General features: G+C 54.2%; 2 protein-coding genes across 13 annotated transcripts; both read right to left on the minus strand.

Moving 5' to 3' along the window:
- Positions 1 to 16,815: 16,815 nt before the first annotated feature.
- On the minus strand, positions 16,816 to 87,213 carry AHDC1 (AT-hook DNA binding motif containing 1). Of its 8 annotated transcripts, none has more exons than XM_021938215.2 (8): positions 87,192 to 87,213; positions 86,429 to 86,526; positions 41,029 to 41,206; positions 40,629 to 40,853; positions 35,394 to 35,505; positions 35,211 to 35,248; positions 29,578 to 34,506; positions 16,816 to 17,452 (listed from the first exon to the last, which is right to left on the minus strand). In XM_021938215.2, exon 7 carries the CDS (start codon positions 34,430 to 34,432, stop codon positions 29,621 to 29,623), a length of 4,812 nt encoding a protein of 1,603 aa, XP_021793907.1. In that variant the 5' UTR covers positions 34,433 to 34,506; positions 35,211 to 35,248; positions 35,394 to 35,505; positions 40,629 to 40,853; positions 41,029 to 41,206; positions 86,429 to 86,526; positions 87,192 to 87,213; the 3' UTR covers positions 16,816 to 17,452; positions 29,578 to 29,620. The 8 variants fall into 8 exon arrangements, 7 of the variants coding, with proteins under 7 accessions (XP_021793907.1, XP_021793904.1, XP_021793900.1 ...); XM_021938212.2 differs by lacking the exon at positions 87,192 to 87,213 and adding an exon at positions 86,756 to 86,978 and having other exon boundaries at positions 86,429 to 86,523; XM_021938208.2 differs by lacking the exon at positions 87,192 to 87,213 and adding an exon at positions 86,756 to 86,978.
- Positions 87,214 to 95,860: 8,647 nt separating this feature from the next.
- FGR (FGR proto-oncogene, Src family tyrosine kinase) lies at positions 95,861 to 119,284 on the minus strand. Of its 5 annotated transcripts, none has more exons than XM_003891421.3 (13): positions 119,132 to 119,284; positions 108,619 to 108,681; positions 107,215 to 107,453; positions 106,565 to 106,667; positions 105,088 to 105,186; positions 100,741 to 100,844; positions 100,404 to 100,553; positions 99,245 to 99,400; positions 98,990 to 99,169; positions 98,410 to 98,486; positions 97,990 to 98,143; positions 96,788 to 96,919; positions 95,861 to 96,691 (listed from the first exon to the last, which is right to left on the minus strand). In XM_003891421.3, exons 3-13 carry the CDS (start codon positions 107,438 to 107,440, stop codon positions 96,483 to 96,485), a joined length of 1,590 nt encoding a protein of 529 aa, XP_003891470.1. In that variant the 5' UTR covers positions 107,441 to 107,453; positions 108,619 to 108,681; positions 119,132 to 119,284; the 3' UTR covers positions 95,861 to 96,482. The 5 variants fall into 5 exon arrangements, with proteins under 5 accessions (XP_003891470.1, XP_003891472.1, XP_009201226.1 ...); XM_003891423.5 differs by lacking the exon at positions 119,132 to 119,284 and adding an exon at positions 109,997 to 110,452; XM_009202962.4 differs by lacking the exon at positions 119,132 to 119,284 and adding an exon at positions 109,165 to 109,301.
- Positions 119,285 to 140,535: the final 21,251 nt, after the last annotated feature.

Raw genomic sequence — 140,535 nt, forward strand, 5'->3', positions numbered from 1 at the left:
CGCAGTGTAGAGTGTGAATTGGACGAGGAGAGCCTGGCTATCAGGGAGCAGATCTGAGCATGCTTCCCACCAGCCCTAGCTCACGCTGAGACCTCTCCAACTTCCTGCCTTCCCATGTGCTCTTGCCTCTGCTTAGAGTATCTTTCCCGTGACTTTGCCTGGCTAACTCCTTGTCCACCTTCAGGTCTCAGTTTAGCCAGCACTTCCACCCGGAAGCTCTACTAGACACCCCTCCCAGTCCAGATTAGATCCTCCTACTTACTTCTCCTCTGCGCTTGTAAACTTGCCCACCTGCCTGCCTCGCCGATTGGACTGTGGCCAAGGGCAGGGACCTTGTGGCACTGCTCACTGCTGTATCCACAAGGCCCTAAGGCATAGTGCCCGGACCCTCAATCCATGATTGAGAGGGAACAAATGAATGGCTAAGCCTGTTGGGGCAGGTGTGATAGTTTGAGTGAAAGTGACGGGGTCTGCGGTGGCAGCGAGGAGAGAAGAGACACGATAGAATTGACAGGACCCAGGAATCACGAGAGGGGAACACGGGGAGAGAAGGAGTTGGTGATGACTTAGAGGTTTTTTTTTCACCTGGGTAAGCCCTGTGCCTCTAATCAAGATAGGAACCATGGAGGAGGGGGTTGGAGGGAGGGAGGGAGGAGTAGGACAGGGCAGAGGAGCAGGGCAGAGCCTTCCCTTGGTAGGAGACTCGGTCCTGGCCCAGGCCGTTCCTTGGAGTATTCTTCCTTTCTGGGATGCTGTGTAGACTAGTGGATCCTCAGCAATGTCTGCGACTGTCCAAATGCTGCCACCTTGAGCACTCTAACTAGGCTGCCTACCCTACAAATTATTCTCTACCAATGCACTCTCTCCACTTCCTCCCAAACCTCATGATTGTAATTGTGTATCCCTTGATTTGTATTTTATTTTCAGTGTGTCTTCCTCACTAGATTGGAAGTTCCATGAAGGCAGGGATCTCGCTGGTTTTACTGACCATGTGTACCTGTCAGGCTCCCTGGCACATAGTATGTGCTCAAAAAATATTTGTTGGATGAATGAGTGATGAATGAATGAATGAATGAATGAATGAATTCCTTGAACACCATGATAAGGGATTTGACTGTTAGCCTCCAGGAGACGGGGAGCCATGGAAAGTCCTAAAGGAAGGCAGTGTCAGGATGCAGCTCGGGTTTTAGAAAGCTCACCCTGGTGGCTGTGTGGAAGATGGATTGGGGAGGGAAGGCGGGAGACTAGAGGAAGGGGAATTGAGGAGCCACTGGGGGAGACAAAGATGCAGCACCTGGGGCTGGGCCTGGGAGCCCCCCTGCCTGTGAGGGCCCTGAGCCCCCTCCTAGTCCTTCCCTATCCCCCTGCCAGGCCTGTTGTCTCTGAGCCCAGCGGCGGGCGGGCGGTGGGAAGAGCAGGGCTGGCAAAGCTGACACTCACTAATCACGGCCCTCACCCCGGAGCCGCACTAACTGTCTGGTCTCCATGGAGACACGGCAACCTCCGGCCACTTGTTAATGGCAGCTCAACAAGGCTGCAGCAACAGGGACGGGCCTGACCAGTGTGCCCAGCTCCACACTACCTGTCCCAGCCTGGCCCTCTGCAGAAGACCTCAGGGGCGTCAGAGCCAGGGGACAGGACCGGAGGTCTGGTGGCTGGAAGTCTCCCCAACCCCTCCGTGGCCCCGCCTCCCCTGGCACTGCCAAGCAACGAGAGGGCAGAGGCAGCCTCTGCCCAGGCTGACTCCTCTGCAGGGCTGCTGGGAAGCTGAGCTCATGCAGGTCACCCAGGCAAGGCCAAAGGGCTGGAGGGGGTTGGTGAGGAGTGGAGTGGGGACCTGCCCGCAGCCCACACACTAGCAGAGTGGAGGAGGGCACGCTTTGCCTGCCCTGACAACCCTCTGCTCTGCTAGCCCGAGGCAGGGACCCAGTTGGGAACCATCTGTCCAGAACCTCTTCCCGGTGCACTGTCACTACATCTGAAATGCCACCATTAGCAATGCACTCCTTCGGGAGGCAGCGTGGCATAGCACAAAAAACACTGGCTTTGCAGTCAAGCAGGCTTGGGTGCAAGGCCTGGCTCTGTTTCTCTACCTCTGAGCATTGATTTCCCCACCTGTAAAACGGGGGTAATCATTGCACATACAGGCTAACTCCTCCTCTTCCTGGAAACCTGAGCTCAACACCTGTGATGCCTCCCCGAGAGTCTTCTTCACCCCCACAAATCAGCGGGGCCTCCTCCACAGTCCCCGGGCTCATCCCACAGCACACTGCACCCGCCTGTGACTGTCCCACATTTGTCCTTCCTACAGACTGAGTCCTGTGAGGTTGGGCAGAGTGAGCCTCAGGAGAGGGTGGCGGAAGAAACAAAGGAAGGGCGTGGGGGCCTCCCTCAGTCTTCTGCCTTCACACCCTCCTTCAGTGCAGGTTGAAGACTTTCTTTCCTTCTCTCCTTCAGACCTTTGTTCCTCCATCTGTGTGTCTCTCCATCCGGCCTGCAAACTCTCCAAGCCCCTCCCTTTTGTGGGGCCTCAGAGAGGACGCAGATCCCATCCCAAACTAAAGGTGAGGCAGGGACCCAATTCGGGGCTCCAGACACCTGAGGCACACCCATGGCTGGCCGAGGACCTTGGCACAGCTGCCTCCTCCCTCGGTCACTCCTTAGGCAACACTCCAAGCTGAAAAGGCCCTTGGAGATCATCTCCTCCGATCCACGACAGCCAGCCAGATGAAGAAACTGAGGCCTGGACAGCCCAAGATCCCACAGCAGTTCCGTTTTTGAGCTGACAATGGACCAATTATGCCGGCCTGCTGGGGAGGCGGCTTTTGGCTCTCCCGGCCCTGCTGACAGCTGTGTTCCCAGTGGCAGCTGGAATGCTGGTGGGAGGCCTGTCTGGCCTTTGCACCCTGACTCCCCAGGGCAGAGCCAGGTGGCTCTAGTGGGGCCCAGGGCTGGGAGGTGGGGTGGGCAGACAACCCTGAAGGGTGAGCTGGGGCATGGGATGGCTGGAAGAGAAGGGAGGCAGCGCTGATTCTGGAGACTAAAGCAGAAGCTCTGAGGTCTTGTTCCAGCTCTGTCACTCTTGCTGGGTAACCTTGGGTGGATTGTTTGACCTCTCTGAACCTTAGTTTTCTTATTTCTAAAATGGTGCTAATTTTGTAGACTGAAAACCTTTTGTCAATAGTGGTAGCTACACAGAGGCGAAGAATTTTTATCGCTGGGCTGAAAGGCTAAGATTCCAGAGGGGGAGGGACTAGCCTGAGGCCACAGAGCACTGAACTGGATGCAAGGATTTGGAGCTGGAGGAAGCGTCCAGTCCATACTATTCACTTACTGAAGGAGCAAATAGAACCTGAGAGGGGGAGCAAGTTCCCCAAGGTCACCCTGTGAGTCTGGGGCCAGTGTGGGCCAAGAGCCAGGCTGTGCACAAGGTCCCCTGCCCAGCTGCCTCGCTTGCTCATCCAGCCCCCTTGGTTTTGTCTCCCCCAGTGAGTGGGCGCAGAATGGGCCCAGCTTCCTTCCTGCCGCCCTGCCCGCCGTCTGCCACGTTGGCATCCACCCTCAGCCTTCTCGCCCCTGCTGCTGCTGCTGCTGATGCGGCATCAGCCGAGACCAACCCGCCGAGAGTTTGCCCAGAGCAGTCAGGGCTGCCGGAGCCGGGGCTGGGCTGGCTGGCTGACTCTGCCAGACAGGAGGGAGCGAGCCAGCCGGTGGAGGGAGGGAACAAGGGCTGAGCCAGCCCCCAGCCTTCCCAGCCCTTCCCCACCCTCACTGGCCAAGGGAAGGAGGCAGGAAGCTGGGGTTGGGGGCTGGGGGCTGCAGTATCTGAGAGTGAGGTTCCGATAGCTGGGTCGGTCCGTGGGAGCATGCACACATACGTGTGTGCATGGAAGAGCATGTTGGGGTGATTTGTGAGTCTGTGTTTGCCTCAATGTGCACAGGTGATAATGCTATGTGTGTGAGTTTGTGCCGACATCGGGGCCACTGTGTGTTTGTGTAAGCACAAGGGAAAGCTGTGTGCCCTGAGTTTGAACTCGGCCTGTGTACAGAGACACGTGGGATCTAGCAGTGTGTGCACATGGTAGCGGATGGGCACCATGTCAGTGCCAATAAATATTTGTATGCACAAAAGAGTTGGTACGTGTGCCTGAGTTTGTGTATGTCACGTCTGGGTGTGTTGGGAGCCCCTGTGATTTTTATGGTGTACAAGAGGATAATAGCATAACTGTGGGTTTGAGCTTGTCTGTGTATGTGCAAGGGACAGTGTGTGTGCAGAAGGGAACGCTGCAGGTGGCTGGGATTTTGTGCATGTCTCGTGCCCAGGAAGGCACTGTACTGGTGGTGTGGGCCAGTCCAAATGTCCAGAGGGTAGGTATGGGCGCTTCTGTGCCCAACAGACTTTGTCTGTGTGGTTGTTGAGAGTGACTCAGGGGAACACTGTGTGACTGTATATGCTTTGGCTGTGTGTACAGGGAACAGGCAGCACAGGCATTGTGTTTCTGTGGTTGCATTTACACAGGGCGGTGGCGGCAGTGGTGGTGGTGATGGTGACGGTGCTGTGCTACAGGTTTGCACTTGTTTCTCTGTGTGGCAAGGCCCTGCGTGTGACTGCGTTTGTGCGTGTCTGTGAGCGCGGTGTGCTGGAAACTGCGTGCTTGGGTCTGTGGCAGGCTGAATGGAGGAGGGCGGAGGGAGTCCATGGCTGTGTTTGTACTTGTCTGTGAGCCCGGGGTCAGATGCGCTCCATGTGCTACCTCCTGTGTGCACAGGTGGCCGCTGTGTCCAACCGTGTCTTTGTGTGTTTCGGGTCGCCTCAATGTGCACAGGCGGAAGACATGGGGGGGGGGGGATTTGAGTGCGTGCCTGTGCAGGCCCCTTTAACGTGGCAAGTCTAAGAAATGTCGGCCTTCTTGGCAGCAAATCTGGGCTTGGTTCCACTGGGGGTGTCTGCAGAGAGGGGCTCTTAGAAGGGACGTGCTTGAGCGAGAGAGACAGGAAGGGAAGGGGGGGCCAGCCCCAGCTCGGGGTTTCCAGGAGGGAAAGCCAGACATTGGAACTTGTCAACGCTACCTCCTTCCCTGCCCCCACCTTCCACTGCTGCCTCCCCTCCTGGCGCCTGAAGGCTGCTGGCAGACGGACAGACAGACAGACAGTGCACACATAGACTGGCTCATAGGCACAGAGCCCAAACCTGAGCCCCCTAAATGCACAACCCTGGACACTGAGGTCCAGAGAGGGCAAAGGAAGTGGCTGAGTCTTGGAGGAGCACATGTGTTTATGTATGTTGGGGGCAGAGGGTGCTGTTGGCCTCCGGTGCTTCAATCCAGACTGGAGCCCAGGCCTAGGGCGGGGAAGAGGCTGCGGAGAGCCTCTGGGGAGGGGCTTTTATGGCCCTAACCAGGCCCTCAAGGTCCCCAGCCCCTCTCCCTGTTTATACAACTGCTGCAGTGTCTTTGAGAGTCCTGTTGCCTCAGAAAAACACCTACTGCAACTCCCTGTTTGCAGAGAGGCAGAAGAGGCCCAGAGAGGAGCAGCAGCTGATCCAGGGTCACACAGCAGAACCAGGACTGGAACCCGGGGTTCCTTCTCCTCACTGGGCATGTTGGCCCGTGGGCCACTTAGTCCGATCTTTCCCTTGGTCCATTTAACTCTTTCTCCCTCCCAGGTCTTCGGGATATGACAATGACCTCTTTTTTGTGTTGCTGTTGTTGCCCAGGTGATATGTCTGTCTGCCTGTTAGTCCATCTGTTTGTCACAGGGCTTCAATACCCTCTGGCAGAATATGGAAGAGAAGAGAGCTTGGTTTTTGGTCAAGGGCTATTGGAGAGGTAGGGGTGGGATGGGGAGACAGAGAAACAGAAAGAAAGAAATTTGAGACGAGAGGAAGGAAGAGAGAAGAGCTAGGGGAGGGCACTGGCGGCAGAGCTGAGAAGCCCAGGCTCCCCTTTACCTCCACCTCCAGCCTGGGCACAGGGGCGAGCTCTGAGCTCAGAGACTCTGAGTCCTGCCTCTTGGGGCCTTGGGAAGGGGATCTCAGGGCTCCTCCAGGGTCTGAGCCCAACCCCCAAACCCTGGGGGCAGCTGGGTTGGAGTCCTGGGAGCAGTATTCAGGGTGCAGGTGTGGGGTACAGTGACCGAACTGCTCTCATGGGAAAAGGAGGGAGGGGATTGCGGGTACTGAGCGGGCATGAACCTGGGCATGCATTGACTTAGGGTGTGTAGTCTCTTTGGAGCAGGGTTGTTGAGAGTGTGCGTGAGGTTGTGAGTATGCTGGGACTCTGTGTGGACAGCTATGAACAAGCTGGGACTTCAGCCGGGAGGGGAAGGACTGCAGGAATGTGTGTCTGTGACCGGCAGGGAGTGGTTGTGTATGCGTGGAAAGATTTGTGTGAACCTGCCTTACATGTTCTTGCGAGGGCTGTATCCTGTGTACGTAGGCAGGTGAACTGTATAGCTCTGTACAGTTGTGTGTGTTGTGTGTCTGGATGAATGTGTATCATGTGTTTGAATTTCGTATTTATATGTTAAATGTGTAATTGCATATATGTGTAGATGTGTACACGTGTTTGTAATTACCCTGAGGTATATGTGTGGAGTTATCTGTATGAGTCTTGCCTGTAGGTTGTATGTGCAGTCGTGTGTATTTGTGGAGTAGTGAATATTAGGAAGCTGTTCACATAAAAAGCGGCCAGGCATTTTGGGGATTAGGTTATATGTGGTTCTTTTTGAGACTGAGTTCAATTTGTCGCCCAGGGTTGGGAGGCAGTACTGATCTCAGCTCACTGCAAGCCTCGGGCCTGGTTACGCCATTCTCCTGCCTCTCAGCCTCCGGAGCAGCTGGGACCACAGGCGCTCGCCACTCACTCGCTAGTTTTTGTATTTTTTAGTAGAGACGGGGTTTCACCGTGTTAGCCAGGATAGTCTCATCTCCTGACCTTGTGATCCTTCTGCCTCAGCCTCCCAAAGTGCTGGGATTACAGGCTTGAGCCACTGCTACCGCAGTGGTTCTTTTGAGATGGAGTTCTCACCCTTGTCACCCAGGCTGAGGTGGCAGGATCCTGGCTCACTGCAACCTCTTCTGCCTCCTGGAGTTTAAGCAATTTCTTGTGCCTCAGCCTCCTGAGAGTAGCTGGACTATAGGTGCGCCACCACCGCTAATTTTGTATTTTTATAGAGACGGGGTTTTGCCATGTTGCCCAGGCTGGTCTCGAACTACTGGCCTCAAGTGATCTGTCCGCTGCGACCTCCCAAAGTGCTGGGATTACAGGTGCAAGCCATCGTGCCCAGCCTATATTTGTGATTCTTTTTTTTTTTTTTTGAGACGGAGTCTCGCCCAGGCTGGAGTGCAGTGGCGCTGGGATCTCAGCTCACTGCAAGCTCCGGGCCCCGGTTCACTTATTCTCCTGCCTCAGCCTCCCCGAGTAGCTGGGACTACAGGCGCCCACAACCGCGCCCGGCTAATTTTTTGTATTTTTAGTAGAGACGGGGTTTCACCGTGGTCTCGATCTCCTGACCTTGTGATCCGCCCGCCTCGGCCTCCCAAAGTGCTGGGATTACAGGCGTGAGCCACCGCGCCCGGCCTATTTGTGATTCTTAAGGCTATACTTTATTTTTTTGTTTATTGTTGAACTTCGCCTGTCAGAATGTAAACTCTATGAGGACTGAAATTTTTATCTATTTTGCTAACTGTATTCCTAGAGTCCAGAATAGGGCTCAATACTTAGTAGGCACTGGATACGTATTTCTCCAATGAATGATGAATAAGAGTGTGCATGCTTGGCAGGGTGTGGGAAGTGTGTTATGCGTATGAATCGTGCGTGTGTGTCTGGATGTGTGAATGGATACATATTTGTGTCCGGATATGTGAGGTTTCTAGCATAAGTGGCCTATGAACCAAGTGCGTGCACAGGTGCATGTGTGTCTAGGTGTGTGACTGTGTACCTGAAGCTGGGCCACGTCTGTGAGCACTGCACACAACTGTGTGCGTGCACAGTTGTGTGTGCTTGTACATGGGGTTGGGAAGGCGCTGTCGACTTCTCCCAGCCTTCAGCACTCACTCAGCTTCACCCCAGGTCGCCTGCTGCGAAATGTCAGTGGCAGAGAAGCTAAAAATATCTGCTCTCCTCCTTCTGCTCACTGCTCGGGCTGATGGGACTGTGGGGCCCCAGCCGGCCCCTTGGGCCCTAGGGGGAGGAGGAACTGCTGGATGAGGGGGCGGGGTACAGGGGAAGAAAGGGAGGCCCTCCTCGGTACACACCCTTCCCCCTTTCCTCTTGGGCTCCAAAGCCAGGCTACAGGCTCACCTCTTTGAGGAAGCCCTCAAGAACCCCCCAGGAGCTTGTGTGTCTGTCTACCTGGCAAGGAGATATGGCCCCCATCAGACTGGAGCTCCATGGGGCAGGTCTTTGCCTCTTCTGCCCATCTAGGGACTCCAGGGGACACAGCTCTGTCTCCTTCAGACCAGGGGCTCCCAGGGAAAAGACTAGTGCTGTCTCCTTCCTAAGCCTGAGGGTTACGGATGCAGCCCAGGCCAGACGGGGCTTCACTGGGCTCTGGTTCTGGGGCCACTAGGGCCCTCTGACCCCAGGGCAGATCTGCTGTGATGAAGAGCTTGTGGGTAGGGAGGAGTCTCAGCTCTGCCCACACCACACCCTAGGCTGGCAAGTGTTTGTGCTATGGGTACTTGTGTGGGTGCAGGTGGGACATGTCAGGGCCCGTGGTCCTCTGGGGGCCTGTGCCTCTCCACATGTCGGGCTCCTGCCTGCATCAGTGGTGTCAGCGACTGCCCGCCTTGGGCACTGTGGTCAATCAGTACAAGTTGGATGTGTTGTGTGTTTCTCTGGTTTTTTTTGTTTCGTTTTTTTTAATTAAATGGAGTCTTGCTCTGTCGCCCAGGCTGGAGTGCAGTGGCACAATCTCTGCTCACTGCAACCTCCACCTCTCGGGTTCAAGTTATTCTCCTGCCTCAGCCTACCGAGAGTTGGGACTACAGGCGTGTGCCACCACACCTGGCTAATTTTTTGTATTTTTGGTAGCGACAGGGTTTCACCACATTAGCCAGGATGGTCTGGATCTCCTGACCTCAGGTGATCTGCCTGCCTTGGCCTCCCAAAGCACTGGGATTACAGGTATGAGCCACCACACCCGGCCTTCTCTGTGTTCTTGTGTGTGCACATGGATGACTCTGTATGTGGGTTTCTGCCTTTCATTGTGCAGGCCTGCAGACACTAGCCAGGATGGACTCTGCATTCATGCGGGAATTGCCGATGTCACCATGGGGGGTTTCTGTTTGTGTGTCAGTGTGCTCGAGCGTGTGTCTCTGTCCGATGGTCAGTGCCTGTCCTGTGTATGGAGGTGTATGTGGGTGCATCTGTGTGTCAGTGTTTCGATTACCATGTTTCTGTGTGTCTGTATGTCTGTCTTCCTGGCTGTCGTGATGTCTACGGCACCTCCGTGCCTGTGTTGTGTGCCTAGGTCAGTTTGATTTTGCAGGTCTGTAGGGCCATGTGTCCCTCTGTATGTTGGTGTTTTCCATGTGGGTTGGAATCTGCCTCTGCTTTTCCTAGTCTCCCACCATTTCTGTGTGGAAGACCTTAGGCATTGTGTGTGTGCGTGTGTGTGTGTGTGTGTGTGTGTGTGTGTGTGTACAGCAACTTTCTCCAGCCCCAAAGCCTGCAGCCCTGAGATCTGCTCTCCCACTCTTTCTCCGTTGGACTTCAGGTGGGAGCTGAAGCAAAGAAGGCAGGCAGGCAGGGAGCCCACGACAGCCGGGGGCCAGGGCCAGGCTGCCACGAGGGCCCTACCTCAGCTTTCCTCCAAGCAAGCGCTAAGCCAGAGCCTCGGTTACATGTAAACACCAGCTGTGTCAAGACGGCGCAGCTTCTTCTAGGTCAACAGACAGCTGTGGGGTTGCTAGGCAACCGCCTGGCTCCCCCCTCCATTAGGCCCCCTCCCACTGGCTCTACCTGCAAACCCTCTGTTGGCTCCCCCCACGCCAGGATAGGCCTCACCCCTCCGCGCCAATTAACACAGCGGGACTGAGGGGGTAGGGGGTCAGCGTAGCTCCGGGACTGGAATTAAGGTATGAGAAGGTGTTAACCCTTCACGTGCCACCACCCCCTCCACCTAGTACTGGGGCACTTCACACACCCCTAACTTCACCAGTCACTTTAGGGCCTGGAGTGATGAGGAGCAGGTCCTGAGGGATGGGGACCCTCAGAGCAGCCACAACCAGGACTGGAGAGATGCTGGAGGCAGATGGCACAGGGCTTGGTCAAGGCCTCTCCCTTCCCCAGCCAAGCCTGGGGGAAGGAAGGGTTAAATTCCCCCTTTATTTCCCCTGTCCCGCCCCCTCCAGGACAGCCACCCCATTTCCAGGGCAGCACCTGCGCTCCCAGCTGCCGTGCCCGCTTGGTGCCTGAGCCCAGGCCAGGCAGCCCCCGCAGCGTCCCGGCCCTCGCCCTTGCCGGCCCCAGCGTCGCCCTTTGCCCGGCCTGGGACTTCTCTGCCGGGAAAGGGGAGGCGAGGGCCCCCAGGCCTTCGGCAAGGGGATCAGGCCCTCCGAGTGGGGTGCGTGGGCCGAGGCCGCCAGCCCCCGGGGTGACTTGGCTGGAGCCGGAAGAAGGAGTTGGAGGAGCGAGCCCGGCCGGCAAGGGGGCAGTTGTGGGGGCAGCGCCCGTGGCCGCCCCATTAGTATGCGGCCGCGCTCCGCGCGCCATGGCAACAGCTCCCCCCGCGCCGCGCTAGCCGGGCAGCCCCGGGCGCAGCGCGCACCTCTCCTCCCACAGGTGGCGGCGCGCACGGGCACGCACGCACACTCGGCCCGGGAGCCTAGGGGAGCGCCGGGGGCGCCAGGTGCGCTGGGGCGTCCTGACGCCCGTGCAGCCGCCCATGGGCGTGTCCCCAGGTGCTCCGGAGTGAGGCCCGAGGGAGGAGTGTGTCCTCGAGGACGTTCTACCCGTGCCTGGGTGTGCCCCTCAGTGGGTCTCTCAGCGGGCCTTCCGTGCCTTTATGTCGGTCTCCGCTTGTCCTGGAGGGTCTGTGCCTGTTTGTGCTCATCTGCCTCCTTAGCCCCGAGTGCTTAAGTGTGACTGCCACTGTTAACCGAGCGTACCTGTGCCTCTGTATGTGTCTGTACGCGCCCGAGGGGTGTGTGTGTGTCCGTGTCCGCGTCCATGGCTCTGGGTTTTCCCCAGGAGGAACGCCCTGGGTGTGTCTGTGACTCTGGATGTCCGTGTGTGTCTGAATGAGTACCTGTGTGTGCGCCTTTGTGTCTGTGTGTGTGGCCCGTGGATATCTGTGTCTGGCATCCATGCGTGTTTTGGGTGTGGCTGTGTGTGGACTTTTGTACGTGTATGTCCCTGTAAGTGCCCCCAGGAGCCCCTCTCTCCACGCATGGCACTGTGTGTTCCTGTGAGTGCCCCACGTCTCCTGGAGTGTGGCTGTGTGTCCAGGGGCTGCTGGCTCTTTGCCCTCCTTGGCTTCACTCCCTGCTGCCTGAGTGAGCCGACACCTGCTCCCTGAGCACTGGGCCCCCCTCCCCCAACCTGGCAAGGACAGGGAAGGACAGGGAGGCAGAGGCAGAGGCAGACATGGAGGCAGAGACAGAGACATGGAGGGAGACACAGCCAAGTAGGCTGGAGAGGTGGAGATCCAGTCACGTGATCAGCCTCAAAGCCCAAGACGAAGAAGAGAGGCACAGAGATGCCAAGATCCGGACATTAGAGAGAGGGAGACCCAGAGCACGGCGTCCGGAACTGCAGAAACAGAAGAGATCAAGGATGCAGCTCCCCAGCCTCCCTTCCTCTCTCCCTCCCTCCCACTCTAGAGTTTCCAGCCCCAGCTGTGCCTCCCCCACATACCCAAAGCAGAGTTCTCCTGGCCCTGGGACTGGAAGCCAGCCTCCTCCTCACAGCTGGCTGTGTGTGTGTGGACACGTGTACATGCATGTGCGCATCTGTGTGACGCACTGGGCTAGTGCTTACCTTGTACACAGCCCTCCCTCATTAAACACCTCCTCTGCCCACCACCACTGTTCACATTTTCACAGGCCCAAATCATGCACACCTTTACACACCTGCCACACAGCCAGCCACACTCATTCAAGTCCAGAAACACGTCCTGGGCCTCCCTCTCTCAATCCCATCCACAAAGGGCCAGAAGACCCAGCACACACAGCCCCACCAGAAAGTCTCTCCCCATCCTAAGCTCTGCGGGTCAGATGTCCACCCCTTCCCCCACTCAGCAACCCTCAAGAGGCTCGAACCCCTGCCATTCACAGGGAAAAACCCATAACTAAATATGTCAATTCCATCAGACTAGACACTCAAAGGCAGGGCCCCTGACTGTCCTGCTCACTGCTGATTCCCTAAGTGCCTTCGACGGTGCCTGGAAGGTGCTTAAGAAATGTTTGAATGAATGTGTTCACACCAGGTCTCTCAGAGAACCCATAGTAATTGACAGCCACTTAGAGTGAAAAACACGAATGGATACGACAGTGTACATACAAGAAGGCATCATATGCACACCTAGGACAGTACACTAAATACAGGTGTGTGAGACACTCAGCTCAACAGCTCAATTAGAGGTTATCCAGTTGGCTGTGCATTGGAACCACCCAAGAAGCCTTCACAAATCCCCATGCCCAGGCCCCACCCCAGACCCATAAAATCGGAATATTTTTTTTTTTTTTTTTTTTTGAGACGGAGTCTTGCTCTGTGCCCCAGGCTGGAGTGCAGTGGCGCGATCTCGGCTCACTGCAAGCTCCGCCCCCCCGGGTTCACGCCATTCTCCTGCCTCAGCCTCCTGAGTAGCTGGGACTACAGGCGCCCGCCACCTCGCCCGGCTAATTTTCTTGTATTTTTAGTAGAGACAGGGTTTCACCGTGTTAGCCAGGATGGTCTCGATCTCCTGACCTCGTGATCCGCCCGTCTCGGCCTCCCAAAGTGCTGGGATTACAGGCTTGAGCCACCGCGCCCGGCCAAAATCGGAATATTTTTGGGTAAGACTTGGGCATCGGCATTTTGAAGCTCTCCAGGCAATTCCTTTCTAGGATCTAGAACCCCTTATGTACATGAAGAGACTAACAAGTGTTGACACAGGGGTTATAGCCCGGGATGGGAGTAGAGAGGATTTTCACTTTTTTTTTTTTGAGATGGAGTCTGGATCTGTCACACAGGCTGGAGTACAGTGGCGCCATCTCGGCTCACTGCAACCTGTGCCTTCCGGGTCAAACGATTCTCCTGCCTTAGCCTCCCGAGGAGCTGGAACCACAAGCGTGTGCCACCATGCCCAGGGATTTTCACTTTTAACTGTACAGTGAAGCACAGACTTCTGAGCCAGACTGCTTGGTCTGTACTCTGGTGTCACCACTTAGTAAGTTCCGGTTTGAATGTACTCACTGAGTGGTCTTCATAAATTCTCTCTGCACTTGAGTCTCCTGTCTGTAAAATGGGGATAATAATCATTAGAAAGAAGCCTCATAGGATTCTGGTGGAGACCAAACGCATTAACATATATACAAAGTGTTTGGAACAGCTGGCATATATAAGTGCCACATATCTATTATTAAAAATTTTAAATTATAGAATGGATTTTTGGATTTTATAAGCAGATTCCCCCCCGCCCAAAACTGTGAAAAGCAAGGGAGGCCAGGTGCAGTGGCTCATGCCTGTAATCCTAGCACTTTGGGAGGCCGAGGCGGGCGGATCACGAGGTCAGGAGTTCAAGACTAGCCTGGCCAGCATGGTGAAACCCTGTCTCTACTAAAAACACAAAAATTAGCTGGACGTGGTGGCAGGCACCTGTAATCCCAGCTACTTGGGAGGCTGAGGCAGGAGAATTGCTTCAACCTGTGAGGTGGGGGTTGCAGTGAGCCAAGATTTTGCCACTGCACTATAGCCTGGGCGACAGAGCAAGACTCCGTATCAGAAAAAAAAAAAAAAAAAAAAAAAAAGAAGAAAAAGGGAAAAAAATGTAAAGAAGAAACGAAAAGGTTGGGCATGGTGGCTCACACCTGTAATCCCAGCACTTTGGGAGGCCAAGCTGGGAGAATTGCTTGAGGTCAGGGGTTTGAGACCAGCCTGGGAAACATGGCAAGACGCCATCTCTAAAAAGCAGAAATAAAAGAAAAATACAAAAAGGGGGGGAAAATAAAGGAAGGGCTTAAAGCCTACGCCAACCTACTTCTGCCACTTCCCATGTGAGCTTTGGACCAGGCCCTTACTCTGTGTCTGGGAACCTGTCTTCTCATTTGTAAACCAAGTGAGCATCTTTCTCTACCTCAAGGATTGTTCGAAGAATAAACACCTCAGGGAAGTGTTTAATAAATGATGGCGAAACCAACGTATCTGAGAACCACATTGCCTTGATGCATTCAGGGATCAGGTGTGGCACTGTGGTGGCAGTAGGGCCCCAACCTCTGAAAAGAACAGATCAAAACAGAGTGTGCCCCAAACCTGCACCATACACTGTGCAGGGTGTCTGCTGCCCTTGCCTAAGGGCACAGAGAACGTTCCATCCCAGAGGCCCTGGTCCATCTCCTGAGTCTGGTCTCCAAAGTACACCACGGCCCGCCTCACCCCTTCCTAAGCAGCAGACCCTAGGCTGAAACCTCTCCTTTCCCTGAGCGCCCATTCCCTTCCTGCCCCTCCCTTCCCATCTCCTGGAGCCCCTGTTCTCACCAAGCCTTCCTCCCATCGCTTCCCTCTCGCTATGCGCCTCTTTTCATAGTGAACTCTCATCTTCCCTTGAGTTAAGGGGCTCCTTCACTGTGCCATAATCACCTCGTCAAACTCCCATTTCCTTCCTGGGTCTTGTCTCTCTGCCCCAGTTCCAGAGCCCTGGGGCCCACAACCCTTCACTGCCCTTCCTCTCCCTCTCAAGTTCCTCTCCTATCTCATGTTGAGCCCCAGTCCCTTCCACTGAGCAATCCACCATTGTCCCCTCCCCTCCCCGAAACCTCCTTTGGGCCGCCACCTCTCTGAGCCCTCAGCTGGACTCACCAGGCCCCACTCTGGTTCCCCTAACGCCAACTGGGCCCAGCCTGCCCCACCTGGAGAGCCTCCTCAAGTCTCTTCTGCTTCCTCAGCAGCTGCTGCACACAGGCATTTTCTCCCTGCAGGTGACTCTTGGGGCTGAACACAGGCTTCTCTTGGGTTGGCCTATCTCAGCCTCACCCACTGCTTTCTCTGATGCTCCCTACCCGCTGCAATCAGGCTCCACCCTACCCAGAGTGACCTTGCCAAAGCCCTCTCCCCTCCCTCAACACAGGGTGTGCCCAACAGAGCTAACTGCATGTGGCTGTTGCCTCCTGTTAGCCTTTCGAATCTCTGGGCCTTTGCACATCCTCTTCCTCCTCCAGGAACTCCCTCCCAGCACCTTAGGCTTGGCTCCATAAACACTTTCTCCTGGGAGAAGCCCTCCTCCCTAACTCTCAGGGAGTCTCACTGCTTCTTGCCCCTACTTTCAGCTCCATACTGCATCGTTAGCTTGAGTGTAGTGTTGTCTTCCCCGTCAGCAGTCAGGAAGTGTAGGGTAATGTCTTCATCTCGGAGTCTGGGGGATGCAAGGAGGGGGCTTGGTGGGTGGATGAGCCTTTTACATCCAGCACAGAGGCTACAGTGTCAGGGGCCTGTGGCCTGAGTCCTCCTGCCTCTTCTTCCAGACACGTGTGCCCAGGTGTGTTTCCTCCTCAGACCACGGGCTCCTCTGACTCTCCTGAGGCCAGGGCCCAGCTGGTCGGGTCAGGGAGGGCAGGCGCCGTGGTACTACCCCTTGATGTCTCCCTGAGCTTCACTGAGGAGGGACATGAAGCCACACTCAGCAGAACTTAAACATAAAATGGGTCTATGGGAAAAACTGCTTCCCAAAGACCAGGGAGGCCAAAGTGGGCACCATTTGGGCAAGGGCACCCAAGAAGTCCCCAAAGTCAGGGATCAGGAAACAGCTCAGCTCTTCCAGCCCACCAGACGCAGGCACACGGTTAGTTTTCTTCTTCCACAGTTTACCAAAGCTGGGAGGAAACATTTGGAGTTCAGGGTAGACACAAAGGGGAGGGCAGAGCAACACTGGGGTGACTGGCCTGATGATATCCCAGGTTCTGCATAAGCAGATGTGGGTATATTGGGGTAAAATGAAGAGCCTGGAGGCAGAGAAGACTGATGACCCGGGGCAAATGGGAGATACACAGACAGGGGGTACTCCATTCTTAGTGGGAAAGGGAGGCCCCATGAGGGTTCCTGGACTTACAATGGAATGAGTGTCGCCAAGAGAGGTGTCCCTGAACCAGAGTAGAACTGTGAGGCCCAAAAGCCATGAATACACAGGACACACAAAGGGACTCCAAAGTACACCATGGACCTTGGATGGAATAAGGGGATCCAGAAGCAGGAGCCCCAAACTCTGGCCCATGATGGAGGTTCCTCAGGGAGAGGAAATCCAGGATTTGGGGAGACCTTGGACTTGGATAGAATATAGGGTCTCAGAGTCAGAGGAGACCCAGGACCTAGGACAAAATGAAGGTCCAAGAGGTAGAATCCCTGGACCTGGGACTGAATGCATGATCAAGGGCCAGGATGTCCTTGGTAGCAGAGTGGGGAGCTCAGAGGCAGGGGAGACCCAGGGCCTGGAGTGAAATGGGGGGGAACCCAGATCCAAGGGTGACCAAGATCTCAGGCAGAAGGGAGAACTCAGTGGCCGGGAACACATGCAGGTATTTCAACTCCTCTGGAGAACCAGTAGCTGGTGACAAAACCCAGCGGTGTCCCTTCCATGGCCCTCCACCCTCACTCCCCCTTTCACAAGACACAAGGTTGGTTTTTTTTTTGCTTTTTTTCATTTCTTTTTAATACAAACTTGGATCTTTGGGTGTGTCCTGCCAACAGAAAACAACAACAACAACAACAGAAGAGAAAACCCAAAAGAGTGAAAAATAAGAAAGAAAAAAAAAGCTCCCGCAAGAGGTTCTTCTCCCTCCCCCCCACCATGCGAATTTGCACACCACGGGACCACAGCAGGTTTACAGAATGCAATATACAATCCACGATTTATAATAAAACAGTATATACAATAAATAGGATATTGTTCATTTTTGTCAAACGACCTGTAGATAAATTTCTCAGTGCATACTTGCAGGGGCTCTGGACACCTCGGGGCCCCGCTCGCAACCTCTTGCACACGCTCGCTCTCTCGCTCTCTCTTTTTTTTTTTGTCTTTTTCTAAAACTGTGTTTTGTTTTTAAGTTTTGTACATTTTTAAAAAGTATTTACAATTGCTGGTTTTGTGCAGAAAGGGCTCACCTTCGGCTTCTGCGTGGAGGAGATGGGCGGGAGGGGGTGGAGGGAGATGGGTCTGCAAGGGGCGGAGGGGGCAGGGTGGGAGGCAGAGGGGCAGGCGCTCCTGCCAAAGGACGATGTGGACGCTGGGAGGGATCTTGGCGTTGGTTTTCTGAAAGCTGCAAAGAAACACAAGAGAAGAGGCAGGAGTGAGCGGCAGCCATCGACTGCTCTGAGATCAGGGAAGTGAAGAGGGAGACCCTCACCCAGCTCCTCCTAGGATTTGTCCAGGAAAGCTACCCATTGTTCTTTCTCCTGAAAACTCAGACCTGCCTTCTCTGAGCCCAGTTTACCCATCTGTAAAACATGCATGTCCAAGCCCCAAACCACAGGGTGAAGCAGGTGCTGCTTGAGGAGCTGGGGTTCCAGGCAGTGGAATTTGTTAAGAGCTTGGGCTCTGGAATCAGACATAGCTGAGTTCAAATACCAGCGCTACCCTTTAATAGCGCTATGACCTTGGGCATGTTGTTGGACTTCTGTGAGCCTCAGTTTGCCCATCTGTAAAAAGAAGATAACTGAACTACCCCACTGGTTTGTTGGGAGGACTCAGTGATATAGGGCAGAGGAAGCCTGGTCCTTAAGTGCATAATAAATTATACTGATTACTATTCATTATTATTTTTCTGGGGCAGTTGGGCTCTCCAAACCTGCCTCCTCATGTCATGATGAGTTTAGTAATTCCTCCAACTTAGGCTGTTCTGAGGAATGACATCATGGGGAGGGCAGGGCCTCAGCACACAGCACACAGCACAGGTGTGAACCACTGCTTTTATTTCTTCTAAATCCAATCCTCTTCTTACCAATGCCATTTTGTTCCTTAGAGAGGTGAGGTGAGGAGGAAGTCTTTCTCAGTGAAGGAACAGAAACTGCCCAACACAATGCCATCTGTGTTTGGCTTAACCCTGCCTTCCTGAAGCTCAGACACTCCCAAGCTCCCAGTTCCTCCCATCGCCAGACACTCGAGATTGGAAGTACCCCTTTTTCCCAGACAGTTCTCATTATGCTTGCGGGGCCCTGGGGATCTGCTTCCCTACCCAGACCCCCAGCTTGGCTAGACCCCCTGGATTCACAGCTCTGCTAGGGTGAGTGAGAAGGTCCCCTGAAGGACAGGGTTGGGCTCGGGACTTCCTAAGAGCTCCAGTCATTAGCCTGGTCCTTTCAGACTTCTGTCCTCCTCTCAGAGCCCCGAGACACACATCTCCCACCCTCAGTGTGCAACCATCTCCATCCGAATTAAGGGGCGAGGTGAGGATGCTGAAGCGGCCTCCTCAGGTTCCTTAGGAGCCCATCAGTCCTCCCCCACACCAGCAGGAGCCAGGCGGCGACAGAAAGCCTTTCCTCCCTTGTACTTTCTTGGCTTTCCTTTCTACCAGAGCCACATTTAAATTCTGCTCAGCCTCGGCTGCTGTCTGCTGGGCAGTCAGCCCCAGGGACGACTTTTGTCCTGAGGCTGGACTTGCCAGGACTACCCCAAGGTCCAGGGGAACCAGGTGGGCTCCTGCAGAGGCAGGGCAGCACCCCATTCTGGTGGATCAGACCAGGTGGCAGGCAGAGGCATGGGAGAGGAGAAGAGCTGCATCTTTGTTAAGCTGTCAGGTCGCCTGCAGTTACAGGAGGATGGAATACTAGCCGTAGGGGCGAGCGGTGTGCCTGGGAGGGTGACAGCTGTGCTGCAATGGGGTGATAGGTAGAAAAGCAGCTCTTGGGGCAGGGGCTGCTGTTGGGATGAATGCAAGCTCTCCATAGTCAGGCGGTAAACAGGCTGCAGAGACAAGAGGGGTGTGTATTAGGGAGCAGAAGGATTTTATCTGGGGTAACTGCTTGAACCAGAGGGCTGGGGGCATCTATCCAGAGGACAGCTCTATTGCGGTTGAAGAACAGTTGCCAAGCTAAAGAACCTCTGTTGGGGTGTTGGGTGACAAGGGAAGGGGACTTTAGGATGGGCTGCTCCAAACCACTGGCAAACTGATATTGTCCAATGCCAGCCTCCTCTGCTCCCTCCAAGGGCCCTGGGGCAGGCTGGGAGCCTCTGCATAAATCCCTGCACCCCCACCCCCACCCCCGGCCCTTAGCCACTGCCAGTGACCCTCTCTAAGCCAGGTCTCCATGGTGATCTCAGCCCAGCAGGCGGCTCCTGCCAGAACCATTCCCGCGGTGCCTGCGGCCAGGCAGCAGGAGGCTTTCTCACCCTCTGCTAAGCCGCCCATCGCGTCTCACCTTCCTCCTCCCACTACCCTCCCCAGCTTTCAGGACTTGGCCAGCCAGAGACTTTGGCAGAATCTTCAGGATGGGAGGGAGTGGGGGAGGGGGGAATCAAAGCCCAAAAGCCCCAGGGTTCTCATGGAGGTGGGAGGAGAATGCTGTGGCTGTGTGGAACTCTGACCTCACCAGGTTCAGCTCTCCACAAAGCAGGACCAGACACTAACACGCAGCCCAGTGCTAGGCACTGGGGACAAAGCAGAGACCAAGACCGATCTGGTTCCTGTCCTTGAGAGGCTCGCAGATAGAGAGGAAAGCAAAGCAGACCCCAAACCCGGTAATTACCATGCAGGGAGATGGTGGCTGTGCCACGGAAGGTCCTGGGGAGGCAGCTAACCTGGTCATGGCAGGAGAGACTGTGGCTCTTCAACCACTACTGAACACTGCCCAGCACATGCTGGGGCTGAGACATGCGCTGACTGAATGACAGAGCAGGGACTGACCTGAGTCTGGTCAGCATGTCAAGGTCCAGCTCGGGCCTTGCACACCTTCAGAACACCTCCTTATACCACCCTGTCACCATAGCTACGGTACCCTTGTCATCCCGACCTGGCTCCTCCAGGGCAGGAACCTGTATGTGGTACTGCTGCACACCCAGCACTAGCACGCACCAGCCCCCAGCACACCAACCACTGTTACGCAGACTTCACCTTCTAGTGCCTCTGTGACACACAACTGCAGAGTCACATTCCTCTGAGTCCTCACGCTCCGGTGGTTTCACCATCTGAGGTGCCAGGGCATTAAGTGGTCTCTGCCTGTCGGGGGGGGGGGGGCACTGGCAGCACTGAGGGACAGCTGAGCAGAGATTCAAAGTGCTGCAGAGCACATATAAATCAGGTTGTCCAGAGAGGGCTGCTCTCCTCCAAAAAGGAATCTATATTTGTGCTTTCATTTAAGCAACCAGCAAACATGTATTCATGCCCACTGGCTGCCAGGACATGAGTTAAGGTCTAACCTCTACTATCTGGTCTCTACTCTCTTGAAAGGGTCCAATGTCAAACAAGGCAGTAGAGCAGAAGGCAAAAAGAGTGCATGAGGCCAGGCAAGGTGGTTAACGCCTGCAATCCCAGCACTTTGGGAGGCCAAGGTGGGTGGATCTCTTGAGGTCAGGAGTTCGAGACCAGTCTGGCCAACATGGTGAAACCCCATCTCTACAGAAAAAATACAAAAACTGGGCCGGGCGCGGTGGCTCACACCTGTAATCCCAGCACTTTGGGAGGCTGAGGTGGGCAGATCATGAGGTCAGGAGATCAAGACCATCCTGGCTAACATGGTGAAACCCGTCTCTACTATAAATACAAAAAATTAGCCGGGCGTGTTAGTGGGTGCCTGTAGTCCCAGGTACTCAGGAGGCTGAGGCAGGAGAATGGCGTGAACCCAGGAGGCAGAGGTTACAGTGAGCCGAGATCATGCCACTGCACTCCAGCTTAGGTGACAAAGTGAGACTCCCTGTCAAAACAAAAACAAAAACAAAAAACCAACACACACACACACACAAAACTAGCCAGGTGTGGCGGTACACACCCTGTAATCCCAGCTACTTGGGAGGCCAAGGCATGACAATTGCTTGAACCCGGGAGGTGGAGGTTGCAGTGGGCTGAGATCGCACCACTCCGCTCTAGCCTGGGTGACAGAGCAAGACTGTCTCAAAAAAAAGAAAAAGTCCATGTGAATTTGAGAGACTGATTTCCTGTGTGACCCAGAGTAAGTCCCTTCCCTCTCTGGGCTTCAGTTTTTGTTTTTTTTTTGAGACAGGTTTTCACTCTATCACCCAAGGTAGAGTGCAGTGGCACAATCATGGCTCACTGCTACCTCCACCTCCCAGGCCCAAGCGATCCTCCCATCTCAACCTCTTGAGTAGCTGGGACTACAGGCACACATCACCATACATGGCTAATTACTTTATTTTAGTTTTTGTAGAGACAAGGTTTCATTATGTTGTGCAGGCTAGACTCAAACTCCTGAACTCAAGCAATCCACCTGCCTTGGCCTCCCAAAGTGCTGGGATTACAGGTGTGAGCCACCGTGGCAGCCTGAGTTTCTATTCTATAAAATAAGGGAGTTGAACAGGTGATGGGAGAGATCTTCAGCCACTGGGATGGTGCCCCAAAGACAAAGAGTCAGGGGCAAACCACAGAGGCTCAAAGCCTGATCCATCCCTGTGACATTTTAAGGCAGCCAGGCCTCTGAGTTACCTCCATGTGGAGAGGGTACTGCTTCCTGGGGGCTCAGCCCACAACTGGTATGCAGAAATACCGTTAGAGAGGTGGACCTGGAATTCACTGAATTATCGATGAGGCTGGGATTACAGGTGCGCGCCACCACACCCAGCTAATTTTTGTAGTTTTAGTAGAGACAGGGTTTCACCATGTTGGTCAGGCTGGTCTCGAACTCCTGACCTTGTGATCCACCCACCTGGGCCTCCCAAAGTGCTGGGATTATAGGCGTGAGTCACTGCTCCCGGCCTGAGAATTTTTTCAAATGTGTGTCCACTACTGACCAGAGGTGCTCCTTAAACTCTAGCTCTGCCAGCCATTCCCTCCTTAAGGTTCTTTCCCTGTCTCCGCAGCTGTGGGGCAGTAGGACCAAATGGGGTTCCCCAGCCTTGTGTGACCCTGTGTCTCCACCAGCTCTCAGAGCCTCACATTCCTTACCTGTCCTGGGAGGAGGCTAGCCTCACCTCCTCCATCTCTCTCTTTCTCTCTCTCTCCCCCTCTACCCTGTGGCTGGAGATGCCATATGTAAAGACAGGTGTTCCTGACAGGTTTGTGTCGGACACACAACTGAAGTGGAGGCTGAGGAAAGAGCAAGAACCATGGAGGAACCAGGCAATCCCCAGGGGCCCTTCCTGGCTCTACCTTCCGTGCTTCAATGACCAGGTGGCTCTGAGTCCTCAGGCGAGGACCCTTCCCTCTCTGTAAACCGGAGGGATTGTGCTTGGAGACATCCACAGGCCCAGTGAGCCCTGAAAATTTGAACTGGTCCCTGCCCTTCTATTAGGAGCACTTCCTGATGACAGGGTGAAATTGTCCGATCCCGTTCCCCAGGGCTTAACCTTTCCTCTTAGAATTCTCCCTATTCTACATGCTTTTCTTCAACTCAAGTTTAAAAAAAACCAAAAAACCTGAAATGTCCCAGGCATGATGAGACACTGGGTGGGGGAGGGGAGGACGGTGCCCAGAGATGAGTAATCGCCCTAAAGGAGTTGATGGCGTGGCAAGGAGGGCATTCCCAGGAAGGGCTGTCACGGATGCAGAAAGGGTGAGAGATTAATTGGGCCTGAGAAGGACTCTGGAATGCTTCTTGGAGGAAGTGATGTCTGAGTGAAAGATAGGAACTGACAGGTGGGAGATGGGGTAGGAAAGGGCCACCCAGGCCAGGAACAGCAAAAGCACAGGGCACCTTTGGGAGCCAGCCCTCCCAGTGCTCCCTCCTGTTTCCACACATGCTCCTGGCTGTTAAGGGAGGGTGTGTGTGAGGAAGATCGGGGCTGGAAAAAAGGTTGGATGCCAGGACGGAAGCCTGGAATACCTTGAATACCATACTGGGAAGCTGGGCCTTTATTTTGTAGGCAAGGAAGGAGGCTGGAGAGGGAAGGATGCAATCAGAAGGTGTAGAGCAATGGAGTCACAGGAGCAGATGTGTTTTAATCAATTCATCCAATAAATATTTTAGGGACTCCAGACACTGTGCATCTAAAAATGCTTAAAAAAAAAAATTCCCCAGCACTTTGGTGGCCATATGGGGAGAATGAACTGGGGGGCTGGGGGTGGGGTACATGCCTGGAGCAGGGAGGGAGTTGGGCCAGAAACTCAGGTGGCTGAGCTAGAACTAAAGCCTCTGAAGTCTCAAATTTGTCAAGACCCATTTCCTGCCTCCAGGAATCTCCTGCTGCCTGCCCTGCTCACAATGGTTTTAGAGGGTGGTCCCTGATCCTTCTCGTGGGAGTGTCCCAGGCCCTGCTCTACACAGTGATGCTCATGTGGAGGATTTTTAAAAAAAATTTTTATTTATTTTTTTTGAGACGGAGTCTTGCTCTGTTGCCCAGACTGGAGTACAGTGGTGTGATCGTGGTTCACTGCAACCTCCGGCTCCCAGGTTCAAGCAATTCTCCTGCCTCAGCCTCCCACGTAGCTGGGATTACAGGCACACACCACCACACCTGGCTATCTTTTGTGTTTTTAGTAGAGAGGGGGTTTCACCATGTTGGCCAGGCTGGTCTCGAACTCCTGGCTTCAAGTGATCTGCCGGCCTCGGCCTCCAAAAGTGCTGGAATTACAGGCGTCAGCCACTGTTTAGCTTGTGGGAGAGTTTTTTTTTTTTTTTTTTTTGAGCCCAGGAGTTTTTTGCTCTTGTCATCCAGGCTGGAGTGCAGTGGCGCGATCTTGGCTCACTGCAACCTCTGCCTCCCGGGCTCAAACAGTTCTCCTGCCTCAGCCTCCCGAGTAGCTGGCACTACAGGCACCTGCCACCATGCCCGGCTAATTTTCGTATTTTTAGTAGAGACGAAGTTTCACCACGATGGCCAGGCTGGTCTCGAACTCCCCACCTCAGGTGATCCTCCCGCCTCGGCTTCCCAAAGTGCTGAGATTACAGGTGTGAGCCACTGCGCCCGGCAAGGAGGTTTTAAACAAACACCTGTAAAAGGCTGCAAGCCCTGTGGGGGCAGGGCACTGCCTGTCTTGCTCAGTGATACCCTCAGAACTGGATACAATGCCTGGCCCCAAGCAGGTCACTAGCTCATGTGTGTGAACACAGAATTCATCTACTTCCCCCAGCCTTCCAGCACAAACGCAGTGCCCTATGGCAGCAAAGGTTATGCTGACAAAGATGGCACAACTGCCAGGGGAAAAATCATGACATATTACAGTCACGAGAAAATATTTTTCATATTTGCAGTGGGGGAGAGGATTGGTGTGCATAACTGTGATGACAGGGTTTCTAGCTGAGCCAGGTCATTTTGTCCTTGGGTTCCCCAGGGAGGACTCGGCCCAATTGCTAAAGCAAAGAACTAGGTGCTATCACAAAGCCTCCCCCAAGGCCCCAAATCCACACTAGAATACAAGCTCCTTCCTAGGAGGGGCACAGGCGAGGGAGGGCCGGCTCTGTGGTCCTGCGCGAAGGTACAAGAGGCGAGGGTTGGAGGTGTGTGACTCACACAGGCTGGTCAGAGGCCCCAGAGTTCAGCCTCTGCGGGGTATTTACCTACCCATCACCAGCCACTGACTACGTGCTCACTGTGTACCAGGGACCTGGCCAAGGGTTTCACGCGTAATCTCGTTTAATTCTCACAAGAGACGCAGAGAGGTGACGTGACTCATCAGGTGACATGACTCACCAGGTCACCTGGCTGGTAAGGGATGGAACTGGGTTGTGCATAGAGGCCTATCTGTGTCCACAGGCAGGCTCCCAGCCACCACCCTCCAGTTCCGTGGCCCTGCTCTGGGACGTGGGAAGATAAGAAAGAAGGAGGGTGAGTCGGCATGGTTGTGGAGAGATTACATTTTCAGGAAATGAGGGCTCAGAACAAGGCCTGGCCTAAACATGGCTGCAGGAGTGGCAAGAGATAGGATCAGAGGGAGGATGGCCTCAGAGAGTGTGGGGAAGAACTTGTGCCCAGAAGAGTCAGGGCAGGACTGGCTGGGCCCTGACGTAAGGCCTCTTGCTCAGAGTCACAGGCAAGATCAAGTGACCTCTCGAGGTTTCAAGACACGAAGAGACAAAGCCCAGAGCAGCTGGGGCCTGGCCCAGGCCCGGGCATGCCTGCTGACCCCGGCTGGATGGTGGCCTTGGAAACTGCTTCCTGCTCCGGTCAGGCCCCAGCTGGAGTAACCTTGGAGGACCTGTGACATTTCTCTTGGCCTCAGGTCAGGCCTGAGAGGGAGTAGGGAGGGGAGAGGGACTCCAGATTCCTGAACACCTTGGAGGGCCCTTCGTACCCTCCCACCCCTGTCCCCAGTGTCTGACAGGGTCGATCTTTAGCCCACAGGGCCCAACGTGGAGCCAGTCTGTCTGGCTCTACTTTCCATCTAGAGGCCTGGAGAAGATGTCTGCACAGGCCCAAGGCCCCCTCCTTGCTTGACCCGTTCTGTTCCCTGTCCCATCAGCCACAGCTCTCAGATCAGTCGGGCCCCACATTCCCCATTCTGTCTCCTCGGAGCTTTTATCTTCTAATTCACATTGGGATGTGACCTGCCTTTGCCCACAGCTCCCTCTGCCCAGAATGCCCTTCTCACGGTCTCCATGTGTCCAAACCTTGCCTATTCTTCAAGGTTGAGCTCAAGTGCAGCTTCTTCCACAGAACCTCAAAATCCATTTAAGATATCAGACCCAGCAAGAGCTGTGGGGACTGGGCCAGGCGCAGTGGCTCATACCTATAATCCCAGCACTTTGGGAGGCCGAGGCAGGTGGATCACGAGGTCAGGAGTTCGAGACCAGCCTGACCAACATGGTGAAACCCCGTCTCTACTAAAAATACAAACAAATTAGCTGGGTGCGGGGTGCACCCCCATAATCCCAGCTACAGGAGGCTGAGGCAGGAGGATCGCTTGAACCCAGGAGGCAGAGGTTGCAGTGAGCTGAGATCGTGCCACTTAATTCCAGCCTGAGCGATACAGCGAGACTCCATCTCAAATAAATAAATAAATAAATAAATAAATAAATAAATAAATAAGTTGTAGGGATTGTTCAATCTAATCTGTCCTTTTGCAGATGGGGAATCAGGCATGGGGAGATGACAGGCAGCCATACGGCAGAGTACCCAGGCTCAGGAGGGACAGTACTGGGTTCTAATCTTGGGTCCACTATTTGCTAATGGATCCCCTGGGCAAGGTTCAGAGCTGCACCCATTTCCTCAACTCTCTCTAATGTGGGATAGGGCGGGAGGCAGGGGGTTGTGGTGGGGACACACACCCCACCTCATAGTCTGCTGTGAAAGGTCAGGGAGGCAGCGTTACATAAACAGCCCAGCACAAGTGTCCCTTTTCTCATCAAGGGAGCAGAGGGCTGACTTCTGACTACAACACCCAGCTGCCCAGTGCAAATCTTTGTTTCTCACTGCCTCTGGGCACCTGCCACTCTCTACCAGGTGTTTTCAGGTTCTTTGTGTACTTGTTTTAGTTTCCTGGGGTGGAGGCTGAACTAGAGGACAGGGGCCATGTCTGCTTTGTCTCCCCAGTACCCAGTACTGGATGGACACACAGGTGCTCAAGTTGGGAAACTAAGCTCAATTACTGCTTCTCCAGGGCCTGGCGTCAAAACCGCTCACTGCTATTGGTGAATGAGTGTGTCCCTGTCCTCTCTGCTTAAGCCCTCTGTTGAAAGTGGCAACTCCCTGTATGAACTCTTTTTCCTTACCACTCTCTTTCTCTGTATCTCCAACTCTTTCTCATTCCCGTGGTGATTTTGATCATCCCCTGGCACTGGGGGGTTGCCCTAGAGCCTGTGTGCCATCTTAGATAGGGAAAGGAGGCAGCCCTCCCACCACCTTGGTCTGGGCCACCATCACTGCGTGTGTGGACTTCTGCAGTTGGTCTCCCTGCTTCAACACTAGCCCCGCTCCATGGTGGCCCGGGGAATTCCGGCAGGGAACTCTTCAGTGGATCCCAGTGCGTCTGGGAATGAAGTTCAGACGCCTTCCAATGCCCCACGTGATCTGGACTTGCCTGCCTCATCCCGTCACTTAGCTTTACTGCGTTCCCACAGGCAGTTTCTCAAAGCAGAGCCCCTTCCCGCCTCCAGGCTTTCCACACTGCTGTTCCCTCTGCCCAGAATGTTCTTCCCATTCCCCGCCAGTTGTCCAGCCCCATCATTCCTCAGGCCTCAGCTTCAAGGTCTGGTCAGCATGCTGTGTGCGCTCACAAGCTTCTAGCTTTTTTCTCTTACACAGTGCTTCCCATAGCTGGAATCATCCATGCTTAATGCCACTGTTTGCTGTCTTTCCCTCTAAATGGGAAGCCCCCTGAGGACCAGTACCTCATTTGTGGTGTTCACTGTGGTGCCCCCAATGCCTGGCTTCTAGTGGGTGCTGGACAGATGTCTCTAGAACAATGGAATGCATTGGTCTGAGGACAGCGCAGTTAACTCCCAGCCCTGAGTGGGGAGCAGGGCCAGAATGTGGGGCTGGATGGCATCCCAGTTCCTCCTGTGTTCAGGCCTCACTGGGTGGTTCCATTATGTATTTCACTGAGCTGTGACCTGCCCAAACACCCAGCCCCCACACCCGTCCATTTTCCCACCCAGAGCCTGGGAGGAACGGTTTTTGGATTATTTCACATTTCTGGATTATCCATGAGACATCTCCCCTCCAGTGAGAAGGATCAACAGTTTGACATTTTAAACCCTAAGCAGCTTCTCCCTGGCCTGCTTCAGATCTGAGGTTCTGCTGCTTGCAATGAGATGCATGGGGAATGGAAGGCCGTTTTAATCTTGGCCTGGCTTCATTAGGAAGGAAAAGATACTGCCAAAAAAAAAAAAAAAAAAAAAAGTTTGCTTCACTGTCTCTGCCATACAGAGCTGTGAGAGCCTAAGGAATTATCAAAGTAAATTTCCTTGAAAAGATAGGGAAACTGAGGCACAGAGAGGGACAAAAGCTTGGTCAAGGGCATGTGGCAAGTTGGTGGCCAATCTGGGAATGATCCTCCCGGAGGCCTTCTGACTCCCGCATGCTGCCCTTTGTTACCTTCAGGCACCAGGGGAGCTGGGGTCTGGCAGAGAGCGGGCAACAAGTTTCCACTGACATGACTTCAGGACCCTGAGTCACCCTGGCCTTGAATGGCCTCCCAGAGCACGGATGGGACTTTCCAGGAGCCCAGCTACTCCTCCAGGAAGAGAAACTCCCAGGAAGCTTCAGTGGCAGCAAAGGTGAAGGGTGAGGGGGGCAGGCATGCCCCCAGCCTGCCCTGCCACCCACTACCACATCTGGGACAATTTTGTGACAGATCTATTGTCCAAAAGTGGGGCCAGTGGCGGCTATATTTCTGGAGCAGGCTGTTCTTCAAGAAGATGGCTCCTTCCACCTTGTTCTCTTTGATAATTTTGGGGGCATTTTTCTGTCTTTTATTTTCCTTTTTTAAAACACCCAATCTTGAGAATACTAAAACTGACTCCAACTAATGAGGTCACAGTACCTGATAAGAACAGTATCGAAACATTTAACACTCTTTAACTGTACTCTCAGAAAAGCCTTTGGCTTCAGGAAAGGGACTGGCTTTTCTAGGGTCAAAATACCTTGCCTGAAGATAGTCTCACTGGTTGCAGGTTTGTAGGGACAGTGGGATCCCAGCACCCCTTCTCCACTTCTGGGTCCCTACCCCATATGCTCCTGGCCACACCTAGCCTATCTCAGGCCAAAGATGTTGGAAAATAGCCTTTGGGGGTACCTTGAGAGGCCAAGGGAAGACACTTTGGGCCATCCTGTGAAGCCCTCGCAGAGTGTGTGACCATGCCATACTGGCCACTCTTGGCCTGGCCCTCACCAGGCTGCCTCTTAGAATCGATGAAGTTCCCAGGGAAATGGGGGTGCCAGCAGGGCTGGTGCTCTGGATAGGCCCTGGGTAGACGACCATCCAACCTGCTCCTCCCTTCACCTGTCTCACATAGGGCAATGTAAATGCCCGCCCTTATCAGCGTATTTCCTGGGAAATACTTACTTCCTATCCAAGACATAGCACGAACAAAGAATTGAAAGCTTGATGAACCAAACTACGGGGACCCATCCAGTGTATAGTCCTCTGGCCATTTCAATTAACAAGACCCCCTGAAAGTCCAAGCCCTCTGCCGAGTTCCCAGCCCAAGTACCCCATCTCCTTCTGAGGCTGTCCGCAACAGCGAATCCTCAGTCCCTATGCCCTGCTGTCGGTCCCCAGCCTTGCCCTTAAATCCTGCATCTGCTTCCTGCACTCCATACTTCTGTCCTTGACTAAGCTCTGATGTCCTCTCCCCACCCCCAGGCTTCTGCCCACTGCGCCCGCATCCCCAGACTCACCCAGGAACAAAACCTCGTGGTCCAGTCGGCACTTCAGTTGGCACTACAGGGACGTGACGGTGAATGTGTCCTCAGGGTGAGGTTCCGCCATGGGCCCCAGGAAGCCGCTCTTGGGGCCCCCTCCCAGGCCAGGATGCGCCTGGGGCATAAAGCCTGGGTACCTGTAGGCGGTGTCCTGCAGGGGCAGCAGCGAGTCCCTCGGCACGGGGGACAGGGTCAAGTCACTAAGGAGTGGGCAGCCATAGCCAGCAGCGGCTGCAGCAGGGCCACGGGGTGGGCCAGGGGGCCGGGCCATTTCCAGTGGCTCCTTGTCGGCCTTGGGCGTGGCTGGTGGGCTAGCCAGGTGAGGGGCACTGAGGCACGCGGCCTCCGTCCTGCCCAGGAAGTCAGCCAGCAGCCCTGTACCCACCTTGCCTTCATAGGGCGGGCTGCGGGCAGCCGAGCCTGGAGGGTACCAATATGCTGTGCCCTTGCAGCTGGGGGAATCGTAGTGGGCCTGGCCCAATGGCAGGTCCCGGCAGCTCAGGTGGGCCTGGGCTGCAGCTGCGTGGCCCAGGCTGGCCCCCTGGAGCCCATGCTTGAGGGGCTCGCAGGCAGCCAGCTTGGTGGGCGGTGGCCGCAGCTCTTCCTTGAAGCCCAGCGTAGGTGAGCAGGTGGGCGAGTATGCCTTCTGCAGGCCGGCGTCGAACACCGTGGGCGGGTGGGCCAGCGGTGGGAAATGCTTGCCATCAAGCTCGGGAGCACCCAGGCTGGGCGAGTCGCAGTGGAAGCCTTGGCCGAAGGTGCCATCGGAAGGCGTGGACGGGTTCATGGAGTAGGGTCCTATGAAGTCACAGGGGTCTCGCTCTCCCACGCCGAAGGCCCTCGACTGTGAGGGCAGTGGTGACATGCTGCTGTCCCCGCTATAGTAGTCCAGGCCTAGGTCAGGACTGTCCTGGAACAGTGGGTTGACCGGCTGTGGCTTGGGGATGAACTTGGCTTTGGCCGCTGCGCCACCCCGCTCCTTCTTGGCTGAGCAGGCCCCACCGCCCCGTCCACCTCGCGGCTGCCGGGGCCCAGTGCTCCGTTTGGATGGGTAGCCTGAGGCAGCGGCAGAGGCAGATGTTGGGAAGCCCAGATGTGAGGCCTCAAACAGGTCCACCTTCTTCCGCCGTCCACGGCCTGGCTTGGAGCTACTCTGAAAGAGGACACTCTGGTTCCAGTTGTAGCCGGGGGCAGATGATGCCTCGTTCCAGTCCATCATCAGTTTCTCCAGGCTGGACAGGCTCGACTGGCCCTCACTACTTGAGGCCTCGCTGTTGGCACGCCGAAACCCGCCGCCACCGACTGGCTGATTGAACTGGGTGCTGTCAGAGGATGACTCGGAGAAGGTCTCCGACACAGCCGTCTGCTGCTTCACCTTCTGTGGTGTGTAGTTGGAGATGTCCAGGATCACGTTGGGCTCGCTGACGTGGCAGTCAAAACTGGGATTGTAGAGCTGACTAAAGGCCTCTGAGGCCCAGTCCAGGCCTCCATAGCCCTGCCGGAAAGGCCACTGAGAAGCCCCCGCAAACTGGCGACAGTTCTCGGGCGAGGGCTGGAAGGAGGAAGAGGAGGAGGAGGCGGCAGAGGCTGCAGAGGTGGCAGAGGCTGTGGTGCCCTTGGGCACCATGTAGCCACCAGGCGAGACTGTGCTGGCCCGGCTGTCACAGCGCAGGGGCGTGGGGGCTGAACCAGAGAAGGGGGCCCCCTCAGAGCTGTTGAAGAAGGAGGCCTTGCTTGGTGGCAGGCAGGGGCCCCCGGTAGGCGGTGGGGCATAGCCGGCGCTGTGGGCGCTGCTGGGTGAGGCAGGGAGGCTGTTGCCGCTGCCATAGGCAAAGCTGCAGTCCTTGCTGTTAGCGCAGTCCTGGCCTGTAAAGGGCTTAGCCGGGGCAAATACGCTTTGTCCAGCCCCGTAGCCGCCATACTGGGGCAGGTAGGTGTTGGCAGGCGGGTGGGTGGTAGGTGAGCGGGCCACGGCTGAGGGCGGGGGAGCCAGCTTGGGGAAGGTCTCGGCTGCCCGGCAGTCTGAAGTGGCCGGAGTTAGCCCATAGCTCGCTGCCCGTCCTGGTGGGAAGGTCTGGCGCGTGGGCAGGACAGGCTGGAAGGAGGTGTCCGCCCCAGCCCCACCACTACCCACTGCCACTGGGCTGGCCTTGGCTCCCCGGCTAGGGAAGGTGGCAAGGCCCCGCTGGGCAGGTAGGGTGCTGGTGGGTGGCCCTGCATAGGTGCCTGATGCCTTCCGGGACTCTGGGCGAGAAGCTGAGAGGGCAAAGTCCAAAAGATCGGAGGAGTCATCCGAATCGAGCAGCGAGCGAAAGTAGCCGGTGAAGAGGTTTTGGCGCTCCTGGCTGAGCTCGGTCTGGCCTGAGGGTGCGCCTGTGCTGTAGTAGCTGCCACGGCCTGAGGCTCCGCTCTCCAGCCCAGTGGAGGCAAAGGCCCGGGCCTCGGTCCCCTGAAACCCACAGTTTCGGCCAGCTTGCCCGCCTGGGTGCCCATGGTGAGGGGCCCAGCCACCACCCTTATCTCCGGCCCACTCGGCACCCGCCTCCCCAAAGCCTGGGCCACTGGGCACCTGCTCTGGGAACAGAGTCCCATTCTTCCGGGACCGTCTCTTGCGCTTTGGCTTCCCAGTCACAGCGTCTACCTCCCCCCGGCCCCGTTTGCGTGGGTGCCCCAACTCGGTAAGGCCAGGGCCCCCCACCCCAGCGGCTGCCACGGCCACCACCTTCTTTTTCTTGCCAATGCCCTCAAAGAAGTCACTGAAGGAGCATCGGGCTGACTTGGCCGCATGGCCCCCACCCCGGCCACCAAAACCACCTGCTTTGCCCCCACGCCGCCGGAAGCCCTGCACACGATGCAGGAAGTGGGAGATGCTCTGGGTGTCAGGGGCCTGGTGCACTGACTCCGGCTCACTGGGTGTCCAGCAGCGGGGTGGCGAGCACCGTCCAGCGCACTGGCTCTGGCGGTTCAGAAAGGCCAGCTTGGCCAGGACGTCTGAGTACTCAGCCTTGCTGTCGTTGGCGTCTGCCGCATAGGACGGTTGGGGAGACGCCAGCTTCTGCTTCCGCCGCCGTCGTTTCTTCACCTCTGGCATGGCCATGGTGGCTGCTGCCACAGTGGCTGCCTCGGCCGCCACCACGGCTGGCTCCTTGGGCTTGCCAGGGCCCAGCAGCAGGTTCTTAGGAGGGCGGCCGCGCTTACGCTTAAGAATAATGGGCATCTCACCGGGTGGGAAGACCACTACCACGTTCCGCCCGTTGTTCTTCATCTTCAGCAGCGGGGTGGGCTCAGCTGACACACGCAGGCCTAGCTCCTTGCCCTCCACACTCAGGCTGCTGCTCAAGGAAGACACTTTGTATGTGGTCTTGTTCCGTCGCCCGAGCGATACGGGGATCTTGGCCATCTTCACCACCATGCGCCGCACGCCTCGGCACTTGCCTTTGCGGGTAGAGACCACTGGGGTCTGGGAAGATTCTGGCTTCAATTCTGGGACTGAGACCAGGCCTGGGCCTGGCAGGGCAGGGGGTGGAGGCGGCGGTGGCGGTGGGGGTTCGGCCAGGGCGGCTGCCAGCCCCGTGGGCATAGGCAGGGGCAGTAGGCGGCCCTCGGGTCCGGCGTCCGCCTTGCGCCCCCGTCCGGCTTTCCGCCGGCGACACAGGATCTTTGGCCTATCAGTACGCCGCAAGGCGTACTTGGGGTGACCCTCAGGCCCGGGGGGGCCGTGCGGTGAGCACAAGTCCAGGCGCAAGGGCTCGGCCAGTGGGCAGTGCCCCAGGGGCTGCTGGGGCTCCAGACGGCGACCTGGGACGTCAAGCAGCTTGGGCAGGGGGTCTAGTGCCTGGGGGTCAAGCAGCTGCGACTCCAAGGAGTCAGGCAGGGTGTCCAGGGCCTGGAGAGCCAGGCCCGGCAGCCCCAGAGGATCAGCAAGAGGTTGCAGGGGTGGCAGCTCCAGAGCTTCCCCGAGCGGCTCTAGTGCCTGCGGGTCCAGGAAGCGGGGCTGGGGGTCCAGGAGCTGAGGCTCTGGCTCAGGAGATGGTGGCTCGAGGGCCTGGGCCTCTAGCAGCTGGGCCTCTGGGCAAGTGAGGGAGGCCAGCTCACTAAGGATGTCGGCGTCAGCAAGTTCTGAGTAATCAGTGCTGTCTGGCTCAGGCTCTGGGGGCAGACCCGTGGCCACAGCCGTGGCTCCGGGACTATGGCCTTGGCCAGGCTGGGGACTATCCCTAGGCTCAGGCTCAGGCTCGTAGAGGGGGTGGCTGGGCCGCTCTGACTTGGCGTGTGGGGTGGCTCGCTCCTCAGGGCTACGGATGCTGTTGGCCAAACTGGGTGAGGAGAAGAAGCTGTACTGTAGGTCGCCGGGTGGCGGTGCAGGCGGGCGGCTCAGTCGGAGCCCACCACAGTCCAGGTGTACACCACTGTGCTGCAGGTCCTGGGAGAGGCGTGTCAGGTCCTTCATGATGTCAATCAGCTGCACCACTGGTCGCAGGTTCACCCGCCCGTTGTCCCAGCAGCGTCGGGAGCTGCTGCCGTCTCCGGCCGGTGTGGGGCAGCGGGCCTGTGAGACAGGACGGGCTGCCCGTGGGGGCAGCGGGTCGTCCCCCTTGGCAAGGACTGGTGGGCGCCGGGTGCTGGGGTCCCGGCGTGGGGGTGGGCGTGGGTTCTCGGAGAAGGCGTGGGTGGAGAAGGCCTTGTCGGGTGGGCTGGCAGGGGGCCGGGTGGGAAGCAGGGGCCGGGGGGTGGGGGGGCCGCCGGGGTAGTACTTGGGCTCCCGGAGGTAGTCAGGAGAGCTGCACACGGCACTGGAAGTCACCACCAGGCCCTGGGGCTTCACACGCATCCTGACCTTGTCCTCCGCAGGCCGCCGGGCGGGGCCGGGGCTGACATGAGGGTGCGAGAAGCCGGGACCAGGACCTGCCAGGCAGGAAGAGCAGGAGGTCCCTTACTGAACACCTACATCCTCATCAGCTTCCCATATCCTCGATGAGCTCCTGGACCCCTCCCTCCTGAGGTCTCATCTCCTTACCAAGCTCCCATCCCCACCCCAAGCCCAATCCCCTTGCTGACTCCCAGCCTTTCTCAAACCACCATATGTACAGCAAGCCCCTCATGGGCCCCAGTTTCACTTTTTTTTTTTTTTTTTGAAAGAGAGTCTCACTCTGTCACCCAGGCTAGAGTGAAGTAGTGTGATCTCAGCTCACTGCAACCTCTGCCTCCTAGTGCAAGCGATTCTTAGGTGTCAGCCTCCCAAGTACTTGGGATTACAGGCACGCGCCACCACGCCTGGCTAATTTTTGTATTTTAGTAGAGTCAGGGTTTCACCATGTTGGCCAGGCTGGTCTTGAGCTCCTGACCACAGATGATCCACCCGCCTTGGCCTCCCAAAGTACTGGGATTACAGGCGTGAGCCACCATGCCTGGCCCAGCTTCACTTATTGACAGCTCATCCCCTTTGGAAATCTGGCTATGTGCTCAGGAAGAACAGGACCCTTGCCTCTGAGAGGGAAGCACATCAGCAGGGTGATCAAACTTAAGGAGAAGGCCAGGAAGCTCTAACAAGGGCACAGCCTTCCTGCTTCTTACCCCCAAAGGGCTCCAGGAGAACCCCCACCACTTACCCTCGGCTCTGCCGCCTGGGCTGTCACACTGGAGATCTCTGTGGGCAATAAGACAGGCAATAGATTTGAATTCCCCAAATGGTCTAGTGGCCACAGCTCAACCCCTGCCCACCGGCCCGGCCTCCTCCAGGTACCACCCCCCGGCTCCCTCAGCACTCCATCCAGTGCAGACACCCGGCTGACCTGGAAGAGAGAGGGCCCCCGTGCCTGGGGGCTCTGCCAGTCGCTGGCTGTCAGCTGGGGGTGCTGTGGAGCAACTTCGGCCTGAGCCCAGGCCTCGGGGCGTGGACAGCGCCTGGAAAGGACCATCGCAGCTCAGGTTTAGTGAGCACCTACTGCGCGCCAGGTACTGGGCTGGAAGCTGTCCAGGCATCGTTTCATTTAATTCTTCATACCAATCCTGTGAGGTAGGGGCTATTAATAACCCCATTTTGCAGATGAAGAAATGGAGGCTCAGAGATAAAGTAACATCATTCATTCATACACTCATTAGTTATGAAGTACCTACTTTGGACAAGGACTGGACAGACAGACACTGATCAGATCATTATAAATTACTTAATTACTAGTGGGATAAGAGCTGCAAAGAAAAAGTGAAGATGCCTGAGGTCAGAGCAATCACACGGGGAGTCAACAACAATAAAAGTCCATAGTTTGGGGACATTTTCTGTTGCCAAACACTGAGCCAAGTGCTTCATATAGATTATCTCATCAAATTCCCCATACAAACATGAGATCAATATGATTATCTTCCCCAGTCTTACAGAAACTATCCCCTGGAAGATGGTAAACACCATAAAAGCAAAGATATCTGTCCTATTCACTGCTATATGTATTTCCCAACACTCAGAACAGCACATGGCCTACAGCAGCATTTTAAAAAATGGCTGTTTGGCCAGGTGCAGGGGCTCACACTTGTAATCCCAGCACTTTGGGAGGCTAAGGCAGGAGGATCGCTTGAGTCCAGGAGTTCGAGACCAGCCTGGGCAACAGAGCGTGACCCCATCCCTACGAAAATTTAAAAATTAGCTGGGCATGGTGGTGCACACCTGTAGTCCCAGCTACTCAAGAGGCTGAGGTGGGAGGATCGCTTGAGCCCTGGAGGTTCAGGCTGGCTGCTCTGAGCTATGATCGTGCCATTGTTCTCCAGCCTGGGCAGCAGAGTGAGATCCTTTCTCCAAAACATTAAATTTAAAGTTTGTTGAATGAATCAACAAACGAATAGGTACACAGAGCAATCAACCCTGCCTTTTCCCTTTAGGCTCTTTCTTCTTCTCCAGACCCAAGAAGGATGCTGAGGGAGGGACCCAAGAGTGTGAAAAGGGACATTCTCTGATCCTTCTTCCACCTTCATCGGAAAAACTCTGCCGCTCCATCCTACCTCTGGTCTTGTCCTGGCCCCTGCTACATCCTCTCAGAGCCCTATCTATTTCACCTTCATAGTATTTATCGCAACTATAATCAATTACTTGTGTGACTGGCTGTTTAGTGTGTCTCCTGCAACAGTGTGGGCTCTTCAGGAGCAGGGATCACGTCTGTCTTGTTTATCGCTGTATTGCCTGACCCTAGGGCCTAGGCTATGAATGCTACATAAATATTTACCGACTGACTCCCTGAGCTGGTCAGGGCAGAGCTGGGATTTAGATCCAGGCATGTCTGACTCCCGAAGGAGCCCGAGGACTCAGGGCCATGGCTGATTCCAGGAGTTGGGATCTCAGGGAGCAGGGAGCTGAATGGACCCCAATACTGTGAGGGTCTTAAAGACTGACCTTGATGCCTGCCTAATGTTTGGCTCTGACCTAGTACTGGGTCACTGAGACCTATGTGCCAGAGACTCATGTAGACTCTCCCCACCTACCAGTGCTGTCACCCCACAGGAAGACTGCAGAGCTGTAGGGACAGGATAGAGTAGAAAGAGACACTTCTCTGCTCCCCTTTGGGGGATGGCGATTTGCAATCTACAAAGCACCTACCTACACATCTTTGACCCACTGAATCCTCACAGCAGCCTGGGAGGCATGATTTATTATCCCCATGTTACAGGGGAAACTGGCTCAGAGTGGATGTGTAACTTGCCTGAAGTCACACAGTTGCTAAGTGGTATGATTTCTAATTCTGCCTTAAGTCCAAAGCCTCCTTCCACTCCCAGCTCCTGTAACAATCCTTCAGCCACTTCTGAAAATGCTCCTTCTAGCGCCGTGGTCTAATTTAAGGCTGGGAGGAACCTTAAAATTATCTAACCCATTGGCTTCCAAAGCCTGGGCCTGGGGGAGCTGTGTAACATTCCAGATACCCAGGCCCTAGTCCAGGGGAATGTGACTCATAGATGTGAAGGGACATCTGGGAATCTGTATTTTTAACCAGCTACCCCAGTGGGTACACTTTCTAGTGCCATCTCATGCCCCTCCCATTTTACAGATGAGGAAACTGAGACCTGAAGAGGGAAAGAGACTTTGTCTGAGGTCACAAAATGGCACAGGAAGGGGCCCTTTTGTTGCCCACCCAGGTGGAACATCCCTCTATTCACTCTTCCTTCTCTCTCTGCAGGTTCCAGGCCTCAGCTGCTCCTCGTTGTCCCACCTACTGGTCCCACCTACTTTGCTCTCTCCCAGGCCTGGCTGTGGACCTGGCCCCTCCTAGGTCAGGATCTCTCTAGTCCAAGAACTTGGAGCACTGTTGCCCTCGCAGGGAGGACAGTGGGTAACACCCTCACAAACGAGAAAAGGGGCTCAGACTCTGGAATCTCCAAGTCCAATTTCCAATAGTGTGGTTGCACCGTGGCTCCTGGCACCTACTTGGAGATGACCACCAGAAGCCCCCTCCCTCCCTTACTGAGGGTCAGGCTAGCTGAGCCTTCCCCGCTCTGGAGACCTCCCAGCTGGGGCCTGAGGGTGTGATCTTGGCAGAAGAGAAAAACCTCCTCTCTGGTGGTGGCTTCTGTTCCATCCACCCATGAAGACCTCTGGGCACGTCCTCCTGCCAGGCCTCCTGAGGCTGGCCACTGCTCTCTTTTGCAGCCTCCAGGATCTGAGGGAAGCAGCTGGCTCCCCTCCTCACCACACCCCGGCGGCCATTCTCTTGGATCCCTCCCAAGGGTACCACCTAGCCCTGGTCTGGGGACAAAGTCAAAGGGGTCCTTCTGTCTGCCTGTCTGCTGCTGGGTCAGTGTGTCTGAGCTCGCCCATAGGGACACCAGCCGGCTGGGAGGAGGCTGGGGGCCCCAACCTGCTGTGCACAGTGCCGGGAAGCGCCAGCCCACATCCTTGAGTCCCCAGCCCCACCCTCCCCGGCTGTGGCTGTGACCACCCCACCCCTTCCCCAGCCCTCCTTCCCCTCCCCCACCCACTGCCTCCCCAGGGGAGCCAGGCTGCCAGCCCCAGCTCTCACTTCCGGCCTCATGACCCTCTCTCCAGCTTGCACACTCCTCCTCCCCCACCATTTCCCTCCTAGCCTGGTTCGAAGGCCCTGGGATGTCCTCAAATGGGAAACACTGCATCAAAGGGGCCATTACTCCTGCTCTGAGACCTTCCCATCACCTCCTTTTTCCTCCAGCGGCCTTATCTCTTAGGATCTGCCCCTCGGGGACGGGTCCTCACCTCTCTCCACCTCCTTCCCTTCAGCCACCTACCTGCCCACACAGTAACACCTGAAGATCTTCTTTCAACCTGATCCCAGGAACAATATCATAATACAAATAACAATGATGGCAATAATAATGGCAGCTGTCACTCATTTGGCATCATTTAAATAGAGGCACAGAGAGGTTAAGTTATGCCCTTAAGGACAAACAGCCATCTCACTCAATTCAGCTGGTGTCTGAATTTAGGTAGGGCTTCTCTAAATCAAACTGCTTCGGTGTCCAGAGATTCAGCCCCCTCCCATGCAGCCTCCTCCAACTGTCCCAGTCCCAACCATCAGTTCTAATTTTTGACTTCTAATCTATCCTCCTCTCAGCTTCTAGTCACCACCTCCCACCAACCACCATTCAACTAGATGCACTACTCTCCCTCGCCACTAGGTGTCCCCTTGGAGCCACTGATGCCCCCAAGGGGAGCTGGCCCTGCCCCACCCCCTGGGGCCATCAGGGGCCCCCCCACAGCACAGCACAGCACTGCACACCCCACTCCACCCTACCCCCAGCCACACAGAGCTCCTTTGTGCAACCCTCGCCCACCCCCTTCCTCCCTGGAGCGGGGCACCTGGCAAGCAGGTCTGCCCTAGAACCGCCCCCTGCCAGCCCCCTGCCCTGGGTGCCAGGTGTGCGGGCGCCACCACCACCGCCAGCTCTGGCTGGACCCGAGGGTCACCCTGCTGGCGGCCCTCCCTTCCTCCCTCCGAGGTCACCCAGGGACTAAGCTTCCCGCCCTGCTCCGCCCCCCTCCCCTCCTGCCCTTGGCCCTTGCAGACTCCCGTCCTTGTCTTTCCTTCTGTCTCCCGGAGGACTCCCCTCCTCCAGCCCCACTAGGCCCTCCCTGCAGCCTCTCACCCCCGCCCCCCCCCCTCCCCCCGGGAGCCCCTGTTCCCCCCCCCCCCCTCCCTCCCCGCCCAGGTCTGAAGAACTCCTCCTCCTGGAAAGTTGCTGCTGGAAAGGAAGTGACTTCAGCGATTTGGCCACAAGGCTGGGCACTGCTGAGCCCAGCTCAGCTCAAGGCTTGCCCAACCCACCTCCAAAGCACAAATGGAGCCACATGTGCACATCACTCCCACTGTGCATCCAGAACCCTGGGCACACACACAGCCAGTGTACACACAGATCCCTGTGTGCACACACGGTACCATCGCAGTGTATTCAGATCTTGTCTATACACACATCTCTCCAGTGTACACTAGCACCTTTGCACACACACCATCCAGTGTGGCACACGCAGTATCCCCACACCTGCCCAGTACACACCCAGAATCCTGCATATTCATACTCCCATGTACCACATAACACAGCCCTTGAACACTCCCCAGCCTGGTCCACTTATACAACTCTTGTATATTACCCCATGTGCACGGAAGGACAGAGCCCGCCACACACACCTGCTTGCACACAAGCTTGAGTGCCCTGTACATTTACAGTCGGATACACACAGCCTTGCATCCTCCCACAGCTGTACCTCCCCACCCTTACAATCCCAGGAGACTCCACCCCCAGACCTCAGGCCCCAGGAATGCTCCTTTGGAAGCTGGGTGGGGTCCCCAGGCAGGCTCAGCTCTAGGGAGCTTCCTGGAGCCGGAGGCTTCATGTGTCAGTTCAGGGAGTTGCCTCTGCAGGGCAGGGCAGCTTCACCTGGCTCCGCAGCTCCTGAGCCTGGGTGGGCTAACCTGGGCCAGGAGTAGTGAGGTGGGTTCTGCCACTGCCCCCACCCCCCTCCCTGTCCTGCAAGGGCACCTTAGCATACCTGGGCTACCCAGGCCCTCCCAGCACCTCACCTTGGCCTCCCAGTTCTCTGCTTCCACAGACTCCGGTAGAGAGGTGTCCTGGGGGGTCAGCAGCTGCACACATCAGGCACTCTGGTTTCCACCTCTGCCCTGAGTCCTGGTCATTGTCACAACCCCTTTCTCCTCCCAGTTCTCTCAGGTCATCAAGGCGCAGGGAAGAGTCCTCAGGCTAGGAGGTAGGACTCACTGTATATCCATGAGCCTCAGTTCCCCTTTCTGGATAATGGGGAGTTTGAGTAAATGTTGGGTTAATATGTTTTGATTCTGTAAAGAACCTCTTTTTGACCTAAGCTGGGAGGGAATCCCTGTTGGGACTGGGAGGCAAGTTCCCCTGATCCCCACTTCCTGGGGGTGGCCCAGGCCCAAGCCTGGCTTCCTTGCACACTGTTACCTGAGCAGGCTGTGCAGACAGGCCCGGCTCAGCAGGAAAGGCCTGTCTTCATCAGCATCTCCAGGGTGGTCTCTGTAATGGCCTGAGCGTCGCCCCGCACTCGGGGCCCTCTGCACATGCTCAGCTGGGTAGGCTCTGGGGTCCAGGCCGATGGCTTGACAATCAGGCAAGCTCCCATCTGTGGAAGCAAACACAACAGCACAGAGATAAGCATGGATACAGGGTAAGCCAGCCAGACAGCAGGGTGCAGAGGGACACCAAGCCGGGAGTCTCTCATACATGGAGTCCCATCCAGCTCCAACCTCACCCCATTATCCCACCAGGGAACTGTGAGACACTCTCTCTTTTTTTTTTTTTTTTTTTTTTTTAAAGAGAGATAGGGCCTCATCTCGCTTTGTGGCCCAAGTAGGAGTGCAGTGGCATGATCATAGCTCACTGCCACCTTGAATTCCTGGGCTCAAGTGATCCTCCCATCTCAGCCTCCCAAGTAGCTGGGGCTACAGGTGTGCACCACCATGCCTGGCTGGTTTTTTAAAAATTTTTTGTAGGGATAGGGTCTCACCATCTTGCCCAGGCTGGTCTCGAACTCCTGGGCTCAAGCAATCCTCCAGCCTCAGCCTCCCAAAGTGCTGGGATTGCAGGTGTGAGCCACTGCGCCTGCCAAACCTGTTTCTTGAAATCCCAGGCTCCTACTGAGAAGCAGTGTTTTTGCACATCTGTGTACACACATGCATATACACGCACATATACTATAGTGGAAGGAACCTGGCCTTTGGGAGTCAGACAGTCCTTGGCTCAACCTTCATAACTGTGTGACTTTGGGCAAGTCAGTTAACTTTTCTGGCTCTCAGTTTTCTCATCTATAAAATGGGAAAAGTGAGATCTTATGAATGGGGAGGAACATCCGGGGAAACTATAATGCAAAGAGCTTATTGACAATGTAGGTGTGAGAGGTGCTGTTCAGAGTGATGGTGGATGTGAATTTCCACAAGGGTGTATATGCAGCTGGCATTTACCCATCTCCATCAGTAACTGGTTATGTCTCTTGTTTTCTTTAACCACCATGGCCCGCCTCACCACCCCCCTGCTTCCTGCCCATTTGTCTGCCTCCTCGAGGTCTGTACTGGAGCCCAGAGGGGGTCTGGGAACCAGGCCTCACGGACTGCTTACAGGTTCTGGTTGCCTGGGAGTTTGTATGTGTGTGATTGAGATTCTGCCTTTGCAAATGCATATCTGTCAAGGCTCAGCTGTCTGGGTAAATATACCTGCATGTGGGTTCCTGGGTCTATTTAGCCTGTCTGTGTGCTTCTCTGTATTTCCGTATGTCTGTGTGGGTACATGAGGGCTTAAGCATGTCTGTGTGTGGGATCGCGCGTTTGCTCAGTTGTGGCTGGTGTGGTCAGCTGTGTGTATGTGTGATGCCAGGTTGAGTGTGTGCCTGGATTTGGTGTCTTCAGTCATACATGTGGGTATGTGCACTTTTCATGTTTCTTCTATTCAGTTTTTGTGTGTGTGTGTGTGAGTCTAGCTAAGCCTGTTTGTATGCGTGTGAGGACACAGGGGTGCATGTGTGCCTGTGTGTAGCCAGGTGAGCCCAGCTATGGCTGGGTGTGAGCATGCCTCGGTGTGCACACGCTCTGCCTGGCTCTCTGCATCTCGCTGTGTCAGGAGCCAAACCGGCTCCTGCCTGTCTCAGAGCTCTCTGGATGTGTGTTTGGCAGGGGGTGGGGGCGTGCGGCTGATCCTCTGCTGTCCCTGCAGGTTTCCAATCTCGAGGCCTGTGACTGCAGGCACTGGTGTCACTGTGGATCAGTGTTCCCTCCCTCCCACCTCTGCCTTTCTCTGTGTTTTCAGGGTCATGGTGTGGTAGTGTGACTGGCCACGGTGTCCCTGTGGGTCTCCTTCACCATGGGTCAGTATGTGCTTGTGTGTGTGTCCATGCATGTGTGGATTTGTGTGACCTTATTGTGTCTGTGCACCACTGCGTGTCTCTGTGTATGTCAGTGGGTCCTTGTGCTATGTCATTGTATGTTTGTGCCAGTATGGCCGTGTGTCAGCGTCAACATGTGTGAGCAGGTCTGTGTGCCATGGTGTGTCAGCACAATGGTGCCCCAGTGTTTGTGTGGTACCTTTGTGAAGGGCTCAGTGTATGAGTGCGTGTGAGCATGCATGTGAGACACCCTTTGTGAGATGGTGTGTGTGTGTCTGTGTCACTGTGTTTGTGTGTGCTTGCTTCCCTCCTTCCTCCCTCTCCCTCCCTTCCTCTCTCTCTCTCTCTGTAGGAGCCAGACAACTCCCCAAGCCTGGATTAGGGACAATTTATCCACAGGCAGAGAAGGAGAATTCCAACCTGCCAGAGCCTCCCTCCTCTGATCTGTCCCCCCTTTCCCTGTGGTTGGGTGGGCACAGAAACACAGCCCGGCAGCTCCCAAGCCCTTGGGGAGCCCCCACCTTTGCAGCTCCCCAGAGGCCCAGGAGGAAGGAAAAGATGAAAAGCTGGGTGGCCCCAGAGCCCTCCAGTGGGGGTAGACTGGCTGCCCCCCATCCAGGCCCCCACAGCTCAGCTCATCTTGGCCCTGTTCTCCTACATATGGTAGTGGTGGGTGGGGGGAGTCTGCATGGGGTCTGCCTGGCCCTGGGGGTTGGGGGGACTTCAGGAGCAAAGCTGCCCTCAGCCCCTCCACAACCTGATACTCCCCAGCAGATAAACGTCAGGCCCCCACCCAGTGTAAATGAACTTCCAACAGTGCCCACACAGGCTGGGGGAGCCGCTGGGAGGCAGAGGACAGTGTGGTGCAGAGAACGCAGCAAGGAGGGGTGCAGGGGCTGGGCTGGGACTAAGGCTCCCTTCACGGTGCTCCAGGCGCAAGGCAGAATCACATGTTTCCCATTAGCTGCTCTGGCCTCCTTGTTCAGGGGGTGTTGGCTGGGGGAGATTTGTTCTGGTTGCAGACACCAGCCGAGACCACACAAGAGAGAGAGAGGAAAAGACAGAAGAGAGAGAGCGTGCCAGAGGGAGAAAGGAAAAGACAGAGAGGAAGAGGGAGAAAGATACACAGGGAGACACAGAGACATGGCGAGAGAAACAGAGACAGAGAGACAGAGAAAGACAGAAACTGGGCGATGGGCAAGCACAAACACAAAAGCAGAGACGGACTGGTGATGAGGGGCTCACGGAAGAAGGGAGATGGAGAGGAAGGTAGAGAGAGCCGGGTGAGACCTCGTCGGAGGCTGAGGGGAGGGGGTAGCTCAGGCCCAGAGTGAGTCTGAGGCCAGTAAGGACCAAGGAAGAGCCCCAGAGGGAAGAGAGGCATGGGGGAAGTGAGCCAGGCAGAGATGGGAAAGGCAGGGGAGAGCAGGGACCAGGGATTTCTACAGGAGCCTGAGAAAAGAGGCGGCGAGGCACAGGCAGGGTGGGCCGGGCACAAGGGCCGAGGGGAGGCCTATGTGGGCAGCAGACAGGCCGGAGCTGGGATGTGTGGGCAGGGGGAGTGGACACGCCCGAGCTGGCCGGGCGGGGGTGGCCAGCGTGCCGAGCCTCCCGCCTCCTGACCCTCGAGCCTGGGAGAGATAACAGGCCCGAATAGTGCTGACTTGCGGTTCAGAAATCCAATATCCTCCCCGGTGCACTGATCGACTACCTGAGCTCCCGGCCCGTGCAGAGCTGCCCCGATTAATCCTGCGGCTCCACAGCCTTAATTAGTTTAACAGTTTCAGGGGCAGGAGAGGCAGGAAATAGGGTCCCCAGGCCCTCAGGGACACAGCTCCCCGCTCCCCATGCAAACCCTGCCTGGTGCCCCACCTCACACACACCTGTCCTGGCCCCAAAGGCCCTTCTCCACACCATCTGAAGAATGCTGGGTCCCTCCGCCTGGGGAACAGTTCCACGGGCTGGCATATGGGTGAGAGGGTAGATCATGCGGGACTGAGCGCCCCCCAACCCGCACTTGTCCCTCTGCTCAGGGCCCCAGGCGTTTCCTCTGGCCAGCCCTTTGGGGCTCTGTGGTCTGCATGGGAAGGCCCCACCAGCTGCCAGCCCCATATCACCAGGCAACATGTCGTCTCTTTAGAGTGAGACACGAGCTCCCAAGTTACTGACAACTTCCCAACAGCATGAGAGAATCACACATGCCACTCCCCACAACAGCCTGCGACGGGCACATGGTGACATCTCACACACACAACAGCCAGAGACAGGCGCACAAGTCGGTGACAACTCTCCTAACGGGATGAACTAAGCACATAACCTGTCGCTTCCCCCAAAGCATGAGATGGGCGCACCTGACACACCTTCAACAGCATGGGGCAGGCGTCTGTCACCCCGCACAATGGCATAACTGACATGCAACCAGGCACCCCCACACCCACTAATAGGATGTGAATGCACAGAGAACCTGTTACACAGCTGACCAAGACACACACAGGCACACACACACAGAACCTGTCACACAGCTGACCAAGACACACACACACACACACAAACATGCACACACAGAGAACCTGTCACACAGCTGACCAAGACACACACACACACACACACGCACACACAGAGAACCTGTCACACAGTTGACCAAGACACACACACACACACACACACACACGGGACAAGTCCCACCTTCCAGGTGTAAGGAAGGCATGGAGCTCTCCACCCACCATACAGCATGAGGCAGGGACACAACCTCGCCCCTGCCTGGGAATCCTCCCTGAAGACAGTGGGACGGGTACACAACATGTCACCTCCCCGGCTGCCTCGGAAAGGTGACAGCCCACCTCACCCCTCCCCTATCACTGTCACCAGCCTGGGTAGTGCTGTCCCTCTGCCTGCAGAGGCGTCACAGCTCACAGGGCATGAATGTCACCCCAGCACTGCCAGAGCCGGGCACAGCCACACACTGCCCCAGTGACAAACACCACTGGTCCCAGAGAAGGTGAAGGCACACAGGGCTCTGGTGTGACCTTGGTCTCTGGACACCAGGAGGGGAGGTGCTGTGGCTTCCCGCCCAGTGGCGGGTGCTGGGGGAGAGGAGTGCTGGGGAGGAAGCTGCTGGTCACACGGACTACCTGGAAATGCCACCTCCCCCAGCCCCCACTCCACTCCATTCACCTCCCCCGGCCCCCACTCCACTCCACTCCACTCCATTTCTCATTCACTGTAGTTGTGTATCTAGGAAGGGGGCCGAATCAGTGGTGGAGGGAGGGCTGTCTTGAGGCCTGAGGAGCTGTTACTATGAGACTGCTTAGAGATCAGTGGGGAGTAGGGCGGTTAGGGGTTGCTATCACCATGTGCTCAGTGGGGAGGGGGTGGGATAATGGCTTGAGACCCCCACAGCTTCCAGGGAAGCACTTCTTCCTTACAAAGGCCCCCTCTCCAAACTTCAGGCCACAGAGCTGGGGACAAGGAGGCCAAAGTCCAGGGACATGACTCACCCAGGGAACAGGCCCAGCCTGCTGGCCATAGTGGTAAGGGAGGCCAAGAGCCAAGAGGCCCGGGTTCCAGTCTGAGCTCCTCCAGGGCCAAGCTGGGTGACCCTGGAGCAGCAGCTCAGTCTCTTTGGCTTTGGGGAGCGGGGAAGGGGCCGCAGTAAGAGAAGTGCCAGGGTCAGAGAAAAGAAGCTGAAGCTGGAGACCAGCAGACAGGAAACTTCAGGCCACGGAGGGCTCCAGCCCCGTTCCCCTGCTTCTTCACAAGGAACCTCAGCTTCCTCATCCGTAAAATAGGGACAACAGTGCCAGCCTCATGAGACACGATAGCATAAAGTGGGCCACTGCTTAAGAAATGGGAAGCTTCTGATTGAAGAGAGGGAGAAATAGACTAAGAGACTTGCCCAAGCCACAGAGCAAATTAGGATCAGCTGAGTTCAGCCTCTATCTCCTGGCTCCCCACCTGGAGCTGTTTCTTTAAGACTGCTTGGAGGTCAAGTGTGGAGGGGGACAGGGGAGATGCTGGGATGTTGTTGAATGCAGTGCCTCCCTGCCGCCCAGTGAAGACCAATGAATCTGACAGGAGTCCCTAAACCCCACTTGGTCCAAAGCTTGGACAAGAGGAGTGGCTCTAAGTGGAGGGAGGCACCCCACCTCCCACCCCACCATGACCAGCAGCAGCACCTGGTGCTCGGAAGGACCAGAGGGTCTGAGATGTCAGTGTCTAGGGCCCCTCGTTTTACAGGAGCCCAGAGAGGGAAAGGCCTAGCCTGACGTCACACAGCATGACAGCAGAAGAGCCTAGAGTCCTGGCCGGGAACAGCCTCAGAGCAGAGTCCCTCTAGCCCCTGGGGGTGGCTGGAGCTGGGGGGCCCTGGGGGACTGAGCAAAGCGTGGCGACAGATGGCCTGCCGAGGCAGCGGCGATCTGGGCGGCTGGCAGGCATGCTCGCTCCCGCGCAGGGAAGCGGCTAATTTTAGCTGAGGCCTCGATGCCAGCTTTGTTCCCCCCACCCACCCGCCGAGGGGGCCCAGCATGCCTTGCGTGCAACCTGCCTCCCCCAGGCACCCCTACTCCCCCGCCTAGCCCCTTGGTGAGTAGTGCCCAGACCCCAGGATCCTAGAACGGCCTGCCTTACCAGGCCTCACCACACCCAGAGGTGAGGCCTGGCTTCCCCACCCAAGGGCCTGTTTGCCCACGATGCCAAGCTCATTCCACGAAGAGGGGCGAGAGAGGAAGGACAGAGGCCACTGCCCAGACTGGGAGGGCGGGCCAGACAGCAGGGGCTGCCAGTCTTGAGGGGAGGCGAGGCACTGTCCTCCACCCAACCCTTAAGGAGACAGGACCCTGATTCCACCCATGCCCTGGACAAACATTCTGTCTGGTGTCCCCCGGCGCTGGTGAGCAAGGGGCGGGAGTCACTCTAGTCTTTCCTTGTTCCTCATAACTTTGACTTTGTTCCAGGAACTCAAAGCACTTTAAAGAAGTCAGACATGAAGCAAGGATAGTATCCCTATACCATCTGGGGAAACTGAGGCATAGTCTGAAATTGCCATCATTTTAGCAAGGGAAGGAACAAATTCCAGGAATCAGTGAGGCCTGCCCTCTAGAGAGCTTCTTGGGCCAGTTTAGCTCCTGGGACTATCTTCTGTTCCTAACCTGGGCTAGTGGAAGGTAGACTAGATGGATGGAGCCCATCCCCTAAAACCCTGGAAAGGCAGACTCACACTCTTGTTTCCTGGTGCCACACTCTCTGCAGGTTCTTTAACCTTGCACCCTCCATTTCAGGTTCAACCACACAAGCCCAGTGGGGCTTCCAGGACATCTGGCCCCTACTAAAAAGAGGAACCCTTTGGGGTGACTCTGGAGCCCCGCCCCCCGCTCCAGCTCCCCAACCTTCACAGGCCTGTGAAGGAAACAACCTGGTAGGAAATAGAGTAAGGAGAACTGAAAGGCCCAGCTCTGAAAGAAAGATATGTATTTAGAAGGAGAAAGTCAGAAGAAAGAGGGGGGCGGGAGAAATCAAGGCAGAGACTCAGATCCAGGAAGAGAGACAGAAAGACGAAGGACACTGAGGCAAAAGAAACAGGGCAGAAAGAGGCTGAAGGAGAAAACGATCTGGAGGGAGGGGGCGAGAGCCAGAGAGAGAGAGAGAGGGCGAGCATGCCAGAAGAAGGAAAACAGCAAGAAAGAGACTCAGGAAGAGAGGGAGACAAGGAGGAAGAAAAAGACAAAGAGAGAGACAGGCAGGATGATGCAGAGACAAAGACACATGCACAGGGGGGAAGAGATGGAGAAGGAACCTGAGGAGTCTGCACAGACGGGCGGAGGCACAGAGCACCAGCGACCCAGGAGCCAGAGACAGACAGAGGGACTGACACACCCAGAGCCCCACAGCGACAGTCGGAGGGTGAGACACACTCAGATGGGGCGGGAAGAGGGGGTGACACTAAGTGTTAGAGTGTGGGGGGAACAGCAGGAGTAGGCAGAGGTGAGGAGGGAGGGGGAGAGGGAGGAGGAGGAGGAGGAGGAGGAGGAGGGATGTCGTTGCCAGAACTGGGGGGGACAGAGGACAGAAATGGAATGTGGGTCTGGGCATGAGGCTCACAGATGCATCGGCTCTGGTTTCAGCTGGGGCAGTTGGCTGCTAGGGTGGGGGGAAGAAGGAGCAGAGCTGTCGAGGGAGGGGGGCCTGTTGCCATGGCGGCGGGCACGGCAGGGGCACAGTCTGCTGGCACTTGGCGCTCTGGGCATGGTAGGGGGCTGACTGAGGGGGAAAGGCAGGGTAAGGAAGAAGCCTCGCCCCTGCCCTCGGGGTTCTACCAGGAAGAAAGTTTCCAGAGAGCCACAGAGATGTTGGGAGTAGAGCACAGCTCTGGGCCCTGCCCAATCCTAGGGAGGCTGCGGAGGGTGCACTGCTCTCCAGGCTGTCTGTGGGCATCCCAGCTTCCTGCATGCGCCTCAGGCTGGCCCTGGGGACCCTCCTCTCTGTCCCCTCCAGTCTAGCTGAAGATCCTGCATGCTGCTGCTTGCTGCCGCTGCTGCTTGCAGGGGAGCAGCAAGATTGTGAATTCAGGATCTGTAATCCTAACGCAGAGCCCAGGCCTACCGGGCTCCAGTTGCCAAGGCGACGGCGGGTCAGAGGGCAGCGCGGGGCGCCCGCTCCTCCAAGTCAGAATCCCAATTGTTAAAGCCCAAGAATAAACAGCTGAAGCGGCCGTCGGGGGGCCGGGAGGGGGGGCTGAGGTCTGCATCGGCTCAGTGTGGTGTTGTCAAGCGAGATGTCACTAATTGTCTGAAGGAACAGGCTGAGGCAGCTCTTAACTGCTTCCGTGCCACCGGAGACACCTTGGCTGCCTGGCCCCATCCCTGGGGCCTCCCAGCATTCCACCGGGCCAGGCTGTTGGTGGGGGCAGTGCTGGCCCAGCATAATCCCTGCCTCCCTTGCACTGCACTGAACCCCACATACTTGTGGCTCCTAACCCTCCTCTTTGCCTAACTTGGAACCTCCCACCTGCAAGCTAAATCATTATGTCCCCAACGCAAGCACCCCCAAATCCACTGGGCCCACAATACTCCTTGTAGCCCAGAACTGCCCCTTTGGCTTGCAAAAGCCCTCCCAGCTCCCACAACATCTCTCCCTCTTCCCAGAAGTTGGGGTTCTGGTCCAGATTTGTGAATTGCAGAGGAAAGCAGGCTTAGGGCTCTTCCAATCTGTGGGGAGGGACAGGGAAGGGCAGAGGCCTCCTATGGGGAAAGGTGAGGCCTAAAGCAAGTCTCTGTGCAACTCCCTGCTCTTAGTCACACGCCTGAACCAAAGGCCTGAAGGGAGCTGGGAAATCTGGTGTCCAGCTTTGATGCTCCTACGTCCTTGCTCTGTGTGACTCTGGAGGCAGTAGTGACTATTCTGAGGCGGGCCCGTGTCTGTAACGCTTGACCAGAGGAACACCCAACCCTGTGGGTGAGAAGGGCCCGATAATACAAGGTGGACAGCCAGCAGAAATGCAGCCGGTAAGACGTTCCATGAAAAACATGGAGCAGTGTGGGGTACACAGCAAACTGCTCAGTGGACGGCAGCTAGCGCTGGCAGTAGGGCTGGTACTGCCCTTACTACAGAGGGCCCTAGAGGGTGCAGGTAATCAGAAAAGATAGGAGGGTAGGTTCTGGGAAGGCTTCCTGCACAAAGTGGTACTTGGCAAGATCTGGGGCAGGTGGGCAGGAAGGTGGAGCACTCCAGGACAGAGGTCTTGTGAGGAGCTTCACCGGAGCAGAGCAGCTCGGTCTCCAGGTCGCGTGTTCAGCCTCTCCTAGACTTGGAAGGGCGAGGCCTTCAACGGTCTCCGCCCCTTAGGCCAGCCCTCCCTCTTCCTCCACCTCCCGCCGACTCCACCCACGGCGCGTCCCGAACACTAGGAGCGTGCCGGCGAGGGGGCGGGCCGCGCGGGCCGGGCTCCCGGAGATTGGTAGCACCTGGAGTGATGTCAGAGGGGCGGGGTCGGGGCTTCGGACACGCCCTCTTCCCCCGGCCCTCTTCCCCGGACCCTTTCCCCCGCCGCGGCGCGGGTCCCCGGGAGGGGGCGCCCCGCTCAATGCGCCCCTCAGGTGGGGGGCCTGCGGCGGGCCGGGGCGCTGTCCGTGGGCGGGGAGTTGGGCGCGGAAACAGGGGATCCCCCAGAGAGCGCCCAGCCCAGCCTGGGGCTGGACGCGTACAAAAGGCGACTTGTTCTTTCTCGGGATGCCTGCGCCTTCTCAAACATACCTACAGCCGCACTCCAGGGACAACTACACCCACACAGCCACACAAAGCCTGTCAGGGTGGGGCGCGGGGGGCTGGCGAAAGCCCCACAAGTCGGCTGTAAGAAGAGCCCTGCCCCGAACCTCCCCACTTGCCACATACTGAAAGCCCCCTCACCCCATCCCACCCCAAATCATCTGGATACTACCCCCCATCACCTAGTGTGCAGCCCTGGGGACACTGACGCAGTCACATTCTGGAAACTGCCTTCTCCCTCATATGGTCTATAGCTCACCAACCCCTGCTCTGGAGTCAGACTGCCAGCTGCAATGTTGGCTCCACACTGTGTGACCTTGGCATCCAATAAGGCCTGTTAAGGTTACTTTTTACTGAGCACTTACTCTGTGCCAATCTTCATCATCACCTAAATGGTGAGTCCTATTAGTCTTATTTTGTAGATGGGGAGACTGAGGCTTGGGTAAAATAGCCTGCCTAAGATGGGCAAGTATTTGAACCCCATGTTCTTCCACGTCGCATCATCTCAGCCTCCCATCACACCACCTTACACCCTAGTACCCCACCACACACACAACCGCAGACAGCAAAGCCATCTATCTCAGAGTTGAGGTGTAATTCTCCACCCCAAACATATCTTGCTGTCACAGTCTAGTACCAGGAGGGTTCTGTCACTACTCAGTGTGTTTGGGGAAGGAAGGAGTGTCTCCTACCTCTAAGCTTCCCCAGCCCTGATGCTGGCCGTCAGGAGTCATAAATGGGGCAGAGTGAGAGCAGCGCCAGAACAGGCTACCTCTAACCTTTCCAGCAGGCTCACCTCCACCTCCCCTGACCCCAGGATGACAAAGCACTGCCATATTGGTTGGGGCGCCTGGCCTGTAGCTCTCCCTGACCCCATAGGCCTGGACCCTCCCCTAGCCCCCAACTCCTGCTGAGAACAAGTAGAAACAAACTCCTTCCTGGAGATGTCAAAGCACCTTTCCTGGGGCAGGCGGCACTGTGATGCCCTGAGCCTGGTTAGGGAGAAGGATCGGGTTACTCTTTCCCCAGCTGTGCCTGGACTCCCTGGAGCTGACCTTTCACCTCAGCCAGGCCAGGACCCAAAGGGGGCTGGAGTCCAGCCTTCACCTCTTGTTAACCCTCTGCATTCCTCATCTTTCCATTCCCCGGCCCCCAGCGGGTCTCAGGAAGCCCAGCCGGGCATGCCAACCTTTCCCTACCCTCCTATCCTAGGGTCCGGTTTCCCAGAGAGCTTTACAGAATGCTCCTCCCTGCCCCCTGCCCAAGCTGCCCTGCCGGGATCAGATACCTCCGCCCAAGCAGCTGAAAATGACCTGGGCTATTTTCGCTCTGGGATCACGTTGCAAACTCCCCCTTGAGCTGGCAGCTTCCCACACCCCTCCAGACCATCGCCCCCCACCCCTCATCCCTCACCCATGGCTACTGACTAACAGGACAGGAGGGCTTTTAGAGACCACTGGCCTAAACCCTTCAAACAGGGATACTGAGGCCATTAGGAGTCAGGCACAGGGCTGGGCAAAGAACCAAGTTTCCTGGGTCCCCGCCCAGGTCTCTTTCTACTGTCTAGCACAGCCTGATCCATACCCTAGATCTCAAATCCTCTGACCCAGCCAAAAACCTAGCCAACCTCCCCTAAGCACCAGAAAGTCACACTGCAGGCTACCAACAAGTCCCTGAGCTGCCCTGCATGTCAGAAACTGCCTTGGCCACACTCTTCTCTTTGTTTAGAACTGGGACCAGGTCTGTACCTGTGTCACAGGCATGTGCACCACTGGAAGGTTTTAGGGGGTGCAAATTGGGAGGAAAGATAGGGAGATTGAGGCCTAGAGGAATAAGGAGATGGACTCAAGCTTTATGTATCTTAATACTTCCCAGCAGCCCCTTGCCCCAGCTTCTTGGTCCCCCCTTTCCATTCTTGCAAACCCAGCCCCCTCCAGGCCCCTGCCCCTGCCCCTCTGCCTCAAGCCCCAGCCCTCCTGGGCAGGAATGTGACTGGTCAGGTCTGAGCTGACCACATGAGTGGTTATAAGGTGACAGACCCCCCCATTCTCCCATCCCCCCAGCCTGGGGGAGCTCACATACCAAGGCAAGGGGTGGGAGAGCTCCTTTAACCCTTTGCAGCCTGACTGTCAGGGAGAAAAGGCAGGGTACTCTACTTCCTGTGACCAGAGCCAGTGTGGGCTGCCAGGTGGAAGGAGTGTAGGAAGAATCTCCTTCAGTGAGTGGGGGTGGAATGAGGGTATCTGCCCAGAGTCCCCACTAGTATTCTCTGCCACCCCAAATGTCTCATCTCATCTCCCATGCCATTTGGAAAAACAGTCATGAGCTGGTGCTGAGGGTGGAGAAGGAAAAGACAACCTCGGGAACCCCTAGTCTGATGGGAGAAATACAACCTTGCCCTGGGGAGTCTGACTGGGGAGACCAGGCACAGAGGCAGGCTGGGACAAAGAGCCTGGAGCAGAGCAGAGCCTGGAGCTGCAGCAGGAGGAGGAAGAAGTCAGGGCAGGAGCAGAACAAGTCAGGTGGGGTCAGACCGGACAGGCTTCCCGGAGGCCCCCGCGGCCCCCTCGGCCCACAGCCCTCCCCCCAGGCTCTGGAATCTCGGGGGTCAGGGCTGAGGGACAGCCCCACCCCCTGCTCCCCTCAGGCTCAGGAATTCCACCAGCCAAGGGGGGGGGGCGGGTGGCTGCTTCGGCCTCTGTCCAAGTTGGCTCCCACTGGACCGGGAACAGCAGCTCCTCCTCGGCCCCCTACCTCACCCAAGCCCTGGGGCTGGCCCCCAGCCCCCTCCCCTCCCCTTCCCAGGCTGGCATGGTGTGTGCCAGGCGCTGGCAGAAAACAAACCCGCAGGGGTGGGTTTGCAGGGAGCGGGGTAACCTTGACACAGTTGCGGCAGTCGCTAATGGCAGACACACACTCCGCCTGTTCTGGGGGGACTGTTGCCGTTGCTAGGAAACCAGCAGCCGCGTGAATGGAAATGGGTCAGTAAACCTGGGGAGAGATAGTGTGACACTCGAACCACTGCAGCTGCTCCAGCCCACACCGAAATCCCTCCTCTTCAATATTTATCACTCCCGCCTGGGCCCTCAGCTCCTGCCAGACCCTGCACCAGCCTGGCCTTCAGCCCTTCACTCAAGGCCCAACAGGCGTGGGGGAGAAAAGATGGAGGGGGTTGCTTATCCATTTTGGGGGGTGGTCCAGACAGGGTGGAATTGGTTCTGGAGGAGATTGAACAGGAAACAGAGTCTAATCCTGTGGTGGGGAAGGGGTTAAAAGGTCAATTCACGCCTGTTCCTGACTTAGGCACCGTGGTAAAATTACTGAGAGTGAGGGGGCTTGAGGCTGCCCGCCTGCTTACCTGTGGAGGGACTGATTAAGACAGAAGACCTCCCTCCAGGTGTACTAGGGCCTCCCTCTGTATAAAGATAGAGGAGACGAGGCACCCAAAACATGGCCAGGATTCACTCACAGCCTGAAAACACCACCGGATGGTCCCAGTACAACCTGACATCTGAGAGCAGCCCAAATGACCAGGAGCTGCCTACTGCCTTACAACACCGTTCTGGACAGCTACGCGTCGTACCCCAGCCAGCCACACACACACTGTTCAGAGGCCCTGACAACACCCCTACAGATACCCCCACAACAGAACATGACAACTCCAATTCCGAACAGTGCCACTCAGTTCAACATCCATAAACAACTGACAAACCCAGGCGCAGGCGAAACCACGCAGTGTGGGACTGTGCTGACTCCAGCCGCTTCCCCAAGAGGCTGGAGCCTCCCTGAGGAGCCTGTCCTGACCCAAAGCCTGGTTCATGGATGTTTCTTCCTCCCTCCCACTGTCAGCCCCCTCGTCCTGCACACACCTCAACACACTGCCCCTGGGATCGCTCTTCTGGAGACACCACCATCCCGCGAGCTAGCTGCCTTGTGCACCGCGCCCCCATTCCCTGGAGGCTGACTGGTCACTGACACACACATTCCCTTCCCCTAGAAGCACGAAGTCTCACAGCCCTGCCTGACACAAGCTCTTGTTCCTGTGCACAGGCCTCTCCACAGACAACAGGGACCCAGGGAAGCAGCGGTGCCACTGGCTTGGGTGATCTGCCCCCTCCACCCACCACAACCTCCACCAGTATCCCTGAAGGGTGTGTCTCAGGAAGGGCCTTCTGGGGGTGGGGTGGGGATACCTTGACAGGAATCTCCGAGCTGACTTAGTTCTCTGTGTGCGCCTATCTCCTAGGATACATCAGTCAACACAGGCTTGGAGCCTGTCAGAGCTAGAAGGTGCCTTAGGGAGCCACTAATCCAACCTCCTTCACTACGCAGGAGGAAGGAAACCAAGGCCCAGAGAGGGGAAGCAGCCTGCCTAACGTCACACAGCCCAACTGCTGGTTGCCAGCCCCTTTTTCTTTCATAGTTCCCCACTGGGAGCCCTCTACGGGTGGGAGAGACACTCGGGAGTAGGGTACAGTTAGCCCAGGAAGACTTTTCTGAGGCCGAGGGAGGTGGACTAGTTGGAAGAGGCATCTGTAGTCCTAGAGAGGAGTTTATGAGAACTGCCCAGCAGTGCATCCAAAGCCATGAGCACCTCGCAGCCCTGGAATTTGGGTCACATAAATTTGGCGGAATCCAGGCTTTGCCAGAAAGAGCTAGTGGATGCTCATTCCTGCTCCATTTCCTATCCCAGGGCCCCAGAGAGGTGTCTCCCCAAACCAAAGGCAAGGGAAGGTTACACGGATCCCTATACCTGGCCTTGAATGCAAGTTCCCTCTGTGGTCCAGGGCATCCCTGCCTTTTATTATTTACATAGATGTCTGCCAGGAAGCCTCTGCGATGCATGAGTAAAGAGGTGTTCTGCTAGGTAGTTTTTATTTCAACTCCATTTTGTAGAAAAGCAAATTGAGGCTCACAAGAGGTAGGGTAATTTGCTGAAGTTGACACAGACAATAAATGGGGCCTTGAGCTCCTTCCAGTACACCAGGGTCTTTCCCAGTGGACACTGAAGGCCAATCAAACAGGAAACAGGGAGAATTGGGGGTGGGGGAGGTTGGGAGTTCACACAGGCCCAGATCCGACATCCTGGGCTGAGGAGGAGCCCCAAGGCATCTGAATTTGAATCTGGGTATCTGGCAGTGGTAGAGTGAAAGGTCAGCAAAGAGATGGGAGGAAGAGGAAAGCCGAATTCCACCAGCCTCACAGCTTGCCTGGACCATCCCCTGGGGAGCCAGCCTGGTGCTTTCTGCCAGCCCCCGCCCCATCCCCAGTGGAAGGCAAAAGGAGCACTGTGAGGAGACGAGTGTGACAGAGACCTTGAGAAGTGAACTCTCACAGGCTTGGTGCAGGGGAAAGGAATTCAAATATTTTGGGGGCTACCTCTATTCCTCGGGATGGGGCTGATGTCACACGGGTGCCCTTCATTTCCCACCCTTACTATGTGCAGATGCTATGCCAACTGATTGACATGTTGTGCAACTTGAAGCCCCACCACAAGGCCATGGCCTATCTAGTGTTATCTAGTTTTTCATGTGAGGAAAGGGAAACTCAGGAGTAAAGGGACTTGTTCAAGGTCACATAGCCAGTAAGTGGCAACTGTGGCATAGGTGAAGGGTGCCTATCCCCATTGCTTTTGTTTACCATGGTGAGGGTATGCTAGGTGGGGGCAGGAAACAACTGAACAGGGGCAACTGGCAGGGGGAGAAGGGTCCACCATCAGATGGGGAAGATGCCTGCTGAGTTGCCAAAAGGTTCATCAGTTTGCATAGCACCAAATGGTGCTGGAAGGGAACAAAATTGTGGGAAAGCGCCCCTTCCCCTCCCCAACAAAGGGCAGGGTAGACCTCTTTCCTTCCCCCACCCACAGTGCCAAGAGTGAGCCCTGAGAGGTCACTTACCTACTCCCCTGGATTCTCAGGGCTCCTGTAAAAGGAAGCCCCTCCCACTCCGGGGCCCTTCTCTGGACTCTGGGGCCTGCAAGGTGCAGAACTGCCCTCAAAGAAAGCCACTGTCGCCGTCGGGGAAATTATCCAGGATTTTCCCAGCCCTCCGCTCCGCAGTTGGGAGGTGGAGCGGCGGCGGAGGTGGGGGGGGGGGGGCATGCTGGGAGAAGACTGCCTTGCCTCCCTCCTAGCAGCCCTCAGACTCCTCTGGCTCGAGCAAGAGGCTCCAGTCCGCAGGCCCAGCAGTTCTCCGGGCCCGAAAAGCCCGCCTCCGAGTTTTCCCGCCGCCATCGCCTTTGGGGCTACCTGGCAGGCTATACTGCCCACTGATCCCTGCCACCTCCGCCCCCCTCCCAGATGAAGCCGCAGAGTTTCTGGCTCCTGGAGGAGGTGACGGGCCGAGAGGGAAACCAGGCGGCTGGGGGAGGGGCGTTGCCTGCACCTGGCCCTTCTCCTCCGCTCAGGCCCGGAGGCGCAGGACTGGACCCCCGCCAGACCCAAAAAGAGAGGCCGGGGAGGCGAGGAGTGCCCCCTCCACTCCCGCAGTCTGGGGCCGGGCGGCGAGGTCTCCCCCTACCACCCTTGCCGCGGAGGCGCCCCCTAGGGTCGGGCGCCAGGCGCCCCTGCCCGAGCCGCGCGCTTAGCTCGCTCCCCCGGCCGGCCGCGCTCTCCAGCTGCAGGAAATTCCAGAAGCTCTCCATCATCCCCGCGCAGCGCGCAGTCCGGGCTGCCAAGGCTCCCAGAAGGAGAGCCACATGCCGGCCGGCCGCGCGGCCCGCCCTCGGCCCCCACCCGGTCCACCCCGGCCGGGTAGCCACGTCGGGCCGGGCGGGGGCCAAGCCGGCCGCCCCTTCCCGCGCCCCGGGCCCGGCGGAATGCGTGGCAGCCCCGTCCGGGGGCTATTTTGAGCGGGAGGGGAGCGGCCCGCCCTCGGTGTTTTCGGCTTTTTCCTGGCCCCCGGCCCGCCAGCCCGGGCCCTCGGCTGCCCGCGGAATCGGGGGGGGGGGGGCCGTCACGTGGCGGGGAGAGGGAAGAGCCGTCGCGATCCGGGTCGGGCTCAGGCTCGGGCTCGGCCCGGGGACTGGAGGCGCCCGGCAGCGGTCCGGACCTGCGCTCTCGGCCGGGGCTGACTGGCGGGGTTATTAATAGCGCGCCTGGCTCGGGCAGTGGCTCCAGGGCGCCCGCTACCTGCACGCCCCTCCTCCAGAGAGCACAGGCAGCCCGGCGCTCCCTCCGCAGCGGCGGACTGAGGCCTAACTGGATAGCGCCACCGTGAACCGGCGGCCAATCACAGGCCTCGATTTCCTTACCTGTAAATTGGGGATGAGCTACCTGGCTTTATAGGGTAGGTGCCATATTAAGGTTTTGTTCCTCTTCTTGGGCAAAACGCTGTCACAATTGGGGGACTCCGTTTTCCTTATTAAAATGAAGGGGTCTGAAAAGGCCCTCTGCAGGGAAAGCATCCGGACATCCGAACAATGCGTTTTCACTGACCACCTATTTGTTCCTAGCGACTACCCAATGATCACTGCCAACACGGGGCACCTGCCCTGCATTGTTAGCATGCGCTCACTTAATTATAAGTCCTCCATAAAGTAGGTAATGTTATCCCCTTTTTGTTAACGAGGAAGCTGAAGTTCACGATGAAGGTTAAGTGACCCACCAAAGGTCACACAATGTCAGAGCCTAAAGTCAGAAACTCTGGTTCCAGAACCCATTAACCACTAAACACAGTGTTCACCCTGACACAGGCAGGATAAGCATTGCTGCTTCCCTCCTCCCTTCCAGGCAGTCCCTGGGGACTCCTGCTCTGGTCCCAGTTCCAGGCATGAGGGTCTGTTCTCAATAGCTGCACTGGGGCCATTTCCACCTCCATCTACCCATAGGGACATGGGGAGACCATACCAGTGTCACCCTTACAACAGTGGAGGCTGGTTTTGGGCATGTGGTGACCCGTGACCCTGGCCCTGTCTAGGCACTGGCCATCCTGAGTCTAGCACCTCACACACACATATATACAGTGCATCCCAGTGCTCACCACCTGCCTACACCCCCCAACACCAGTACCCAGTCATGACATGAATGCAGAGACCAGCACCCTACCTTGCACTGGTGACAGCGCCCCCATCACAAAGCCAGCAGCTTCAGACAGCATCCCTCAACATTCTTCCTGGCTACTCTGTCCCCGTCCCCCACTCCTCTCCAATAGCTCACACTCCAAACCCCACAATGGATGGGGAAACTGAGGCCCAAGAGGAAGGGATGGGAGGACACAGTCATCCCTCCTGAGACCCGGGGATAGGATCATAAATGAGGAAAGAAAATTGCCTTTGGCCAGTTAATGACAGACATGGGCATCCAACAGAAATCATTCAGCTCCTGGTTGGTTGCCCCACTGCAGCCCTCTGAATCTGTTCAGCTCCTGCCGTGCGGCAGCTAGAGGGGCCCCCATGATAGGGTTCTAGAAATGGGCACCAAGCTGCAATCAGAGTCCTAAGGACTAATCTCTGCTCCCAAGTGTCAGTCCCAGACTACTGGGCCCCCAGGTTTCACTAATCCATCAAATTCTAGACTCAGCCCAGCCTCAGAACCATGGGGGCAGGGGCACCTGGGGGTGAGGGGAGATGGCATACAGGGGGAACAGCCTAGGACAGGGCCTGGAGCTGCTTCCTGCTCCCCCCACTCCCAAGCAAGGAAGCACAAAGGCTGGCAGGCCCCCCACTCCGCCCCGGAAACCTGGCAGTTTATTTCTGTCTCTGGGCCCCCTGTTTCCACAGAGTCAGTCCAGGAAGGCTGGCAGCAGCTGGCTTGGAGGGGTGGAGCTCCTGCTCTCTCAAGGGTCCAGCTGCCACCCTGCTCCCTCCCCCTGACCTGCCAGGCCAGACAAGGCTGAGGTGACACTGGGTAAGGGACAGGAACTGGGGGCCAGTGCTCAGAGGTGATACTGAATACCCTGAGAGGCCAGAGCCCTGACAGAGATTCCACCTGAGGCCAGGGAGTCAAGACTCCAGGGGAGGGAAACTCCCACTCCCCAGCCCATAGCCCAGATGTTCTCCCAGGCAGTCAGACTACACCCAGTTTAAGTCTGCTAAGGGTGTAACCTCTGGCGAGTGCAACCCTACTTATTGAAGATTATTCTGGCTCATAACTCCTCTGGACCCTGGTCCCAAAGAAAAGTCAGTTTCTAAACCTGTGCTGTCCAACATGGTAGCCACTAGCCACATGTGACTGTGGCTAGTCAGAACTGGAATGTGCTGTAAGTACAAAATATACACCAGATTCTGAAGTTTTAATACATTTTTTAAATGTAAAATATCTCAATAATTTTTATAATGCTTATACATTGAAATAATAGTATTTTGGATATACTGGGTTATATAAGATAATTTGTTGGGCCGGGTGCAGTGGCTCACACCTGTAATCCCAGCACTTTGGGAGGCCGAGGTGGGTGGATCACCTGAGGTCAGGAGTTCGAGACCAGCCTGGCCAACATGGTGAAACCCTGTCTCTACAAAAAATACAAAAATTAGCTGGGTGTGGTGGTGGGCACCTGTAATCCCAGCTACTTGGGAGGCTGAGGCAGGAGAATTGCTTGAACTCGGGAAGTGGAGGTTGCAGTGAGCTGAGATTGTGCCACTGCACTCCAGCGAGGGCAACAGAGCAAGACTCCGTCTCAAAAAAACAAAAACAAAAACAGATAAATTGTTAAAATTAATTCCACTTACTTCTTTTTACTTTAATGTGGCCACTTGAAAATTTTAAGTTACATATGTGGCTTGTTTTTTTTTTTGACACGGAGTCTCACACTTTCACCCAGGCTGGAGTGAAATGGTGTGATCTCGGCTCACTGCAACCTCCACCTCCCATGTTCAAGTTATTCTCCTGCCTCAGACTCCCAAGTAGCTGGGATTACAGGTGCCCACCACCATGCCCAGCTAATTTTTTGTATTTTTAGTAGAGACGGGGTTTTACTATGTTGGCCAGGCTGGTCTTGAACTCCTGACCTCATGATCCACCTGCCTTGGCCTCCCAAAGTGCTGGGATTACAGGCGTGAGCTACCACACCCGGCCACATATGTGTCTTCTATTATGTGTCTACTGGATAGTCCTGTTCTAACTCTTTTTTTTTTTTTTTTTTTGAGACAATGTCTGGCTTTGTCACTCAGGCTAGAGTGCAGTGGTATAATCACAGCTCGCTGCAGCCTTAATCTTCTGGGCTCAAGCAATCCTCCCACCTCAGCCTCTTGCATAGCTGGGACTACACGCTACCATGCCCAACTAACTTTTTAACGTTTTTGTAGAGACAGGGTCTCACTATGTTGCCCAGGCTGGTGTTCTAGGTCTTGTGGGTTCTGGCTTTGGACTAAAGCTTTGCCTTCTCTAGATCAATATCTGTGTGACTTTAGCTCACTCACTTTCTCATATCCAGACCACAGCCTTATGTGTTAGTCTAAATCTCACCACCCCATACCACCCCACCTCAATTTTCTGTGAATCTAGGTTCAGCCAGAGATTATGGCTTAGTCTGCTTTATACACACTATTTAGTGCATTTCTTGTTCATCAATCCCCAATATCTAGATCTCAGCAAGAGTGTGACTATAGATCACCTTTCATGTTAACTTGCCACGGATCTAAGGTTCCAGCCTGACAGGCCAACATTGTTTGCTTAGATCACTGTCTAATTAGGTTTAAAATCTACATACCCCTCAGGAGGAATAAGGTTCTAGATCAGAGGTTGGCAAACTATGGTCCATGGGCCAAATGTGGCCTGTTGTCTGTTTTTATAATTCAAGTTTGATTGGAACACAGCCATGCTCATTCGCTTATGCACTGTCTATGACTGCTTTCAAGGTACAATAGCAGAGTTAAGTACTACTCATGACAGACACTGAATGCTTACAAAGTCTAAAATTTTTACTTTCCAGAATGACTGTTTTAGATGAGCAACAAATCCAACCTATTATAAATTTAGATTCCAGTCCAAGACCATGGCCTAGTCTAATCTAGATCACCTCCTGCTGTGGTTCGAGACAGTGCTGCTGACCAGGATCTAAAACCAGAGCCTAACACTGGTCCCCTGGTGCTTGGGTTCCGAATCCTACTCTGATCTCAGCAGATGGGCCCCAGGACTCCTCTCTGGGATAGAAAGGGTGTCTCTACTTCTTAACTCCCCTAGAGAGATCAAGGCCCATGGGCCCTTCTTGATGGCCTTGGGATGTGGGAGGGAGGGTAGATTCCAGAGACAGCACTGGAGGCTGAGTCAAAGAGTTAGGGGTAAGTCCTTCCAGAACAAGGGGGCAAAATATAATGAGGCCAAGAGATAGAGGAGCCCCACCTCCACCCCTTCCCGGCAGGCTCCAGAGCAGGTCACTTAGCTGGGGGTCATGTGGGACAGATACCAAGCCCTCTGGAAGCCAGGCCAGCGAGCTCTAAATGAAATCCGCATCTCCAGCCCCTTACCTCCACTACCTGATATGTCTCCCCTCAGGGCTGAGCTGGCACCACTACCCCTCTTCCCTTTTCTCCTGCTCTGCTATCTCCATGGCTTTCTTTGAAAACCTTCCCATACCTGTCCCCTTCCCTGCCATTTCTTCTTCCTGAATCCTAGAATCCTTGGCTAATCTTTGTGGTTAAGATCTCAGGGTCTGGGCCGGGCGCGGTGGCTCAAGCCTGTAATCCCAGCACTTTGGGAGGCCGAGGCGGGCGGATCACGAGGTCAGGAGATCGAGACCATCCTGGCTAACATGGTGAAACCCCGTCTCTACTAAAAATACGAAAAACTAGCCGGGCGTGGTGGCGGGCGCCTGTAGTCCCAGCTACTCGGAGGCTGAGGCAGGAGAATGGCCTGAACCTGGGAGGCGGAGCTTGCAGTGAGCCGAGATCGCGCCACTGCACTCCAGCCTGGGTGACACAGCGCGAGACTCCGTCTCAAAAAAAAAAAAAAAAAAAAAGATCTCAGGGTCTGGATCTGACAAGCCCAGGCTTAACTTCCAACTCTGACTCTAGGCAAGCCACTTCATCTCTCTAGGCCTCCTCAGTTTTCTCATCTGTAAAATGGCAAATAACAATGGTAACTATTTCACAGGTTGTTGTATAGCTTTAACAAGATCCTGAGGTGTATCGCTCTGCCCAGTGCCTGGCACATAGTAAGCATTTAATGCTAGCTGCTATTTTTATTACTGTTGACCATCTAGCTTAGTTCCGTAGATGGACTTCAGCAGGTTTATAAGCCTCACAAAATTTTAACCAACCAAAAACTTGGTTTCTGTTTTTGTTTTGTTTTGTTTTTTGGAGATGGAGTCTCACTCTCTCGCCAGGTTGGAGTGCAGTGGTGCGATCTCAGCTCATTGCAACCTCCGCTTCCCGGGTTCAAGTGATTCTCCTGCCTCCCGCTCCCAAGTAGCTGGGATTACAGGTGCGCATCACCACGCCCAGCTAATTTCTGTATTTTTAGTAGAGACAAGGTTTCACCATGTTGGCAGGCTGATCTTGAACTCCTGACCTCAGGTGATCTGCCCACCTCGGCCTTCCAAAATGCTGGGATTACAGGTGTGAGCCACCACATCCGGCCTATTTTGTTTTTGAGACAGGGTCTCGCTCTGTATCCCAGGGTGGAGTGTAGTGGCATGATCATAGCTCACTGCGGCCTCAACCTCCTGGGCCCAAGTAATCCTCCCACCTCAGCCTCCCAAGTGGGATCACAGGCATGTGCCATCACACCTGGCTACTTAATTTTTTTTTTTTTTTTTGAGACGGAGTCTTGCTCTGTTCCCCTGGCTGGAGTTCAGTGGCCGGATCTCAGCTCACTGCAAGCTCTGCCTCCCGGGTTCACGCCATTCTCCTGCCTCAGCCTCCCGAGTAGCTGGGACTACAGGCGCCCGCCACCTCGCCCGGCTAATTTTTTGCATTTTTAGTAGAGACGGGGTTTCACTGTGTTAGCCAGGATGGTCTCGATCTCCTGACCTCGTGATCCGCCCGCCTCGGCCTCCCAAAGTGCCGGGATTACAAGCATGAGCCACCGCACCCAGCCCTAGCTACTTAATTTTTTATGTCGCCCAGGCTCAAAACTTTTTTAAAAGTTTTTTTTATTTTTTTTAATTTTTCTGGAGAGAAAGACCCTAGGTCTCATCATCTTCTCAAAATGGGTCCTTAGCCAAAAGGGTAGCCAAGCAAAAAAAAAAAAAAAAAAAAAAGGGCAGGCACATGCCTTTAGTTCAATCCAAATGGGAAAACAGAGGTGCATAATAAAGAAGGGACCCTCAGAAAATCTGGGCAGATCCAAGGCCAGAACCCAGGGGTATCCTCTCCCAGGCCCTACTCCTTCCACCAGTCCAAGTGGTCTCTCTGATCTGACCTCATCATTTCTCACCTGCTTGGCTGTGGCAGCTTCCCAGTGGGCTCCCAACCTCCAGTCGCCTCCACTGAATCTCCTCCACCTCGAGCTAGCTACACCTTCCTCAAATCCCATTCTCACGACACTGCGTCTCTGCCCTGAAACCTTTAACAGCTCCCTACTGCTGGCAACATCAAGGCCGAGGTCTTTAGCCTGACATTCAAGGGCCTTCAGAGCCAGCTCCGGCCCCACCAACCTCCTGGCTGTTCCCTCTCATCTGGTCAGCAGGGCTGACTTCTTCCTCTCCTCTCTTGCCCTCCCCTGAGTCTCAACGCCACCCACACACTCACTCCGTTCTGGACAGATTCTGCCCCTTTGCTCAATCACACAGTGTCTCAGGCCTCCCCTGCTATGCCCTCGGGATTGCCTCTGGGTCCAGCCAACCTCTGAACTCACCCTGATTCTGCCAGACCAGCAGAAGCTGGCCAGGCTTGGCTCCAGGAAACAGGCCTCTGCCCCTGCTCTCCAGTGCAGCTCCATCCCTGGACATTGACCCACCTCGGCACTGCCCACATCCCTCCAATTCCCATCTCTTTTGTCTGTCCTCTAGACTTTCAGGAACAGAACAGCGAATCCCACAGGGAGTTAGCAGGTATAGCTCTGTCCTCAAAGTCATGACTCCTGATTCAGTCGGATTGTTGTCTTCCAGCCACAGTGTCCTTATCTATAAAATGGGGATGGCAATACCTGCATCTCACTTGATTCTCATGAGGAATAACTGCCTTGTAAACTGGAAGGTGCTTTTTCTATTAAAACCTACCATACAAATAAGAGTAACAACAGCCTCCATCTGTACACTGATTTAAAACTGCAATAACCCTGTTAACGTGGGCTTGCCCGATGCCCCTTCTCTGATTCATTTTCCTCCTTCATACATATCACCATCTAATGACCATTTATTTCACTTGTTTTTACATTAACTGTTTTACCCTTTAAATGTAAGCTCCTTGAGGGCAGGGATTTGTGTCTGTTTTGTTCACTGCTGAGTGTCTTAGAAAAGTGCCTGACATCAAGTGTGCACTTGATGGTTAAGGAATGAATGCATGAGTCAAGTGCTTACAGCGTGCCAGGCACTGTGCTAAGCACTCCTCACAGAGCATCTCATCGGAGGGGTCAGGTACTTTGATGACCCCTCATTTTGGAGATGCGATGTTCAGCTGACTTGCCCTGGTCACGTGGTGGGATGCAACCTAGCTAGGAATGGACTGCAGAGCCTGCTTTCTTGATCACTATACTGTAGTTTCTGTCCAGATGGGGGTTTATTTCTATTTCTTTTCTTTTTTTTTTTTTTTTTTTGAGACAGAGTCTTGCTCTGTCGCCCAGGCTGCAGTGCAGTGGCGCAATCTTGGCTCACTGCAACTTCCGCCTCCCGGATTCAAGTGATTCTCCTGCCTCAGCCTCCCAAGTAGCTGGGATTACAGGCGCCTGCCACCACGTGGGGTTTTACCACGTTGGCCAGGCTGGTTTCGAACTCCTGACCTCAGGTAATCCGCCCACCTCGGCCTCCCAAAGTGCTGGGATTACAGGCGTGAGCCACCGTGCCCGGCTGTTTATTTCTATTTCTACATTAGCTAAGCCTCTCAAATCTGTCACCCTTCCTATGTCCCTGAGGCCACCAGCCCTCCCAATCCTCATCCTGATCTCACTCAGCAATTTCCTCCCACTTCTCGGCCCTAAACTGCTGTTCATTCTCACCTCAGGGCCTTTGCTGGTGCTGTGTACCCTGCCTGGAATGCTCTGGCTCCCCCATCTCTACCCATTTCTCAAGATTCACCTCTCCCGGGAAGCCCTCCCTCCAGACTTCATTTGCTCCCTTCCCTGAGCTCATGCCTTGTTGTTTATTGCTAGTAAAACCCACTCGGGGAGTGTACGTTGATTTGGTTCATTCTCTAATTGTTTCCTGAAGTTGAAGGCCTTGCCCACCTCTGTCCTTCCTTTCTATTCCCTCTGTCCCTCTCCTGGCCAGGTCTCCCCCTCCTTCCTCTGCTGGATTAATGCCCTCACCCCTAACTCGTCTCTTAATCAGGTTTAAAGCTTTGTGATTAATAGTATGGCTTTTGAGTCTCTCAAACTGCAGCTCCACCCTCTCCCTATTAAGCTGTGTTTCCTTGAGCGTGTCACTATACCTCTCTGAACCTGATTCTATCTGTGAAATAAGGATAATATGAGCACTTGCTTCATGAGCAAATGTGCCTGGCACATAGTAAGCACTAAGTATCAGCCCTTTATTATTTCTATAGCATCTTATCTTGTCACTTATCTCCATTCTAAAGTCTTCAGCCTCCTCTCTGCCTCCTTCCCAAACAGTTGTCCCTTCTTTCCAGATTATGACGATGATAATAAGATTGCTAACATGACCCCTTACGATCTGCAGTGACTGGAAACATGTCTGGCACCCAGCAGTTGCTTGGTATTAGTTGTTGAATAAATTAATCAGCTAATTTAATCCTCACAACACCCTATGGAGGAGAGAAGAACTAGTATTATATTCATGTTACAGACAAGGAACTCAAGGCCCAGAGAGGGAAAGCAGCTCCCAGGGGCTGGGATTTAAACCCAAGCAGTCTGACTCCAAAGCCGGGCCGCTCACTGCCCATTCCATCCTCGCCATTCCTATCCTGATCTGCTCTGATGCCAACCCCAGGGAGGGACCCTTTCTTTCTCCAAGTATTGGATCTTAGCATCTAGAGAGATGCTCACTGAGCCCCTGCTCCAAAGCTAAACCTTCATGTTTTATCTCATTTGAGCCTCACAAAACCCTATAGCATCAGTGCCATTATTATTTCCCCTCAACAGGTGAGGAAACTGAGGCTCAGAGAGGCGTCAAGTAACTAAGGACACACAGGATTCAAAGCCCAAATTCTTTAAATGACATGATTTTTTTGCAATGTTTTTCTCTTATGGTTTTATCCAGCTGTTGGGAATGGACGTATCTGCCTTGTTTTCCCAGTGAGCTGGGCAGCAAGCTCTCTGAGGCCAACCCTTCCGCCTCTCCCATTGGTGGCCAGCACTGTAGCAGGGTGAGTTGTGTTCTATAGAGGCTTCTGAACCGCTGATCTGCACACTCCTAGGGAGGCACAGCCTGACACTCTGCCTGTTTCCCCCATAGCACTCTGCCCTATCACCCCATCAAACTTAGTGTTGGGAAGGGCAGGGCTAGGTCTCCCCTTCGACCTAGACTAGAGGCTCCCCAGAGATGCCTTATCTCCCAGGAATTCAGGGCTCCCATCTCCTACTTAGGACAACAAGGGGGCAGGACAGGCCAGGTGCAGTGGTTCATGCCTGTAATCCCAGCACTTTGGGAGGCCAAGGTGGGTGGATCACCTGAGGTCAGGAGTTCGAGACCAGCCTGGTCAACATGGTGAAACCCCGTCTCTATTAAAAATACAAAAATTAGCCAGGTGTGGTGGCAGGCGCCTGTAATTCCAGCTACTTGGTCTGGGCAACATGGCAAAACCCTGTCTCTACTAAAAATACAAAAAATTAGGCAGGCGTGGTGGTGCATGCCTGTAGTCCCAGCTACTTGAGAACAGAATCACCTGACCCTGGGAAGTCGAGGCTGCAGTGAGCCGTGATTGCTCCACTGCACTCCAACCTGGGTGACAGGAGTAAGACCCTGTCTCAAAAAAAAAAAAAAAAAAGAAAGAACGAACAAATGAACAAACAAGGACTCTGGATCCCAGCCTTTCAAGTTCAAAGGGCGGCTCCACCACATACTGACTGTGTGACCTTGGGCAAGTCACTTTACCTTTCTATGCCTTAGTTTTCTGATATATGAAACAAAGACACTAATAAAAGGGCTGCTATAATGATTAAGTGAAGATCTATTTACAAAGTTGGAATCGTATCTGGGACATGGTAAACACTATATACGTGTTTGTTAAATAAATAAAAGTTGAGCTCCACCTAGCACTGGAAAGGTCCCCGTGGTAGGGTACAGAGCTACTGACAAAGCCCGTTCCAAACATATAACTGAAGACACACAAGGAAACGTGAAGAGGTAGCAGAGACCGCACACCTTTGGGAAGCCCCTTGTGGCAGGGACCCACTCCTCCTCCCCACATCCTCCAGAGACAGAGGACCCCATTTCCTGGCCTAATCAGTCTTCTGTCCTAATCCCCCCACCCTAGTCCTCAAGCCACTTCCCCTCCCCTCCCTCCAACTGTTAACTCTTTCCATGCAATCAGATTGTGGCCAGAATTCAGGCCCTGCTGCTTAGTTGCTGTGTGACCCTGGGCAAGTTACTTAGCCTCTCTGAGCCTCAGCGAGCTCCTCTATACAAGGGGATAATCCCCCTGGAGGTCTGTCCTAGGGATTAATGAAAAACTGAACTCATACCCACGGATATGCCCATAGATACTAAGACATGCTGGTGTCCCACAGTCCTGAAAATGTGGATGGGGATGCTGTTTGGGCACTGGGGTTGGGGAGAGGGGAAAGGGGCTGCTGTTAAAAACTGACCCCAACTTCAAAAGTTTCCCCAAGGGTGCCTAAGCACCATCCAAGGCAAGTTCCCCATCCTTCCAACCACCATCCTATGACATCAAAATACTGTTTATTGAGAGACAGGCAGGGGCCTCAGGTCAGGCCCCTCATTGCCACAGTCACTACTTCCAAGGCCCTGAAGCAGACCTGGGTGAGAAAAGGGAGGGAAAGGTGGAGCCACAGGTGAGATGGGAGGAGAGGACCCCTGGTGGGGAGGACCCCTGGGATGAGAGGGGCAGAAGGGGAGAGGGACAGGCACCCAAGGACCTCCCTCTCCCCCACCGCTAACCGGGCAATCACCTGGCCCAACCTTCCACCCATTCGAAAGGGAAGAGGAGCCAGCAGCAGTAGGTTATGACAGGCGATTACCCGTCATTAATTAATTAAAATAAACAGCAGATTAAATACAGCAAAATTAAAATAGCACAGGAAATTAATTCTCTCCCAGCCCCACCTCACAGGTGAGGTGCTTAACGGGCCCCTTGTAGCCAGGATCCAGGGCAGCCTGGGCTGGGGGTGTGTGTCGCCAAAACCTGCCTTATACCACAACTCCCGACAGCCCCAAATATCAACGGCGGAGCCCAGCCACCCACAGGCATCCACCTGGCTCTGCCACCCCAAGATTGGCCTCCTGGCTCCTTATCCCTGGGGGACTCTAAGCCCTGCTCCCTAGTGGGCAGGAACGGTCCTGACACCTTCTAGGTCAGGGGTTGGGCACTGGGCCCTCCTAAACACATGGCCCACATCTACCACACAGGTCAGGGCAGAAGAAAGGAGGGCCCCTGGCCCTCTCTTCTGGGTCCCCTCTGGGGCTTGGAGTCAGGCCTCGGCAAGACCCCCCAACTTCTGTGCTGAGCCCCTAGCCCCTCATTTGGAGTGCCCCAAAATCCATCTCTGAGGACCCCTCACTTTCCTCCACTCTTTGGCTTAGGATGCTCTGGAAGAAAGCACTGCTGAGGCCCAGAATCCCAAGCCAGAAAATGCCTGACCCAGCTGGCTAGACCAACCAACCCCTAGGACGTGATGCCAGAATTGCCTCCTACATAAGACTAATCGGCTCATTGCACAGATGGGGAAACTGAGGCCGGGGAGGACAAGGCATTTTGTTTGTGGTCTCCCAATGACCTAGTAGGAGAACCTAAAGCTCTCTAAGGGGTCCGTTCCATGTCACCGCTACAACACTGGATTTTCAGAGGGCAGCTCAGTTCCACGCTGCCCCCTCCCAGCCTAGCTAGCCACTGAGACCTTGCCTCCATAAGCCCATCTGACAATTTTCCCTTCTGTCCTGTGCAGCAACTGGTTAGACCTCAACCAACCTCAGTTCCTGCCCTCGGGCTTGCTGTTCACATAGTTTGCTTGGAAGCTCCTTCCCCAACTTCTCCCTGCCCAAATTCTACCAGCCAGCTCAATACCAGTTCCTCCATGAGCCACCCAGAACCCTGACAACTTCCTTTAAGCTTCTGGGGTGGAGCTGAAAGCGAAGACTCCCTCTCTGCGGTCTGTGTGATACGGTTATCAGGTGAGCTTTCTGTAGACTAAGAGAAGAGTCTGGGCCCCAGCAGCTGGCACAGTACCCAGCTCTCAGAAGATGCTCAGTAAATCTCTTCATCTGATGTCCCTCCATATCCAAGTGATAACTGACAATAATGGCTGTCATTTATTGAGCAGCTACTACAAGCCCAACAGCTGCACTGCCCCATCCTTGCACGACGAACCTTGCTCACAGAGGCTGTATGATTTTCCTAAGGTCACTCAGCTCAGGAACTGGAACCCCACTGATCCTTAACTCTAATTGGATCTCCTCTCCATCCTACTCACCACTTCTAGGTTAGACCATCATCTCCCACTTGCACTTCCTAAGCCCCTCAACTAGCCTCCCTGCCTCCAGTCTCTCCCTCCCTTGGTCCTGCCACCAAAGATTTCCCATAACCCCTTGTAGCCCACTGGATAAAACTCAAGCCCCAGGGCATGATATCTACACGCTGTGACATCTGCCTTCTGGCCTCTTTGCAGTGTCTCCTCTGGTCTGTGAATGTCCTCCGCTTTCCCAGCATAACACACTTGATTCACTTCCAGGCTTTGCATACGCTATTCCCACTGCCTGGAACACCCTTCCCACGCTTCCTCTTATGAATTCCTACACATCCCTCAACATCCAAGATCAAGGGTTACTTTACAATGGAGTTGGAAGAGACAGGCAACAAATAGGCTGGTCACAAAACTGAGAGCCCTGTGAGGGAAGGGCTCATGTCCATCTTGGTCACTACAGTATCCCCAGGGCTTAACTCATCAATGCTCAATCAATATTTGTTGAATGAATCAGTGAATGCTCTGTATAGACCTGCTGACTAAACAGAGAAATGACAAAAGAATACAAGGCCACAGTAGGCAGGGCCGGAGGTAGACAGGGAGAGACTGAGGCCAGGAAGGGCAAGGACACGGTGAAGAGCAGTAACAAATACCGTCAGAGCTAATCTGCAGCAGGCCACACTCTTGGCAGAGACAGTGTTTATGAGAGACAGAGGAAGGAAAATGATGGTGTGAGGGAGGCTCTCAGTGTGTGTGTGTGTGTGTGTGTGTGTGTGTGTGTACATAGGCAAGAAGAGGTGAGGACACATGTGTGTGCTGCATTTGTGAATTGGCCTGTGTGAGAAGGCAGGGAAGTATGCAAACATGTACATGTGTGTGTTTGTCGGGGGGCTGTGTACGCATGCCATGAGGGCTTGGATATCTATGAGTGTGTGTGTAAGGCTGTGTGTGTGCACAGGATGCCGTGTACATGATGGAGGTTGTGCACTTCCGCTAGGAGGGAGTCATTGAGAAAGACAAGAGGAGACACATGAAGGAGGGGCGAGTGAGTGAGAAACTATATATGGGGGGCTGTTGTGAACATGTGCATGAGGAGATGGTGTCCCTGCAAGTGTGACCAGTGGGGAACATAGGTAAGAGGTGTCAGGGCTCTGCTGAGGGTGCAGCTGCCATGGCCTCGACCACAGGCCTGGTGCCAGAGGTGGGGGCTGGCCCTGGGCCCAGGGTGGGGGGTTCTGACAGAGCAGAAGATTCCTCAGAGTCCTCCCTGGAGCCACAGGCGCCAGATTACCATGTCCCTAGGCAGGGAGGTCGAGGAGGAGGCCCAGATGTGCGTGCGCCTCTACATCTGTCCACAGTAAAACCTCTGGGCATTTCTTTGTCTTTGTCTGTGTCCGGGTGTGCACGCCTATGCTTGTGTGAGTACCTCCGGCTGTGTGTCTGTGCCTGTCTTTGTCTCTATATGTTTTGGGCCTTTGTCTCAGTGTGTGGCTGGTGATCTATGCCTGTCTGCATGGCAGTGTCTGGTTTTGTGGGTGTCTATGTGTGTCCTAGACTCCATGCATGTCTAAGTAGTGGGTGCCAGCATCCTGCTGGACTGCTGTTTGCATTTGTGGGTCTATGCGGCCTCGGTGTGAGTGAGGGCAGATTGTGTTTTTGAGACTGTGGGTCTAGGCCTCGGTGTATCTAAGTGTGTGCTTGTGTTTCTGTATGGGAGACTATGCCATGTGTTGTAGTATAGAGATGCTTATCTGTCTGTGTGATGTTTGTGAGACCAAGGATATGTGTGTGTCTGTGTCTGTGTGTGTGTTGGGTGTGAGGGGTTTGTCACAGACTGGTGAGCAAGTTAATCTCAGACTCCGTGACACGTGGAATAAAATCACGCTCCCATAATGGGATCATTCGTCTTCCTGTCCAAGGAGAGAACCAACTCTTCACCCTCCACCCTGGGGGAGCCAGTGGGGCCAGGGCCAGGCACCGGCCCCCACCCAGGCTGCCTTCTGGCCTCAGCACCCCCACCCCCTCCTCTGCTGCACCAGGCTCATTCTGCCTCCAGAGTGCCCTAGTGCCCACTGTGGGCTGGGCAGGGCTCCAGGACATGTGACTGGGCCTTAAAGGCCTGTCCTGGGCCCCCTGCCCCACCCACTGCTGAGGAGGGCCCTGCCCTGAGATGAGAGCTGGGGGTGCAGGAAGGACTCTTTGGGCCCCTCCTTCTCCTGGAGGGGAGGGATGAGCTGCAGGCCCGGCCGGGATTTTCCATCTCTCAGCAACAAGATTCCTGGTGAGCAGGCTGCGGGGTTTGGCAGGGCGCCTGCTGGAGACCCGCCCTCACCCGCCAGGATGCCTGGGTCCCTGGGGCCAGGCAGCAGCGGGTTCCCTGGGGAGCTGGGGGTGGGAGGCCCACAACTCCAACCTACTGTTTGCCTGGGCCTGTGGGAAAGCCAGACCCTTCCAGGCCCATACCTCCCAACCAAAGATGGCTCCCCAGCACCCCCAGCAAACCACTACCCTTCCTCTGGCCTCCCCCAAGCCCCAGCCTTAGCTTAAGAAAGCATTCCCAGGCCAGCCACCCAGCACCACCCGCCCCCCACCCCTCAGCACACACCCAGCCTGGGTTCTGCACCTCGCCTCCAAGTGCGAGGGCGCTCAAGGTGAGGGTTTTGCTTCTCCTCTCAGACCTAGGGGTCTGAGGACAAGGCTGTGTGTCCCGTATCTGTTAAATCCCTCTTGGTCTTAGCTCTCCTTCCTGGCTGGGCTGAGAGACACCAGGAGAGGATTTAAGGTCCAAAGTTGGGGAAACTGAGGCAGTGAAGCCCTCCGCCCTACTCATCACAATGAGTCAGAGGCAAAACCCAGTCATCTGGACTTGTCTTAGTGCTGCCTAGCAATAGTGGCTGCAGTTCTTTCTTTCCCGTGGGAGGGTGCAATTTCTGGAGGGGATGAGCATCAGCTGGAGGGAGTGGGGAATGGGCAGGTGGGCTCCCTCAACCCTCAGCACCTTGGATGAGCAGTTGGAGAGCAGGTTTGCTAAGAGATTAAGGTTGAGGAGGAGAAACGAGATGCTCCATGATTTATGAACCTAATTCTTCTCCCTTAAATTCCCCTCCAACCCCCACCCCCCAGCCCCAGCCTGGTCCCTCCAGGGCCATGCTGTGGCCCCAGGCCAATGTCAAAGCCCTAACCCATCCATCAGCTGTTGCCAGGGAGTTTCCACCCCAGTGGGTTCCAAAGGGAGGGGCACAACTGACACAAGGGGCTCAGATTGATGGGGAGAGGGCATGGCCCTGAGTCTGCCAACAGACCCCTACACCCTCCCAGAAGCTGGGGGCTCACAACATCCAGGGAGGAAACTAGGCTGGTGGGTGGGGCCCAGGAGGAGGTAGCCTCCCAGCTCTGGCACCACACCCAGCTCTACCCTTTCAAGAGGCCAGGAGACCTGGGATCCCATGGGGCCCTACAGCTCACAGGGTGTGTGACCTTGGGTGGTGACTGCTCCTCGCCAGGCCTCAGCCTTCCCACTGCACAATGCAGAAAGTGGCTCAGATATCCCAGATGACCCCCTTTCGGCTCAGCCCCCTTAGCATTAAGCCTTGCCCTCTGTCCAGAATCTGGCCCAGAAGGGGTAAGGTCACAGCAGCTACCTGGAGGAGTCCTCAAAGCCACCCAAGTCAGAGCTGAAGAGTTTATGGGGATTACCCCTCCACCACATGCCCATTTTCCAGTCCCTGAGAGAGGATCTGGAGTCTGCACCAAGACCTGAGTTTTACTGGTGAGGTGGTTAAGAGCACATGCTCTAGGGACACATAGACCCGGATTAATGTCCTAACTGCACTGGTAACTCGTTATATGAAGTCCTGTGCCTTTTCTCTGCCTCAGATTCCCCATCTGTAAAATGGGGTAATAGTGCCTTCCTCCTAGGACTGTTGAGCTGAAATGAGAAAATGCATGCAAAGGCCTTGGCATAGTGCCTGATACATAATAAGGGCTTGAACAGTGGTAGCGATCATAATTGTGGTTAGTATTAACATAAATCCAGTGGCCAGGGAGAAGTGGAAAGAGGGATCCCTGACCTGGCTGGAGGCGATGCCAGCTTCATCCTTGAGCCAGATCAGGACCCCCAGGGTCTCAGCCCAGAAGGTCCAGACCAATTCCTTGAAGCCCCCTAGCTGTCTCCCCTATTCGTTAAAGGCCTCTCATTAGTAAGCCTGGGCACCTGCCCCTCCACGAGTAATAAGCCTCATTAGTATCTTAGCCCCAAGCTCTGAGCCCAGAGTCTATATGCGTGCACACACATGAGGGTAGGGGGCTGCAACAGGCCACCAGCCAGGAGACAGCATCCTCGCCAACCACACCCCCTGCCTGTCATCCGCAGAGCCCGTCACCACCCAGCTTGTCACCTGCCTGCCTCGCACCCGCACCACCTGTCACCCACCCAGCTCGTCACCCACCCAGCCCATCACCTGCACCACCTGTCACCCACCCAGCCTGTCACCAGAGCCGCCTGACAGACATCTGGGTGGGGGACAGGAGATGGGGAGGAGAAGACCACAGGGGTGCAGAGCTGGGGGCCCCAGAGACCCTGTAGGACCCCCACTTCAGCTCGGCATCCTGCAGCATCGCCATGGCAACCTCTCAGCCGCAACCACTTTCCCAAACATCCCCCGCCCTCCCCCCCCAGGCCTTGCTCTTAGCTTAGCTGAGCTGAGGCTGAGAAGAGCCTGAGTGACAGCAGAATGGGGCAGGAAGGAGGGGGCTCCCCAGCTGGCTGGCCTTAACCACCCTTGCGCCCCTCTGGACTCGGTTACTCCATCTGCAAAATGGAGGGGCCGGAACGGAGGAGGCCCTGTAGACAGGCCATCCCTCTCCAGCCCGGATTGGCTGAGTCGGCTGCCGGTTAACCTGTGAGGGCTGGGGGTGGGACGAAAGGACCAGGGTTTCTGGGTTCTTCCACACTCCTCTACCTTGGGCCCAGCTCAGAGAGGCTGGGCCCCTGGCCCAAGCTCACACAGCGGATGAGGAGGCACAGGCTGGACAGGAGAGGGGCTCTGCCAAAGAACTGCCAGCTGGAGGTGCCATACTGGGTGACCCAAGGTGACCAGGGGCAGAGTTGGCCCCACCTCCGAGCTGCATTATTTATAAAACCCAGAGCAAGGAACTGAGCAACAGCTGCGGTGCTGCCCCTCCAGGGGGCACAGGCCTCGGTGGAACGGAGAAGACACGGTGCCTCCTCAGGGAAGGCCCCTAGGGTCCCGGGCTCCCTCCAGGGCTGGCTGGGGCAGGGGCTGAGGTGGGGAAGGGGGAGCAGCTCCGTCCCTCCCCTCCCCCTCCACTCCTCCAGGCAGGCAGCGATAGGATTACTTCTGCATGACTGCCCGCTCCACAGGGTTCCAGAGACCCTCCTGCCTGCAGCAATCTTTAAAATTCCTCCAGCCCAACCTCTCTCCCTCTCTCCCTGCAGTGAATGCTCCAGAGTCTACCGCAGTGTGCCCACTGCTGCCACCACCACTACCCCCAGGCAGGCTGGGACCCAGGTCCCTGGTGTCCATGGGCAAAGATGGACCCATTCTCAGGGTGTAGCCCTGTGTCCCTCAGAACCCTCTAAGGCCCAGGCCCCGGCCCATTCCCTCTGGCCCTTGGTGCTGCCCCAGTCCCACAGCCATGGCTCCAGCTGGGGTCAGGCATGCCAGCTGCGCCAGGGCGGATGGGCACATATGTGCAAACACCCCCGGTGGATCTTGGCATGCCTGCCCGTGGGCTTTGCTGCCAGAACCTGGCTGCCCCACCTCTGCTCCGAACCCCTCCCTATCTCACCAATCCCTGCTACCCCCAGGGTGGGCAGACAGCTGGACTAAGCCAGTGCCTGTGGCTCCCCAGGGCACAAGAGGCAGGCAGGAGATCGATTCACTGAATTTTTTAAGGCCCTAATGGAGCCTGCATCCCAGGACTTGCTGGACTGGGACACAGGCGATGTCTTGGGGACCCTTCCCACAGCACTGCCATTGCTTCCTCTTTCGGGTCTTGGGGGTCAGTGGAGCCCCTCTGTGAGCCTTCCCTCAGCAAGAGAGGAGGCACGAGGGACCCCTAGGAAAGAGAAGGGATTTGGGGGCTGTGAGCAATACCCAGAGCCCCCCTATCTCCCCAGTCCTAATGCAGGCAGAAGCAGCTCAGCCTCTAAATCACTCCCCTCATGCTGCCCTCTGAGGCGGATTCTGTGCATCTGTAATTAGGGGGTGGAACAGATGGTGGAGATTCCGTTTAAAATCATGCATCTAGTAAAGTAACCTTCACTGTCGGAACTGACTCCCAGGGAGACCAAGCCCCGCAGCCTGGATTTGGTGGTGGGGGGTAGTGTCAATCCAGCACCTTCCCCATCCCTCTCCCTGAAGCCCCAGGCCCCATGTCCCTCTCAGGTGAGCCAAGGGGTTGGGGGAGGGGGCAGTGATTTGGCAAGCACTTGAAAAAGTGTAGGCTGGGGGCAACTCCCCCTGTCCCCCTCTCCCACATACATGCCAGAGCCAGGGCAGGGCTGGGTACTGAGAGTTTCCTGGCTGAAAGACCAGGGTGACCAGGTGCCAACGGGCTCTGCCCCCACCCCAAAGGGGCCCCAAACCTTCAAGCCCAGGCCAGGGTGCCCAGAGCACAGGGTCTTGGGTGGGGCAGCTTTGAACCAGATGTCCAGCCTCACTGTCCAGGAATGAAGAGCCTGGGGCGGTGAAGGGGTGGAGATGCCTCCCCAGGCAGAGGAGGCTCTGGGAAGAGGGGGAGGCCTGGGCAGCAGAGAGAGAGAGAGAGAGAGAGAGAGAGAGAGAGCACACAAGAGTGAGCAATGTGTGTGACAGGCTGAGGCTGTCTAGGGGAACAAGGTGGGGGAGAGGGTGTGCTGGAATGTGCCAACGGTGGGAGTGAGGGTTGCAGAAGAATTAGGCGGGGTATGTGACAGGGTGCCGTGGGGTGCAGGCAGAGCACAGAATGGGTGCAGGGTTGTGACTTGCTGAGGCTGTATGTCTTTGTGTATAGGTGTGGTATCGGGGTGTTTGGAGAGGTGTAGGGGTGTCCCTGGGCCCTTAGGTGGCTGAGGAAAGTACTGGAGCTGAGACCGTCTGGGGAGTGGTGGGGCCGGGCCTTTAGGACTGCCTGTCGAGGAGGTGCTGGGATCCAGGGGGCAGTGTGCACATGTGCACGTGCAAGCTTTGGGAGGCATTAGAAGATTCAGGGCCTGATCTGTTGGAGATATACTATAACTGAAGCCATGTCTCTGTGTGTTTGAGGCAAATGTTGTGGCTACAGAGGGTGTTCTTGTTTGAGTGGGTGTTTGAAGCAGTGAGTGTATGTGTGTTGTAGGGGGAGGTTGTATGTTTGGAAAGGTATAGGAGACGATACCGGTGTTTGGGGAAGTGCTGAGCTATAGCTGGGAGAAATGGTGGGGGCTGTGGGCAGAGTGTGTGTGTCTGGGGAGGTGTCAGGGCTTTGAGGGTGTGAGTCAGTGGGAAGGTAGCAGGGCTGTAGCTGGGTCCTGGGTGTATCTGGCAAAGTGTTGGGGTTGGATAGGCGGTTGATATGCTGAGGGTGTGGGAGCTCTGTGTGTGTGTGTGTGTGTGTGTGTGTGTGTGTGTGTGTGTGTGTTGGGGTGTTTAGGGATGTATTGGGGGATCATAAAAATCTGGGTTTTAAGTACTAGGGCTGTGAACATGTGCCTGGAAAGGTGTTGTGGTGGGTGGAGGATGCACTGTGGTTTTGGGGAGGAGCTGGGGAGTGTCTCTGGAAAGGTTATTGGGATTTTAACTGGGTACCTGCAAGGGTCTGGGGAGGTGTTAGAGACCTGAGGTCCCTCTGTACGTGGGAAGGCAAGAATGGGTCTCTGATATCAGAGATGTGCCACGGGCTATGGTCCATGCGTGGGCAGGTATGAGGGCTGTAACTGGGTTTCTGGTGTTGGGGAGGTGTTGCAGGTGTGTGGGTAATCACATGGTGGTTGTGTGTTTGGGGGTGTGTGTATGTGAGATAGCTGGATGTCGGGGGGTGTCTGTATGTAGAGTGTGTGTGGAAGTGTGTGGGCTGGGTGTTGTAGGTGGATCAGTTGTGTTTTAGGTGTTAAAGCTGTGAGTGTGTATACGGGGCAGTCGTCTATTTAGAAGGTGTTGGGAGCTGTAATTGAGTCCCTGTGCCCCAGAGAGGTGATGGAGCTGCAGGGTGTGTGTGTGTGTTAGGGTGGATGCCCCTCTGGGAGAATGAAGGGCAGTGTCCTGGCCTTCACTCCGGGGCCTAACTGGGGGCTACCCGCTAGAAACCCTATGGTATGGGGTGCCTGTGCAGGGGTGTTGAGACAGGCAGTCCATCTGTCTCAGCCTGTGCCCAGGCCCAAGGAGCGGAGCTGCCTCCTCGCTCCCTGGGGGGCAGCAGCAGATCTGAGCCCACCCATCTGCCTTCAGATGGTCGAGGCAGGAGCCTCCACAAAGCTGCCTGGAGGGCATCACTGTGTTTGAAGAGACACAGGCTGGGGGTGGGGGAACTGCACAGCAAACAGTCCTCACGGAGGCTCCTTTAAAAACCACTGACGCCAGGAGAGAGGAAGAGGGAGGACAGGGGCGGGTATGTCTGTCCTTGTGCATCTGTGTGGGTCAGTGCCCAACTTCCAGGCCAGGGGCCCCTTCCCACATGCTTGTGCTGGATGTTCCTGTTCAGGTAGCACTCAGGCCTTGGCAAACACCGCTCCAATCTAGGCAACAGGCTCCCAGCCTCACACCTGAACTACACCCTCATATCTGCACAGTCCCTACACTCACACGCATTCATACACCTTCCCACATGCATGCCTGCCACTGCACCCTCACAGTGCAGTTTGCCCCATGCCCTTAAACCTTCGTCTCTGTACCCCCATCACACATACCCCACCCTGCAAAACCTGCAGTTACACACACCCATCTTACACACACACCTATCACATAAATGTGCATCCACACATCACATACCTGACAAGTCACTCTCACACATACAGCCACACTCCACACACCTTGGAGCTCCCTGTCACACCCATATCCTATCTCCCATACACCCAGTCTCTCTCACACTCCATGACACTCGCCATCTCTTCTACCTGTACATGCAAGCACATGTTTATACACACATGCCTCACCACCTTTGAGACAGCTCCCCACTACCCAACCCACTGGGCATTTCTCGGTGTCCAGGCCAGGCCCTGAAGCTTCCCAGAAGGGCTCTCACCAACTGAGAGGACCTTCTGCCTCCCCACCCTGCCAGCTGGGTCAGAGTAAGGGGCTGGGGAAGGGCGGCAGGGGCAGGTTCTCTGTGCTCTGGTGTAACTGCCACTGTATGTGTGAGGGTGTGATAACATGTCCTGAGACCCATGATAGGGCCTGTGAGTCAACACCCGTGAAAGAAGCACAGGTGCGTGTTCACCAGTTATGTTCGTGAGACGTAGAATGAGTGTGCGGGTAGAGATTTACATGTCACAAATGTGTGTGTGTGAGTGTGTGTGTGAGCGTGTGTGTGTGTGTGTGTGTGAGACAGAGAGAGACACAGGGCCTGTGTAGACAGGTGTGGCCATGGGGGCTGCGTTTATATGAGGGACATCCCCCAGGTGAGTGTGAGGGGGTGCTTCCCAAGACAGGAGAGGTACACATCTGCAACTGGTGGAGGGGTCAGGGCTGCAGGCCTCTCAGCAACCCCTCCCCTACGAAAAGAGGAGCAGGGAGCAAGGGGCTCTGGGCGGCTTCTCTCTCTTGCTCTTTCTCCCTGACCTCTTTAGCAGCTGGAAGCTGAGCCGGGGGTGGAAGGAATGGAGACTTGGCTGGCCTGGGGGTTTGGGGAGGGAAGAGGGAGAAAACACCTTCCAGATTCTCATCAAATCCCTGTTTGTGGTTTGTAGCCTCCAGTCTCTCCTCCCTCCCTTTCCCTCCCTCTCTCTCTCTGTCTGTCTGGGTTTCCCCCTTTCTTTATCTCTTCCTGTCTCTCAGCCTCCCCATCTCTCTCCTTCTCAATCTCAGTCACCCTGTCTCCTTTCTTGTCTCTAAGTCTCTGTCTTCCATTTTTCTGCCTCCTCCTCTCTCTGCCAGCACCTCTGTCTGTCCGTCTCTCCCTGTCCCAGTCCATCTGTCCGTCTCTCTCCGTCTGTCTGTGTGTGGGTGTCTCTGTCCATCTGTTCCACCACCCATCTGTCTGGCTGTCTGTGTTAGTCCTTCCAAGGGTGCCCACTCGCTCCCCAAGGCACCCTCCCCCAGGTCAGCAAGGCCTCTCCTGGCTCAGGGGGTGGGGAAGGGGTGCAGAGCTGCAGCTTCTGGAAGCTTCAGTAGCAGCTGGGCTGAATTGGGAGTTCGGGGCCAGCCAGCTGCAGAAGCGGCCCCTCCCTTGGGCTCCCAGGCCAAGGACCCCAGAGCAGAAGAGGAGAGAAAACAGGGCCTCATTGCAGTTGGGTTTGCGTGTGTGGTGGAGGGGGGCTGGAAGGGGGCTAGAGGGAGGCAGGGCCTCACTTTACTCTCACTTCACCATTGCCCCCGAGCCAGGCCCTGCAGGAGAGGGATCCTTGATGCCCACCTTCCTCATCCCCTGGCCAATGGAAGAGATGCTGGGATCCAGGAGGGAGGGGCCAGGAGAGGCCAGGCCTTGGGGGAAGGAGGGGCTGGGAGCCAGAGCTTCCTGTCAGCTGGGCTGGAGGGGGGCTCCTTCCCTACTCGTTTCCAGGCAGTCCCTGGGGACCCCTCCTGCTCTGGTCCCAGTTCCAGGCACGAGGGGTTGTTTTTGCCAACTGCACTGGGGCCATTCCCACCTCCATCAACCCATAGGGACATGGGGGGATCAAACCAGTGTCACCCCCACAATGGTGGAGGCTTGTTGTGGCTATGTAGTGACCCTGGCCCTGTCTAGGCACTGGCCATCCTGAGTCTAGCACCTCACACACACATATATACAGTGCATCCCAGTACGCACCGCCTGCCTACGCCCCCCAACACCAGTACCCACCGTCATGACATGAACGCAGAGACCAGCACCCTACCTTGCACCAGTGACAGCGCCCCCGTCACAAAGCCAGCAGCTTCAGACAGCATCCCTCAACATTCTTCCTGGCTACTTTATCCCTGTCCCCCACTCCCTCTCCAATAGCTCACAGTCCAAATCCCACAGTGGATGGGGAAACTGAGGCCCAAGAGGAAGGGATGGGAGGACACAGTCATCCCTCCTGAGACCCAGGGATAGGATCATAAATGAGGAAAGAAGAAAGAGATGCTGCAGGGGCAGAATCAGGCTCCTTCCTGACCTACCACGGGCAAAGTCTGTATTAGCTGCGCCCTCCACACAGCCCTTCCACTGGGCCAGGGCCAGGGCCAGGGGCTGGCTCCCTCCCTCTCAAGCTCTCCTTGCCCCTGGTTGGGCCCCCTCCCTCTCCCCCGTTCTGAGCAGCCCTCCCTGCCCTCTCCCTCCCAGCTCTGGCTCTCTCATCCTCAGCTCTTGGAAGCCTGACTCACTGTTTCCCCTCCTCTCTCCCCTCCCTCCCTCTCTCTCCCGGCAGCAGTGGCGCCTCCCCCTCCCCTGGGGGGGCTCTGGCCGCAAGGGTGCCCGCCTGCTTCTCTCCCCAGGCTCCAGCCCCCTCCGCTCCCAGGAGGCCCCCTGCAGCTGTTCTAATTCTCTAACTACAGTGAGGTGGAGTGCAAACAGCCCAGATCCCAGCCTGGCCTTGCCAAAGGTATCTGTGACCCCCACGCTGGGCAAGTGGCTCCTCTCCCTAGACTTGGCTTTCTCTTGTCAAACAACTGGGGGGTGTCCAACTGGATGATGCTCCTGGCAACTCTGGGACCCTAATGTTTCCCACTTTTACAACCTGGGTGTCTTCTGGCACAGAGCACCTGACAACCTGTAGTGTGCAGTACCTGCCACAGGCCACGCCCCCTCAGGTCCCAATAAAAGCTCAGCTGTGTTCCAAGCATTTGGGGAGGGCAGAGGGGAGATGCTACCCTGGGACCAGAAGCATTTGTCGAAAACCCTGGAATCCCTCTGTCTCCCCATTTCCCTCCTCCTGTGAGAGTCTCTCTCTCTCCCCGACCCCCACCTGTCCTCCTCCCTCTTCCCAAACATCTGCTTGTCTCTCCTCCAAAAACAACCCCAGAATCTGATCCTGGGTGAGAGGCCCTCAGTGCTGCCTCTTCTCTGGCTCCAGGGTGGGGAGTGGTATATTCCCAGGCCTTCTTGGTCCCCAGCCCCCACCTCTAGGGGCTGTAATCCCAGCTCTTCTTGCCTGTTTTCTCTTTCACTCTCATCACTGGCTTTGGTCTCCATCTTTCTCTCTCTTCACCATGCATGTGGCTGTGGGTCTCTCCTCCCCATGCCCCCACCCCCCTCCCTGTGGGGGGGGGCCCATCTGCTGGCATTAGCAACAATGTTACCCTTGCTTCCTCCCATAGTCCCCAGCTCCACTCCATCCTGGCTTCCACCTCCCCACTCTGTCCCAAGAGACCCAGGGGACCCAGAGACAGAGCTGGGCTCCATCCCATAATAGTGAGTCTGCTTGACCTCACCAAGCCAGACCAGAAGGGCCTGGGCATCTGGTACGCAGGCATGGCACCCCCTGGTCTTGGGTGGCTGGCATGAGACACAGAGCTCTGTGTTCTACAAACCAAAAAAAAAAAAAAAAAAATTGAAGTTGACCTGGGGGTGGGACAGAGAGGGGAAGGGGGAAATGAGGGAGATCAGGTTTGCCTGGAGGAAGCCCCTGTCCAATGGGGAACAGAAGCATAGAGGAGGGAGTGGTTCAAAGTCAATGCTCCAGGCTGATTGGAGAACAACAATGTCCCTCTGGGGCTCTGTCAGTCCAGAACAGCTCCCCCTACCCAAATGTCTTCTGCCAGGGGCAGTCTGCCCCTCAAGCCTCCAGCACAACCATAGCAATCAGGTGAAGACCCCATCTTTTAATCTTTTGAGTCCAAGTCCAACTTCCCTACTGTACACCTCCACTTAGCTCAGCAGGGGGTTCCAGAAGCCTCCCAGCCCAGATCTAAGTACATGCAGTGGGGGTTAACAAAGCCCCCCAGCTCCCAAACCCCTTCCCCAAAGGCCCCATCAAGGGCTGGGGAGCAATGCAAAATAACCCCAGAATCCTCATGCATTGAAACTGAGAAGCTATGCTGTCCATTCACAGCGCCTGAGGGTGGTAGGGGCTCCCTGCCCCCACGACCCTGTTCCAGACCCCCCAGCCCAGCAACAATAATAAACAGCTAGCTCTTTTTCTTTATGACACCAAATTTCTCCAAGCCCAACAGCTCCTTCCATCACTACCTCAGCCATAGATCACATTAAAAACTCACAGAGGGCAACTTAAACACATCACATTTGTTTCTCTCTATATTATTTCAAAAGTAACGGCATTAAAAATGGATTTTACTACAGAAAATAAATATCAGCACGTGGGCCGGGAGCCCAGATGGAGGAGAGAGCCCACCAGGGGAATGTCCCTGAGGACTTGGGCACAGTTAGGCACTGACCAGATTAGAAAGGCCAGGCTACACCTTGGGCTGTGGGGGATTCCTGGGAGGGAGCAATGCCTGCCCACCTGGGCATCTGCCCCAAAGCCGGATGAAGAAGGACAAGTCACTGGTTTGGGCTGGTGGCCACTGGTCCCCCAAAGCTCATGCTCTCACTGGTCTTTGCAACCCCTGAAGAGTGGGAGCTCTGGGGCCAGAAGTTCACCAGTCTCTGGGGATTACTCCAACTATTGACACAGCAGGAGAAAAAAATGAATTCAACTTACTATCCAGTTTGATTTTCCATTACTATAAAAATAAATATACATCTGCTCAAAGGAGGGAGATGGCAAGCAGCATGCACATGCCACCTGGGGGGTCCCCCCACAACCCAGCCTGCCTGCCCCCCCCCCCCCACGCCAGGCTGGGGGACAGACAGACTGGTAATCTTTCACTTACAGCCCTAGCTCACAGTCACACACACCGGGCCACACGGAACAGGAACAAGCCAACAATAGAAACACCCCAAATGCCCCTGGCAGGACTCTGCCCAGGCCCGGGCACATGCCCCCGCCCAGCCGGCGGCGACAGCAGCAGCGGACAAAATGTGGCCACCCTGACCCGGAGGCAAAGCTTGTCCTCACACCCTGAGCTCTGCCCAGGGAGCTGGGGCCAAGTCCCGCCTGACACCAACTGGTCCGGCGGGAAACGCCTGCCCAGCCAGACAGGCACAGGCCCCCCAAGGGTCCCTCCTTGTGCTCAGGGACCAGGCTGGTGCAGTCCGGCCCTGCCTCCCAGGGTGACGCCTGGGCCCAAATTCAGCTGGCCCTGCCAGTCAGGCACTGGTGCAGAACCGAGGGCACCAGGCTCAGCCCCTCCCAGCCCAGCCCCAGGGCCCCCAAGCTGGGAGGGAGGGGAGACTCCCCACCCCTCCACATCTGGCCCTGGCCCCCAGGGTCTGCGGTAGAGAATTCCCGCCCCCGCTTCTCTCTCTCCCTCCTCCCGCTCTGTGCCCGCTGCCCGCCTCAGGGACAGCCCCAGCTCCCGCCTCCGGCCAGCAAGGCCCACATCCTTCCTCCCTCAGCTGGCCCCTTCGCCTGGCAGGAGGCTGGGGGGTCAGGCTGCTGGGGAACCCCCCCAAGCTCCCATCAGTCCTCATCCCCAGCCCCCAAACTCTGGGTTGCTGTCCCTTTTCCTGTAGAACAGGAAACAAGGTTATTTCCTAGACTCAGAGCCAGCCCCCTGCCCCTCTGGCTCTGCCCGGGGACCCAGACCCAGCAGGGGAAGGCGCCCTCAACCAGCAAGCAGAGATTCAGCAATTCACCCCAGCTCCCTGCCTAGGGGGCTGACAGCTGTCACTCAGCACCCCACCCCCTGGGGAAGAGGGGGCCGATTCAATCAGAGCCCCAGAGGAAACGCATTGATAGGCGATTATTTATTTATTTATGCAAAAGTGAGCCGACTTTGTTCGCCAGGTAACCGGGCACGCGGCCCAACCCCTTCAGCCCTAGCCGCCCCCAAATCCCTCCTCCGCCCCACACCCCCTCCGGGTCATTAGGTCCCCGCCCCTCAACTCCCCGAGAGCCAGTGGATCCTAGGGATTTGGGGGTTGGAGGGGAGGGGCTCCTCCCTCCGCAGTCTCCCCTTTTCCCAGCGCCGATCCTAAAATCCAGCCTTGTTCTCCGCTCCCACGGTCCCCCCTTCATTCCCCCCCCCCCCACATTCTCAGCAAGCTGGAGAGCAAATTGCAGTTTTAAATCCAAAGGCGGAGGGAGGGGGAAGGAGGAGGGGGCGCGCGGCAGCGCTGGGCGCGCACCTCGCCCCCGAGCCGGGGGAGCCGTGGGGCGGCCAGGAAACCCGAGAACCCCCCCCCCCCCCCCCCCCCCCCCCCCCCCCCCCCCCCGGCGCTGCCTGCCAGGCTTCGAGCCGAGCCCAGCCGAGCCGCGGGCCCCGGTGGAAACAAAGACCGATCGCACCGCGGGCACCGCAGCCACCGGGTCCAGCGGACCGGACCGGGGGACGCGGGCCCCCCGCCGTGCGCTGCACAAAAGAGCCCGGCCGGCCGGTCCCCAGCGGGGGTCTAGGGCTGGGGAGGAGGCGCCACTCACCGGAGTGCTGGGCTGCCGGCTCCGTGGGTCCGAGCCAGGCGAGGGGTTTTAGGGGGCGTCTGTCTTCCGGCGGTGGCAGCGACGCGGGCGCCCGGCTGCTGAGGAGAGGAGTCGTGGAAGAGCCCTGAGCCGCCCGCCGTCGCTGACAGCATGGCTCGCGCCTCGGCTCACATTCTCCGCCGCTAACTCCGCTGGACACGGCCCCCCGCTCCCGCGGCGCCCCCCCACCTCGATCACTCCTTCGCTCTCTGCGCTCCCCTCGCCCTCCCGCCGCGCACACACTCTCCCAGCCCTGGACACCCCCGCCCCCACCCCCCAATTGCAAACCTGGGAGGGAACGCGCCCCGCGTAGTCCTCCTGCTCCTCCTCCTCCGCCCTCCTCCCTCCCGCTCTCTCTGGCTGTCTGTCTGTCTCTCAGACTGTCTCTATTTCTCGCTCTCTCTGCCTTTCTCTGCTCTCCAAGCTGGGTGGGAAAAGGAAATGAGGACAGAAAGCAGACGCTGGCTTTGGGTGGTGGTAGCTGGATTCCCTCTCTCCCTCCCTCCCCCTCCTCCCCTCCCTCCTCCTGCCTTCTGCTCTCTCCGCTGCGAGCGGGGCTGAGCGCAGCCTGGCGGGTGGCTCGCTCTGCCCGCCCGCCCGCCCGCCTGTCTGTCTGTCTGGTCCGCCTCGCTCGCTCCCTCCCTCCGTCTCTCGCCCTCGCCCTGCCTGCCTGCCTCTCTCCGTCTCCGCCGCCGCCGCCGATGCCTCTGCGAGCTCGCCTTACCTTCGCCGCTCACCATCCGGAACCCTAGGGGGGAGCGCGCGCGCGGCACGCCGGGACTTGTAGTCCCCGCCCCGGCCGCTCCGCGCGCGGGGAGGGCGGGGCCGCGCTGGGTGCTCCGACGGCGCGGCCGGGAGCCCCGGGGACCCCGTGCCTGGGGCGCGTCTGACTGGGGCGCGTCCTCGTTTACCAACGGGCGCAGATCCTCCCCAAGAGTTACGAATGGTCCCCGTGTTCCTTGTCTCCACCGGGGGGCTCTGGTTCGAGCGGAGGTTGCGAGTGGGAGTGAAGGGGCGGGGTCTGAGAGCGGAATGGGAGTGGAATAGGGAACCAGGGGATTAGCCAAAGGGGCTGCGACTTTCTGGGGCGTCCCAGTTAAATGTGAGGAGGAAAGGACGGAGGAGAGGACCGGCTCTCTCAATCTGGGGACGTTATCCTTTTCTGAAAAGGTTTCTTATTGAGTAAAGCGCAAGTATTTATGGCGGGAGGGCTGCTGGGGCGGGGCAGCGGAGGAGACCCAGCCAGCGCTGCCTCCCCACTCGGTGACCCCTCCTCTCAAACTCCGAGCTCTGGGTTTCGCCCTTGCAACCCAGCTTTCCTACATGTCCAAGGGCGGCGAGGGCTCAGAAGTCTTGGATAATCCACAGATAGAACACACACACCCTTTTCCGAATTCTACTGAGCATTTGCGTTGTGTCAGGAAGCAGGATTCAAATTGAACGGTGCTGACCTCCTGCCGCGGCCGGGGGCTGGGCTCAGCACTTTCACCTACCTCCTCTTCAGGTCACATCTGTTCTCCAGCCCCTGGCTCCTGGGCCCCCTCCCTAGCCTATCCCACAGATGGGAATGTGCGCTGCTTGAGGGCCTTGTTACCGCCCCCAGAGATGGCTGAACTGCTGCGGTAAAATCGTGCTGTTATTTCCATTTTAGAGATGGGGGCACTGAGGCCCAGGTTCTTCTGGTTAGCAAGTGGCTGAGCCCAGCTGGGTTTGAACCAGGGTCTGACTAACTCCAAACCCCACAAGCTTAAACCCTGGGCTATGGCAAGCAGTTGTGATTCCCTCCATTTCTGTAACTGACCTTCTCTCCCTGTGTCTGTGTGTCCTTTCTTGGCAATTCAACAAATGTTAACTGAGGTATGCAGGGCTTGCAGGGGACTTGGAGATGAATAATGCATAGTGGCTGTCCTGTCCTGTGTCCTAGGTGTCTACCAACGCCGGCCCTGACTGGCCCTGCGGCGGTCCCACCTCATTGGACCACCTCATCTGTGTGTCTGATGTTCCACACTCTGTGTCTGCTGGCCTTGTCTATCTTGCTCCAGGTCTGAAGTTCCTAGAGCAGTGCCTTTGTCTCTGGCCTCCCTGTTTCTGACTCTTCCTTTGGCCTTGCAGGGTGATGGCCAGTGTGTGACAAAGGCAGCTGGTGACATTTTGCCAACTGCAGCTCCCTGGTCACTATCTTCCTCACACCTCCACTCCTTCCAAGGAGGTCCTTCTCTATGGCAGTCCGGTACCCCCAGAGGACAAAAGATGGGGTCTGGGGAGCACTCTCTATTGGCCCTTGGCAGAGGGTGTGTGCAGCAGTAATAGGAGAGGTCTAGGGCTCTAAACGGTACACTATTGATTTGGCATCATGGGGCTGCCATGACCGGCTGGAGAGACCATCATCTTGGAGCAGCTTCTCCTTGCAGACAAGTTAGACCTTGGGTTCGAAGATTTATTCATTGAATGGGAAATATACTCATAAAAGTAGTGGCTAAAGTCATTAGAAATTCTGCAGCTCCAAAGCCTGGGCCTGAAGTGATCGCAAATAGATGAGGCTTTGGCACCTTGCCCTAGCTGGCCCCCTATAGGACAGACAACTTTGGCGTTGGGGAAGGTGAAAGAGACCCAGGTTCCTCCTCCTTTCTCTCCCTTCCCCCATTACCCATTAGATTCTGCCCCTGGACATGAAGACTCTACTCAGTTTGAATCAAGTTTTAGGAGGGAGTTGGGTGGGATAATATAGGATGGTTTCTGGGGTGTGGAGAGCCCCAGTAGGCTGGGATGAAGGGGAGTTTGGGAAAAGCGTGGGAGGGGGAGGTTAAGTAATGAGATGCAGAGGGCAAGATTAGTAGGACCCATGGCTCTATGAGTTAGAGGGAAATAGAAGTTAGATAGGGTTTCCCAAGGATGCCCCTCCCACCCCAGGCTACTTCAGCGTCCCCTCCCCTGTGAGAGTGAATTCCGTTAGCCCTTAAAGTGTTGATCATCACTGGAAACCAAGCATTGCAGAGTCTCCCTGTTATCTGGGGGCTGGTCTTTTTCGTGGAACCTCTCCAAATTGTGTTGAGCTGGGGAGGGGGGGGGGTCTCCCCAAACTCAAGCTGTCTTCCCGTGGGCTGCTGCTGCCACCTAGTGTCTAATCTCCATTTCTGCTTCAGCAGTTAGCAAGCAGGAGGGAAAGGAGGCTTGAGGCAGAGGACACAGGTTCTGGAAGCGCCTGAATCATCCCTCTCTGGGCTCAGCTCCCTCCAGCCGCTTTTGTTTCAGTGTAAGCAGAAGGCGGTGTAGCTAGACCCTAGAAAATAAAGATGAGAGTCTGGAGATAAAGTTGTGGAGTCGGGTTTGAGAGGCCATGTGGAGTAGCAGCCAGACAGGCCTGGTCCTGATCTTGATTTTACTTGTGTGTCCTCAGTCTGTGTGAGTCTCAGTTTTCCCGTGTGTAAAATAGAAGCAGAGCTGTTGAGAAGATTAACTGAGCACATAGATGTAAAAGCACTGTGAAAACTGGCAAGGGCATGGTGAGAGAGATGATGAGTCACACTAATAATGACAATAACTGACAGGTCCCAGCAGCCTGGAGCCAGGCCCTCGGGCCTCATGGAAAGGGCAGGATAGGGTAGGGACTAGCATGGCCCTCCCTGAATAAGGAATTTCTGGGACTGGCCCTACTCCTGGGGCTGCCTCAGGGGAGGTGTGGACTGCTAGAGGGTGGTTCAGCCCAGTATGAAGAAGGGGAGACAGAGGCCTAGAGAGGTTGTGGGCCTATCCTAAGCTATTGAGCTGCAGATCCAGGAACAAGAGGCCTATTGGACTGGAGCCATTATGGACCTGGTTTTCCCCTTCTTTGGATGGGAACAACTCAAAGCTGGAGCCCAAGAGGCCATGCAAGCAGGAAGCCTCCCTCATTGTGGTACAGTGGGGACTAAGGCCCCCAGGCCCCATTAGCCCTCCTCCTGGGCCAGCCTCTTTCCCCTCCCCCGTGCAAGTCCTCCCACATTCCTCTAGGCCACAGGAAACCCCAGCTGCAGCCCAGACTTCAAACAGCTCCTCCCTCTGGGGCAGGGGGTGTGGGAGGAGAGGCCAGAGGCCAGAGGGCAAAGGTCAGCTTTGTTCCTGCCGGGGTGGTAAGGGACCTGGGGGAGACAGAGGGGGAGCAGGGTCGGGCCCTTGACAGCCACACTGAGTGTGTGTGAATTCCTGTGGCCATCAGGGTTGTGTAGTTCCCGCTGTGCGCCTGTGTCTGGGGGATAACTGTGTGTCCTCGGTTTGCTTTCGCTTGCGGGCCTGACTTCTGTGTCTGCGTGTGAAGCAGTACATGTTTGTCTGTGGGTGCTCAGCCTGGGATCCCATTGACATGTCTGTAGGTGCCATAACTTGTATCACTCTGTCTGGTTCATTGGCGCGGTCAAAGCTACATGTCCTTATATGAAGGTGACCTGGTATGGTTCTTTGTGTCCAAGAAGGGTGTCCCTCTCCTGCCTCTTCCCCTCCCATCTTTCCTCCCCATTGTCACCAAAGGATTCCTTCTGAAAAATGAATCTGGCTGGGCGCGGTGGATCACACCTGTGATCCCAGCAGTTTGGGAGGCCAAGGTGGGCGGATCACTTGAGGTCAGGCGTTCGAGACAACCCTGGCCAATATGGCAAAACCCCATCTCTATTAAAAATACAAAAATAAGCCGGATATGGTGGCTCCCGCCTGTAGTCCCAGCTACTTGGGAGGCTGAATCAGGAGAATCACTTGAACCCGGGAGGCAGAGGTTGCAGTGAGCTGAGATGGCACCACTGCACTCCAGCCTGAGCAACAGAGTGAGACTCCGTCTAAAAAAAAAAAAAAGTAAATCTGACCTTGCTACTACCCTGCTCAAAACCCTTCAGTGGCTCCCCATTGCCCAAGGCTTAGGATCCCAGCTCGAGTGCGTGGCAGACAAGACCCATGCCTGCCTTTGCCATCTTCATCTTTAGCCACTAACCCCTCTGAAATTTCACACTCCTAGCACACCTACCTAACTGTAACTCCCTGAGCAGTCTCATTTCTTGCCTTTGAGCTCACTTAATTCTGTCCAGTCTGGAATGCCCTTCTGTTGCTTCTTTCTTTACCAAGCAAACTCTTACTCTTACTCTTACTCTTGTTTCTCGTGAATCAACACCTCCTCTGAGAAGCCTCCCAGACTTCCCCCAGCCCAGTTGAGTTAGGACTCTCCCCTGTTCTCCCACATAGCTTTATTGTCATTTTGTGCCTGCATCTGTCCCATTAGCACCCATCACCATTAAACTGTGACCTCTTTGAGAGCAGGAACTGTGCCATACCTCCTGTCCTGTGGTGGGAAGTTTCTGAAAAGACCTGGTTCTCCCATCCCAGGGGAAAGTTTCTTGCAGTTTTGGATGTAGTACTCAGAGTCACCACTAGAGAGAGTGTGAACATCACTGCAGGACCATCCAGGCTGTGTGTGTGTGTGTGTGTGTGTGTGTGTGTGTGTGTGTGTGTGTCTTAGATACTGTACCTGGGAGACAACTACTGGAGTGGAGAGAGGATCCACTCAGCTCAGTCCTGGAGCAGTGGGATCCAGATTAGACTCCATTCCCCACAATGAGTCCTGGGTCCCCCAGATTTCTTCTTTATTTTCCCCACAACTCAGGGCCCATACCCCTTGGTTTTCCCCCTCCTACTTCTTGCCTTTGACTCTCCATCCCTCTTCTTCCATGCCTCATCTTCACCCTCAGCCCTCCCATGCCTAATTATTGGCACTTGCCTAGCCTGAATGGGCCTTACTCCACCATACCTCTGGGCCTTTGCACATGCTGTTCCCTCTGCTGGAGATGACCTCACCCTCTGGCTGCTTCATCAAGCAGATTTTTATTTCACAGACTCCAAGAAATCCCCCAGACTTGGCTCCCAGACTGACCTTGCCCCTAAGTGTTGTCATTGTTTACTGTTCTGCCTCCTAGACAGGACCAGCCTACAGGAGACATCAGTAGATGTGTGTGAAATTAATAAATGACTTAGTTCTTTTACGAGTACAATCCTCAGCATGTATGGAGCTACCCCTGAGCCCTATGTGCACCAGGCCCTTCCTGGTCCTGACTCTGGGTCAATATGACGCTTTCCCAGGCTGCTCCTTCAAATAAAGAAATATGACCCGGGGAACACATGAGACTTTGAGTTCAAATCCTGGCTCTACCATCCGCCTGTATGACATTGAGCCAGTGTTGTAGCCTCTCAGAGTCTTGTTTCCTCTTTTGTAAAATGGGGATAATCACACATCTGTGCTGCCTTGTGGTGAAGATCAAGTTAGACGATGCATGCGAAATACCCAGCATTAGTCAATTAGGTGTCCTCCTCCCCCACCATGAACTTGGAAATAAAATTGCCCTCTGAGTCTTAAACCAGTAAAATCCACGCATCACGGAGGAGAAGAGCCAGGTGGGGGAGTGAATGAGGCGAGAGATGGTTTTGTAAACGACTGAAGAGTTGTGTGAACGGTGCAAACCGCAATCAAGGTGACCCGCCTGTAATCTCAGGGAGGCAGGGCGAGGATGTGATTGAAATTGAGAAAGCAGAAGCCTAATCAATTGCATTGTGCTCTATCTGAAGGGAACAGAAGGCAGCACAGAAAATGGGGTGCAAGGGAGAATTCATCTAACTGTTTCAGAGGGAGAGACAAGGAAGGTACCAGTAGACACAGGGATTCCAGGCTCAGGAGGCCCTGGTCTCTACTGAGGAGCAGTGAGGGGCCTGGTGAACTCCGGGTGGTTCACTGCCCTGCTGGGCTTTCGTTGAAACCAAACAGGCATCCCAGTACCAGACAGAGCCCTGTAGGGCGGACAAGAATATTCTGGTCCCTGAAAAATGCTATGGAGACTGAGAGCACTGATTTTGGAGTCAGAAGACTTGGTGTAAGCCCCTGCTCTGCCACTTCTGTCCTGCTGATTCACTTCACTGTGCCTCAGTTTCCTCATTAGCAACATGAAGATATACAACAAACTCCTCCTCACAGGGATCTGCGAGGATAAAATGGCAGCATGCATGCACTTAGCAGGATGCCTGGCACAGAGTCAACAATTTGCAAATGGTAGTGACAAAGAGAATTAACATGTATTGATCATTTGATTACTATTTCAGAGATGAGGAAATCGAGGCTTGGAGAGGTGAAAAATTTACACTAAATCACACAGCTAGTGAGTGGTGGAGGCAGGATTCACACCAGGCACTACAGCTCCAGTGCCATGCTCTTCTCTGCTTATTTCATGGCAGGTAGAATCACTGGCCTCTGGCTTATACATCAGGCTCTTGTGAGTTTGGTCAACCAGAAACTGTATCCCTTGGGAAGCCTTGGCCCCTGAGACTTTTTCTGTAGAGCTAAGGCTCCCACCCCATGACAACCCCTCTGAGCAGCCGTTTGGCTTCTCTCCATCTTATTGCTCTCATTCAACAACCCCCAGCACAGGGCAGGACACAGGGAATTCTCAGTCTGCATTGATCGCCTTATCTTTCTTTCCTTTAGGTCACCCAGCATAGGAGGATTTCCAGGGAATCTTTCCACCAATAACTAGAAGAGGAAAGATCATACACACACACACACACACACACACACACACACACCACACCACATTTGCCTCTTCCCAAAGCCTAGAGGCAATGAAGTCTAGTGAAAAGACCATGAGCTTTGGTGTAAGATCTAGGTTCAAATCCTAGCTCTGTGACATACAGCTGCATGCCCTTGGTACATCATGTAACCCCTGAGCCTCAGTTTTCTCACCTACAAATGGGACTAATCACAGAACCAGGCTCAGGACTGGATTAAAATGAAAAGATGGCTGTAAATACATCTGACATTCAGAGGACACTTAATAAATGAGTTATTATTATTACAATTTTCCTCCTCTGCTTGACTATGAACTCCTCCTCCAGGGCAGGGACAGGTCTTATTCATGTTTGTGTTCCCAGGGTCCTCCTTAGCAAAGACTCAATGCTTTGCAGAGTCAATGCTCAGTAATGATTTGCCAATTGCAGCAGTGATTCCCAGCTTCCACACTCCTTCCCTGTCCTTTCCCTTAGTCAGTCAGATGGTCAACAAAAATTTACTGACGGGAGAGGTGGGAATCTTTATTCCCTGCTCCCCTTGTTTCCACACGGAGGCATGTCAGCTTCCCGAGTTTCTCTAAGAGGAATGAGGGAGTGTGAAGATTCATCGTGGCACAGGTGCACTGCAGGTTGTTCAGCATCCCTGATCCCTACCTGTAGGAGCCAAACAAACCAAACTGCCTCTAAACCTCTCCAAAAGCTCCCTTGGGGGCAAAACTCCCCTAGTGAGATACAGTGAGTTAGACTAACCCTCAGGCCTCTCCTCTCTCCTCCCCTCTCTTCTGTCCTCTTTTGGAGAATCTGACAGCTCCAGAAGTTCCGCTGTGGTCTTCCTCCTTGCCGTGGCAAAGGAGGCCTAAGGTTGTCCCACTGCGCCTGTGATGAATGCCAAATCCGATGAACTCAGATAAAGAATTAGCAAACCTATTGTACACAGATTGAAGGCCACATCAGTAACGAAGGGGACATTTTATTTTATTTTTATTTATTTATTTATTTATTTTTGAGACAGAGTCTCGCTCTGTCGCCCAGGCTGGAGTGCAGTGGCCGGATCTCAGCTCACTGCAAGCTCCGCCTCCCGGGTTTACGCCATTCTCCTGCCTCAGCCTCCCGAGCAGCTGGGACTACAGGCGCCCGCCACCTCGCCCGGCTAGTTTTTTGTATTTTTTAGTAGAGGCGGGGTTTCACCGTGTTAGCCAGGATGGTCTCGATCTCCTGACCTCGTGATCCGCCCGTCTCGGCCTCCCAAAGTGCTGGGATTACAGGCTTGGGCCACCGCACCCGGCCGACATTTTAATTTTAATGTATCTTCAGTTGCTTGCCTTTTTTTTTTTTTTTTTGAGACAGAGTCTTGCTCTGTTGCCCAGGCGGAGTGCAGTGGCGCAATCTTGGCTCACTGCAAGCTCTACCTCCCAGGTTCATGCCATTCTTCTGCCTCAGTCTCCCGAGCAGCTGGGACTACAGGTGCCCGCCACCACACCCGTCTATTTTTTTTTTTTTGTATTTTTAGTAGAGACGGGGTTTCACCGTGTTAGCCAGGATGGTCTCGATCGCCTGACCTTGTGATCTGCCTGCCTCGGCCTCCCAAAGTGCTGGGATTACAGACTTGAGCCACCGCGCCTGGCCAGTTGCTTGTCTTCTAAACTCACAAGCAGATGGGCAGTGGGACTCTGGGTGTTCTAAAACTCCACACCTTGGATGCCCCATGCTTGATAGGCATTAGGGCCCTCTCTCAGCTTCCCCTACTGCTGCCTGTGGCCAAATCTGTCCGTTCACCTCCCATTGACCATCCTCCCTCCCAAAGGAAAGTTCAAGAGTATTTCATGGCTTGAGGATTCATATTGTCATTTTACTTATTTATAGAATCAGTAAACCAACGCATACACACTATTCAGAGAGGTGGGAAGCGTTCCACAACCTTCTCCCTCAAACCTGGGCCCAGACCCCAGTCCTGGAGCACTGCATCCACCCAGTAGGAAAGGGGTCCAACCAAGACTTTTCTTGACTTTGTAACTTACAGACACAAGAGAATTGAGGGTAGAAGGGAAATTCTTGGCACCTGGACTGGAGTGGGATAAAAGGAGAGTAGGAAAGCAGTGATAGGAGAGAAGTGAGGGAGGTACATACAGTTTTATAAATAACTAGACAAGGTCTGAGCACTTTGGGTGGGGTGGAGTGAGAAAGGCTACAGGCATGTAGGGGCCTAAGTGGGAAAGGAAGAAATAGTGCTTGGGGCCAGAGCGGATGAGGGATCAGCTCTGGGCCTCCTTTTGCCCCATCTGTAAAGTGAGTGAGTTGCCCTAGGTAGTGTCAGAGCAGCCCGCTTCCTCGGAGATGCTTGGACTCTATGGGCTTCTAAGCCAGCCTGGGGACTTTGGAAAAAGAGCTCTGGGGATTGGCAAGGACTGGTGGTCACCGCCAGAGAGGTGGTTGATGCCCAGACAGGCTATGTCTGATCCCCCGGCTGGTACTGTGGTTCGGTGGAGGTGAAGTAGTCCTCCAGGAAAGACTGCAGGTACTCGAAGGTGGGCCTCTCCTCCGGGTCCAGACGCCAGGTCTGTTCCATGGCCTCATACAGGGACGCTGGGCAGCCTGGAGGGCATGGCATGTGGTAGCCCTGCTCCACCTGTTCCAACACTTCCCGTTTACTCATGCCTGAAGGATGGGGCTCTGTTAGTCAAAGGGACAGCCAGGAAGAAGCCCTTCCCTGTGACCATCCCCCACCCCAGCCCTACCCCTGGTAGGGCAAACCTGGGTAGGGGACTCGGCCCTTGGTGATGAGTTCAGTGAGCAGGATCCCAAAGGACCACACATCTGACTTGATGGTGAATCTGCCAAAGAGGGCAGCTTCTGGGGCTGTCCACCTGATGGGGAACTTGGACCCTGGAGAGGATGGGGGAGCAGGGAAAGTTAGTGAGGGGGTCCCTGGAAACAGCTGGATTAAGAGAATGGGGTCTGAGCACAGTGGCTCACATCTGTAATCCTAGCACTTTGGGAGGGCAAGGCAGGCGGATAACTTGAGGTCAGGAGTTTGAGACCAGCCTGGCCAAGATGGCGAAACCCCGTCTCTACTAAAAATACAAAAAGTAGCCGGGCATGGTGGCAGGTGCCTGTAATCCCAGCTACTAGGGAGGCTGCAGCAGGAGAACCGCCTCAACCCAGGAGGTGGAGGTTGCAATAACCTGAGATCGCACCGCTGCACTCCAGCCTGGGTGACAGTGAGACTCTGTCTCAAAAAAAAAAGAGAGAGAGAGAATGGGGACTTTAGGGATGAGGATCTTGGGGATCCTCAGCACAAGGGTCTCTGGGCATAGTAGAAAGGACTTGGTATCTAGTCGACACCTACTATGTGTCTAGTATAGTGATGGGCACTTTCCAAACATTGCAATAATTCTCATCCTAATAACAGCCAATACTTGGCTAGCCTTTCCTGTGTGCCAGACACTGTTTTAAGTGATATGCATGCATTAACTCATTTGACCCTCACAAAACCTCCATGAGATAGAGACTCATTTTACAGGTGAGGGAAAGGAGGCACTGATTAGTTAGGTAACTTGCCCAGATCACAGGGTTAATACCTGGCTAGGATCCACACTCAGGCATTCCGGCTACAGAATTCCCACTGTTGAACGTCATTGTCTTTCATTTAAGAATTATAGCTGTGCCTGTCACATAGCAGGTGCCTGGTAAACATCTGCTGATTTGCTGTTATCTGAATATTTTCACTTTACAGAAGAGAAAAGGCAGCTTCCGGAGGTCAGGTGACTTGCCCAAGGCCACATGGCTGGTAAGTGGCTGACCTGGGATTTGAGCCCAGAATTGCCTCTCATACTACATCAGGATGGGGGTGACTCGGGTGACCTGGGGTGAAGAAGGGTTCCTGAGTGTGTGGGGCCCCATGGAAGTCCCTTGTTGCATGGGGAGCTCTTGGAAGGTGGGGTGAGGCAGGGCACCTTGGCAGGGGTTGTACTCATCGTCCTTGATGAGACGGGCCAAGCCGAAGTCTGCGATCTTGCACACCAGCCGCTCCCCGACCAGGATGTTGGCTGCCCTCAGGTCGCGGTGAATGTAGTTCATTCGTTCCATGTAGGCCATGCCCTCAGCTACCTGGGGGGCCAAAGTGTGGAGAGATGGGAGCTCATGTGGACTCACAGCACCGTGGCCTGTGTGAGGGGTGAGGGACCATTTGAAAAACCCACTTTCCAGAGGGGGAGACTGAGGCCCAGAAAGAGAGGCAGTACCTCTCAGGCACAGCTGGAGGCACAGCTGATGCAGTGGGCGGGGCCGCCCTCCCAGGCGTTTGAAGGGACAGAGAATTTGGGAACAGTTAATAGGTAGGAGGTCCGGGAGGTAAAGGCTGCTGGCCCAGTTACCTGGGCTGCCATGTCCACCAACTGGGGCAGCCTCAAATCCTGGCCCTCCGGGTTCTTGAGGAAATCCAGCAAGCTGCCTGGGAAGAGGAAGCCAGAACGTCAGCCCTAGCCCTGGCCCCAGCCCCTCCCCCTCTCGCTTGGCCCCGCCCCTCCATCCCCGCCCACCTGGACCCGCCCCTCACTTAGGACCCCGCGGGTACCTCAACCCCTCACTTGTCTCGCGCTGGCCTTGCTGCCAGACACGGACTCTGCCCACATCTCATTTCTTCTGTTCCTTGGTGCCCCGGACACGACCCACTCAGACTCCGCCCCAGACCCTCCCTCATTCCCGATTCTGCCTTCGTTAGCCCAAACCCCACACCCCCAACACCAGAGGCGCCGCCCCCAGCCCCAGATCCGTAGTGGTCTCACTCGGCCCGGCTCCCACCCCAGCGCTCCAGTCGTTTTACACACCTGGTCCTTTAGTGGGACTCTACCCATTGTCCCTCATCCCTCACAGATCGCGTCCCAGGTCCCACGCCTGAAAACTCCCCTCTTAACTTCATCCTGAATCCCGCCCGACCAGGCTCCGCCTCCTAACCGTGACACATGAACTCGGTCACGATGTAGATGGGCTCCTCCGACACGACGGCGTACAGCTGCACCAGCTTGTCGTGCCGCAGCAGCTTCATGACCTGCGCCTCCGCCAGGAAGGCCTTCGGGGACATGGTGCCTGGCTTCAGCGTCTTCACCGCCACCTTAGTGCTGCCGTTCCACGTGCCTGCTCAGAGGCTGTCTTGTCAGGACCCTCTCCCCCGATCCCAGGCCCTCGCCCCGGCCCCCGGGAGCTCCGTACCCAGCCACACATCCCCAAAGCAGCCGGTGCCCAGCCGGCGCTCCAGCGTGATGGAGCTGCGGCTGATCTCCCAGGCGTCCTTGGCCAGGCCCAGCGTCTGCGGCTTCATGATGGTGCAGGGTGCGGTGAGCAGGTTGCACAGCCCGTCATTCACCTCTAGGGGAGGGGTCATGGGGTAGTCACAGGAGGGCCAGGAAACCCCCCTCCACTCCTTATCCTATACCAGCCTGGTGCCAGACCCTAAGATCAATTATAAGGAACTAGGCCCCAAATGAGGTTACAGGCCAGGAAGAAAGGCAACTCGACCCACTGAATAGGGGAACATGTTGGTGCCCAAGGAAGGGAGTGGCACCCAGAGGGAGAGATGATCCCTGTAAGCCTTTTGTAAGGCCTGGGGGCCTTCCCATAGGAGGTAGCCTCCAGCTGGGCCTTGAAGGATAAGGTGGGATTCTCACAGGTGGAAATGGGGTTGGGGATTCCAGGCAAAGGTGTGGACATGAGGCCCATGGTCTTCCAGGGACTTCATCCTTGGCATAACCAATCAAGGCAGAAACGTGGGCATTGACTTCTGCCTTGCCTTCACCCCCACAGCCAATTCTCCACCAAGTCAGGCCTATTCTGCCTCCTACCCAGCTTCAAAATCATCTGCTTCGTCTTTACTCCACTGCCACCAATTTAGTCTCCACCACCTCTCACCTGGACAACGGCCCCTGCCTTCTGATGGACCCCTCATTCTGCCTTGTCCCCTGGCATCCAAGCTCCACCAGCAGCCAGAGTTTCTCACAAAAGTGAGACCAGCCTCTGTCACCCCCTGCTCAGGGCCCTGTGATGATGGCTCCCTGTCTGCCCACAGGGCAGTCCTGGTGCCTTGGTGGGGCATTCAGGTGGCACAAACATTCCATCAAGTTTCCACAAATTGAGGCCTTGAGGCAAGAAACTGACCAATGCCTTGCTCAGTTATTAGGAGGTGCTGCTTGGTGATGGACTGCTTTCCTCCAGAAGCTCACAAAAGCTCCTGGCCTAGGAGACCACTCCTTGGGTTCTGGTTTTGGTCTGGCCGATACTGCTTGGTAGACCCTTCCCTTCTCTGGGCCTCAGTCTCCCCATCTGGACAATGCTTCAGTGGGTTGGTTCAGGGATCTGAGGCCCCTGCCCTCACCCATGTAGTGCTGCACCAGCTCCTGCACCGAGTTGAACTGAACCCGCGTGGTGATGTAGTAGCCACCCATGTCCAGCTTGCGAATCTTGTAATGCTTCACATGATCGCCTCTGGTCTGATCCCAGTCCCGGATGGACAGGGAGTAGGCACCTGTGGAGAAGGATCACTTTGGATCTGCTGTTCTCCTCTCCCCTAGTCTGGGAGCTGGGAGAGGCCCGACAGCAGCATCCCTAGGACCTGGTCCCAGTCTTGGCCTTGACCCAAGCACCCTACCGCTCCTAGCCCTACCCCAATGGTTGGGCCTCCCAGTCACCTTGGCGCATGGCATCACCCCTACCTTTGGTGGTCTCGCTTTCCCGAATGAGAAAGGCCCCCTGGGGGTTGCCTGGTGAGAGCAGCTGCCTCTCTGCATCCTTTCTCCCAATCTTTCCAAAGTACCACCTGTTGGGAAAGGCAGGCAAGAGTCAGGTGTGCTCTGCTCAAACCTCACCTCAGCCTCCTGCGCAGTCACTTCACAAGTCAATACTCCATTTTCCCCATGTGTACAATGGGGCTGGTACACCTGCTTCACAGCCTGGCTGGGAGGATCACAGAGAAGGGGAATGTAAAATGCCTGGCACACAGTAGGTGCCCAGCAAAGGTTAGCATCTCTTCTCGTTAGGTTTCTCTTGAATTAAAATTGCTTCAATCCCAATCATCAGGGTGCCATGGACCCTCAGTTCATCTCACTCTAGCCCCTCTGTGCACTCATTTTACAGATGAGGAAGTTGAGGCTCAGAGAGGGAAAGTGACCTGTCCACAGGCTGGCTAATGAGATCTACCTAAAATCCTCTGCCCCTCACCCTAGTTCTTTTTTCACCACTCCAGTAATCAGATCACTCAGATCCTTCTCCCACCCCCACTTCCAAATCCTTTCCTCCTTTGGCCTCCAGAGCAACACGGTCTCCTGCTTCTCTTCTCTCTGGCTGCTCCCGCCCCAGCTCCTGCTCTTCTTGCACTCTCTTAGACTTGGATGTTTTCCTAAGTCTAAACTTCAACCTCAGGCCTCAATCACTCCTCTCCCTTGGGGATTCTTTCCGGGATTGAACTGTAGCCCTAAACCAACTGTGCAGGTACAATGGGGGAGCTGACATGACCACAGGTGCCATAGAAGACTCAGATGATCATGAAACTGGTCTGTGGCCATCTTGGGTTGAATTAAAGGAACCTCGTGTTTTCAAACCAAGGGTGGTGGAAGTCTTAGTGGACCCTGGGAAAGTCAGTCCGCCCCTGGGTACTAGGCACAGTTCAGGAAACAGGAGAAAGCACTGGCAAGTGGTGTGTCCAAGAGGGCAGGCGGGAGGGGAACGGAGGAAGTGTTGAAGGACTGTATAGACAGGACACATTGTCAAGTTTTTTCAAAGCCCTCCCCCCTCCCACACGCATGACATTAGCTACTTCCTTAATAATCAGTATAATAATAACAGCACGTATTTCATGCTAGGGTCTGCCTTAATACATGTATGTATTTACTTAATTCTCCTAACAACGTTGTGAGATAGCTAACATTGTTCACCCCCATTAGACAGTCAGGACTGCAGTTGATAGAACAGGAACCCAGGCTGTCTGCTTTAGGGCCTGTGCTCCTAACCACACTACCCGTAACCACAACACTGCACTGAGCACCTCTCAGCGCTTGGTGACACTGGCTCCAAGATGTGGACACAAGCATGAAGCTCCCCACAAACCTCCTGTCCTCTGCATCATTGTCCCTCCTCTCCTTCATGCCTCCTATCACCTCCCCAGACTTGGGCCTCACTGCACTTGACCTCTGAACCTCGCCCACCCACTCCTGTTCAGCGATGCCCACCCGCTCCTGCTCAGTCATACCCACTTCCTGCCAGCAGCCTCCACCTGCATGCAGCCTCTCCATTCCAACAACCTCCAAACATGCCCACATTTCTCCCTTCCCCAAAGGAAACTATTCTAAGTTCCATCTTGCCATCAACATTCTGCTGTATCTTCTCGCCTTCCCTTTACTTGAAAAAGTGCTTCGCACTTGGGTCTCCACTTCCTCACCTCCCACTGCCTCCCAGGTTCTGCTGTCTGGCCTCCGCCTCCCACCCTCGCACAGAGAAATCTCTCACCAAGGTCACCCCCACTGCCAAATCCAGTGGCAGCCTCTGACACGCCCTCTCTAGTTTCCTGAAGCTTCTGCGCTCTCTTGGTTGTTCTGACTTGGCCTGGTCTGGATTTCCTCACTTCTCCAGTGGCTCCTTCTCCTTCGAGGGCAGCTTTCCCCAAAGTGGGGTCCTAGAGCCAGTCTTTTTCACTCTCTGCTCTCTTCCTTAACCCTCTATATAGCTTTTTAAAAAATTTTTAATTAATTAATATTTTTTTTGAGACTGAATCTCGCTGTGTTACCCAGGATGGAGTGCAGTGGTTCCATCTCGGCTCACTGCAACCTCCACCTCCCAGGTTCAAGTGATTCTCTTGCCTCAGCCTTCTGAGTAGCTGGGACTACAGTTGCCTGCCACTACACCCAGCTAATTTTTGTATTTTTAGTAGAAATAAGGTTTCACCACGTTGGCCAGGCTGGTCTTGAACTCCTAACCTCAGGTGACCCACCCACTTCAGCCTCCCAAAGTGATGGGATTGCATGCATGCGTCACTGCCCCCGGCCCCCTCCTATATAGCGTTAATGATCATCTTTACTCTCATGAGTTCCACATTTCTGCCCTAGCCCACTGTGCCCTCTGCAAGGACCATAGCAAACAAACTGAGCAGTCTTAGTGCCAATTAGGAAAAAATGCCCCTTCCTCTGGGCTGATTCAGGGGCATGGATCAGCATGGGCTGGTTGCCTGCCATACAAAGCACAACCTAATCGAATTGCTGGCAGCCTCCTCCACATGGATGTTCCTCTCCACAAACCACAATCCAACAAGTACCCCCTAGAACTCATGAACCTATACCTGCTCCTGTGTTCCCTGCCTTAGCAAATGGTGCCATCATCCACCCAGCTCCTTAAGAAGACTTTGAGTCACCCTTGATTCCTCCCACTCCCCATAACCCAAATCAATCACAGAGTCCTGGATTCTCACTTTGCAGTCTCTTCAATCCCTTCTTTTCTCATATATGTATGACATTTGTGAGGATAGCTTTTTAAAAGCTTTATGAGCCTCAGTTTCCTCATCTGTAAAATGGGGACAATAATAATAACAAGGGGCTGGACATGGTGGCTCACACCTGTAATCGCAGCACTTCGGGAGTCTGAGGCAGGAAGATCACTTGAGGTCAGGAGTTTGAGACCAGCCTGGCCAACATGGTGAAACCCCATCTCTACTAAAATTAACAAAAATTAGCCAGGTGTGGTGGCGTGCACCTGTAGTCCCAGGTACTTGGAAGGCTGAGGCAGGAGAATTGCTTGAACTCAGGAGGTGAAAGTTGCAGTGAGCCAAGATTGAGCCACTGCCCTCCAGCCTGGGCAACAGAGCAAGACTCTGTCTAAAATAATAATATCAAGGCCAGGCATGGTGACTTATGCCTGAAATCCCAGCACTTTGGGAGGCCACGGTGAGAGGATTGCTTGAGCTCAGAAGTTTGAGATCAGCCTGAGCGACACAGCAAGATTCTGCTTCTATAAAAAAAATATATATATAAAAATTAGCCAGGCATGGTGGCACACACTCGTAGTATCAACTACTCAGGAGGCTGAGGTGGGAGGATCACTTGAGCTCAGGAGTTTGAGGCTGAAGTGACCTAAAATCATGTCACTGTACCCCAGCCTGGGCAACAGAGCACGCCCTTGTCTCTTAAAAAACTAATAATATCAACAGTGTTATTGTGAGAGTTAAATGAACCAAGGTGGTAAATACTTGCTGTAGTATACTTGCTCAAGTATATAAAGGCATTCAATGAATGGTAAATTCCTGCCTCTTGGGCCAGGCCTCAGTGGCTCATGCCCGTAATCCCTGAACTTTGGGAGGCCAAGATGGGCGGATCGCTTGAGCTCGGGAGTTCAAGACCAGCCTGGGCAACATTGCAAAACACTATCTCTACTAAAAATACAAAAATTACCTGGGCGTGGTGAAAGAATCATCTGAGCCAGGGAGGTCAAAGCTGCAGTGAGCTGTGATTGTGTCACTACACTCTACTCTAGCCTGGGCGACAGAGTAAAAAAAAAAAAAAAAGAAAAGAAAAAAAAAGAAAAATTCTTGTCTCCTTAATAGAATTAATTCCTAGTAATGCTCCCTTGCACTTGTTTAGCACTTTACAATTTTTTAAAGCTCACACACTGTTGTTTTTACTGGGAGGCAATATGTATAATGCTGAGCAAATGCAGCTTAACTATCTGGGTTCATACATCAGCTCTACCACTCACTAGCCGTGTGAACTCGCACAGGATATTTACTTTCTCTGTGCCTCAACTTCCTCATTTGTAAAATAGGGTAATAGTAGTTTCTAACCCTATTAATACACAGACAGTACTTTCAATAGTGCCCAGAACATAGTACATGCTCTGTAAGTATTATCTACTACTATTATTATCAGTATAATCTTCTTTTATTCTCACAATGACCTTACAAAATTATTAGATAAGGAGACAGGCTCAGACTGGAGCAATGACTTGTCCAAGAGGTGGCCTTGGAGTCTGGACTCCAGGGTCCTGTCCATAGGGCTGGCCTTGCCGCAATCCTCACTTACTCTTCAGCCTGGATGGAGTCCACAGGGGCCACATAGTTGCTGGGAATGTAGCCAGTTTGTCCCGAGCTGAGAGACCGAGCCTCCCACCAGTCACCTTCACTGTAGGCACAGAACAGGGCATGGTCAGCAGCACCCCCAGCCCCCAAGGCACCCTGGGGCCAGGCGGAGCCACACAGGACTGCAGAGATGAATCCTGCCAACCCCCCATCTTGGACACCCCACCACCACCAGGTCTTTTGTCTGCTCTGCCCCAGCCACTGCAGCTTCCCTGGGAGGGCTTGTCCCCGCAGAAGGAATAAGCTCGGGGGCACTTGGGGCTCTTAGCTTCTTCCATGGGCTCCTCAGCTGGGCTGAGCTGGGGATTGGGAATACAGTGGACAGCTGACTAGGTCACTTCCCCACAGAAAATGGCTACCGATTTCCTTCTGGATAAAATCTAGCCTTCTCAACGTGGCTTAAAAAGCCTGGCAGAGGCCAGGTGTGGTGGCTCATGCCTGTAATTCCAGCACTTTGGGAGGCCGAGGCAGGTGGATCTCCTGAGGTCAGGAGTTCGAGACCAGCCTGGCCAACATCGTGAAACCCCATCTTTACTAAAAATACAAAAAATTAGCCAGGTGTAACGGCTCCTGCTTGTAGTCCCAGGATCACTTGAACCCAGGAGGCGGGGGTTACAGTGAGTTGAGATTGCACCACTGCACTCCAGCCTGGGAGAGAGAGTGAGACTCCAACTCAAAAAAAAAAAAAAAAAAAAAGCCTGACAGAATCTGCCTCTGCCTACCTCTCTAGCCTCTGTTCTCTCCCATTCTGCATCCCATATTTTATGAACCACCTAAGGTGAACCACTTTGTGGTTTTCAGAAGTTATCATTTATTCTCATTCTCTGTCACTCTCTTCCTCTTTTCCTCCCTCTTATTTTTTATTTTTTAACTATTTATTTACTTTTTTGGGATGGAGTCTTGCTCTGTTGCCCAGGCTGGAGTGCAGTGGCGCGATCTCGGTTCACTGCAACCTCCACTTCCCGGGTTCAAGTGATTCTCCTGCCTCAGCCTCCCACGTAGCTGGGATTACAGGGGCACACCACCATGCCCAGCTAATTTTTGTGTTTTTAGTAGAGACTGGGTTTCACTATGCTGGCCAGGCTGGTCTTGAACTCCTGACCTCAGGTGTTCCACCCGCCTTGGCCTTCCAAACTGCTGGGATTACAGGCGTGAGCCACCGCACCTGGTCGTCTATCTCATTTTTATAGCCTCAGCTTAAAAATCACCTCCTCCAGGCCGGGTGCAGTGACCCAACACCTGCCCCCCCCCCCCCCCACCCCACCCCAGCACACAGTTGCAATCATCCAGGGTTTTTATTTTTATGTATATGTGTTCGCAACTAGGCTGGAGCATTCTGAGGCTAGGGACCAGGCGGGATTCCTGTCTGGGTCCTACTTCCAGCCCAGACAATGTTCTGACTAGGTGGCCTGGTCACTTACGTATTGTTCAGGATGTGGAACTTCTCGCCCTTGGTGAAGGTGAGGTCATCCTCAGTTCGAGCCTCATAGTCATACAGGGCGATGAACAGGGTCACTCCAATCCCTGCAGAGTCAGGGCTACTCAGCAGGGTAGGGCATGGGGCAGAAGCACCAAGGGGGCTGCACCCCCAAATTCCTGTTCCCCAGCCAGGCGCTGCACCTCCCCACTCCTCTAGTGCCCCGGCTCCCAAAGGCCTTTGGAGTCCAAGGAATTTCAGATTTGGTCTCCACAGCTTAGGACACACAACTTCAAGCCCATTCCTCCCACCACGGAGGATCCCCTGATTGCCCACTCCTCCTCTTCCCCACCAAGAAGACTTCCCATCTGGGAAGTGGCTCCTAAAAGGGCAAGAAGTTTCTCTTTGTCACTTGCATCTGTCACAGGGTCATGCCCCTCTCAGTCTGGGAGTAGAGCTTCCTGACCCTCCCCTGCAGACTGTGGTTTCTGACGGTAGGGCTGTACAGACTCCCTCAGCCTGTGTGATCTTGAAAGCGGGGTTGTGTCTGCCACATCCTACTGGAGGCTCCTAAGGGCAAGTCCACATCTCCTCTTCTTCCCTCAGTTTCTCCCAGGATCCAGGCAGCACCTGACTCCGGCCCCCTGGACTCACCTGACACACCCCTGATGGTGCCACTATCAAGGAAGCCAGGGTTGATGGCCTGAGAGGAGAAGTTGCTGTAGTTGGGGATGTGGACAAATGATGATGCAGGTTGGGCCTTAGTGGGGTCAGGCCCATAGTGGTCTGCTGCCCCGTAGCTCCTGAAGTCCCCTTCCAGGCCAGCATCCTCTTTGGCCGTGGCCGCCGGCTCCAATTTCTTGCAGAACACACAGCCCATTCCAGGTTCCCTGCTACAGAATGGGGCATGCCTCACTCAAGGGCCCCTGCCAGGTGCACCACTCTGTGCACACACGTGTATGCACATGCTCATACGCTCATACAGGCACATGGCTTTCTCTCTTGGGCCTAGATTGGGGTCCTCCCTCTAAGGGAAAAAAGCGGAGCCGGGCCACCTACTGTACCGTTCAGTCTGCCTCACAGTATGTCCCCACTCAGTGCTTCTCTTTCCATTGGCTCGTGTCTATGTCTCCGGGGCTGGCTTTCTACATTGGGATATTGCTATGCTTATTTGTATATTTTTGCCTCCTATTGCTTTGTTTTTTGTTTTGTTTTGTTTTGTTTTGAGACAAGCTCTCACTCTATTGCCCAGGCTGGAGTGCAGTGGCACAATCACAGCTTGCGGCAGCCTTGATCTCCTGGGCTCAAGTGATCCTCTGGTCTCAGCCTCCCACGAACTGGGACTCCAGGTGCGTGCCACCACCCCTGGCTAATTCGTTCGATTTTTAGTAGAGACAAAGTCTTGCTATATTGCCCAGGTTGGGTCCTAATGCTTTGATATGTTGTGTTTCTGTGACTCTTTCAGTGTGCTTGTACATGTGTGTCTTTGTGTCTCTCTAAGTATGGGTGAGTTTGCCTGTGTGGGTATGCGTGTGTGTGCAGCTCTTTATGGATGTCTGTGTGTCTGTGTGTGCAGGTTTGTGTGTATATGACAGTGTGTAAAAGTCTCTATGTATGTGTTTGGCTGCATGTGTGTATGTCTGTAAGACCGTGTTTGTGTGTATGTGCTTCTGTGTGAGTATATGTGTGCCTGTCTGTGTGAGTGGGTGTCTCTGTGTCTGTGTGTCTATGAATGTGCACGTAGCTCTGGGTGGGAGCAGTGTGCCTGTCTCTGGATGTATCTCTGCGTGTATGTCTATATATCTGCGCATGTTTGTGTGTGAGTGTGTGTGAGGCTGTGTGTCTGCACCTGGAGAGTCACTGCAGAGGGGGATCAAGGCCATTTCCTGTCATGGGTCCAGTCTCCAGCCTCTCAAGCTGCCTCATTCTGGCTCCCCCATCTGTTACCTAGCAACAAGGTCCTTATAGGAGGAAGGGGCTGTGAGGAGTTGTGGGGTTCAGGAAGGCCACCCCCACCCTGTTTCGTGACCCTGAAAGCCCTCAGTCCACCCCACTCACCCCGTAGGCCCCTACTCCTGGGTCAGTGGGGCTGCAGCATGATCCTTGGGAGGGGTCAGAGACCTGAGGGTGAGACAGAAGGACAAGGAAGATGAAGGCTCTGCCAATGTTTCTGTCAGCAGCTGCCCAGCTCCTGCCCTCTTCAGGAAGCCAGAAGGCCTGGGCTCTGCCCCAGCATGACTTCTGCCTTCACTTTCCTTCCTATCACCCCTGGCACACTTACACAACCACTGTCACACAGGGCACACCACCCACACCAGCTCTCTTTCACACTCATACTCACGGGACACACCAGCACAGTCACGCAACAATACTCACAGCATGCATTTGCATGAGTGTGCGTGCCAACACCATCACACGCCAACAGAGGCTCTAACAAGCCCAAGCTCACAATAACACACACACATACACATGCACATATACATGTGGTGCCTGCCAGGTTAACAGACAAACACACTCAGACACGCATGATTTTGTACATTATAATCATCTCTCTAACAGGATTTCTATCAAGCCATGCTCAACTCCCTCATAGTCCCCAGTCACCTTCTCCTAAAAACCAGTTCTTCTGGCCGGGCGCGGTGGTTCATGCCAGTAATCCCAGCACTTTGGGAGACCGAGGTGGGTGGATCACAAGGTCAGGAGTTCGAAACCAGCCTGGTCAATATGGTGAAACCCCATCTCTATTAAAAATGCAAAAATTAGCCAGACGTGATGGTGGGCGCCTGTAGTCCCAGGTACTCGGGAGGCTGAGGCAGCAGAATCACTTGAACCCGGGAGGCAGAGGTTGCAGTGAGCCGAGATCGCACCACTGCACTCCAGCCTGGGTGACAGAGCAAGACTCTATCTCAAAAAACAACAAACAAACAAACAAACAAAAAACAGTCCTTCTTCTGAACCCTGCTGTGCTCCCAGCCACCCTAGGGTTCCATGTGGTGGCTGAGTGACAGTGGATACCTGCCTCCGGAGCTCTGACCCTATCCCCATAGCAGGGAAAGGACCACGTCAGAAGTTGGGGCCACCAGAGTCCCTTGGGAAGGCCCACAATGAGCCAACTCTTTTCTGGCAGCTGTATCCTCTGAGCAACAGGGCAGGAGGTCATTGAGCAAGGGTCCCCCACACCCTGCCAGAAACTCTGCCATTGCAACACTCAGAGAGGAACTGACTGGTGAGAAGGCTTGGTTTCCTAAGATGTGAGAAGAATGGAGAGTTGAGGGTGGGGCCAATCCAGTGAACCCTGATTTGCCCCAGAGGGGCCCCAAGGTCCTAGAAGCAAGGACCCGCCAGCTTCTCCTCTTGATCCCCAGTCCAGTTACCCTTACAGATATTCTCTTCCCCTTCTCTCTGGGTCCTGTCCTTCCTTCCTAGCACCACTCACCTCTTCCAGGAAGTCTTCCTGGATCCACCAGGTCCAGTTGCCTGGCCGATGGTTCCGTCACATCAGTGCTTTGGTCTCCACCCTAGCCCCACCTGCCCCTCTCACCCTTTGCTGTAAGTGTGCTCTCATGTGTGTGTTGGGTGGGGGTGGGGGCCTCACACCCATGTGGTGAACTGTGGGGCGGGCTGTGGTGAGAAGCCTGCCCTAAAATAGCCCCTGTTCACTGGGCCCTGCCTGAGACCTGTGCCCTGGGACCCCTCCCTGGGATGAAACCACTGTGTCTAAAAGGCCCCAGGATGCTACAGGGCTAGTCAGAGCCAGGGCAGAAAATAGAGGTGGAGGATTGGAAGCCATCCAGGGCCCAAGGGGAGGGATTTCAGGGACTGGTGACAAGAGAAATGAGGCTGATACAAAAACGAGGGTGAGGCCGGGCACAGTGGCTCACACCTGCTATCCCAGGACTTTGGGAGGCCAAGGCAGGACGATTGCTTCAGCCCAGGAGCTTGAGACCAGCCTGAGCAACATAGGGACACCCTGTCTCTACAAAACAGAAATTTTTTTAATTAGCCAGTCCTGATGGCACCCACCTACAGTCCCAGCTACTCGGGAGGCTGAGGTGGGAGGATTGCTTAAGCCTAGGAGTTTGAGGCTGCAGGAGCTGTGATTGTACCGCTGCACTCTAGCCTGGGAGAGAGAGTAAGACCCTGTCTCTATTTTAAAAAGAAAACAGAAAAACCAAGGGTGAGAATAAAGCCTTCTCACAGGAAGACACACACACACCTCAAATGGTGCACCGTGCTGATACCCAGATCCACACAGCCCTTCAGCCCCTTCTCAGATGGCACGTTACCTCAGCTGCCTCATGCAGTCTCAGGCTACTCTGCAGATTCTTAGCACAAACATCTTTCAGTGTACACACACCCCATATACACACACGTCCAGCCGTCATCCGTCTGCACATAGATGCGCATGCACACGCATGTGCACACACACACACACACATCTTCTATACAAGAATAGCAAATATAGAATTTATAGCACTTACTATGTGCTGGCCACTGCATTAAGCACTTTACCTATATTATCTCATTTTATCCACACAACCCTATGATTTAAGTATTATTATTATTATTATTAATTTATTTATTTTGAGAGGGAATTTCGCTCTTGTCACCCAGGCTGGAGTGTAATGGCATGATTTTGGCTCACTGCAACCTCCGCCTCCTGGGTTCAAGCCATTCTCCTGCCTCAGCCTCCCGAGTAACTGGGATTACAGGCGCCCGCCACCATGCCAGGCTAATTTCTGTATTTGTAGTAGAGACAGGCTAATTTCTGTATTTTTAGTAGAGACAGTGTTTTCACCATGTTGGCCGGGCTGGTCTTGAACTCCTGACCTCAAGTGATCCACCCACCTTGGCCCCCCAAAGTGTTGGGATTACACATGTGAGCCACTGCACCTGGCCTAAGTATTATTATTGATGAGGCAACTGAGGCACAGAGAGGTTTGGAAATCTGCCCAGGGTTGGCTAGTCACAGTGGCTCATGTCTATAATCCCAGAACTTTGGGAGGCCAAGGCAAGAGGTTTGCTTGGGCACAAGAATTCGAGACCAGCCTGGGCAATATGGCAAATTCCAGCTCTATAAAAAATGCAAAAATTGGCCATGCACGGTGGCTTACGCCTGTCACTGCACTCCAGCCTGAGTGATAGTGAAGCTCCGTCTCGATAAGAAAAAAAAAAAAAACTCCAAAAATTAGCTTGGCATGGTGGCACGTGCCTCGAGAGGCTGAGGCAGGAGGACCGCTTAAGATCAGGAGGTAGAGGCTGCAGTGAGCTATGATCATGCCACTGCACTCCAGCCTGGGCAACGTAGTGAAACTCTGTCTCAAAAAAGGCGGCCACAGATATGATGCATCCTGGTGTTTGGCTCCAGAATCTGAGCTTTCAAGTACTTCTCTCCATTGCCCATCACAGATACAGACAGATGCAGCCATTCCTGCTGGCATGCACAAATGCAGATGCCCCCACACTGTCCCCCTGCCCCCCACATAGGGACACACACACTCACACACACACAGACACACACACACAGATATACACAGCTCTCTCCGGTGACACAGACCCACATAGAGCTCTCCTCTATAGAACACAGACTTATACAATCTCTCATGTTCACACACAGATACAATGTTGCCACTTCCAATAATACCCACGTGTATATTGCCACAACATATCTACATCAGACCAACGGGATCCCTGAATTCTGCATGCCCAGTATGGCTGCAAGGGAGAGACTATCAGCATCTGAGAAGGAAGCTCTGTGGGCTCAGGAAGAGCCCTGGCATGGCTGACAGTGTTGTCAGCAGGCAGAGTTAGGCAGTTCTTGAGTCTTACCACTTCCAGACTTGATACAGACCAAAGCCCTGGCCAGGCCTGGCTCTCTGGGGACCAGTATGCTGAGGGGTCAGGGGATGTAGGGCACAGGGTATGGCATCTGCATGGCCCAAGGCAGTGAGGGGCCACACTGCATGTAGCCATGTTCATGCTGTTTTGTCAGAGGAAAGAAAGAGATGGGGAAAGGTAGAAAAAGGAGAGGCAGAGAGAGAGAGAGAGAGAGAGAGAGAGAGAGAGAAAGAGAGGCAGAGTTTGAGAGATACAGGGAGATAAAGAGAAAGAGCCAGAGACAGTTAGAGAGACAGAAAGAGAGACAGAAGGAAGAGCCAGAGACAGAGAAATACAGCGTGGTAGGCTGGCAAACTGACTCTCAAAAAAATAAAAAAAGCCCTGATCTGTCGCATTTTCTGATTTCCATGGTGTAAATATTGCCACCATGGCTGATTTAAAGCTACCAGAGTGAGTTCCTGAAAGCTGGGGTGGAAGAGATGCGCAGAATGAACTCCCCTGAGCCAGTAACTAGCTGGCTCCAGCACACACTGCCAGCAAGAAACAGAGACAAAGAGACAGAGGCAGAAACGAGAATTAAGGAGAAAGAGTAACCGAGAGACAGAAAGAGACAGAAACAGAGAGAGGCGGAGATGAAAAGAAAGAGAGAGAGAGCTAAAGAGACAAGGAGGGGGAAAGACCTCGGAGGGAGAGCAGATTGGGTTCACTCTGCTCAGGCATCTACATAAAAATAGCCCCAGGACTCGTCATCCTCCCCTTACTCTGATCTCTATGTGCCACCAATCCTTTGGAGAGTAATTTGACTTCCTAGAAATCTGGGTGGCAGTAAAAATGTGCTAATTTATTAAATAGTGACTAGCATCTTGCCAAGCAATTCCCAGTCATGGTCTTGTCTAGTGAACCTATGAGGTGGGTTTATGACTGCCCTTATTTTACAGATGAAGAAACTGAGGCACAGAAATGTTAAGTAACTTGCCCAAGATTACACTGTGACTAAAGGATGATAAAATGCAATGCTGATCAATTTGTTGCCAAAAACCACTGTAACCACTGGTCCATTCTGCAATCCTAGTAGAAGCAATAATGCAAGCTTGTCCAACCCACAGTACATGGGCCAGATGCGGCCCAGGACAGCTTTGAATGTGGCCCAACACATATTAATAAACTTTCTTAAAACATTATGAGATTTTTTTTTTTTGGAGATTTTTTTTTTTTGAGACAGGGTCTCACTATGTTGCCCAGGCTGAAGTGCAGTGGCATGATCTTGGCTCACTGCAACCTCCGCCTCCTGGGTTCAAGTGATTGTCCTGCCTCAGCCTCCTAAGTAGCTGGGACTACAGGTGTGCTACCAAAATGCCTGGCTAATTTTAGTAGAGACGGGGTTTTACCATGTTAGCCAGGATGGTCTTGATCTCCTGACCTCATGATCTGCCTGCCTCGGCCTCCCGAAGTGCTGGGATTACAGGCATGAGCCACTGCACCCGGCCTTTTTTGCAATTTTTTAAAGTCCATCAGCTATCATTAGTGTTAGTGTATTTTATGCGTGGTTCAAAACAATTTTTCTTCTTCCAGTGTGGCCCAGGGAAGCCAAAAGATTGGACATCCCTACAATAACGTGTGTCTCTTAAGGAGCACCTAGTGTTCTGAGCCCTGTGCCTCATGCTCTGAATCCTTGATCCAGCAGGCAGGGCGCAGGTTGGGGGAGGGAGGGGTGCGGGAGAGAGAGAGAGCGAGCCATATCTGCCCAGATTTTCTCAGGAAGTCACTGAATCTGAAGAAGCCAGGTCTCTCTTTTCTCAGCACTGAACTTGGCTGCCTGCTAACACCAGAAAGGCGGCAGCTCAGAAAGTAGCCACAGCATCATTCTGGGCACTTAGTTCTGTTTATAAATATGTCTCTTGAACATCTGGTTTACAGGAGTTGGCTCCGAGATCCCCATCAGGGTCAAAATCAGGTTACAAGTATCAAACTGAGGTCCAACCCTGGACCATAGTGCTCCCCACTTCAACATCTGCCCTGTGGCCCTCCCCAGCTCCATTCTTCAGTAGCTCTGTGACCTTGGATCTTTGACATAAGCCTCTGAGCCTTAGTTGCTGCATCTGCACCTTCTGAGCAGTTGTTGTGAGGGATTCATGACATGTGGCTCTTGCCCGATGTGCAGTGGCCAAGTGTGACCAATAACCAAAACCAGAATGGCCCCCAGGGACCATTTACAACTCCACCCTTTCTTTTGCATAGGGAGAAGTTACTTTCCCAAGATCACACAGTCAGACAGGGGATTCAAAGTCAGGACTATTAATTCAAGTCCAGAGTTCTGCTCCCTCCCCCATGGCTGTGTTCTCCAAAGCCTGAGCAGGAGATCATCCTGTTCCTAACTAGTGAATGTCATACTTCCGGTCGAACACACCACCCCTGTCATATGGCAGCTGGTCACCCAGCAGGGAGGGACCCTGCCTCCCACCCATCCCTACTGCTGGACATAGGAACCCCAGCTTCACCCATTCTTTTTCGAGGCCCATACTTCCAAAAGCTATGCCAGTTCTTTGATGTAGACACAGGATGTCCTGCCCCCGCAACCCTCACCAAGTATCTGTGGGATCTAGAGGCAGATTTAGGCTCACATTCTAGCCTTCCTGACAACTGACTTAAGGCATTGGGCAAGTCAGTTTATCTCCCTGAGCGGCAGCATCTTTGCCTATAAAATGAGAATACAAATGTCCACCTCCTGGGGTTGCTTCTCAGCATCAAATGGGGTCTCATCCTTGAAAGCATCAGACATACAGTAAGTGCCCAGTGAACTTTCACTTCCCTCCTTTCCCTTGAGAAAGGTCCTCCATGGCAATGATGGTATGGGACCAGAGGGTACAGGACTGGGCAGGGCTGAGAAGAAACAGAAGTTCCCAGGGTGAGGTGAGAGGGCTGAGCTGGCCCAGCTGCCTGGGGGATTTCACCAAAAGGGAACTGGGACTTTGGGCAGGGGCAGGAAACCACCATCCTGCAAGAGTTCCGGCTTCTCCTCCGGGCTCTGGGCTGACCGGGGGCAGGCCAGGGTTGGAGGGGCAGGGAGCAGGTGACTCGCATCCCACTGTGCCGCATCTCTCACTAGGCCCTGTCCCCCAGACCGGGCTTCCATCCCTCATCCCCAGTCCTCTCACAGAGACCCTTCACCCCGCTGAACCCCAGCGCCTTTGCTGAATCCCCATCTCTCTCGCTGGGGCCCCCACTGCTCATTAACTCTTTCTTTCCTTCTTTCTTTCTTTCTTTCTTTCTTTCTTTCTTTCTTTCTTTCTTTCTTTCTTTCTTTCTTTCTTTCTTTCTTTCTTTCCTTCTTTCTTTCTTTTCTTTCTTTCTTTCCTTCTCTCTTTCTTTCTTTCTTTCTCTTTCTTTCTTTTTCTTTCTCTCTCTCTTTCTCTCTTTCTTTCTTTCTTTCTTTCTTTCTCTCTCTCTCTTTCTTTCTCTCTCTTTCTTTCCTTTCTCTCTCTCTTTCTTTCTCTTCTTCTTTTTTTTTTTTTTGAAACAGTGTCTCATTCTGTCGCCAAGGTTGGAGTGCAATGGTTCGATCTCGGTTCACTACAACCTCCACCTTCCGGGTTCAAGCAATTCTCCTGCCTCACCCTACTGAGTAGCTGGGATTACAGGCATGCGCCACCATGCACAGCTAAAATTTTGTATTTTTGTATTTTTAGTAGAGACGGGGTTTCGTCATGATAGCCAGGCTGTTCTTGAACTTCTGACCTCAGGTGATCCACCCACCTCGGCCTCCTAAAGTGTTGGGATTACAAGTGTGAGCCACTGTGCTCGGCCTTCATTAACCGCCTTTCATCTCACACGATCCTTTCTTGAGGCCTCGAAACTGCCTCCTGAAGAAGACATGCCCACCCAACCCTGTGTGACTCCACCACCACCATGGTGAGGCCAGGTGTGTGCAGGGGGTGTTTGGGGGTAGCCTTTACCCTCCATGTGGTCCCGAAGCCATCAGCAGTTTTTTCCACTTCTTGTGGGTAAAAGCGGTTTTCCACCTGTTGCTGAAAACCACCCACCAGCCTCTAAAACACAGCTCTTTAGGTGCCATCTGTCCTGGGACTCAGGATTTTCAGGAGATGGGAGCCATGGGGGTGTCCAGGGGCAGCCGAGGGATGGGAGTCTAGATTTCAGTGTGGCCAGACAGGAAGCCCCGTCCCCGGTTCCTCAGGGGAGGGGGGCGGTGAGGAGGACATCCTGCCTTTTCCCACCTTAGGTCAGCCCAGTCTGCTCCCGGTGGGAAAAGCCCTGCCCCTACTTCTCCAGCTCTGGGGTTCCCTACTCAGCCTCCTGAGGTCTGGCCACTTCCTTTGCCACATCAGCTCCAGGCGGCTGCAGAGAACACCCGAACATCCACCTGTGTGCCCAAGGGTTCATGCTCATTCACTCAGAGCCCAAAACAGACAAACACTCACACCCTCACTGGAGGAGGGCATGGGAGCACCGACTCACTGGAACAGGAAGTGGTCATGAAGCCCTGGAATCCCACACCCTCCTCCCCGGTGGGGACATGAAACTTGGTCTGGATGAGGTAAGGATTCAGGCCTCAGCTCAGGCTACATCAGAGACGAGATGTCCTGGACTTCTGGTCCCTACTGTTGGCCCTGCAGGTTGCCAACTCCCAAACCTCCATCTTCCCATCTGTGAAGTGGGAACAGGGTCCTGCTCTCCCATCACCACCACAGTCGGAAGGATGCTGAGGACGTCAGGGTCCTTGAGAGTACACACCCGAGGTGTGGCCAACTGGGTGCGGCACCAGAGAGGGTGCGAGACAGATTTCAACTCTGCTGACCTCCCCAGTGTGGGCCCTCATCAGAGCCATAGACTGTTTATTTAGATGCCAACTGACCGCTGGTCCCTGGAGGCCCTGTCAGTGAGAGCAGGGCTGTCTGGGCCTCATCCATGCTTTTTGTTGCTGTTTTTTTTTTTTTTTTTTTTTTTTGAGACGGAGTCTCACTCTGTCCCCCAGGCTGGAGTGCAGTGGCCGGATCTCAGCTCACTGCAAGCTCCGCCTCCCGGGTCCACGCCATTCTGCTGCCTCAGCCCCCCCACGGGTAGCTGGGACTACAGGCGCCCGCCACCTCGCCCAGCTAGTTTTTTGTATTTTTTTAGTAGAGACGGGGTTTCACCGTGTTAGCCAGGATGGTCTCGATCTCCTGACCTCGTGATCTGCCCGTCTCGGCCTCCCAAAGTGCTGGGATTACAGGCTTGAGCCACCGCGCCCGGCCTTTGTTGCTGTTTTTTACAGACAAAATCTCACTCTCTCACCCAGGAGCTCTCACTGCAGCCTTGAACTCGTGGGTTCCAGAGATCCTCCAGCCTCAGCCTCTGCAGTAGCTAGGACTATAGGCAGGTGCCACCACTTCTGGCCTTCCGGCTAACTACATTTTTTTGTAGAGACAGGACGGGGGTCTCCCTGTGCTGCCCAGGCTGGTCTCCTCTGCATGCTTTTGAGATGGTGAAGGGGAGGCTCGCTGAGTCAGGGATAGCCCTTAACCCTTCAGGACACTCAGCAAATACTGCTTTCTACACCTGATCCTCGTGGGGGAAGGGTGGACACAAGGATAATTTCTCCCCATAGTTCAGATGAGGAAAAGGAGGCCCAGAGAAGCCCCGTAACTTGCCTACAGTCACACAGCAATTAAGGGCCCAGTCTTGCTAAGAACCCAGGTCTCTCAAACAGCAGATCCTCCAACTCAGGATCCCTAAACACAGCGGCATCGCGCCCTCCTAAGTCGGGAAGCCCGCCCCCCCACCCACCAGACCGAGGATTCAAAAAGAGGGCGAAGGTGGAGAGCAAAGGGGGCTGCCCCCGCCAGGAGCCCCGCGGCGGCCCAGTGCGGCCCGCCCTCGCGTTGCCATGGAGGCAGCCCCTGCGGGCACTCGCGGTCAAAGGCAGGATTTCCGTCGGGGAGGCAGCAATTCCCGGATCCCGCGGGGAGCGCGGGCCGAGACCGCCGCGGGCGCGGAGGGGGCGCCCGGAGAGGCCAGTCCCTGCTGAGGGCGGGGACTTCCCCAGGAAGAGGGGACCCACGCCTTGCGCGCCGGGAAGGAGTCCCCTGCAGCCCGGAACCCACCGCAAGGGCGGGCCGGGAGGGTCGCGGCCGCCTACGTTACCCTGCGGGTTGTGGGCTTCAACCCGACTTCGGTCGGCTCGGAAAAGGGGAACTTCCTGGACCCGCAATTGCACCTCAGGTTCTCCGTCCTCCAGAGATCGTTCTCCTCGACCCTCTTCCCGCCAGCTTCCTCACCTGTTCCCTCCAGCACCCCCACCCATTTCCCTTCTCCCGGACCCATCAGACCCGTCGGCTTCTCCCCGAAGTCCCACTCTCACGATCCCTCCAGTTTCTCCCCCAGACCCTCCTGGGGTTCCCCTTAGTCCTTCTCCCCCGCCTGTCTTAGCCCCCCTTCCTAAACTCTCGTAAGTCCCCTCCATTTTACCCACTAGACCTTTTTGGGGTCCCTTTGGTCGGCTTCCCCGGTGCTCCCCTCCGCCCTCTCCCCCAGGTTTATCAGCCTTGCTCTCCAGGTTGCCAGTTTTACTCCTTAGGCCTTTTCGGGCTGGGGTCCCTTTGGCTGTCACCTTGCTCAGGTGTCCCCCCACACCCATGTTCAGGCTTCTCTTCCCCTCCACCCCCAGTCCTCTCCCCAGAGCCCCGAGGGGGAGGGCACTGCCTGACCTGCCCAGCCCCCACCCGACGCAGTCTCTTACCTGGAGCCAAATTCTGCCTGGCCCCGGAGCGAGCCAGCCGGGGCTCCAGCAGCCGCGAGTGACGGCGTGCGGGGAGAACTGGGGTGCTGCCCGCTTCTGACCGCCGCCCCTGCTGGGCAGGGAGGAGGAAGCCGCCTCGGACTTCTCTTATTGCAGTCGCGGCGGGCGGGCGGTGGTGGTGGCGGGGAGACAGTCACGCCCCAGCCCCAAGCCAGCTGCCCGCAGCGAGGAGGCGCCCTCAGATCCCAGGCCCACCCGCCCCCACCTTCCTCCTCCCCAGGTTACGGGAGGTCGGCTCTGTCACCCTCCAGACCTGAGTCCCCAGCACGGCCTTCCCAAAGGCCCCCTCCAAAAGTGCAGTTTTCGCACCCCTGAAGCACCTGTTCTTTCAGGATCATTGAATTGGAGGTTAAGAGGGGCTTTTTTCCATCACTGAGGACCAGATCGGGACTGGCCTTACTCGAGTTCTCACAGCCAGTTGACTTCAGACTGCTGTCACCAGAGCCACTGGACATGGATCACTTGGACCCTTTCAGCATGCCTTCCCTTCCTCAGGGGCTGGGCACTGGGGACACAGGGCAGTGAGCAGCAGAGGACCTTTCTGTTAGGCAACTGCCTTTCAGAGGAGCGGGAAGGGTGTCAGCCTCCCCCACACACCCAAGTTTTAGAAAAACTGGGCAGGGGGCAGTGGCTCAGCCTGTAACCTCAGCACTTTGGGAGCCTGGGTGGGAGGATTGCTTGAGCCCAGGAATTCCAGACCAGCCTGGGCAACATAGGGAGACACCATCTTTTGTTTTCTAAATTAGCTGGGTGTGCTGTTGTACACCTGTGGTCCCAGCTACTGTGGAGGCTGAGGTGGAAGGATCCCTTGAGTCAGGCGGGTCGAGGCTGCAGTGAGCTGTGATTGAGCTACTGCACTCTAGCTTGGGTGACAGAGAAAGACCCTGCCTTTAAAAAAAAAAAAAAAAGAATGTGGGTTTTGTTGCTGAAAATGATTTTTTTTTTAAAGAAAAAAGAAAAACTGAGTATCTTAGAACATGTGGAAAAAGATTTTTAAAAACAAAAAGAGAAACAGTAGCATCCTCTATCAGTTCCAATCTCTCTGTCTGGTAGGGATCCCTGACCCTTCCTCAACCTGGGGTTCAGTCCCCACTCCCACCACTGTTACTTCAGCCTTAAAAGCAAGAACCCGGAATATCCCTCCTGTCCAGGAGAGGAAGAGGTGTGGTGGGGAGGGCTGTTTGGTGGAGAAGTATGTGTCAGTTGGGATGTGGTGAGAGGCAGGGAGAGTGTGTATAAACACAGAAGAGAGTGTGTGTGTGTGTGTGTGTGAGAGAGAGAGAGAGAGAGGGAGAGATAGAGAGAGAGGGAGAGATAGAGAGAGAGAGAGACAGAGAGAAAGAGAGAAAGCAATGACGTGATGACTTTGCTTTTGGAATCAACAACTAGGCCACGGCATGCAGGCAGGTGTGTTTGTATGTATGGGCAGGAGCGTGTGGGGATGTATGTGTGCATGCGTTCACATGCTCAAGTATGTCCCAATGTGACTGGGGTAACAGAGTGGTGGGATGCAGATAAGAATGCTTTTCTCTTAGGAAATGGGAGGAGGGATGAGGAGGAAGACAGAGGAGCCAGTGGCGGTGCAGGGTCTCTGAAAGAGTGGCCTCACCCTAGCCGGGCAGCATCACCTCCGCCATCAAATGCTCCCTGCCTGGCCATTGGCCCACATGTTCAATTAGCAAACAAGCAAACATTTATCATTGTGTCTTAGGTGCCAGCCTTAGGGAAAACAGAGATGAGAGACTGGTCCCTGCTCTTGGGGGATCCCCCCAATCTATCATGCTCGCTCTGTCATCCTTCAAGGTCTGGCTCACAGGCATCTGCTCAAGAGGCCTTCCCTGGTTGCTGCTTCCTACCCACTCCGCACCCCCAGCAGAACCTCAGCATCTTGTGCCTGGTGCACCCCTGGTTCCTGGGGGATGGGTGTGTGGGATATGTTTTCCTCAAGGGCAGGGATCTGGCTCTTGTAGATGCCTCCAGTACCCACACAAGGCCCGGCACACAGTAGCAGGCGTTCTGTGTGTAGGAACACATGAATCAACCAAAGGACAAAGGAATTAACAGGTGAACAAAGGAAAGCCCAGTGAAAAACGGAATAATGGAAGGTAAGAAAGAATGAATAAAGAAATTCAAGAACTGATGACTGAATAAGCAAACGAATGGAAGAACAAAATAACAACATTGCTTCTCAGGTGGGGCACCATGGCTGATGCCTGTAATCCCATTGCTTTGGGAGGCCGAGGCGGGCGAATCACTTGAGGTCAGGAGATCGAGACCAGCCTGGCCAACATGGTGAAGCCCCGTCTCTTCTAAAAATACCAAAGTTAGCTGGGCGTGGCGCCGGTGCCTGTAATCCCAGCTACTCAGGAGGCTGAGGCAGGAGAATTGCTTGAACTCGGGAGGCGGAGGTTGCAGTGAGCTGAGATCGCGGCACTGGGCTCCAGCCTGGGCGACAAAGCAAGACTCCGTCTCAAAAATACATAAATAAATAGAAATTGCTTCTACTTTTTAAAATATATGTTGGGCCACATTAGTCCCTTGCTTAAAATCTCCCAGTGGCTTACCTTTCATTTTGCTTGGAAAAATAAAAATACAATACATACGATGCCATAATAATAAAGAATAATAAAATCCAGCAGCTTTGTCCTGTCCTCTGAGGCCCTGTGTGCTTGGCCTTTGCCTCCTCCGCAGTCCCACCTTGAGCCATCTTTCCCTTTACCCACATTCGGATCTTTTTCAGTTTCTAGAATACATTGATTTTTTTTCTCACGGCCTTTTTACATGGTGTTCCCTCTTCCTAGGATTCTCTTCTCCTTGCTCTTCACAATACTGCTTCCTTTTTATTCTTCAATTGAAGTGCCATCTCCTCAGGGAAGCCTCCCCTGACTGCTCCTCTAAGGTCTCCTTATTCTTGGTCTCAGCTCCAGTTTGTCTCCTCCATGGCTATCACCATCTGGAATTACATATTTCTGTGTTCATTGTTTTTTGTCTCTGGACCTTTCTTGACAAGATTAGGGCTCTGACCCAATCTGAGGTTAGGAGACAGCTGGCACTTCTTAGGATGAGACAAGTGGATTCTATGCCCTCATTCATCCTTTCAGAATAACCTTGATTAGGAGCACAGACTCTGGGCCCAGACTGCCTGGTTTGCAGACCAACTCTGCCTCTTCCTAACTCCATGACCTTGGACAAGTTATTTCACCTTTTTTTTTTTTTTGAGACAGAGTTTTGCTCTGTCTCCCAAGCTGGAGTGCAGTGAGTTACATGGCTCACTGTAACTCCCAGGTTCAAGTGATTCTCCTGCCTCAACCTCCTGAGTGTCTGGGATTACAGGCATGAGCCACCACACCCCGCTAATTTTTGTATTTTTAGTACAGACAGGGTTTCACTATGTTGGCCAGGCTGGTCTCAAACTCCTGACCTCAAGTGATCCGCCTGCCTCGGCCTCCCAAAGCGCTGGGATTATAGATGTGGGCCACTGGGCCTTGCCCAAGTTATTTCACCTTTCTGTACCCAGTTTCCTCATATGTAAAATGGAAATTTAGTAGACCTCACCTCACAGAAGTCTTGGGAGAAATCAGTGAGCTGTTAGAGGAGTGTTTGGCACAAAGTAAGTACCACATAAGTGTTCACTATCATTCATTCATTCATTCAATTAAACCTCAACTCTCTGACCACAGTCTCCTATCCTTTCAGCCCATGTACTCACAAGCTCTTTGAAAACAATTCTAAGCCGGGTGTGGTGGCTCACACCTGTAATACCAGAACTTTGGGAGGCTGAGGCGGGAGGATCACTTGAAGCCAGGAGTTCCAGACCAGCCTGGGCAGCCCAGGAGATCGAGGCTGCAGTGAGCCATGGTTGTACCACTGCACTCTAGGCTGGGTGACAGAGCAAGATCCTGTCTCTAAATAAATAAATAAAACAATTCTAAAAACTGATACCAAAATCAAAAATCAAAGCCCAGCAAGCCCAATGAGACCTCTGTCATCCATTTCCCAGCTAACCATCACTCTCCTCCTCTTCTCACTCCTGCTTTCAGCCAGCCTAGATTCTGCTGTCAGTCCTTATGGTCATTTGTTGCAAAGACCTGGCACTGTCCTGCCTCCCTCTCCCTCCAGTGCACCTGCCTGGAAAACCCAGGCCTGCAGGAATCTAACCATTTACCTTTTTTTTTTTTTAATTTTTATTTTTTAGACAGAGTTTTGCTCTTGTACCCCAGGCTGGATTGCAATGGCGCGATCTCAGCTCACTGCAACTTCCTCCTCCCAGGTTCAAGTGATTCTCCTGCCTCAGCCTCCCAAGTAACTGGGATTACAGGCATGTGCCACCACGCCCAGCTAATTTTGTAGTTTTAGTAGAGACAGAATTTCTCCGTGTTGGTCAGGCTGGTCTCGAACTCCCAACCTTAGGTGACCCACCCGCCTCGGCCTCCCAAAGTGTTGGGATTATGGGCATGAGCCACCGTGCCCGACCTCACCTACCTTCTGAATGTGGAGGAGAAAACTGCTTGCTATGCAGACAGGGCCACAGCTCCCAGCCTCAGTAAGACACTAACCAGGCCCAGCAGTCTTCTGGGGCATTTCTTAGTAAGCGGGCCCTATCACTCTGCCCAGATGGGCAGCTCACACTTTTTCTTTTGTCCTCCAACATCCTACCCCATCTCCTTCTTCCCCACTTGGACTCTAAATCCTCTCACCTTCCAGGGATGTTACACCTCTGTAACTCCATCTCTTGTACCATCCAGCTTTGCCTTCCAAGAGTTATCCTTTTAGCATACAAACACATTCTAGACTCTCCTGTTTACAAAGAAAAAAACAAAACCCTTTCCTTAGAGAATTAAGCATTTTGGAGAAACTGTGGTTCATCTCCAGTTGAAGCTCCTCTTTGTAGAAAAATGCCAGCTAAAGCTGGGTGCGGTGGCTCACACCTGTAATCCCAGCACTTTGGGAGGCGGAGGCGGGTGGATCACCTGAGATCAGGAGTTCAAGACCAGCCTGGTCAACATGGTGAAACCCCGTCTCTACTAAAAATACAAAAAATTAGGGGGGTATGGTGGCGGGCGCCTGTAATCCCAGCTACTCCAGAGGCTGAGGCAGAAAAATTGCTTGAATCTGGGAGGTGGAGGTTGCAGTGAGCTGAGATTAAGGGACTGCACTTCCGTCTGGGCAACAAGAGCAAAACTCCATCTCAAAAAAAAAAAAAAAAACCAAGCCGGGCACGGTGGCTTATGCCTGTAATCCCTGCACTTTGGGAGGTTGAGGCGGGCAGATCAACCAGAGGTTAGGAGTTTGAGACCAGCCTGGCCAACACGGCGAAACCCCGTCTCTACTAAAAGTACAAAAATTAGCCAGGCATAGTGGCGGGCACCCATAATCCCAGCTACTCAGGAGGCTGAGGCAGGAGAATCACTTGAACCTGGAAGGCGGAGGCTGCCATGAGTCGAGATCGTATCACTGCACTCTAGCTTGGGCGACAAGAGCAAAACTCCGTCTCAAAAAAATAAAAAGAAAAAAAGAAAAATGCCAGCTAGATGTGAGCACACAGCAAGATGGTGGCTGCCTACAGGGCAAGAGAAGAGGCCTCAAAATAAAACCTACCTCGCCAGCACCTTGATATTGGACTTCCCAGGCTCCAGAACTATAAGAAAAAGAAAGAAAGAAAAAAAAAGCCCACTAATAAATATAGAAGGAATGTGAGAACTGGAAAAACTCCATTTAAAAAATTTTTATTTTTGTTTTTTGAGATGGAGTCTCACTCTTTCACCCAGGCTGGAGTGCAGTGGTGCGATCTTAGCTAACTGCAACCTCCCCGCCCTCCCCACCCCAACCCCGCCAGATTTAATTGATTCTCATGCTTCAGCCTCCTAAATAGCTGGGACTACAGATGCCCATCACCACGCCTGGCTAATTTTTGTATTTTTAGTAGAGATGGGTTTCACCGTGTTGGCCAGGCTAGTCTCGAACTGCTGGCCTCAAGTGATCCGCCTGCCTCAGCCTCCCAAAGTGCTGGGATTACAGGCGTGAGCCACGGTGCCCAGCCAGGAAAAACTCCATTTTGTAATCCCAATTACATCATCAATTTAAGGAATCATCAGTGGTTGACTGATGGTGGTGTCTCACCACCTGTAATGCCAGCACTTTGGGAGGCCAAGGCAGGCTGATCACTTGAGGTCAGGAGTTCAAGACCGGCCTGGCCAACATGGCAAAACCCTGTCTCTACTAAAAATACAAAAATCAGTGGGGCGTGGTGGCATGCACCTGTAGTCCCAGCTACTCAGGAGGTTGGGGCTGGAGAACTGCTTGAACCCGGGAGGCAAAGGTTGCAGTGAGCCGAGATCGTGCCACTGCACTCCAGTCTGAGTGACAGAGCAAGACTCTGTCTCAAAAAATAAAAAAAATAATAAAAATAAAGAATCATTAAGATGTCCAGCAGGGTCGGTTCCTGGCGAGGGCTGTCTCCCTGACTTGCAATGGCCACCTTCTCACTGTGTCCTCGCATGACAGAGAGAGAGCAAGCTCTTTGGTGTCTCTTAATTTTTTTAAAATTTAAGACAGTGTCTTGCTCTGTCACCCAGGCTGGGGTACAGTGATATGATCACAGCTCACTGCAGCCTTGACTTCTTGGGCTCAAGCGATCCTCCCACCTCAGCCTCCTGAGTAGCTAGAACCACAGGAATGTACAACTACACCCAGCTACTTGTTTATTTTTTGTAGAGACAGGGTCTCAGCATGTTGCCCAGGCTGGTCTGGAACTCCTGGGCTCAAGTGATCCTCCCACCTCCCAAAGTGCTGGGATAACAGGGGTGAGACACCATGCCCAGCCTGGTGTCCCTTTTTATAAGGACACTAACCCTATCAGATCAGGGTCCTACCCTTATGATTTCATTTAACCTTAATTACTTCCAGAAAGTCTTCGTCTCCAAGTACAGTCACATTAGGGGTTAGGGATCCAACATATGAATTTGGGATGGACAAAATTCAATCCATCACAGATGCTAAAACCACTAGGTGAAAAGTTTTAAAGAAGAGCATGTTCGCACAGTGTGAAAGGAGCCCCACACAGATGATTTGGTATTTGCAGAGGATCACTCCTTTTCAATGAAGAGATCTGGTGGACACCCCATAACCGTGCTTCCTATGTATGTATATACCATCGCTATAAATAATCCTTTTTTTTTTTTTTTGGCCAGGCATGGTGGTTCATGTCTGTAATCCCAGCGCTTTGGGAGACTGAGGCGGGTGGATCACATGAAGGCAGGAGTTTGAGACCAGCCTGGCCAACATGGTGAAACCCGTCTCTACTAAAAATACAAAAGATTAGCTAGGCATGGTAGTGGGTACCAGTAATCCCAGTTACTCGGGGGGCTGAGACAGGAGAATCGCTTGAACCCAGGAGACTGATGTTGCAGTGAGCCGAGATCGCTTCACTCCAGCCTGGGCGACACAGCAAGACTCTGTCTTAAAGATAAATAAATAAATAAATAAATGTATGTTGTCATAAAAAAGTCAGGATTAGAGGGTGGCTGTTTTGTATTATAAGGGACTTCAAAAAGACATCACCACCAAATGTAATGTATAAACCTTGGTTGATTTCTTTGGTGACCAGACCCAACTATCATTGTGCATACTAGTTGGTGTGTTTTTCCCTCTCCCTCCTTGACTTTGGGCTCCACTAGGTTTTGTTGCTTTAACTTAGCACAGTTCAACCAGCATCTTGCAGCATCTGGTACCCACTAGGTGCTTAATAAAGACTGATTGAAAAAACAGGAATGAAGGAAGGATAAAACTTTGTCTAAGGGAGAGGGATGATTCTTCTCAGAGGATTCTGAAGGGCAAATAGATTGCCCACAGGTGACATCTCTGATTCAGCCTCCCCACTCAGTGGCTCCCATGCCAGGCATGACACTCATTTTTGGGGAACCCAAACAGCAGAACTCTGATCAGCGGGTGGAGGCTTGGGCAGGGAGGATTTCAGCTCAGGAGCAGGAAGAACTACAGCAGTGGGAATAGCTCAGCAGCAGAATAGCTGGTTTGGGGAGGTACCAAGGTGAGCATGCAGAGGGGACTCACACGGACTGACCTCGTGCACAGGCAGGGAATGCACCTGCATGGTGACCCCCACCACAAGTCTCACCACTAAGCCTTTGCCCAAAGGTCCTCCCAGCTGGCGGCCTCTCTGTTGCCTTTTTTGCCCAGGCTCAACCTTCGAGATAGCGGTATTTTCTCCCTTCTCTAAGCCCTGAGCACTTCTTGTCTGCACCACCAGGGGTCCTGTGGCACGATGCGCCTTTTTCGGACAGACAACTCTGCCTGAATAAGAAGCAAGGCCTCTGACAGGCTGTGCCAACTTGAGCAAGTGTCTGCCTCTCTCTGGGCCTGTGTTTCCTTTTTTGTACGAGGACAAGGTGGGACAAGGTGCCCCAAGAGGCCTGTTCAATCTTCAAATGTCTTTCTTGGAGTCTGGTCCTCTAGTCCTCTATGGCACTGAGGACTCCGAAGGGACAGGGATGATACTGGCTGAGGCCCCTGCCAGGACCCCACAGGAACAGACCCAGCCTATCACCCCACAGTGTGGACATGCTGTGGTGATACTCTCACCTCCATTCTGGCTAAAGGCAGCATGGCTCAAATTTAGGACTCACAAGTTACTGGCTGTGTGATCTTAGGCAAATGTCTTAACAACTCTGGGCTTTAGTGTCCACACCAATAAAACTAGAACAGTAATATCTGATTATCAGGATGAGGAGTAAAGGAAATGATGGCTTTGAAAGTATCTTGTATGTAACAGGTATACAAAAAGCTGTCAGGAGCCAGGGAGGGAGGTCTGATGAGGAGTTTTGGAATCTCTCCCATCACCATCCCAGATTCTAGTCTCTTCATCATCACAAGCTGCTTTATGCAGAGAGAAATACTAAATACCGTATGTCTAGATCTAAAGTAGGCCTGGCACATAGTAAGTGCTCAATACATATTTGTTGAATGACAGATTAATCCTATAACCAATATCTTACTTGAGCCTTGAAGCAAACTGGTAAGGGGCAAGACAAGGGTACAGTTATTATCTCTGCTTCAAAGGTGAAGCCACTGCAGCTCAGAGAGGGAAAGTGACTTACCTAAGGTACCACAGCAGAGTTGAGCTTGGAACCCAGTTCCCTTCAGTTGTAGAACCCGTAATAATGTCCCCCATCCATGCAGCCACTTTATAGACAGATTGCTAGGCTCTGCCTATGCTCACTCTCACATAAGGGAGTATTCCACATGGTGGTGCTTTGCTAAACACAAAGCAGGGCAGGTAGGCCAACTAGCCTGTCCCAGGGGTCCCACTCTACTCCCTGATGACCCAGAGCCTGTGCTCCTTGGCTGGAGGCAACCTGGCCTTGGCCTAGTTGCCCTTTTAGCAGCAGACGCATGGAGCCACAGGACAGGTGTCTCCGTGCAGCATGATGGAGAACCTGGGCCAAGTATGGTGGCTGAGCCTGTGGGATTACCTCTTGGGGCTGACCCACCCCAGGGGGCTGACAAGTCAACCTGTCTGGTCAGGAGTGTGCCATCCCCCAGGGCCTGGGTGCCTCCAACTTTTGGTGACTGCTGCCATATTTATGGTCAGTGAGACTCTTATTCTGGGGGTGGGAGGTGGGTTTCTAGAGTGGGTGGACTCTACCTGCCTGCAGTGCAGTGAGGAAGCCAGTGGGGTCATCACACAGCCTCTTCCCACGAGGAGTGCTTACACTTCCCTACACTAATGTCCAGGAGCCATCTGAGGCCTAGGAGGACACGAGAACAAGCAGGGACCAGAATGAGGACCACCGTAGTGTACTCCGGGGAAGCCGTGGAGTCCGTCTTTCCCTCAGGGTAGGACAGAGCATTATAGAGGGGCTGGAGGTGATGGAAGTGGCGATTTTCACTGAGGGTGGGAGTGAGGGCTGGGGTATTAAAGTGGAGTGCAAAGTATTCGAATGGGTGCTGGTGTATTTCAAGGGGATTGGAATATTTAAAGTTGGAGCAAAATTTTCAAGTTGAGATTGGACTTTAAGAGTGGAGTGGAGGTTTTCCATAGGGGCTGGAGAACTTCCGAGATGATCGGAGTATTGCGCAGTGGGGGCTAAAGAGTTTCACAAAGGGCTGGGTTATTTCAGAAGGTACTGGCATATTATGGGCAGTGGGAGGGGACCTAGAGTATTTCAGTGAGATGCTGGAGTCTTCCAGGGTAGGCTAGTATATTTCAGAGGTGAGTGAGAATAGTGTATACCCTTGGAGGCTGTCCAGGGAGCCCCCTTCAGCCCTGAGTCTGCGGGTCAAGGATCCTGGGGGTCCCCGGGAGTCCTGTCTTCTGCTTCCTCCTGTCCACCAGGGCAGGTCAGGACTCAGCCCTCCAGCTCCGCCACAGCAGTCCTTCTGCATGTGCCAAAAAGTGACATCAGGAATCATAGCCTTGGGGGCCAATGTCTGCTGTTTATTTCCAAGTCAGTGGCACTAAGGAGCAGCCAGTCCCAGGACACCCAATGCAGAGCATCCTGCTTGAGCTCTGGGGCTTCCAGGTAAGGACTAGTTCAACCTGGCCATCCCTCTGCCTGCGGGCAGGACTCCCTTCCCTCCCCCAGCAGCTCTCTCCCAAGAGTGGGACTCCCAGATGAAGTAGGGAGCATTCCTGGGCACAGAACCTTCTGCTTCCAGGGATGTCTTTGCAGTCTACTTCCATCTCTCCTGCTTTGATGGGAGGCTTGCTTAATCCTGAGTATGGGCGCTCTGTTGGGCTCTGCCTCAGTGGCTCCTGGACCTCCCATAACTTGTGAGATCTGAGGACCTTGGGGACCAGGAGTGCTTAATACTAGAAAGGGTGTCAGTGGGTGGTGGAGGGAAGAGGTTAGTGCCAGTTCTAGGTGACATCAACCCCCCAGGGGACAATTCCTGTCCACTACACCAGGCACTGCTTTCGCTACTTACTGGGCTCTGGCTTTGACAAGCACGAGTGGAATGCCAACTTTACCAGCTGCTGTTCACACCGCAACACATTCCACCTTCCCTAGAGTGAGTGGCCCCAGAGGCTAACCTGACATAGGCTAGAACCCCTGACACGCTCCCTTCCAGAGCACCAACTCTGTGCCTCCTGTGTCCACACACCCCAGCCACGCCCCAGCTGCGCAATGAGGTGGCACAATGCTGTGGTTCCTCAGTCAGTGTCAGGTGTGGGGCCAGGACCTCCCCACTGACTGGGCTGTGTCCCCATCAGCCTGGAGACTGTCCCCTCACCCGCCACCTGACCCAGGTTCCCTGGGACTCAAGACACTCTGGGAGTGGGGGCTCTCAGTGGTCCCCTAAGCCTTATCAGTATGAGAGGAGGGAACACAAAATTGTCCCTCTGAGACAGGAGGCCAGTTTGGCTTGGCATATGCTCAGGCCTGGAGTTCCTACCAGAGGAGCAAAAGAAGAAAGGGAGAAGAAACACCATTTATTGGGCACTTACTGTGTGCCAGATCCTGTCTAGACATTTACACACGTTATCTCCCTGTGGTAGAATCACTCTGTTATATGGATAGAGCAACTGAGGCCAGAGAATTCCAGAGGCTTTCCCAAGGTTACACAGCTAGTGCATGAGTGAAACAGCTGGGGTGTGGTCCAGAGTCTGTCTGAATTGACTAACATTGCCTCCTCTCCATAATCCTGAAATGGGCCTCTGGACAAATCCTGACTCCTCCATCTACTGTCTGGATGACCTTGAACAAGTTGCATAAACTCTTTAAGCCTCAGTCTCCTCATCTGTAATATGGGTATATTAGTAAAGATCCATGTGATGTGATGAATTGGGATGATCCATGTGAAGTGCCTGACATGTAAGTGCACCGTCACTATTAGAATTGGTACTAACTTTGGAGCTCTCAGGGAAGAGACATAGGCCTGCCCCCGTTTGAGGAAAGATACACAGTTCTATTTTCAGGAACCCCGGGTCTGAAGGAGAGACCACTTTGCTTAACGTCACCAGGGCCGGGAGAAGGAGGAGGGCAGGATGGAGTGGACCACAAGCTAGAGAAAGGTAGTCTCTAGCCCCTGAGACAGGTTAATTTTGAAAGACTCTCCCGTAGGGTCAATTTCATTGTTTTTCTCTCTCTCTCTCTCCCCCCCATATATATATATATATATGTCTATATCTGTATCTATATCTATATCTATATCTATCTATCTATCTATCTATCTATCTATCTATCTATCTATCTATCTATATATTTTTAGACAGAGTCTCACTCTGTCTCCCAGGCTGGAGTAGAGTGGCGGGCGCGATCTCGGCTCACTGCAGCCTCCACCTCTGGGATTCAAGTGATTCTCCTGCCTCAGCCTCCTGAGCAGCTGGGATTACAGGCATCGGCCACCATGCCCGGTTAATTTTTATATTTTTAGTAGACATGGAGTTTCACCATGTTGGCCAGGCTGGTTTCAAGCTCCTGACCTCAAGTGATCTGCCTGCCTCAGTCTCCCAAAGCCACTGCACCCAGCCCATTGTCCCTATTCTACAAATGGGGAAACTGAAGTCCAGAGAGGTCCAAGAATATAGTGACTCAATGAGCAGGCCAAGGCCCCGCACCAGGCATTCAGCCCCTCTGGTTCAGGGTGGGAGCAGATGTAATATGCTGTGATCGGCCGGGCGCGGTGGCTCAAGCCTGTAATCCCAGCACTTTGGGAGGCCGAGACGGGCGGATCACGAGGTCAGGAGATCGAGACCATCCTGGCTAACACGGTGAAACCCCGTCTCTACTAAAAAATACAAAAAACTAGCCGGGCGAGGTGGCGGACGCCTGTAGTCCCAGCTACTCGGGAGGCTGAGGCAGGAGAATGGCGTGAACCCGGGAGGCGGAGCTTGCAGTGAGCTGAGATCCGGCCACTGCACTCCAGCCTGGGTGACAGAGCGAGACTCCGTCTCAAAAAAAAAAAAAAAAAAATGCTGTGACCCCACCCCAAGATGTGCTCTGCATGAAACTGAAACTCTTCAGCCTAGGTACACCACTGTGTGCCAGGGAACCCCAGACCAGACTTCATGGAACACGGCAAGGACGGGACCCTCAGCCTCTTGGAGCACTCCCGCCACTGGCATGGGAGGAGCTATAGCAGCAAGGAGTACCTGGAGCTGCACAGGAGAACTTCCTCCTCATCCTCAGGTGGGCCAGAGCTGGCTCCCACACAGGGCATAGCATCTTTGACTTTGCCATCTGCCTTCTTCTGCATCCTCACGGCCACGCTGCCACCTGATGAGATTATCCCCATCCCCACTATTCAGGGGAGGAAACTGAGTTTCAGAGTGGCGGGAGGCTTGCCCAAGGTCATACCGGGAGAATTCAGCAGAGGCAAGATTGGAAAGCAGGCTAGCTGGCTCAACTCCAAGTCCTTAGTCCTGCCCTGCCTTATTTTTAGGCATGAGTCCCCATCTCAACTCCTGCATTCTCGCTGGCAGGACTAAAGAGGGTGTGCCTTCCCTAAGATCACCCAGCCGAGCAGCAGGCAAGTGGGCTCCCAGCTCCACCTTGTCCCCAAATACTCTGTTGTTTGGACTTTTTTTAAGAGACAAAGTCTTACTCTGTTGCCCAAGCTGGAGTGCAATGGCATGGTCCTAGCTCACTGCAGCCTCAAATCTCTGAGTTCAAATGATCTTCCTGCCTCAGTCTCCTGAGTAGCTAGGACTACAGGTATGCACCACCACATGCGGCTAATTTTTAGTTTTTTTGTACAGACAGGGTCTTGCTATGCTGCCCAGGCTGACCTTGAACTCCTGGCTTCAAGCAATCCTGCCACCTTGACCTCTCAATGTATTAGGATTACAGGTGTGAACTTGGCCTGCACTTTATGCATAAATATATGTTTCCACATCTGCCTTTCCCACTGGATCCTTGAGGGCCTGGCCCAGAGATGGCATCTCTCAGTATTTGCTGATTGAATTGAAAAATAACATGTTTATTGAATATTTATGAGCCAAGGATATGCTAAGGGTTTTATATACATGAGCTTATTTAATCTTCACAATGACCATGTAAGTACTATTACCCCCATTTTATAGACAGAGAAAGCAAGACTTAGAGAAGATAAGAGCTGGGTGCCTAGCATGTAGTTGGTGTTTCTGATTCTTATTCTGAACTGACTGACTAAATGGATGGAGAAATTAAGAAGGGAGAGGTGGGAGTAAGGTGGTCAAGGTTAAGGTGCCAACCTCACCTCTCATCCAGGTTCAATCATGCCCACAACCATGCCCACCATCTTGTCCCTGGCTCCCAACCACCTGATGGGCCACAGTCCTGGGGAGCTGGGGGCCGCCCTGCAGGGTGTGCTGAAATCCTCTAAGATGAATAAAGAGAAACCTTTCCTGCCAAGCAGCTGACAAGAGTTGCTCTGCCTGAGAAATGAGACTGCAGACTCCATGGGGAGGGTTCACCCCCAAACCCTTAACAACTACCAAAAGATAACAGGAAAAAATTAGCCCAGCTGCCTTCTCAGAAGCCCTAGGGAAATAAAAGAAACTCATTCTTTACTGCAGCAAGAATGATTTCGGTTAGACTGCAGAAGGAACTGACAGAGAAGGAGAACAAACCAGAGGGGAATTCCTTATCAGAGTCAGAAAATGATACGTGTGGGCCCTGTAGGCAGCTTCATAGGGTGAGCTTTGGAAAAGGAGGGAGGCTGAGTGAGGAGGAACCACAGTTCCCACTGTTTCTGTACAGGGGAACCATTGTCTAACGGAGGAGACATGTCATATCCCTCGATCAACAGCCAAATGAAAAGGCCACGTGGAAAGGAGAGAGGGAGGGCACCCTGAGACAAGGAGCCCATGTGGTCACATGGGAGGTATTCCTGGAGGGCCAGGGGTGAGAGGAGTGTGAAAGTGTCCCAGGGAAGAAGAAGGAAGTCACATGTATCAAACCCCTGCTGTGAGCCAGGACCATGCTAAGCACTTTACATCTGGTGTCACATTTCATCCAATCATTCGACAAATATTTACCGAATGTGCCAGGCCCTGTGCTAGGGCCTGAGGAGAGAGCTGTGAACAAGGCAGCTCCAGTCCCCTCCCCTCTTGGAACTTAGAAGTGGAGGAGACAATCAACAGATGTATGACGTCAGGGGTGAGACTTGCTTTGAAGAGAAGCAAAGCAAGGAAGGGGCTAGAACGTCTTGGCAATCAGGGGTCAGGCCTGCGTAAAGGAATTTTTTTTTTTCAGGTGAAAGAAGGCCTCTCTGCAGAGGTGACATTTAACAGTGACCTAAATAAAGTGAGGGAACCATGAGTGCAAAGGCCCCGAGGCGAGAGTCTGCCTGGGGGCCGGTGTGGCTGGAAGACAGTGAGCGAGGGGAGATGAACTGAGAGCTGTCCTGGAGGGATGTGCTCACACTGGTGGGCCTTGTCCACTACAGGAAGGATATGTGGTTTTATTATCAATGTGATGGGAAACCACTGGAAGGTTTCTGAGCAGGAGAGTATATGGTTTGTTTGTTTGTTTATTTATTTATTTATTTGAGACGGAGTCTCGCTCTGTCACCAGGCTGGAGTGCAGTGGCACGATCTTGGCTCACTGCAAACTCTGCCTCCTGGGTTCAAGCAATTCTCTCTTCCAAGTAGCTGGGACTACAGGCATGCGCCACCACACCCGGCTAATTTTTGTATTTTTAGTAGAGAAGGGTTTCACCATTTTGGACAGGCTGGTCTCGAACTCCTGGCCTCAAGTGATCCACCCGCCTCAGCCTCCCAAAGTGCTGGGATTTCAGGTGTGAGCCACTGCGCCTGGCCAAACTTAGTATCCTTTATTTTATTTCATTTTGAGATGGAGCTTCACTCTTGTTGCCCAGGCTGGAGTACAATGGTGCAACCTCGGCTCACCATAACCTCCACCTCCTGGGTTCAAGCAATTCTTCTGCCTCAACCTCCCGAGTAGCTGGGATTACAGGCATGCGCCATTATGCCTGGCTAAATTTGTATTTTTAGTAGAGATGGGGTTTCTCCATGTTGGCCAGGCTGGTCTCAAACTCCAGACCTCAGGTGATCCACCCGTCTCGCCCTCCCAAAGTGCTGGGATTACAGGCGTGAGCTACTGCACCTGGCCCTTAGTATCCTTTATAAAACTTTCCCTACTAGAACATACAGATCTCCCTGATTCTTTTTCGTAGCCATATAATATTCCATTTTATGGATGGACTGTGCTCTACCTAGTCTAGCCCCTTACTAATTGATAGTTGGGTTGTTTCCAGTCTTTGGCTGTTGGAAACACTACTGCAGAGAATCACTTTATACATACATCATTTATTACTCATGCAAGTCTATCCGAAGCACAAATTCCCAGAAGTAGGTTATCTGAATGCATTTTGATAGATTTTGCCAAAATGCCCTTTTACCAATTTATATTCACACACGTGACAGTCATGTGTGAGAACATGTGTGAGAATAGTACTATTTCCTCATAGAAATACTCACAGAATATGTTATTCAGCTTTTGGGGGTTTTTTGGCCAAACTGATAAGACATGGTATCTTAGTCCATTTTGGGCTGCTATAATAAAATCCCACAGAATGGATAATCATAAACAGAAATGCATTGGCTCACAGTTTTGGAGGCTGGGAATTCCAAGATCATGGGGCCCACATCTGGCGTGGGCCCTCTTGCTGTGTCATCCCATGGTGGAAGGGCAAAGACAGGGTGAGAGACAGGAAAAGGGAACTGAACTTGCCCTTTTATAATGAACCTGTTCCCAAAATAACAAACCCACTCCTGCTATAACACCACCACCAATCCATTCGTGAGGGTGAAACCCTCTTGACCTAACACCTCCCCTTAGGCCCAACCTCCCAACACTGTTGTATTGGGGTTAAGTTTCCAGCACCTGCTTTTCGGAGCATAACATTCAAACTGTAGCAATACCCCAGTCTAGTTTTTCTGGTTTGCATTTCTTTTGAGTTTCAGCTTCTTTTCATGTGTTGAAGAATCATTTATATTTACTTTTCTGGGAACTGTCAGTTCATATGTTAGGCCTCTATTTCTTTTTTTTTGAGATGGAGTTTCACTCTTGTTGCCCATGCTGGAGTACAATGGCATGATCTCGGCTCACTGAAACCTCCGCCTCCCAGATTCAACCGATTCTCCTGCCTCAGCCTCCCAAGTAGCTGGGATTACAGGCATGTGCCACCACGCCCACCTAATTTTTTTTGTATTTTTAGTAGAGACGGGGTTTCTCCATGTTGGTCAGGCTGGTCTTGAACTCCTGACCTTAGGAGTTCAAGTGGCCTCCCACTTGAACTCTTCCCACTTTGGCCTCCCAAAGTGCTGGGATGACAGGCATGAGCCACCGCACCCAGCCTAGGCCTCTATTTCTATGATTGTTGGTCCTTTTAATCAATTTCCTGGACTTCTTTCTAAATAAGTGAGATGTTCCCTTGTCTGTGATTAGAGTTGCAAATATTTCCCCCAGTTTGTCATTTGTCTTATATGTTGATTTACAGTGTTTTTCCTTGCAGAAGTTTTTGATTTTTATATAGTTGGCTTTATCAGTCTTTTTTTTACAGCTTTTTGTTTTTTGAGTCATGGTTAAACTTTCTCCACTACGAGATTATAAATTCTCTCATGTTTTCCTCTAATGCCTTTATGGCTTTATTTTGATCTTTCTAAAATTTAAATATTTTATCCCTTGGGAGCTCATCCTGGTGCTCAGTGTGAGGCACGGATCTAATTTTTTTTTTCTTAGTTGGCTACCTAGGTGTCCCAACACCATTTATTAAAGAGTCCATTTTCCACTTTGAGAGGACACCTTTATCAAACACTAAATTCTCACGTGCAATTAGGTCTATTTCTGGACTTTCTATTATAGTCCATTGGTCTGTTTGTTGCTTCCTGAACCAAACCAAGTGGTTTTAATTATTATTTTCTGTTCTGTTTTGTTTGGTTTTGAGACTGAGTCTTGCTCTGTTGCCCAGGCTGGAGTGCAGTGGTTTGATCTTGGCTCACTGCAACCTCTGCCTCCCGGGTTCAAGGAATCCTCCTGCCTCAGCCTCCCAAGTAGCTGGGATTATAGGCACCCACCATCACGTCTGGCTAATTTTTATATTTTCAGACAGACGGGGTTTCACCCTGTTGGCCAGGCTTGTCTCTAACTCCTGACCTCAAGTGATCCACTCACCTCGGCCTCCCGAAGTGCAGGGATTACAGGTGTGAGACACCATGCCCAGCCTTGTTTATTTATTTATTTATTTATTTATTTTTATTTTATTTTATTTTTTTGAGATGGAATCTCATTCCATTGTCTAGGAGGCTGGAGTGCAGTGGCATGATCTCAGCTCACTGCAGTCTCTGCCTCCTGGGTTCAAGCGATTCTCCTGCCTCAGCCTCCTGAGTAGCTGGGACTATAGCTGCCTGCCACCAGGCCAGGCTAATCTGGCTAATTTTTGTATATATATTTTTTAAGACGGAGTCTCACTCTGTTGCCCAGGCTGGAGTGCAGTGGTACGATTTCGGGTCACTGCAACCTCCAACTCCCAGGTTCAAGCAGTTCTCCACCTCCGTCTACCAAGTAGCTGGGACTATAGGTGCGCACCACCACACCCAGGTAATTTTTGTATTTTTAGTAGAGACAGGATTTCACCACGTTGGCCAGGCTGGTCTCGAATTCCCGACCTCAGGTGATCCGCCTGCCTCGGCCTCCCATAGTGCTGGGATTACAGACGTGAGCCACCATGCCCGGCTCTTAAGTTTTGTATTTTAGAGATGGGGGTTTCACCATTTTGGCCAGTCTGGTCTTCAACTCCTGCCCTCAAGTGATCCACTTGCCTTGGCCTCCGAAAGTGCTGGGATTACAGGTGTGAGCCACCCCGTCCAGCCCCAAGTTGTTTTAATTTTTGAGGCTTTAAATATTGTTAACTAACAGTAGTCAGTGAGTGTTGCCTTTTCTTTTTTTTTTCCAGAATTTTTCTGGCATTCTTTTTCTTTCTCTCTCTTTCTGTCCTTTTTTGTTTGTTTTTGGGAGTGGGGAACCTCAGGAGACCTCATGGGATTTATGCTCTTGTAGGGAAAAGAAAATCAATAATTATACATCATTTGGTAGTGGCTAAGAAAACAAATAAAGCAGGTAAAAGAGCAGAAGGCAACTAAGGGGTAATATTTAGATGGGCTGCCAGGGAAGCCCCTAGATGAGGGGGAGATACCCGAGTGAAGGAAGGGAGACCACGTGGCTACCTGGGGGAAGACATGCCTGGCAGGACCAAGGGCAAATGCAGAGGCCTGAGGCAGGCGCACGCCTGGCATGCTGAAAAACAGCAAGGCGGCCAGTGCAGCTGGAAGGGAGTGATCAGAGCGGAGAGTGGGAGGCAGTGAGGTAGATCATGCAGGGCCTCGTAGGTCACAGCAAGGACACTGGCTTTTCCTCTGACACCAGGAGCCATGGGGGGGCGGGGGTTGAGCAAAAGAGTGACATGTTCTGACCTCCGTTTTAACAGGATCACTCAGGCTACTGCGTGGAGCACAGACTGCTGGGGTGAGGGCAGTGGCAGGGAGGGCAATAGGATTTGGGATGGGTGAATAAATTGTAACTTGCTTTCCTTGTCCGTTTTTCCCCACCAAACTGTGAGCTTTGCAAGGACAGGCCCTGAGCTTATTCAGCTCCACGAGCCAAGTGCCAGGCTCAAAGTAGGCGCGGATAAACACTGTGTGAGGAAGAAGGGTGGGAGGACAGAGGAGGAGACAGAAGGAGGCAGGAGAGGCAGAACCCCCTGGGAAATGGCTCTGCAAAGGCCACAGAAAGAAGAGGAAGCAGACAAGATGACAGCCTGTTCCCCAGCAGGAACCAAGGCCAGAAGGGCTGAAGCTGGGGAGCTGGGCCCCCAACCCAATGCCTGCCCAACCCCGGATCTGTGGCCCCCATCAATAATCAGGTTATGTGCAGTTTATGCTGGAGTTCTGCCAACAAAGAGACCCTGGCCGGAGGGTGGGGTGGAGATCTGTTCCTCAAGGTGAAGGTGCAAAGGTGAGGTGGCCTGGCAGAGAGGAGAGCAGTTTTCCTGAATCCTTGCACACAGAGACCCTGAGAAAGGATAATTCGCCCCCTTTATAGACGGTAAGTTGAGGCTTCATGAAAGAAACAGACCTAAGGTGATACAGCAAATAGGTGGCCCGGCCTAGTTTCAGGGGCTTGGCCTCTCCAAAACCCCTCCTTAGCCACTGCCTAATTTGGTCTGGGTCCCCCTGCAGTTTTAGGGAGTGACCAAGTACAGATGGAAGGGATGACTCCTGTTATTCAGCCAGCTCTTAGCTGCTGCCAAAGCACAGCTGGTGAGTCCTCACTGTGGGCGGGACCCAGCCTGGGGAACAAAAGCCATAGGACACTTCAGGACCTCATGAGGCTTAAGAAAGAATTGGCCTGGAAGTAGGGCAAGTAGACAAGAGGCACCAAACTGAGGGGCAGAGGAAAGAGGTCAGGCTTTGAAGTTAGACCTGGCTTTGCCACTATCTTGCTGTGTTATCTTAGGTAACTAGCACCTCAGTTTGTGCATCTGTAAAATGGGAAGAGCAACTCCTGTTTTATAGGGCTGGCATGGGGGTTGAATGGGGCAACAGAAGTCCAGTCTGAAAGTGCTTCTTTCTTAGCCTCCCCACTCCCAGACTGGGGACCTGCTATCCCTGTATTCAGCAGATGCTGGTTGGCTGCTCCTGGGCAAAAGGGAAATGGGCTGTGATGGTGTCTCAAGTCCCAGGCCTACAAATAGATCCAGGCTGTGGGGGATCTGGCCAGTGCTGACACCTAGGGGCTCTTTCAGGGCCAGGTGAGCCTGCACATGCCCTCAGGACAGTTGAGTAGGCCCTGGCTCTGCACCAAGTACCTCAGGCAAGGTAATCACTGTCTCTGGGCCTCAGCTCCCGGGAATCTCTTGGGCAATGGTTGGGGGTGGGCAGGAATCAGAGGTCTTCTAATTGCAAATGGAGTGGGCTGCTTCAAGAGTAGTGAGCTCCCTGCTTCTGGAGGTATGTAAGCAGGGACTGGACAAGCACTGGGTAGAGATTCACTCGCTCATTAATTCAATAAACTCCTATTGAGATTCTATTTTGGGCCAGGGCCTGTGGCCATCGTTGTCATTAGGAGATATAGTGACAAGGCATCTTTACCCTCCTGTAACTTACAATTTTTTTTTTTTTTTTTTTCAGACAGAGTTTCCCTCTTGTTGCCCAGGCTGAAGTGCAAAGGCACGATCTTGGCTCACTGCAACCTCTGCCTCCCGGGTTCAAGCGATTCTCCTGCCTCCGCCTCCCAAGTAGCTGGGATTACAGGGATACGCCACCACGCCCGGCTAATTTTGTATTTTTAGTAGAGACGGAGTTTCTCCATGTTGATCAGGCT

This window comes from Papio anubis, chromosome 1, assembly GCF_008728515.1.
Source record: "Papio anubis isolate 15944 chromosome 1, Panubis1.0, whole genome shotgun sequence".
NCBI lineage: Eukaryota > Metazoa > Chordata > Mammalia > Primates > Cercopithecidae > Papio > Papio anubis.

Bases quoted from the DNA above. Each gene is read 5' to 3' on its own strand.
- AHDC1 (XM_021938215.2), bottom strand. From the start codon at position 34,432: ATGCGTGTGAAGCCCCAGGGCCTGGTGGTGACTTCCAGTGCCGTGTGC.
- FGR (XM_003891421.3), bottom strand. From the start codon at position 107,440: ATGGGCTGTGTGTTCTGCAAGAAATTGGAGCCGGCGGCCACGGCCAAA. The intron at 106,668-107,214 runs GTGAGTCCAGGG...CTGACTCTGCAG, and splicing joins CACCATCAGGGGTGTGTCAG to GGATTGGAGTGACCCTGTTC. The intron at 100,845-105,087 runs GTAAGTGAGGAT...CTTTCCCAACAG, and splicing joins GACTCCATCCAGGCTGAAGA to GTGGTACTTTGGAAAGATTG.